The sequence below is a fragment of the Mya arenaria genome, chromosome 12, assembly GCF_026914265.1.
Source record: "Mya arenaria isolate MELC-2E11 chromosome 12, ASM2691426v1".
In the NCBI taxonomy this organism is placed as follows: Eukaryota; Metazoa; Mollusca; class Bivalvia; order Myida; family Myidae; genus Mya; species Mya arenaria.
The window spans coordinates 7,194,135-7,338,313 of NC_069133.1; the positions used below are offsets into that span (position 1 = coordinate 7,194,135).

The 144,179-nt window shown below is 35.7% G+C and overlaps 4 protein-coding genes and 1 long non-coding RNA gene across 10 annotated transcripts; 2 read left to right on the forward strand and 3 right to left on the reverse strand.

The window, feature by feature from the left end:
• Positions 1-11,256: 11,256 nt before the first annotated feature.
• On the forward strand, positions 11,257-12,531 carry LOC128211728 (G-protein coupled receptor dmsr-1-like). The gene has a single exon (XM_052916757.1). The coding sequence runs from the start codon at positions 11,257-11,259 to the stop codon at positions 12,529-12,531; it is 1,275 nt and encodes a 424-aa protein (XP_052772717.1).
• Positions 12,532-38,585: 26,054 nt separating this feature from the next.
• Positions 38,586-62,225, reverse strand: LOC128211906 (negative elongation factor A-like). Of its 2 annotated transcripts, none has more exons than XM_052917029.1 (11): positions 62,010-62,225; positions 59,606-59,777; positions 58,682-58,843; positions 58,267-58,356; positions 57,846-58,003; positions 56,992-57,055; positions 47,532-47,659; positions 46,990-47,098; positions 46,554-46,822; positions 43,408-43,507; positions 38,586-42,986 (listed from the first exon to the last, which is right to left on the reverse strand). In XM_052917029.1, the coding sequence occupies exons 1-11, from the start codon at positions 62,208-62,210 to the stop codon at positions 42,808-42,810; spliced, it is 1,632 nt and encodes a 543-aa protein (XP_052772989.1). In that variant the 5' UTR covers positions 62,211-62,225; the 3' UTR covers positions 38,586-42,807. The 2 variants fall into 2 exon arrangements, with proteins under 2 accessions (XP_052772989.1, XP_052772991.1); XM_052917031.1 differs by lacking the exon at positions 62,010-62,225 and adding an exon at positions 61,117-61,233.
• Positions 62,226-64,532: 2,307 nt separating this feature from the next.
• On the forward strand, positions 64,533-84,037 carry LOC128211778 (uncharacterized). Its single transcript, XM_052916829.1, has 11 exons — positions 64,533-64,651; positions 64,763-64,853; positions 69,248-69,368; positions 72,145-72,219; positions 72,882-72,959; positions 74,761-74,841; positions 75,602-75,712; positions 76,198-76,257; positions 76,598-76,652; positions 79,270-79,392; positions 80,244-84,037. Exons 1-11 carry the CDS (start codon positions 64,609-64,611, stop codon positions 80,249-80,251), a joined length of 846 nt encoding a protein of 281 aa, XP_052772789.1. The 5' UTR covers positions 64,533-64,608; the 3' UTR covers positions 80,252-84,037.
• Positions 84,038-92,600: 8,563 nt separating this feature from the next.
• LOC128211252 (clathrin interactor 1-like) lies at positions 92,601-117,552 on the reverse strand. 5 transcript variants are annotated; one of them, XM_052915817.1, is made up of 16 exons: positions 117,385-117,551; positions 116,705-116,906; positions 116,227-116,365; positions 115,409-115,549; positions 114,371-114,536; positions 110,738-110,779; positions 108,358-108,550; positions 105,591-105,732; positions 104,310-104,869; positions 102,309-102,380; positions 101,811-101,888; positions 101,300-101,317; positions 100,050-100,109; positions 98,506-98,632; positions 97,811-97,930; positions 92,601-97,038 (listed from the first exon to the last, which is right to left on the reverse strand). In XM_052915817.1, exons 1-16 carry the CDS (start codon positions 117,414-117,416, stop codon positions 96,920-96,922), a joined length of 2,211 nt encoding a protein of 736 aa, XP_052771777.1. In that variant the 5' UTR covers positions 117,417-117,551; the 3' UTR covers positions 92,601-96,919. The 5 variants fall into 5 exon arrangements, with proteins under 5 accessions (XP_052771777.1, XP_052771779.1, XP_052771778.1 ...); XM_052915819.1 differs by lacking the exon at positions 110,738-110,779 and having other exon boundaries at positions 117,385-117,552; XM_052915818.1 differs by lacking the exon at positions 101,300-101,317.
• A 10,243-nt stretch (positions 117,553-127,795) lies between these two features.
• LOC128210425 (uncharacterized) lies at positions 127,796-130,230 on the reverse strand. The gene is made up of 2 exons (XR_008257165.1): positions 129,891-130,230; positions 127,796-128,519 (listed from the first exon to the last, which is right to left on the reverse strand). It is a non-coding gene; the product is annotated as an uncharacterized LOC128210425 (long non-coding RNA).
• Between the last annotated feature and the right edge of the window lie 13,949 nt (positions 130,231-144,179).

A 144,179-nucleotide genomic window follows, 5' to 3' on the forward strand; every position in this document is an offset into this window, starting at 1 on the left:
AAGTATTTCTTTTTACAGGAAAATGGCCACACAGACTGACTTTAATTTGTCATATCTCCATAATATAGATAAATCACACTACATGGACCACATAGCGTGAGCATGTTAAGCCTAGAACACCTGTAACATTAATTTTAACAAATGATAATCATGTATAATTGTGGTTATATCAATAACGGTTTCTTTCACACGAAATATTATTTGCGATTTCGTTTAAGTCTTCTTTCTGAAAGGGTTTAATTTTATGAAATCGATGTCAAACATGCTTTGCACGCCAATGAAAAATTGTGCTTTATTCGAAAGGGTAGATATTGTTTTCAGAAGAATTTCCAATCAGCTCTGAGTTTCAAACTGATTACCAGGAATGTCTTAAATGCATTTATTAGGAAATATCAGTAATGTTTCCATAATAATTTGCAATCAGTTCTTGTTATAATTTTTGACAATTTGTATTTTATCTATACACAATTAAAGATATCATTTTTGATTTAATAGATATGCATTGCAAACAAATGACAACTTTATAGTTATATTATCCAATAAGTATGCATTTAATAGAGTGAAACAAGATATATGTAATATAAAAAAAAGTGAAATAATACACTGGAAGTTTTTTGTGTGTAGTTCATGTTTTGTTGAACAGTATAGAAAATACAGGTAAGTTTGAGGTCCGAAGAGATAATTGGTGATAATTTGTAAATGTGAAAATTAGCGGTTGGGAAAGTATTTTTACATGGGAATAAAATCTCTCACAATTTTGTGATTAGAAAAGAACGATAACGCTCGGTAACGGTCGAGTATACCTTGTTACAACAATTATTCGTAAGTTAATGTCATTCAGTATTTGAACGTCAATACTTTTATTTGATTAACTGCCATGCATCATTGTACTGTATACCTAAATCAAGAGTACCTTAGATTGACGTAAGTTTCATGCTAAATCAAGATATATCATATTTTGCATCAAATGATACTTGTCGAATATTGTGCGAGTCCTGACCTGTGAATGGCTATTTACAGGCGAACAGACGACGGCAGGGAGTTATCCGACAGTGAAAAAGGTGTTGTTGAGTCCGTGTTCTATAATGTTCTGGGAAGGGGATTAAGCAAAGCCAATGTGGAAACAGTTGGTATATCTAGTGACAGCTGAAAATCCAGTTTAACCCTAATAACCAAGAGACAAGTGCCAAGCAATCATACAAGTGTCTTCCCGTACGAATATGTAAGCAAAACCAATATATACTGATACTGATACTGGTATACTGATGAACATCCTATAACTGTATTATGGACTTGTGTGATGTTTTGCCTAAATATTACTGTTACACGTGTTCACGTTTAATCTGCATTTAAATCATTTTAAAAGTACATCATATACGATGACAACTAGTTAGGGCTGACATTCTGTATAATTATGATAAATACCACATGCTGTTATATCATGATGTAGATGGACGGGCGACGTCACGAAGGGCTCATATCAGGGCAACTTTGAATTGGATGTTTCTCGTTTCAGAAATCAACAAGGCATCTCGCTTTATGATGTTGATAAATGTATTTTGTCACTTTTTTATGATGCTAATTAATCTACTTTTTATCAGCTCACAATGTAATTTATGATATCGTAAACAATTAGCAATTATGCATAACAGTCAACTCATGAAACCTTCTGAATAATGATGTGGTTTTCTACTCACTGTTACGGTTTAAAACGCGGTCAATTAACAGTCAAAATTGTCGTTTTATTGCTTCAAGTGACAAACAAGGAAGCTCAGGGTCAAAATCAAGCCATGCACGTCTTATAATGACTATAAAATATCCAGAAAACAAAACAACATTTTCATTTTGAAACTGATGTGAAAGCTAATGAGGTGAGCATTAACTTCTAATGACACAAACCTGCCACACTTGGAAATAAACAACCGAATTATGTGGCACGCAAGACGCTGTGGATTTCGTATGGCAAAACTACGGGCAAGTGACTCAATCAGCAGTACGAAAATGGTATCCTGCAAAAACCCGTACCTGACGCGGATCCTTCAACAAGGGATAACGGAAATTTTATGGCAGGACGCTTTAGGGGTTGACCAAGTTGTTAGCTTGAGGAGCGGGGTTCTCTACAACAGGGTTAGGGAGTGCTTCTGTGGTCCGCAAATCGTCTGTAAACATGACAGAACAAAGCAGTGAACTGAGAAACTGCGTTGTTGTACATTCGTGGCTTCAGCGTGACGAAAATTGCATGGAATTTCCTAGCGAATGCTGTCACTGATACAAGCACATGATGAAATTTAGCTGTCCCGTTCACACCTTTACATCCATCTTGGTATTGCACGTAAAAGCAAGACTATAATGACAATGAAACGGGATGGATAGTTAGAAAGACTGTTGTTTTATAGTCTGGATACTTATATAATTCCCTCCTTACAAGGACAGGCAGCAGCATGGAGATGTATCTACTCTTGCAGAAGAAAAAATCTAGCAGATGAACGGAGGAAATCCAGAGGGTCATTACTTCTATATATTGACAATTAAGTCATTTTCCGTCAATAATTCTAAATATTTAAAATGATACCATTACAAGAAATACTATTGATAAAAAAGTATTTTTTTCAATAAAGGGAGAAGTAAGTTATTAATCTTGTTAGTTAATTTGTGTAACCGTTTTAACATTGTACAAAAACATATGTATAGAGGAATAAAATTGCATGTTAAGCTCAAAAATGGTCACATGCATGAATCTTATTACAAATGCCTTTCGTAGTTTGTTGCCATTTCTTTTAATAAAATACTAAACATTATCATCATATCTCTCACACTCTGTAGATCCAAAGACTTTTGTGTGAAAAGAAAATGTTTTTCATTCAAATTTGTCTGAAGTTTATTCAACAAGATTTCATATGGGATATGATTTATTACAACACTGATGTAGCGCACTTTAACGTAACGCATAGACGTAACGCTATAAATTAATTTTCAAAGGACACCGACCGTTACCACAGTTATAATAAGCTTAATATACTATTCCACAGTTAATACATTATTTAAGAGTTAAGATATGTTGCAAATGATATCATTATGTTGTGGTTTAACATACGGGGTAAGATATATTTCCGATGCAAGGAAGTTTGATCTGTAATGTGTTTTAACCTAGTAATATGTGACGATGCATAACTCAACCTCTTTTAAAACTGATTGAAGCCAAGTGAATTGTACTAAACCTAGACTTGTATACTTTGATAAGATTTACCTATAACGTTTTTTTCTTTATTTAGGATTGTTGGGATAAGAGTGAGGTTTGTGCACGTAAACGTCTTTAAACCCTCTGTAAATTTACATTTTAATGACCTTTCCAAGGCGGTACCTAACAATCCTTGATAAAAAATACCTAGTTTTTTTTATATAAAGTAGAAGAATACAATTCAGACCACCTTATGCAAAAGCTTTTCATAGATACGGTGCAGTCATTGTTTGAAACTATGAGCATCACACACAGTCTGCCTTATAAAAACAGTTTTAAAACTGTATGATCATAGAGTTTCATAATAAAAAGCAGCATTGTACTAAAACTGTGAACAAATAAAGAAAACATTATTAAAAATAAAAGCGACATATATTAGCTAATATTTTCTTCCGAATGATTACCTATGTAAAATATTTAAAGAAACTAACCATCCAAATATCCATTAAAAGATAACGTATTCACCTTGACTTTGTTGAAAGCGTTCTAAATGGTACACTTTGAACGAACTTTAATATTAACATTTGATTTTTACTGATAATTTCCCCCTTACACGAACAGGCCGTTCAAGAATGCATACAATGAAAGCACGACATGGAGAGACCCTCTTGTCTCACAGAAAAAGCCAGTAGATTAACGAATGAAATCCATACAAACGTCATTTAACATTGCTAATTCGAAAATCTTCGAAGATACCATTTAACGAGAAAATATTGCTTCTAGAGTTATTTGAGCAATAAGGGAAAACGTTAATACTTTAATACTACAAACAGGGTGATGGAGTGCTTCTAAGTAAATTTGTTTGATCGTCTTGTTACGTAAACGAAACATTCACCAACTTTTATAACAAAAATAATGCAAGCAAAATTATTAGAACTGATGTTTCAATGCTCTGCTATTTATTCATAATAGTCTCTTATATCAATGATATATATATTGTATACACTAATCAGTCATGATTAAGCAGTTTAAAACAAGAGCGCCGCAGAGTGAATTCAAACGCTTGTCTGTTTTTGTTTGTTATAGTCGAACAAGATCCATAACTTTATGATAATTCTCGCCAAAGCTATGTGCCTTGCTAAATTGCGTTTTGTCTTTGCCAACATATCTTCCACATTGCGTTTCAATATTTTGAACTGTGTTTGAGTTATGACAAATCTTAATATGTCTGCACGAAAACAACATCAAGTCTATGAAATCGAAAAATATATGATATACTGAAAATCTTCAATTTACAATACTATAAAATGGTCTTTATCTTTTTAATACAATACATATTTACCAGAAACTATACATTAAACCATGCTAATTATCAGAACAACATTTTCTTTTTAACTAATAGTGAGTGATAAAATTAAAAAGACAACAAATTCATATTTTTCTGTGTGATGTTTCTCTGTCCTTATATTACAAGGTTACCTGCTAATTCATGATATAGAAGATCATCTTTATCAAATAATTTTAAAAGGAAATAAGAAATCTGAGTTTAATACTATTATAATTGATAACTAAAATAAAAGATGTCAAATAGCATTCATAAAGCAGAGGATCTGTCAAACTTCTAATAACTTTTGACATTTATACTTGCAGCGTAAGTTTTTGACTAAACAATTACACATCTTTACCAGAAAAGTATTACACGTTTAGCCCACACCACAGACACAATAAACTTGATGAAGATAGCTTAAAAACGACCACATGTATATATTTTATTACAAATGTATTTCATTGGATGTTGCCTTTTCTTGTTTAAAAAAAACAAAAAAAAACATAATAAACATGCTAGTCACATACTGTAGTACCTATGACCTTTGTAAGAATAACATGTCATTCAGTCAATGTTTACCAAATATGGTCGATATTTTATTTTGAATGACGAAATCATAAGGAGTGTTATAACTAAGATACCAAAAGAGGGAACCTTTCATCATATTTTTATGTTTGCTCAAATATCGTCTTTAAAGACCACAATTTTCATTAAAATTAATAATATGATGGTCACTTAATTACGACTTCGTTTTTGTATGATCGGTTGGTTGACATTCACGTGATGTTAACAATGTATTGTTAAAAGGTCAAAATATCCATCGCTTTTGTGTATGTCCTGGTGGCCTAGTAGTAAAGGCGTTGGTTTTCTACAAACAATCTTGACTTTACCGGCTTGGCTTCTCACCCAACTGAAACCAAAATACCATGTTATACTATAATTGTGGTGTGTGTGTTTTCTGCAATTCCGATACCATAGAGTAAAATAATGATGAAAGAAGTGTTTTCAGATGCAATACCGGGAAACTAAATTTTGGTCCATTAACATGAGCGAGTCAATTTAATTAGCAAGTGAACTCGACACGTCGACGTAACATTATACATTTTTACATTATACACCGAATGTTTAGAACATTTAAACATGCTTATAGCATAATATTTCACAAATTATGCATTCAGTTTTAATTTGCTTATATTTTTCTGCAAAAAGTATACTGTGGTACACTACTTAACGGTATATGACATAATGACATATATATAATATAAATAGATTAGCTCTGTACTGATTTTAACCAAGTACTATGCCTTATTACAAAGTCAGGAGCAATGATACTTCATTTGAAATTTGCTTAGAGTTTTAGATCTAATACAAGTCATTGAGTTCTTTGTAATGTTTTAATTACGCAAGGCGAATAAACGCATAATTAGAAGGGAATATAGGGGTTCATTTTCGGACATGGGTACCGTATCACTTGTTATATTGCTTGCGAATGCTTTCGTATATACAGAACTATAAGGTGATTTCCAAATATATTTGCGAAGATAATTTTGCAAGATCTATTTAAGATATTGAAGGAATGAATTGCGGGCTTGATGTCATTATCGGGGTATGAACGCAGTTGGGCTGGTCAAAGTGTGTGGAGTCCGAAGGACTCCACGCATACTTTGACCAGTCCGATTGTGTTCATATCCCCGATAATGACATCAACCCCGCAATTCATTCCTTGTATTTACACCCCATAGTTCATTGTTTTATTCAAGAAAATACTTCATTTCATTTAGGATAACCTTTCAGTAATCCTTTCTTACCCATTCTGTAAATAGAACGACCCGACTGTAACCGGAAACATTTTTTTCAAATAACGCTGGAAAAGATCAACCACTTGAAATCACTTTTAAACGTAAAATTTAAACACTTTTGGCAACACTACGTTGAATTATAATAACTTAACACTTTCTAAAATGTTGATTTATATTTTACGGGACCTGCTGACACAATACAAACAATAACAAGATCAATAGTGTTCTTGTATATTGTTATGCGATGAATTGCGATCCAAACATATCCGAAGATGTTGCGTTCATCGATTGATGAACGCAATTGCCGAAAAGCAGTTCATCTAAGGAATGGAAGTTGAGGTGTAAATATAGTAATATGACAGCTTCAGTAACAGTTTATAACGAAATAATCTCAGTTAACGTTTGTGCTTGTGGTTCATAGTAAATATATTCCATGTGGAGTGGGAATATAGGGAAATTAAAGTCAAGTCAAAGCGTTCATTCTTTAAACTTCATGTACAAGATGAACATTTTGAGTTATATGATAAAAAATGTAATGTAGAAGCTGAAATAAATTAAAGAAAATATATGATGTTAACAGAATTTATATGAAATATGTAATCTGTATCCTTAGGCTAATTTTCTTTTTTTTATTTGTTTAATACAATGTAAGAGTCACTTGCTGTCTTTGTTAAAATTAAAACAGAAGGTTAATGGTCAAAGATAGCTTAGAAATCATAATAAAGGTTTAAATGTTTTAAGTAAATAATTATATGCAATATTTTATTTTGGGGGAAAATTAAACTTGTTGTTACCAAATTGGTTGATGAAAAACAAAATGTTATTAATTTGAATGCATTTTAATGTTGAATTCATTTTACCTCAATGATAAAGAAAGTTTGTAGCCACGTGGCCATTTATAAAGCATATATTTTGTATTCGTAAACACATCATATGCGCCTTTCGTTTTAATCATTAAAGTTAAAGAAGTTAAGCATCATAATGCAATGCAATTAAACAATGTTTTTGTTCAATTGCAATGTTTGAACAGAGAATCTTATTTTACACTATAATGAGTTGTGGACCCGGTAACAGACCCATCAAGTACTCGAACCATACATGTAACATTTATTTTAATGCGTAGAAAATACAATTTTACACAAACGTTTATAAAACTAAATTAAAAACACTTGATTTGGGTGTAATCATTTCCGGGCTCTACGTAAAATGTTCGGGAATTATATTGTAATGATGAGTTATAAACACGACATATGTCCAAAATTATGCGGATTTGGTCACTCATTAACTGCATGTTTTGTCAATGTTGATGCATTTCTAGATCTGAGATGTGTCAGCGTATATAAAATATCATTTTAGAATTTTTAAAGAGTGAAATTGAATCACTGCGGATACATCAATTCAAGAATGGTCAATTCAAGACAATGTGCTTTGCAGGGGCGGTTCCAGGAAATGACGTTTGAGAGAGCGTAACAACCATACTAAATTCAACTGATTAAAAATGTTGGCAGCGCGTATGAGGTGTCCCCCAAGAATTTTTTGACAAATACTAGCCCGAAATGGTGCATTTTGAGCGTATTGTATCTGCGATATTGTCATAAAAAGTAAATTTAGATGATACATCTCAATTCTCGAGTGCTTTGAAATGTTAATAACGTATGTGTGTGGGGGGGGGTGCGTGTGTTTGTGCGTGTGTGTGTGTGTGTTTGTGCGTGCGTGCGTGTGTTTGTGTACTGCATTCGTGCGTGCGCGCGCGTGTGTGTGTGTGTGTGCGTGTGTGTGTATGTGTGTGTGTGTGCGTGTGTTTGTGCGTGCGTGTGTGCGTGCGTTGTTTGTGTACTGCATTCGTACGTGCGTGTGTGTGCGTGTGTACGTGTGTGCGTGCGTATGTGTGTGAGTGTGTTTTTCCTACCTGGTAAATAGGTTTGAAATTCTTACCTGACGCTTAACATAAAATAATTCCTTTTAATCTAATTGAAAGAATACCTTACAAACGCTACTTAGAAAATGAGAAAAGCATACTGTTTGTAAGCTTTTTTTCGTCCCCTCTCCTCCGAAAAAAGGTATTTTCGTTTTCTCTGTGTCGCCGTCGTTTGCGCCTGCTGACGAGTTCTGTTTTTAAAGAGGTTTTTTTATGGAATATGACCACACAGATTGAATTATTCTTGTCATATCTTCTTAAAATATATACTTTACACTTGTTATAGGCTTCATGGACCACATAGAGAGTGAACACGTAAACGTGCTCAATCATTTTATTTCCTAGAACACCTGTATCATTAATATCAACAAATGATGGTCATGTACAATCGTGGTCATATCACACTTTGATCAGATCAATTGTATTTCCTTTTTATTCTTCTTTCTTTCAAGCTTTTGATTTAATGATACCGATGTCATGTATCGTAATCTATCAAAATAAGTCTACCTAGTTAAAAAGGGTAAGTATTTGAAATGAGAATTAGATATGACAATATTTTTATTTGTGCTACTGTAACAAAATGTTATAGATGATATTTGTTGATTTCATTGAAAGACAGTTTCGAGTGAAGATATAGTTTTTCTTTGATCACGGGTGAAATAGAATACGGCATTACACTGAAATCAACATATTTTTTGTTTCTTTTTGTTTCTTCATTGATTTTGGAGTTAAATTTAGATTTTAATTTATTTTTTCTAAATACCACCGGTTTGAAAAAGCGTTGTCTACCCCGCCGCCCTTTGGACGTCCTTTAACCAAATTATAGCTTATGACGTAGCTGCCAATTTTCTATTTCCGGTTCAGAATAAATTTGTTTTATTGTTTATTATTCACCCGTTTTTAGTGCAAACATTTTATGAATAACATCAATAAACATTTTTTCAAATGTACATCCATTTTCCAAACAATAACAGTCCATGCAGGAAAACACATTTCAACTAATCAGGTCATGAATATATGTCCAAATTACTACGCCGCCAAGTAAAGAATGAAAATTTGAAAGGTCGAGAGTGTTAGCAAAACAATTGCGGATTACCATTGGATAATAACTGTTTTCCTACTTAAAAAGTTATTTCATGATACATGGGTATTCAGTCATCCCTCACTGTCAAAGACCATGTCTGATTTGTTTGAAGACCACGCTGGGTTGTTGACAATTTTTTAGGTGTTGGTAGGGTAAAAATATCTGTTAATTATTGTTGGGATTTTCCGGGAAGTTATTTCCGTATTACGTATTACAACGACAAACTGTTTAAAAAGATATTTAATAGAATATATAACATTGTATTTATGTTCGAGCAGTTGTTTTCGTCTGTAATTTGTTTAGTATGAAAGCAATTGTTCGAACATTCAGCTTCAAAGTTCAAGAAAACGTTTGGAAAACAGGATAACCATTTTCATATAAATGGTTAGTTGTTTATTTCTAAGTATACCTTTATTCAAATATATGCAACATTTTTTTATTTCAAATTGTGTTTGGGCAAAAATCTTCTGATTCAAAAGTGACGTGTTTAGATTCGATGAAGGGGAAGTAACTACGGTGAATTTTAAAAGTAGTTCTTTAAGTTGTTATTTTCACATATTAGTTTGCAGTGAATATATCAAATTGATATTTTCACTTTTGTTATTTCAAGAACGCAACACAATAATTCATCGAACAACATGAAAAAACAACGGTTTTTCCTAAGTTCTTGTATTCGCGAGTATTTGAACTTCAGTAATTGTTTTTGATTAACATCCATATCATAAGTGCACTATACCCCTTTACTAAACCAAGAAACTCTTATATTAACGTTAGTATTGTGCTAAAACAAGATACATAACATTATCATAAAAATGGTATTCAGGCATGAACCCTCAGTGCCATCGCTCATATTATAAGTATATTCCATGGCCACTCGGTGTTACCGAGTTTCCACAGAACACATTGCGCGAGGATTTCGTAGATGTTTCTTTCTCCCACCTCAGTTAAATACAATATAATAAAACTATATTTTAATATATTGTTTACATACGGGTATTATTTATTATCTTTGACCGTGGGCAAGATACTGATTTTCAGCTAATTGGATCTACTCATCTGGAGTGGAAGAATATAAAATGATGCATACTGATAAAATTAATAGTTACCAATAGTTACAAAAAACAATCGATATATACAGCAACAGACAACTGCAGTAAACAGTTAATATCTGCAACAATTTGTAATTATGCTAGTACTTGCAAGAAGCATGAACTCGGATACAGCATAATGAATACTCTTATAATAACAGATTCAATACTTCCAAATATTCTTCATTTATGTAATGCCAGGAAAAAGAGACAAAGCGACATGGTAACAATGTATAAGATACAGGAGCAGCTGGGTAATTACTGTAAACGACATCCGACAGTACCGGGATAATGACTAGCTAATGACTTCTTTTGCTGTGTTAATCGGGACTAATTCGCGATTGCATAACATATCACATTCTAGAAACGGTTATTTTCATTATTCGGACGATCAAAGCCGAAGTTCATTTCCGATGTTCTTCGAGCTATAGACACTGTTTGCCGTCGCTGAAATTGTGTTCTCAACAGGCTAGTGAATTATCATGCAGTGATCTTTTGGTTTCTTAATTGGATTCCGTTTATGAACTGTGATTATCCAGGCAGATACTTGGTGAGATGGAACTATGACCAGTTGCAAGAGTCAGCCAGAGAGTGAGAGTCGTTATACAGATCGATCTCTGTTCATTTAACCGTTGTTTATAAGTGCGTTAGAATGAAAGTGGATTGCGGTAACAGAAGCGTTTTGGGTACCAAGTGTGTTTCTGGATGTTTATGTTTTACAATGGGTCTCAAATGCGCGTGAAACGGAAACTATATACTGTGTATCACCTAAACGCTAATTTAACCTATTTATTTTAGTAAATACAAACAAAGTGATTTCGAAGAATTTGGGTGGCGCAGAGCTTTTCGCACGGTGCCAGCAATGGATGTACAGGAAGAAGTAACGTTGTTATATTTTAATGATCTTTATCCAGACTGCGATGACATGCACTCGCTAATATTCGGGATGATCACGCCAATACAAGCGGCGCTAGTCACCGTGGCCAACATATTTATCGTGATCCTCTTCACCAAGCCGAATATCCGGTCGCGAACCACGTGTATCCTGACGCTCATTGCGCTGGCTGACGTACTTTCCATCCTGTCGCCCACATCGATCTATATCTGGCTGTTCACCCTCGATAACGGCAACCATCGTGCAGTCCCCTACCGCTTTTGCATCTGGACGATTGCGTTTGTGGATATATTTCTGGATATGTTTAACTCAATGTCACTCTGGTTCACTGTTTTGTTGGCGTTAATGAGACGCAAGTGTTTACAATCTCCGTTTACTGCCAAGTGTACACACAGATATCGTCACGTCATTGGCTATATTACAGGAGTAGTGTGTTTAGTTCTTGCAGTTCACATACCGTCGTTTTTCATTTTTGACGTCGTTCCTCTAAACAGAACGTACGTTGATTCTAACGTAACGGGCGTAATGTGTGGATTGAAAGAGCGTAAATATAGCATTCCGCGGAAAATCCATCTATGGATGGAGGTATTACTAGACTCTCTCATTCCATCATGCATTCTTTTGTACCTGACATTTAGCATTCTATGGGTTTTGCGTAAAGCTAAGCAGAGCCGGTCTTCACTTCGTTCCCATTCCTCCGTATACCGTCCCGGCGGGGTTCCAGACGACAGGGAAAATGAGGGCGTATCTGTGAGACTAAAATATGTCCAGTTCCGGCGGTGGAAGTTTCGGGCGCAGACGAGCAAGTGCAGCGTTGATTCCGCCTTTGAAAAGCTTGACCGGGAAAGTAGACGAACTTCGTGGCTTATTTTCGCAGTCGCAATCCTAATCTCCACCCACGAGCTACCTATGGCGCTTATAAGCGCGTACAAACTCACAGTACACATGCACGAGACGCTTCCGTTGGTGTTCTTCGGCTGCTGGTCGGCTATATTCACGCTGTGGCAGAACACCATATATCCGCTCACGTTTTTCATATACGCGCTGATGAGTGCCAACTTCCGGTCAGAGATCTTGCGAGTCCTGACCTGTAAATGCCTGTTTTCCGGCGAAGAGACGACGGCAGGGAATGAACCGATAGTTAAAAAGGTGTTGTTGAGCCCGTGTTCTGTAAGAAAATCGCTGAGCAAGGGATTAAGCAAAGCCAATGAAGAAACAGTTGGTTTGTCTAGTGAAAACTGAAATTATAATATAGTTGTTGTTTTTTTATAGTCATTTCCAAAATGACGTTATGTTTGCGTACAATTTCGCGCGCTTTCCTTTAAAAACTGAAATAAACTGTCAATTTGTATTCTTTGTAGACATAAATAAAAATAAAAAATGTTGATATAGTGGAAGTTCGCAATATATTTCACCTCAGGTACACCAAAAGTATTTCTATATTTCTAAAAACAAAAGGTTTTGGTGCTCACTCAGTGAAATGTATTAAGATCTTACACTGAAACAAAAGATTATCCTTTATTTATTTCGGGTTTCAGTGTCTTATTGACATTTTAAGATAGTAAAAAGACGCAAATGAAAATACGTTTTCAAGAAAAATCATGTTGCCATCTTGGTTAGCTGAATTCTACAAGGTATTTTCGATAGAATGACTAAAAATAGCAGTTAACGTAAAATAATGAAAATGATTAAACGTAAATGCATTTATTACTAGATCAATACGCATAAAATACATGACAAAAAGTCATATGTATATTACTGTATTAAACATTCTGAAAAAATATTTTTAAATAAATAAAAAAGTTCGCAAAGCAAGACTATATGAACGACTGACTGAGCAATGCAAAATTAGCGTACAGATACTTTTTTTTATTTTCTCTATTTCATTATTGACTTCAAACCGAAGTCTTAGCAAAGACCAACACTTACTTTTTGTTGTTGATTTTAGTAAAATGGCGCATAACTGGATCACTTTTTAAGTCATTTCAATACATTTGCGAATTGAATTTGGCAACATGTATACACAAATGCATTTGAACACCTTCAACACCTTTTTGTTATGGCCAAAACTATCCCATTATATCGGGATACATCGAACAAGAGCTCGTCTATTCCGCCGCTTTCAAGTTCAAGGCAAAACGTGCATGGATCACTGTAACAGATGACGTGCAAAACCTTAACAAGTAAACTATGAAGGGGCGAAATGTGCATTTTATGCAGGATAGACTTCATTGTGTAAAGATTCAATGCAATACATAAAGTAGTTGCAGAATGCTTGCAAGCAAAATTTTAACCAGAATTTCTAAGTCGATAAAAAAGGGCCAAATGACTTAAATGTGGTTACACGCAAAACCTTTACCTAAATTCAGTAAAAATATACAGCCATTATTTGCAATATTTGCAAAACATAGTTATCTAACTAGATTATTCAAATAGGATGATAATTGGCAGCATATATCCAACTTCCAATGCTGTTTTAGCTGAGATATTTACATAAATGTGATTGCATTTAAAGCCTTTAACAAGCTGTAACCCCGCTGCCGACGTTAGCTTGAAAACTATAGCTCTTTTTATTCTTCGAATACTCGAAATAATAACGGATGAGCTAAAACCAATTAGAAGTGACATTGACCTGTTTAATTGTGAGAAACTAAAGAATCGATGTTCACGTCAATAGTGAAATATTTATAAAACAACACAATGTGTTTAACCCTAATAACCAAGAGACAAGTGTCAAGTAATCCTACAAGTGTGAATCCCGTATGAATATGTAAGCAAACCCAATACAGTCAAGACGAAAGGGGATAATTCCTTACATTAGAATTACCGCACGTATATAATTCATGTAAATATAATATGCATGCATAAATAAAACATTCTATAACTGCATTTAGGATATGGAATTCTGTGATTTTGTGCCTAAACCGTATTGTGACACATGCGATCACGTTTGATATGCGTTTCAATCATTTTTAAAAGTACATCATATACGATGACTAGTAGTAAGTGCTGACATCCTGTATTATGATAACTACCACATGGTGTTATATCATGATGTAGATTGATGGTAGCGAAGGGCGAATTCACGAAGGGCTCACAGCTGGGCAATTTTTAATTAAATATTTCTCGTTTTAAAAGTCACCAAGGCATTTCGTTTTATGATGTGGATAATTGATTTTGTCACTCTTCAATGTTCGATGTTGATTAAACTCCTTATTACCACATCTCAAAGTAAATCATGATATCGTAAACAATAAGCAATTACACATAATAGTCAACCCATGAAACCTTCTGAATAAACCCATTGCTACGGTTTATAACGCGGCCAATTAACAGTTGAAATTGTCGTTTTATTTATTCTAAGTGACAAAATTAAACCAAGGAAGCTCAGGGTCAAAATCATGTCATGTACGTCTTAAAGTGACTATAAAATATCTAGAAAACAAAAGAGCATTTCATTTTGAAACTGATGTGAAAGCTAATTAGGTGATCATTATCTCTTAATGACACAAATCTGCCACACTTGGAAATAAACAATAGAAAAATGTGGCACGCAAGAGGATGTGGATTTTGTATTGCAAATATATGGGCAAGCAACACAGTCGGTTGCACGAAAATGTTTTTTGTGTCAAGCTAAAACCGTATCTTGCGCGGATCCTTAAACAAGGGATAACGGAAATTCTATGGCAGGACGCTTTAGGGGTTAATCAAGTTGTTAGCTTGAAGAGCGGGGTTCTCTACAACAGGGTTAGGAAGTGCTTCTGTGGTTCGGAAATTTACTGTGAACTTTTATAAAAAAACAGTAACCTGAGCTGAAAACGATTCGTGGCTTCAGCGTGACGATAACCGCTTGGCATTTCCTAGAGAATGCTGTCACTAATACGAACACTTGATGAAATTTAGATGTCCAGTTCACATCTTTACATCTGTCTTTAACTCGTACGTGAAAGCACGACCATTATGACAATGAAACAGAAGGGATAATTTGAAACACTGGTGTTTTAATAGTTTGAATACTCCCTCCATACAAGGACAGACAACAGCATGGAGGAGTATCTCCTCTTGCAGAAGAAACATACCAGCAGATGAACGGATGAAATCCAGACGGTCATAATTTATACAAATTGACAATTAAGTCATTTTCCGTTGATTATTCATAAATCTTTAAAATAATACAATTGCAAGAAATACTATTGATTAGAAAGTTGTATGTTCAATAAAGGAATAATTTGATAGTAAATCTTGTTAGTTAATTTGTGTAACTGTTTAGTTATTGTACAATGATCACCAACTAACAAAGTACAAATATACATGTATAGAGGAATATGCATGTTCAGCTAAAAAAACGGTACACTTCACATGTCGAAGAATGCTTAACACAAGTTTTGTACATGTATTATAGCCACATGCATGAATCTTATTACAAATGCCTTTCAGTGCGTGTTGCCATTTCATGTAACAAAATACTAAAAATATAATCATTCCCTTACACACTGTAGATCCAAAGACTTTTGTGATAAAATATCATGTTTTTCATTCATATTTAAACAAATGTGTCTGAAGTTTATTCAACAAGATTTCATATTGGAAATGATTTATTACAGTACTGATGTAGCACACTATAACGTAACGTAAAGACCGTTAAAAAGTTATATAAACTTCATAATTATACTATTCCACAGTTAATACAATTATATTAAAGAGGCACTATTACTCCCAAATACGATGTAACACAATTAACAATAGTGTTTAATTATTCCAAAAAGGTTAAATAGATGTCGAAAACAATGGTTCTTATGAAGGATACCGAGTTCAATTTCAAAGAAATGTGCATAATAAACGGTATTCCTACCTACCGAGACTATCATAGATCACTGTAAATATTTTAGCATTCACCAACCATTTATTTTTTTGCGCTTTCTGCTACTAAATACACGCTTACAATCTTGTTAACAGTAATTAATATTTTTTTCATAAATGCATTTTTTATAGGGATGCAAACGAATATTCGATCAAATGTTTGGTATTCGAATGTCAAAATCGTTATTCAAATATTCGCAAAAAAGTAATAATAGTAATTCTCAATTAAGAGAATAAAAAACATTTGCCTACAACACTGATCTATAAAGTTCGTGTGTTTGGTTTTTTCAACGACTGGCCCCTAATGCCAGAGATGTGACAGTGATGACAATACACTAAACACGCGTCATATGTATTGGGGACATATCGTCGGATACTGTAAAAGGTCCCCCTACTTTTACAATTACTGACTAGGAATCGGCTTTAAAACCAATGTTTTGTCTAGGCTACAAATTAAGCTGTGCAACATAGCTCAAATCGCCGTGATAATATGAATACCATGTGCTACAATAATGTTGTTACATGTATGTGCTTTAAACTGTTTTCTATGTTTCGATACAATGTTCGTGCATTGAAATGTAAATGTATAGTTGTTGAACAATAGATGAGTCAAATCCATATATGTTTTCGTTTTATTACTTCATTAGTTTCCGAGTTGGTTTGGGTTTTCCATAGTTATATTTTGTCAATTTAGAGGTCAATCTCTGAACGAGGCTGCTTGTCCTACGGAAAGACCCTCCATTGGCGTAAAACGCTATTTGACTAGGAACCCATCTAATTTCACATTGTTTACGAATATAAAGGCAGCGGAATTGAAATTATTCGATTTTGTTGTTTGTCTGTTTATAATGTATTGTTTTTTCTTCCTGAAAATTACGAATTTCAAAGGCTCGTTTTGGGAAATCAGGGTCCGCCGCGCGCCATGACTGCGACAAAGTAGGGTTAAATTGTCCCGGCTTTAACTTAAGAGAATAATAATAGTAGTTTACTACATCTTCCATACGAAAGAATTTCCGAATATTCGAATATCAATTTTGCCATTCGCTCGCATCCCTAATTATTTAGTAAGTAGTTAAAAATTTATCTGTCAAAAAAGATGTTTGTTCAACATGTGTATGTATTGATTTTAAATAAGACTGTCACTTTAAAGATATGTTTGCAAATTATATGATTATGCTGTGGTATGCTATACGAAGTAAGATATATTTTCGATACAAGGACGTTTGATCTGTAGTGTTTTAATCTAGTAATATTTGACGACGCATAACTCAACCGCTTTAAAAATTGATTGAAGCCATGTGAAATGTACCAAAACTAGACTTGTACTAATTGCTGTTCTCCAACTAGAATTCTTAGTCGCTTGTAATTGGTATTGCACACTAAATAATGTATGTACTTACTAGAACAGTGATATTACTATAGACACTTTTGATACCATATTCACATTGAAGCAACTATACTTTTTTTCGCATATTCAGAAATACTCGAATAAGAAGAATTATTATTGGACAGAGGGAATATTTAAATGTTTTGCAAAAGAGGAAAGTAAAATGTAAGTTCTCGTTACAAAGAACGTTTTAAAAAAATACAATTTCACGGTAAAACGGTGCCAGAACGTACCATGATATATCTCGATGGTGTGGACTTCGATATGCGATTTGTCTCTCCTGGAACGGTTTGCCCAGCTCATTTGCCTCCGCCCTTGGTACACACAATAGTTTTGATGAAGATGATTTTATATTAATCATCATAGGGTAAAACATGTTAGGGAATGGAGGAGTTTTGAAGTATGGTTATTCATACATTATTTCCACTAAGTAATTGAATTTTAAATAATTCTCTTATGTGGCGTAAGCAAGCAACGTATATTTTCTTGAATACATCAATAGCATGGCCTTCCATGGTCTATTTGCCTTACATGAAACTACTACGGCATTGCCTTATAATATTTCCATGGAAACTGATACGGACTTTTAATATTTTTTTGTCCCTAAAAAGTTGATTTGTTGATAATGTCCAATACAGAAATGGATATATTGGAGCAATAGTTCTCAACTATATATATATATATAAGATAATTTATTTACCTTTACTTGTTAATAGCGTTCTGAATGAAATACTTTGAACAAGCTTTAGTATTAGTTTTGATTTTCACTAATATTTCCGACAAACACATACAATTGTCCTTAAAAACTTTCTGAAAATGCTCATATTTTATTTCGGCTTTATTTGTTTCGAGTGTATGCTGACAAAAAGAAGATGTTAGTTTAATTAATTGATAATCAATTTGAGATGTATTCGACAATAGATTAATTTTTGTGATAAATATTGTGTCATTTTGCAAACCGTAGTGGTATTATATCTTATATTTAATACTGACAATATATACTTATTGACGCATACTAGTTTTAGTTATGATAAAAAGAATCTTGCTTCCCGCAACGTGTCGATTGGTCCTTTTCTCAAGTCATAAATGGTTTACGTTTCATTGATATATATCTTTAGAATAAAATTGCCTCCCTTAATTAGCAACGTTTATGCAAGGTAATTTAAAAGCACTATAGGACGTGGGGTGTCAGCGTTTACTAGTTTACTAGCATATAAGACCAATCACACGTTAATCGTTTCTGGTAGGAACGTTACCATATAGTATACCACGAGTATAATTCTAGAGACTCATTAGTGGTGTAAATGCTCAAGATGTTACATGAATTGAAAAAAACGAATTCAAATTCCTGTGCATTTGATGCCTAATTCAGTTCATACATTCAAAGCCTGATGCAGTACTAAACATTCGAGGCCTAAAACAGTACTGTGCATTCGAGGCCAAATACAGTACAATACATTCGAGGCCTAATACAGTACTATACATCACATTCCTAATACATTACTCAACATAAGAGACCTAATACAGTACTATCCATCCGAGGCAAAATACAGTACTATACATTCTAGGCCTAATAAAGTACAGTTGAGGCCTTACACAGTACTAGGCATCCGATGCCTTATATAGTACTATACACTCGAGACCTAATACAGTCTATACATTTGCAGCGTAATACAGTACTGTACATTTTTGGCATTATGCAGTTCTATGCATTCGAGGCCTCGTTCAGTACTTTACATTGCAGCCATAAAACAGCACTTTGCATTAAAGGCCAAGTACAGTATTTTACATTCGAGACCTAAACGAGTACTAAACATTCGAGGCCTGATACAGTACTATACATTCGAGGCATAAAACAATACTTAACATCCGAGGCCTTAAAAGACTATATATTAGAAGCCTTATATAGTGCTATACATTGATGCCTAATATAGTCATATACAGTTGAGGCCTTATACAGTACTATAGAGTCATATACATTAAAGCTCTTATATAGTACTATACATTCGAGGCATGAAACAGTACTGTATATTAGAGGCCTGATACAGTACTATACATTAGAGGCCTTATTCAGTACTATACATAACAGGCTTCACACCGAACTATGCATTAGATGCCTAACACAATTAAATGCATTTTAGGCTGGGATGGTATTTGTGTGAGGCAAAACCCTATACATTAAGCGGATCCTAAAACAAGGGGTAACGGAAATTCTATGGCTGGACGCTTAAGGGGTTGACCAAGTTGTTAGCTTGAGGAGCGGGGTTCTCTACAACAGGGTGAGGGAGTGCTTCGTGGTCCGGATATTGCCTACATAAACCGTAAAACAAAGCATTCAGTCGAGGGACTGAGTGTAGTCCATCTATTACTTCAGCTTGACGAAAACCTCTTGGAAACCTTAAGAGTAGGCTTCCATTATTGCATATCGAGTCTGCTTGAAAACTGAAGACAAGTCAGCAAATAACACAAGCAACAGTATCCGCATCGCCATGCTAAAGAGGAAAGCATTTATTTTGTATCACAGATGATTAATGTTTTTTTTTTTATTTATTTGCTGAAAGATGTACCGCAAAGTACGAATACTTTGTGAAATTACCGTATCGTACACTTTAGATGGATGTCGTGTTACGGCGGATCACTGATAAGTGAAGGCACAGCGATTATGTCAACAGTACATTCGGACTATTGAAAGGCTTTGTAAAAAGTTTTAATAATTGGGATCCTCTAATAATGACAGTGTTTCCATGTCGCACTATCATTTCCGCTATACATAAACAAGCCGCTCATGCATGGAGCTTATGGTAGCGTGACAAAGAAAGTACAGAAAAAGGCAGGAGATGAACGGATGAAATCCATTCGGACGTTATTTTATCATTTGACAATTAGTCGTTTACTATTGCTTATTCGAAATTCTTCAAAAATACCATTGCAAGAAAACAATTTCTAGAGTAATTTGTGCAATTAAGGAAGATGTTAATACTGTTAACAGAGTCATGGAGTGCTTCTGAGTAAATTTGTGTGATCGTTTTGTTAATTTGCCGAAATATACACCAACTTTATGACAAGAATAATGCAAACAAAATGATTCAAACTGCTATGGCAATGGTTTGTTGAGATATTCAAAAACGTATCTTATATCTATTTATATTATATACACTGAACAGACATCAATAAAAAAAACTTGAAACAAGAGTGCCGCAAAGTAAACGGCCCTGCACGTCATTTTTTGGTTTGTTTCAGTCAAATAAGGACCATAACTTTATATTAGTTATCGCCTGAGCGATTTGCCTTGCTTTACATTACTTATTGACTCCGCCAGCATATGTCTCAATTTACATTTTAATGTTTTGAACTGTGTTTGGGTTATGTCTGTCGAAGGTTAAAGTTTCTGCACGAAAACAACACCAATGCTATGAAAAATAGACGATATAATGAGCATTAGTTCAATCTTCGAATCACAAATACTATAACATGGTCTTTAACTTTTTAATATAATACATAACTTACAGAAACAATACAGGATAAAAAGAAAAAACAACATTGTTTACCAATGTAATCCACTATTTATTCTGCGAATCTTCAGCCAAAAGGTTGAGTGTCCTTGTATTACACAGTTACCTGGTATTTGATGATATGGAAAGTCTTTAATAATATAATTCATAATAATAATAATTTCAAAAGGAAATATAAAATGCAAGTTTAATACTAAAATAATTGATAACTAAAACAAAACGTCAAATAGCATTCATAAAGCAGAAGATCTGTCAAACTTCTAATAACTCTTGACATTTATACTTGAAGCTAAAGTTCTTGACTATAAAATTACATATGGTGACAGAAATATAATTACATGTTCAGCTCATAATATAGACACAATAAACATAACTAAGAATGCTTAACAAAACACTATGTAATATGAACACATGTATCAATCTTATTACTAATGCCTGTGATTGGATATTGCCTTTTCTTGATTTAAACAAAATACTAAACATAATATACAGACCAGTCACATACTGTAGTACCAATGACTTGCAGGAAGAACATGCCTTTTATTCAAAATGAGTTAAAGAGACTCGCTCATGTTTCTGTATGATGCAGTTTGTTTGTTAGCGAAATAAAGTGAAGCAAATCATTAGGAGTCTTAAAACTAACATACCAAAAGCTGGAACTCTTTAGCATATTTTTAAAGACCGCATTCTTCATAAGTGTTAATAGCATAATGGTTCGTTAATTACGGCTTTGTTGTTGCGTGATTGGTTGATTGGCAATATTACGTGTTGTTATCAATGTGTTGATTAAGGGTCAAAATATCCATCTCTTTTGTATACGTCCTGGTGGCGTAGTTGTGAAGGCGTCTGTTTTCTAAAAAATTAGTAAAAAAATATCTTGACTTAACCGACTTGGTTTGCAACCCACTTAAACCCAAATATCTTTTAATACAATTATTTTGTGTGTTGTTTTTTTCTGCAATTTCGATAGCATAGAGTAAAATAATTTTAACAAAAGTGTTTTCAGGTGCGAAACCGGAAAATTTAGTCCAAAAAATGAGCGAGTCCCTTTGAAACCATATAAGAAACCATTGAAGTAGCGCAAGTTAACCCGGCAAAATGACGTAACGTGGTATATGTTTTCAAAGTACACCGAAGGTTTACAACAGTTATACATGCTTCAAAACAGTATATGTCACAAAAATGCATTGTGTTTTAATGTTATGTTATATGTTTGTACGGGGTATGCCCTCAAGAAACCTTTGACAATTCTTAATCCAAATTGGCATTTTGAGCGTATTTTATCTCAAATAATGACATAAAAAGTATATCCGAATCGGCTAGTGCTTTGAATGGTTAATAACGTTTGTGCGTTTCCCTGCCTGTTAGATCACTGTGTGGGAATGTACACCGAATATAGCTAAAAAAATGATCAATCGATAAGCGTTTGATTTTGACACATGGTCAGTTTTCTATAAATTTTTGTATTTTATGTTGATATATTTAACAAAATCGAAGAGTTTTGAATTACTTGATACTGTGCAATATACGACATTGATGGAAATATGTCTCCTCTTTTGTATAATAGCCCAATTCACTCCGAAAGTTGCATGATCGCTCATAAATGTTAATTTATGTGGTACGATTTCAAACATTAATCAACAAATTGAAAATAAGAATAAAAACTGAATCGAGCGATTTCATTGTAATTACATAATCTAATAATGTGTAAAATATCAATAGGATATATTTTGTTGTTACGGAGATATTCATACCTTTTGATGCCTGGGGATAGATGAAGCAAATAAATAACTGCACAGGGGATAGCTATTAAGTGGATAGTAACGATGTATTTAGAATAACGAGACTGTGATGATAATTACGGCTATTTATCTATACGCGAGCTCGAGGGAAATTGTTCGATGTTGTCCATATCGAGGGATGCGAGAAAAAACATGTTTTTGTTTTTTTTGTATCTGTATGCACTTAAAACTTCATACATATTAGTTAACCATGATATGTCTTTCACAAGCATCAATATCTAAATATTTGAAATACGCCGGTAATCTGATTTATTATGTAACACAAAACATGGCCGTAGAATTTTTGTGGTGTTTGCATTTCATATATATAGTATTGCTTTGTAAATCAAGTAGGTACGTTTTTGCACACAACAAGTCACCAGTAGGGAATGAGATATTGTGATCAAATTTGGAACACGTAAAGCTTTTTTCTTAGCTTGGGTCGATTTTGGTATTACTTAAAACAGAATAATGGTCTCTGTTCGTTCATTTCAGTGAGAAAGAATGTATTGTGACCAACCCTGATATTTACGCAGTGTGCATATACGTTCATTTAGGAGAGCATGGATCAAACTCATTGTTTACTAAAGTTTGCTCAATAATTTCTTATCAAATTGTACTCTCACTTTTTGCAGATTATTTGAAAGTTCGAAATAGACATATACATGTATATTGTATATTAACAGTGTCACTATCAATTTTTGTCCCATTTTATATGTTATCACCAGGACACAAATTTCTCAACTTTGAAACTATCCCCAGTATATAATACGGCTATCCCCGGTACAGTACTGTGAACATTTCTAAGGGCATATCTTTAACAGTTTAAAAGTTACACTGCCATATCTCACAATAAAAAATAGTTGAGCTTATGCTAGTGAAATCCTTCGATTCAGATTTTTTTATTTATTCGATATATTTCCTAAAAATAACAATACACAACATTTTACGAAGTCTGCTAAATCGTAAGCACTTTAACGTATACCATATCCCAAATTAAGCATTCAACTATTAATTCAAACACTTGCTTCATTTGTGGGTACGGTAGATATGCCTTTACACAGCAAGATCTTACCTCTGGTTAAGAAAAACAACCGCATAATTGTCTGTTTACTTATCACTTTTTGAGCTATACCCGGTGTCCGTTCCCACACAGTGTAGATAGGTTTAAAATCGGAACCAGGCGCTTAGTATTCAATCAGACGGATAAGTTACATCCGCTCTACAAAAATAAGAAACATGGCCCACATAGATTGAACACGTAAACGTGCTCAATCAATGTATTTTCTAGAACACCTGTATCATTTTTATCTTCAAAAGACAGTCATGAATGACCGTGGTCATATCAATTACTGTCCTCTCACACTTTGATAAGATTATTTGCATTTCCGTTCAATTCTTTTTTTCTGACAAGCTTTTGATTTAATGATACGGATGCCATTTTTTGCTAAAATAAACCTTCTTAGATTAAAAATATATTTGAAACGAGAATTTAATATAACAATATTTACAATGGTGTTCATGAAAATGAATATTACAACGTTCTTGCATTCGCGAATATTTGAGCTTCAGTAATTGTTTTTTATTAACGTCCATATTAAAGCAATGCATTGAGCCCCTTTACTCAACTAAGAGAATCTTAGATTAACTTTAGTATCATGCTAAATAAAGTTAAATCATATTAACACAAAAATGGTATTCAGGCGTGAACTCTCAGTACCATCGCCCATATTATAGGTATCTTACATTTCCGCTCGTGTAAGATAGGTTCATCCCTACCCAAGCGTAGGGTGTTACCCAGATAACACAGCAGCACCTTGCGCGAGGGTTTCGTAGATGCTTTTGGCCCCCACCTCAGTTAATTAAAACTATATTTTAATATAATTTTCACATACGGGTATTAGTTTTTTCTCTTTGATCGTCGGCAAGATAATGATTTCCAGCAATTTGGATCTACTTATTTAGGGTGGGAGAATAAAAATGATGCATACAGATAAAAAACCATTAACCAAATTCAAAACAATCCATACAGACAGCGGCAGCTAGCATCGCTAAATGGTATGACTTGTCATCATTTAATATATGTTGCAATCTGTAATTATCCATGTACTTGCCAGAAGACAAACCGGAGACGACATATTGTATACTTTTACAAAAACTGATTCAATACGTCCCAATTGTTTTTCCTTTATGTAATGCCAGGAATATGGGACAAAGCGACATGATAACAATCCAACAAGGATCAGTGGCTTAATTACTGTAACCGACATCCGACATATTGTATACTTTTACAAAAACAGATTCAATACGTCCTAATAGTTTTTCCTGTGAATAGGAGACAAAGCGACATGATAACAATCTAACAGGGATCAGCGGCTTACTGATACTGTAACCTACATCCGTCGGTACCGGGATAATGACTAGATAATAACTACTTACTCAGTGTTATTCATGACTAATTCACCATTATATAACAAATCCCATTCTAGAAATGGTTATTTTCATTATTCGGACACTCAAAATGAAGTGCATGTTATCTTTGCCCAAGTTTCAGGATATTTCCGATGGTCTTCGAGCTAAGGACACTGGTATGCGTCGCTGAAATTGTGATGACGGAGAAATGGTGAATTATACAGCAGTATTATTTTATGTCTGAATTTGATTCCATTTATGAACTGTGATTACCCAGTCCGATTCTTTCTGAAATGGAATTAGATCATTTTGCAATAGCGAGCCAGAGAAATAGACGTTATATAGATCGATCAGTTTTCACCGTTATTTATACGTGCATAAGAATCAGAGAAAGTGGATTACGGCAACAGGAACGTTGTGTGTGTTCCTGAAGTATATTTTATACAATGGGACTCGAATACGCCTGGAACGGTAACTGTTTACTGTGTTTAACCTCGACGCTGCTTTAAACCTATGTACTTAAGTCAATACATTCAAAGCGATTTCGAAACAGTTGGGCGTTACGAGTTTTTCGCCCGGTGCCAAATAAAACGAAGTTACGTTGTTATATTTTTAGGACCTATACCCGGACTGCGAGGAGATACACTCGCTCAAATTCGGGATAATCACGCCCGTACAGGCGGCGCTAGTCACCGTCACCAACATAAGTATTCATTGTATTTCTGTTCACTTAGCCGCATATCCGGTCGCAAACCTTCTGCATCACTCATCGCGCTGTCTGACGTGCTGTCCATCCTGTCGCCCACATCCATCTACACCTGGCTTTTCGCCCTTGATAGCGGCAACCTACGCCGCGCAGTCTCCTACCGCTTCTGCATCTGGATGATTGCGTTTGTAGAGGAGCCTGGTCAAATAGCCCCCAAGTTAAATAGCCCCAAAGTCAAAACGCCCCCATTTTGGGTTAATGAGGCGCATATGTTTACAACAACGTTTGCTACCAAGTGTAAACACAGATATCGTCACGTCATTGGCTATGTAACAGGAGTAATATGTTGAGTTCTTGCAGTTCACATACCGTCGTTTTTAATTGTTGACATCGTTCCTCTGAACGGTACGTACGTCGATTCTAAAGTAACGGACGTCATGTGTGGGTTGAAAGACCACAAATATAGCATTCCACGGAAGATCCATCTATGGATGGAGGTATTACTGTACTTTCTCATTCCATCATGCATTCTTTTGTACCTGACATTTAGCATTATATAAGTTTTGCGTAAAGCTAAGCAGAGCCGTTCTTCACTCCGTTCCTATATTTCCGTGTACCGACCCGGTGAGGTTCCAAACCACTGTGAAAATGAGGGAGAATCCGTGGGACACGAACATGTCCATTCCCGGCGGTGGAAGCTACGAGGGCAGACGATCAAGTACAGCATTGACTCCGCCTTTGAAATACTGGTCCGGGAGAGCTGACGAACCTTGTGGCAGCTGAAAATAAAATACAGTTGTCCACGATTTAAAGTTATAGACGTCTGTAAAAGTGTTAAATATATACTATACATAACTGTGCAAAAATGTAAGAGAGTTCACGTTTCTTTCATCTCAAAAGACTTAGCACTGATCGCATGTAATTAAGAGCTGTGACTGATAACCTCGCATTTACAAACATGACATAATTAGCCAATCACAATACTCTTTACATACCTGAATGTTAAAGTGTATTCTGATTGACGAATTATGTCGTGCGCACGACTTAGTAACTCATGCGCAAGACATAGTATATCATGTTCGAGACATAGTAACTCGTGCGCACGACTTAATCATATCATGCGCACGAGATCATAACAGCATACTCATGTCACCTCTGTGCCAACGAAGGAAATTGATTAAGCGTTAATGCACTTATTTTCAGATCAATAAGCATACAATTACATGTAAAAACAAATGTACATTACTATTTTAAAGTTTAGTTCCAAATCAACTTCAAATATTCCGCAAAGTAAGACAAGAATAACGGCTGACTGATCAATGCAGTCCTGGCTTTCGGATACTTAGTTCTTGCTTTATATTTGCGAATTACATCTGGCAACAAATGAATAAAATTGCATTTGAACTTCTTGAACCCTTTTTTTCGTTTTGACCAAGGCTATCCAAATTCATCGCGACATATCGAACATGAGCTGTCACATAGACTCGACAAGTCCGCCGCTTTTAAAGCTGCACTCTCACAGATTTACCGTTTTCACAACTCTTTTTGTTGTCTTTGAATGAGCAAATTGTGTGCGTACATATCTGCAAATCGTTGATAAAACACTGCTGACAAAAGATCAGATCGCAGATTTTCATATTCCCGTTCGAAAATTAATGTGTTAAGCTAAAAAAATTGCGATCTGAGTTTTATCAGCAGACTTATATGACTGGTTACCATATATTTTTGAATAAAATGGCTAGTTCCAAGACAATCAATAAAAACAGTTGTCAAAACGTTATTTCTGTGAGAGTGAAGCTTTAAGTTTAAGGACTGCAACGTTTTGTGTGAAACTTGCATGGATCAGTGTTAAATTAGATAACATGCAAAATCTTAACCAGTAAAATATAAAGGAGTAGCATTTGCATTATATAAAGTTATAATACTTGATTGTATCAAGTTTTAATGAAATACATAAAGTAGTTGCAGAGTTATTGTCTTATATGTGCTGACATTCAAAACCTTAACCGGATTTTTAAAGTCGAATAAGAATGAGGCAAAATTTAGATCAGATGCACAAAAGAGTTATCTTACTTGATTTCTTAAGACGGTTGGATGATAGGAACCCTTGTAGAAAGTATCAATACAATCACATCATGCATTTGCTGAGAAATTGACTTAAGTGTAGTAACATGCAAAACCTTTTACAAAATTTTAAAGTCAAATATTAAACAGCCATTATTTTTTGCATTATATGCAAAATATAGTTATTTTGCTTCGCAATTTAAGTAGGTCGGATGGTTAAGTACCGTTGTATAAAGTTTCAATGCAATACATCAAGTAATTTCTGCGATTTTAACCTATGTGTACTTACCTTCAAAACCTTAACCAGAATTTTTTAGTTCAATGATAGAGGGCCTTAGTTTTCATTTTTGTTTCAAATTAATATTTCTAACACTCAATTAAATAGGTAGGATAGTAGTTGGGAACATGTATCTAACGTTTCAATGCAATACAGGATGTATTTGCTGAGATATTGACTTGAATGTACTTGCATGCAAAACCTAAAACAAGGTGTGACGCCGACGCTAATGTGAGTAGTATAGCTCTCCTTATTCTCCGAAAGAAAAGTCGAGCTTAAAACGGGTGAGCTTAAACCAACTAGAAGCGAAATTGACCAGTTATATCGAAGGAAAATAAAGGAATCGAATACCACGTCAATTGAATACATCACAATCTGTTTAACCCTAATAACTAAGAGACAAGTGCAAAACAATTATTCACGTGTAATGCTGTTTGAATATTTAAGCAAGATACAAAACCATTCAATCGAATGGGGATTCCTTCCTTACATGCAGAATCTCTTCATGTATACGGAATCCACGTGATCAAATGGTTCAAAATGGCGTTGTCAGAAGGCGAAAGGCGAAAATCAAGGTAATACATATAGTTATAATAGTTTCTTGAAATTTAAACTTAGCGCCAATCATATGCCAACGACGTAGTGTTTATAAGCATTTCCATGTTTCCTGGAAACTTTTAACGTTTTCGAGAACACTTTTGAAATGCGTTTCTTTGAGTAGAAAACAAGGATCCGGAACCTTTCAGTTTAGATCTATTTTGCAGGTGGAAATCAGTTACGGTATAATGACGACTTAAAATGTGACTTCATTGGTGTCAGTGAAAACTTTCGTTTTGTATTATTGATGACATTACTGTTGGATGGCTGTTTTCATTTCGTTTAGGGTTTGAAGGGAAGACGACTCTTTGTTCGTGTCATTGTTCTGTAAAATGAAAACGTCATACCTTATGATATTTCGAGTGTTAGCAAAACATCGAGTGACACGTGATAACATAAAAGTGTATTGGTACGTGTAGGTAGATTTCATCATAGACAACGGCTTAACAATTAAACTGTAAACGTTTTATACATGCTATCAATTTGAATCAAAATGTAAATCATTACTGGTGGTCAATTTGTAAGCAAACAATTTCAGAGTATAGAAAAGCAGTCTCGATATACTTGAATGATTTCATTGACAGTAATGATATGTGCACCACAGGAAATGCTTTTTCATATGTTATTGAAACATATCTAATGATCCTGAAGGACATTCAAATAAATAATAAACGTTTTAAAAAGCTGTCTTAAACATGTAAATAACAATAATATTTATAACGAAATATCAGTTTAAAAGTTTAATGAAAACGTATATATTAGTGGCTTTAACACTAAATAATAAGTCATATGTTTTATCAGTCAAGAAAGCAACCTATCTAAGAAACTTCAACCTATCACTTTTAAAATCAAGGCTGCAACCTATCGTGTTCTTCGTTCTCATAACTTTTTTAATCATTTAAATAGTCTTACTTCAAATGATATACGCTTTATATTTAAACAAAACTAAGTGTGTTATGGGTGTTTTCCAGATTTCCCTCATTTTCCGCTAAATGCTAGCCAAAGTGATAATTAGCCTGTCGTACATATGGATTTCGTACATATTTGAAACATTGCAGAAGAGTTCTCGAATACGGTAAAAGTTTCCTGAAAAACATGGATATGCTTGTAAGCGCTATGTTAGTAGCATATGATAGGCTATGCTAATATCAATAAACTACTACACCTATATGAGTATGTATTACCTTGACTTTCTTTTCGAATTGAGCCTTCTGGCGACGCAATTTTGATCTGGTACCAACAGTTTGGTCACGTGGATTCCCCGCCGTGCAGTTACACAATTCATACGTATGCTCCTTATAGACTGATATATATAAATATAATACGCATGCATACACGGCAATACATTTGACTATAATAAATTGATGAAAATTCCATAATTACATTTGATAGATGAACATTTTGCTGAAATATTACTGTGACACATATCTGAGTTTAAAACCTTTTTCAAAGTACATCCTATACGTTGACTACTAGTAAGTGCTGACATATTGTATCATGATAACTACAACAAGGTGTTATATCATGATGAAGATGGATGGAAGCGACGGCCGAAGTCACAAATGGCTCACATCTGGGCAACTTTGAATTCAATATTTCTCGTTTTAACAATCATCAATGCAGCTTATTTTATGATGTTGATAAATGTGTTTTGTCATTCCTCAATGGTGATAATTTATCTACTTTTATCAGCTGACAATGTAATTTATAATATCGTAAACAATTACCAATTATACAGAACATACAAGCCATGAAACCTTCTGAGTAATGATGTGGTTTTCAACTCATTGTTATGGTTTAAAAAGATGCAATTTTACAGTTGAAATTGTAGTTTTATTGCTTTAAGTGACAAAATAAAACCAAGAGGCTCAGGGTTAAAATCATGTTATGCATATCTAAGAAGGACTACAAATTATCCAGAAAACACGGAAATTTGGAAACTGATGAGAAAGCTAATGGAGTGATCATTATCTCTTAACCTGACACAAACCTGCCACACTTGGAAATAAACAACCAAATAATGTGGCACGCAGGAGGCTGTGGATTTCGTATTGCGAAAGTACGGGCTAGTGACTCAGTCGGTAACATGAAGATGGTTTTTGTGTCAAGCAAAAACCCGTACCTTGCGCGGATCCTAAAACAAGGTGTAACGGAAATTCTATGGCAGGACGCTTTAGGGGTTGACCAAGTTGTTAGCATGAGGAGCGGAGTTCTCTACAACAGGGTGAGGGAGTGCTTCTGTCGTCCGGAAATTTGCTGTGAGCATTTCAAAACAAAGCAGTAAACTGAGATACTGCGTTGTTGTACATTTGTGGCTTCATGTTGACGAAAACCGCTTGGGATTCTTTAGAGAATGCTGTAATTACAGCATGTCGAGTGTTTAAAAAAATAAGCAGCGTCGACAATTTTTGCATCGTCACGTGAAAGAAGATAGCATACATTATTTACGATCATAAGACGATTTTATCTATTTTTGGTATCACATCCATTTACGAGCACTTGATGGAGTTTAACTAACCCGTTCACAGCTTTACATCAGTCTTAAAACGGAAGTTGTGTAACAATGGACTGCTTGTCCGTGAAAGCACGGTGATGTCGACAACGGCAGAGAGGGACTAATTTGAAAGGCTCGTGTTTTAATAGTTTGGATTCTCTTATGATGGCGGTATTACCATGTAATTCTCCCAATACAAGGAGGGGCAACAGCACGGTGGTGTGTCTAGTCTTATAGAAGAGAAACACCATATGATGAAGGACGAAATCCAGAGGCCGCTATATATGTACATGTATATATCAATTGACAATCACTTATAAACCATTGCTAATTCATCATACAGCAAAGACACCATTGCAAGACATATTACAAGTTATTTGTTCAATAAAGGAACAAATTAATAATGCTTTTCTTTTGGTTAATTTGTGTAACCGTATTGTTTTATTATTACTTTGATCAACTAACACAATACAAAAAGTGTATGTTACACATGAGATTGCTAAGGTAGTGCTCTGTTCATTCTTTTAACCAATGACTTATATTGTATACACTTACACAGATACTTTACAGACAAAAACAAAGAGCGCCAAGGAGCGAACATCAACACCCGTCTGATCTTGTTTCTTTATTCGGACAAGGGGAATTAGTGAATAACAATATAAGCTAGAGTTATGCACCTTGTCATACAAGTTTCTAGCAACAAGCGTCCCAAATTTCATTTCAATAGCTTAGTTATAAAGTTCTGGCAAATGTTAAGGATTTTAGTACACAAAAATGCCTCCGATGACAAGAAGTCTATAAACAAAATGCTTGGTCCATTTCCTATGTTGGTGAAATCAAATTAATTAAGCTCATGGACCTAAGTTTAGATTTTTAAATATAAGGACTATAACATCTGTGAAATAAGGCATACAATTTTCTTTTTAGTTTTACAAAGCTTACAACTGTTGTTTTTTTAATGAGTTGACTGTAAGTTGACAGTTGCTGTATTAATAACATGATGATTATAGGTCATGTATCCAGTATAAGTTTCAAGAGGTTTATGTAGAAAAAAGGAAAAATTATTTTGTACCGTTGAAGTTAATAGCACAAAGCATATAAAGTATTAGAGAGAAAGAAAAAGAATAACTATACCAATAATCAACGAACGGTAGCTCTTAAAAAACCAAACACCAAATAATGATTTTTTGTACAGCACATCTCCTCAACACAGTCCATATGTGTAAACAGTTTGAAGTAAAAACCTCAAAAACATATGGAGATATGGAGAAACGTCAAGCAAAAATAGAAATATTCAAAGAGAAATTACTCTCAACATATCATTTACAAAATAAAGTTACTTTTGAACAGCACTTCTCCTCATTACAGTCAATATATGAGTATGAAGTTTGAAGTCAATACGTCAAAAACATAACATATGGAGTTATGAAGCCCACGAGGGCCTATGATTTTTTGTGTAATATACTGAACTCACTCTTAAACGGAAGGAATAATATGTTTTCCGAAGCAAAAAAGGAAAGGAAGTTGTCTCCTCAAAGGGAAAGAACTACTACAATAATACACAACAACTCTCGGTACAAAGTACTTAGAAAATACTTTTGAAGATCTGCAGCATTTTCAAAGGCCATCAATTTGTAATGCATGTGCGGATCTGGCTGGTTTAAGAAAGGAACCGAAAGATACTTCATTATCCACATGTATACATATATTTTAATGCAAAAAAATCCCATTTTAAAACATTCAGATTGAATTCTCAAATATTATTTCTGTTTTGGAGGTAAATCATTTTAATATCTACATTATGAAACAAAATTAACGTTATTTTCTGTAAAACTCAAATTGTTTAAATATGCAAATGATAAGGCTGTCACGGGCGAAGGTAAATGCATCTTTAAACACATTTAATTAATTACTAAATACTTTAAAATACAGTGTGTCAGCATTCTTGTGCAGAACGGTTCGCATTCAATTAGTCTATGTTCATGTAACTCATCTATTTCAATTTACCAGTAGTTTGTCTGAGTGACTGAAATAGTTTTGTGACAAATAATCAATCTGAATATGCACTTGTCACTACCTAGGGGCAGCAATATTAAACTGTTTAAAAAGAATCAGTTAACCAAAGGATAGATGTGAAAGATGTGAAAACTACTTTTTGTATAGAAAACTAATCTCTTTTAACAAAAACAGTTTAGTTGAAATTCTAGCACAAACAGATCCCCTTCAAACCCTGCCAAACTGCTTATCACGTTAATACTACTAATACATAACTTTAACCATAAACATTTTCAACCATTATAATCCTACTCCTATAAATGGACATAAAACGGTAACTTACATTTCTGGAGTTAAGTGGAGTGTGTCTGATTTTGGTTTGCGTTTGATGGCTAAGTGTGTATTGTGCACGGCCTGCTGTCCAGTGGATGCCACCATTGCTGTCTTGTAAATGAACTGACACCCCATCGCCGATGGCATCGGTAATTAATCAGCACATCCACACACTTCTTCTCTTAAACTCAAAGCAACAAGCAATGAAGCAGATATTTCTTATTTTGGTGCCGTCGTCTGATAAATTGTGCGAAAATTTCGGGGAAGTTTTTTTTACTTTAAACCTATTTAAGATGTTCCCATGAAACGTGTACATACGGTGCTCATTTTCTTCCAAATGGCAAGTAGCATAACCAGTATACTTCTTGCACCAAGTTATTATTCATTTTAAGCTCATTTTTTTTAGACAAAACATCAAGGCTTTTTCGTTATCTGTGTCGCTTGCAAGTCCTGTTTTTAAGTGTTGTACATGGACATGACCACACAGATTTACATCAACTTGCCATATCTTCATAATAAAGATAAGTTATACTGGTTTTGTGGACCACATAGCGTGAACACAAAGACGTGCTCAATCAATTTATTTCTTTGAGCATCGATATCATTAATATAAACAAATGAGTGTCATGTTAAATCGTGGTAATATCAATTACGGTCCTTTCACACTTTGACTTTGAAATTATTTGCAATTCTGTTTTATTTTTCTTCTAAAAAGCTTTTTTGATTAAATTGATGTCATGCTTTGCAATCTGTCAAAACAGACGTACTTAATTAGAAAAGGTAGATATTTGACATGCGTAAGTTCATGAACTTAAATAATTTTATTCGATTAACTTCCAAATAGCATTTCACTGTATATCTTTAAACCAAGAGTATCTTAGATTAATGTCAACAATATAATGTAAATCAATATAGATCATATTAAAAAAAAACCATTTAGGCCTGAGCACTCAGTGTCATCGCCCTAATTATAAAATGTTGCATACTTATAAAATAATATTATTATTTAGGCCACAAAATTTGATCAGTTGTTCGCCGGAATAAGCGCACCTTTGTTTTTTCCGAAATGCATAAAAGTATTTTAATATGTTTGCGCTCGCTCCTAAAATTTATAGAAAAAATAAATGTTAAATATATGCTTTCAATTTTCTGATATAAGATATTTAAGTCTGTTTGTAAAAAACATATCAGCTTTGTTTTCTAGAAGTAAATCTTCAAATGAACCGGCAAGCTTCATCATTCACGGCGGAAACGAAATTCGATAACTTTAATATGCCATACAGAGTTATCATACTGGATTGTATAGAATGGTTGCAGAGTAATTTACTTATATGTGCTTACATGCAAAATCCTAACCAGAATTTTAAGTCGAATAAGACACGGGATAAAATTTATATCACATGTAAAACATTTCTAAGTCATGATCAGATTAACAGCCATTATTTGCAATATATTCAAAATATAATTATAGCAATTCAAGTATAGGTCGGATGGTTGAGAACCGTTGTATAAAGTTTAAATGCAATATTTCAAGCCATTGCTGAGATATAAATCTATTTTGTACTAACCTGCAAAGCCTTTATCAGACTTTTTGTTGAATGATAAAGGGCCATAATTTGCATTATTTTCAAACTATTGTCATCTCAGGTTGGATAGTTGGGAACACATATCGAACGTTTAAATGCAATACATGGATGTGAAGCCGACGCCGACGCTAGGTTGAGTAGTATAACTCTATATTCTTCGAATAGTCGAGCGAAAATATGTTGAGCTACAACTAATTAGGAGCGACATTGACCTGTTTAATTGTATGACAATAAAGGAAGAATCGAATTCCACGTCAATACTATATTTAATACAGCACAATCTGTTTAACCCTAATAGCCAAGATACAAGTGCCAAACAATCCCACAAGTGTCATGCCTTATGAATATTTAAGCAAGACCAAAACAAATAAAACGAATGGGGATTCCTTCCTTACATGTAGAATCACCCGATGTGCATAATTTAGATGTGTGTTACTTCTCTCCATTGCTTTATATTTTTATACGGATATATATAAATAAAATATGCATGCATACATAGCAATATATATGTATACTGATAAAAATCCTATAGCTGCATTTGATAGATGGACTTGTGAGATGATTTTTGCTTCGATACTACTGTTACACATGATTTCACGTTCAATCAGCATTTGAACCATTTTAAAAGTATATCCTAAACTAGAACTTCTAGTAAGTGCTAACATTCAGTATGATGATAACTACCGCATGGTGTTATATCATTATATAGATGGATTGAAGCGACGGGCAAAGTCACAAATGGCTCACATCTGGGCAACTTTGAATTAAATACTTCTCGTTTTAAAAATCACCAATGCAATTCGTTTGATGATGTTGATAAATGTATTTTGTTACTCCTCGATGATTTTAATTAGTCTACCTTTTATCAGCTGACAGTGTAATTTATGCTATCGTAAACAATAAGCAACTATTCAGAACATACAAGCCATGAAACCTTTTGAATAATGATGTGGTTTTCTACTCATTATTACGGTTTAAAACGTGCGAATTAACAGTTGAAATTGTCGTTTCATTGCTTCAAGTGACAAAATCAAACCAAAGAGGCTCAGGGTCAAAATTATCCCATGCATCTTTAATAAGGAATATGAAATATCCAGAAAACACGAGAGCATATCATTTCGAAACTGATGAGAAAGCTAATGGGGTGATTATTATCTCTTTATGACACAAACCTGCCACACTTGGAAATAAACAAACGAATGATGTGGAACGCAAAAGGCTATGGATTTCGTATGACAAAACTACGGGCAAGTGACTCAAATGGTTATACGAAGATGGTATTTGTGTCAAGCAAAAACCCGTACCTGGCGCGGATCCTAAAACAAGGGGTAACGGAAATTCTATGGCAGGACGCTTTAGGGGTTGACCAAGTTGTTAGCTTGAGGAGCGGGGTTCTCTACAACAGGGTGAGGGAGTGCTTCTGTCGTCCGGAAATTTGCTGTAAACATGTCAAAACAAAGCAGTAAAATGAGAAAGTGGCTTGTTGTACATTTGTGGCTTCAGTGTGACGAAAACCGCTTGGAATTCTACGAACACTTGATAAGATTTAACTGAACCGTTCTAAGCTTTACATCAGTCTTGGAAATGAAGCTGTGTAACAATGGACTGCTTTGTACGTGAATGCAAGGTGATCTCGACAACGGTACAGAAGGACTCAACGCTCTTGTTATAATAGTTTGGATTCTCTTATGATGGCGGTATTACAATGTTATTATCCCCATACAAGGAGGGGCAACAGCATGGAGGAGTACATTGTCTTACAGAAGATAAACACCACATGGTGAACGGACGAAATCCAGAGGTCGCTATATATATCAATTGACAATCAGTGATTAATCATTGATAATTCATGAATCTTTTAAAGACACAATTGCAAGATTATTTTTTTTAAAGTTATTTGTTCAATAAAGTGTATGTTACGTTTGAGATTGCTAATGTTATGCTCTGTTCATTTATTTAACCGATGAGTTTTATCGTATACACTTACAAAGACACTTAACAGACACGAGCAAGAGCGCCAAGGAGCGAACACCAACATCCGCCTGGTCTTGTTCCTTTATTCGGACAAGGGGAATCACTGAATAATAATTAAAGCCAGAGTTATGCACCTTCCTTACAAGTTTATAGAAAAATGCGTCCGAAATTTCATTTGAATATCTTAGTTTTAAAATTCTAGCAAATATTAAGGATTTTAGTACAATTATGCCTCCGACGACACCAAAGCTATAACAAATTTCTTGCCCCATTTCTTACAGTAGAGCTATCACTGGATGTGATTAGTTCCACCACCATCATCACACCACCTACTTGGAAGTGACGTATACATCTTATATGCCCTATGTTGGTAAAAATAAATTTATTATGTACATGGACCCAAGTTCAGCTTTATATAAATAAGAACTATAACATCTGTGAAATAAGGCATGAAATCTTCTGTTTAGTTTTAAAAAACTGTTTTTATTGAGTTGACTGTAAATTGACCGTTGCTGTGTGAATTACAGGATGATTATGGGTCATGCATTTAGTTTAGCCATCAAGAGTATTTGTAGAGTGAATAAAAATAGAAAGAGGTAAAAGAATGAGTATGAAAAATAATGAAAGGGAATAATTCTAAAACTACCTAACACAAAATGAGGCATTAAATCTTAAAAATACTGAACACACAATATAGTTTCTATTGTAGCGTTGAAGGCAACACCTCAAAAACATATCAAGTAATGGAGAGAAGTTAATGTAATAACCATAACAATAATAAAAAGCAATAGCTCTTAAAATACCAAACACAAAATAATGAATATTTTGCACTGCACTTTTCAACAAAGTCGGTATGTGTATAGGGAAAGGAAGTTGTCTCCCTCAAAGGGAAAGAACTACTACAAAAATACATAACTCTCGATACAAAGTTGTCTCCCTTAGAAAACACTTTTGTAGGTCTGCAGCATTTCAAGGGTAATAATTGTGTCATGCATGTGCGGATCTGGCTGGTTTAAGAAAGGAACTCTAAGATCTCTCATGAATATGAAACTAGTGTAGGTAAACGTAAGACTGTATTGCGTTCACAAGCAATTGTTTACATATACATTGTCGGACGGACGGATGCACGGCGTAGGACACTGCACTATTGTATAAGCTCTTCTGGCGTTTGGCCAGTAGAGATAAAAGTAGACTTGTCCCGATGTCCAAGGACAGGAAAAGGTGTTTCCTGTATAGCCCATATCTACAAGCAGTGTGGGTATAAAACAGACGAGCTAATAAAAGCTAGTCCAATCTGCGAATTACAAATACTATCAAATGGTCTTTAACTTTTTTATTACAATACATATCTTCAAGTCACTGTACATAACAACATATGATTATCAGATCAACACTTTCCTTATGACTAATGGTGAATGATAAAAGAAAAAAAGAACATAGTATTTCTATGTTATCAAATGTGTACACTACAAATCTCCTGCAAGACCTAAGGAAGTGCCCTTGTATAGTAAGGTTACCTGCTAATAAAAAAAATCTTAATAAAAACTTTCAAAAGGGAATACAAGTTTAATACATTGTACTATAATAATTTATGACTAAAATAAAACATGTCAACTAGCATTCATAAAGCAGGAGATCTGTCAAACTTCTATAAACTCTTGACATTTATTTTCACAGCTTATGTTTAAGACTCATACATAAAGGAAATCACACTAAACATAAAAATAATGTTTAACTAAACAGCAGCAAAATGAGCTAAAAGAGTGACCACATGCATGAATATTATTACACATGTCAGTCATTGTATGTTGCATTCTCTTGACACAAATCATTAATATAAGTATTATGCGTCTCAAACATTCTTTACCAAAGACTTCTGCTAGAAAACAAACTGATTTATAGATATGTTTTACTGAAATAAAAAGATATATTCCATTGTTTCAAAGAGTGAAATAAAAATTTGACAAGTTTTCACTGTTTTGAAATTTAGCTCCGCTCCCACTTCTAAATTAACAAGAGATGTTAGTGAAACATTTATGCCCCCTTGGGAGCCAAATTGTTAGTAGGATTTGGACACTTAAATAAAATATGGACAATCAGAAAACCTTTTTTCAGCTTACAGTCACACTGACCTTGACCTTTGACCCACTGACCTCAAAATCAATAGGGTTCATCTGCTGGTCATGACCAATAAGCCTACCTAGTATGAGGTCCCTGGGTCAAAGCGTTCTCAAGTTATTGATCGGAAACCGTTTTTCATGTTAAGGTCACACTGACCTTGACCTTTGACCCACTGACCTCAAAATCAATAGGGTTCATCTGCTGGTCATGACCAATACACCTACCAAGTATGAGGTTCCTGGGTCAAAGCGTTCTCAAGTTATTGATCGGAAACCGTTTTTCATGTAAAGGTCACACTGACCTTGACCTTTGACCCACTGACCTCAAAATCAATAGGGTTCATCTGCTGGTGATGACCAATACACATACCAAGTATGAGGTCCCTCGGTCAAAGCGTTCTCAAGTTATTGATCGGAAACCATTTGGTATTCCGACCGACCGACCGACAGACAGACCGACCGACCGACCGACATGTGCAAAACAATATACCCCACTTTTTTCAAAAGGGGGCATAAATATCAGCCTGTACAGGGCTGGGACACTGATAAGTTTCACTGTTTTGAAATTTAGCCCCGCTCCCACTTCTAAATTAAATATCAGCCTGTACAGGGCTGGGACACTGATAAGTTTCACTGTTTTGAAATTTAGCCCCGCTCCCACTTCTAATTTAAATATCAGCCTGTACAGGGCTGGGACACTGATAAGTTTCACTGTTTTGAAATTTAGCCCCGCTCCCACTTCTAAATTAAATATCAGCCTGTACAGGGCTGGGACACAATGTCAGCAACATCATTCAGAGAAATGGAAAGGAAATTGTTTTATTAACGAGGAATCCACGAATTTCCGGTCGTGAGCACCCATAATGTTTTCTAATCAAGGTCGCACTGACCTCAAACTCAATAGACGTCATCTTCTGACCATACCCGCAGTGCATACTAAGTTGAAAGACACTACGTGGATCAGTGAGAAGGTATTGATTGCAAACATTAGGGTGACTCGCGGGAGGCAAAGTAATCCCTATGTGGTCACCATGTTTCGATGCAAACACAAGAAAACTATGGGACACAATTTTGACGCTGTCCATTATTGAACAAAGCAAAAATCTACTGCCTTTTTATATACAGGTATTCAAAAATTGAGTACCAATAACATTAGTCAGGAAATATCTCCTTAAATTACAATTGGTTATTGCACAAGTTCAAACATGCGGTACAATATATAACAAACAATAGGCCAACCAAATTGATTCTATGCTAAGTACCAGGTTCCAGTTCAAAGCCAATCTACCTTGCAGGAAAACACCAAAAAGTGCCATAGAAAAAACAAATCTCATTCTCTCTACAACTAATGGCTTAGACAGCAGATTTCATCAATGATATACTAGTAACAGATGAAGTATCATATTTATTTGCTGTTCCATACATTTAGAACCTTTGTACTACGCTCTGTTTATGCTATATAATGTTGTTTTCTGGACGATGTTTGTTGTAAAATGTCAAGCCTGCTTGGTCACAATAATTGAATGTTATTGTTGGGAAATTGATGTCTATGCATGACAGTGATGACAATCAAGCAAAAAAAACAATAAAAAAATCTGACCAATGATCCCTGCGTGTGATCTTGATCTTTGAAAAGCCTATTTATATGCATGCTGCATTCCCTCTTCTCATGGTGAACATTTGTGCCAGGGTAGTTTAAAGCACAGAGAAGCTTAAATTGGACACACTAATGAACTATCACATACACTGAACAGCCATTGTGACTTGATCAAGGTCAACGCAAGCAGGTTTGACAACACACATGTTTCTTTTGATTTTGGTAAATGTTATGTCTTTTATTCTGTTCGCTGGAAACCTACCGATGACACTAGACAAATAATTAATTTGCATGGCCTGATTGAAAACCACAGACAAACAACATGAAAAAGAGACATCAATATATTGCCTACACAGCAAATTCTAAAACAAAAGTATGGGCCTAATGCTTGGACCAGCTCTCCTTTTGTCATCTTACAGTCATGATTTATACAATCATGTTTATATCATAAATGACGACGCCATCAATAAATTACGTCATTATATATATTTGATATATAACCAACAGTGTTTTTAACCAGTGTTATAACTTTTGTTCAGACATCATAATGAATAGCATTGAAAATGTTTGCACTTTATAGCAACATTTTCTGTATTTTGCATTGTAAATAATCAAATTAGTATTTATGATCGAGTTTATCACACTCAAGGTCGTTCAATATGATACTTATTACACTATCAAAGACTCATATTCATCTATTGAAGAAAACTTCTCGATTTTAATACACTATATTATAAAGATATATACGATAACATTGCACAGAAGTATTGAAAATCAGTACAATGAAAGATATACCACAACATACATATAGTACACAAAACATCATTGTACATGTGGTATGTAAAACATACATGTAGCGCACTAAAGATACATGACATGTAGTACGAAAAACATACATGTACATAGATGAGTGTGGAGCACCTTTCATGTTGTGCTGTAGGGTTTTAGCTGAAGAAATATGGAAGACCAGCATGGGCACCTTTCTACCTTAACCCTAACCCTTGCTCTAACACTTCATAGACTTAAATACTTTAGTCATTTTTTGTTTTATTTCCCTTCAATTTAAACCTGACATATGATTATAAGTGAAACCTAATTTTACATATATTGCAGTTGAAATCTTATATTACTCAAATTAAACACAATCCCTAATATTTTCTGTCAAGTTCATTATACGTTCAAGATCTTCACAGCCTGATTCAATGTGCCATTTTCTCCCTTAGCACCTGTCTCCCTCTTCTGCAGCACCCTGTATTTTTTAAAAACCTGGCTAAAACCCTACATACAAGAACAACATCAACACTGCACATGTACAATTTACTTGAATGTAATGAAAACATGCAATCCTTTATGATCCTTTAAGATGATTTTCTGTACTTCAACATGAATTTATAAAACATGATCACATGAATGTCAATGTGCATTACAGGGTTCCCACTGGCGCTAGCCCTTGATGGCGAACGAGACAGAATCACAAGTGGTGACAATTTTTCAATTCTGGCATTTTTTTAAACATCATAATCTTACATTTTGATGATATATATCTTTTCAGTGATATAAGTGGCACTGAGTTATCTCCATTGCCGATACGGATTCTCATCAAACACATAAAATACTTAAAGATTATAACATATGTCCACATGAAGTACAACCTCGGTACTTATTTATCCCAAGCAACAACAGCTAAAAATTGTTCACATACAATGCTAACAAGTTTATCCCACCCCCGTCTGGCACGATCTCTCTTTCCTTCCCATGCTGACTCAGTGGTGCAACATCACCATTGTAACAGGTTAACTAAGAACTAGCAACCTATTCCCTCGTCAGCTCTCCTCTATTTCGCGGAACTTTTTTACCCGTTTCCAATCACCAGACTGATAGTTCATTTGGAAGAAAGTGTCGACAAGCATCTGTTTTGTTGTCTCGTCAGGAAGGGTGACCACCTCCTTCCCCTCGTTTAACCGGATACTCAATACACTCCCCTGCTGCGGGCATGGGTTCTCTGGAGAACAAAAAGGAGGAGGTTTATAATGAAGCTGTTGATCACTTTTACCGAATATTGCAGATAACTGTTTGCTTCAGTTAGAAATTAACTTTATTCAATTGAGTGAGCATTGCAAGTTACATATTTATTAGTGATGCAGCCAGGAATAAAACTTTCTATTTTCACGACTAATAAAATTAATATCTCACTGAAATTGTTTTTTTATTTTAATTGTATGCTTAAATTTCTGTAAAAAAAAAAGAGACTAAGTTGTATCTAATTGCAAAAGCACAGTAAATTACTGATTACGTCAAGGAATTCAAGTAATGACATCATGATATTTTGTTAACTCTCGGAAAAATGTCTTTCCATTGCAACTGTACCTGTTACTCAAAAGAAACTGTGTCATACATGAATTTATAATTTTAACATGCCTTACCTCTAGAACCGGCCATAAACCCAAGTATGAGAGCCTTCTCCGGCCGTGTGACTTTGTTGGAATTTTTAAACATCTCCTGAGCTTCAATCATTTGCTCTTTCTGAAATAGATTGAAATGAAAAGTTAAGAGTCAGAGCTTTTGAATATATAATTATAATTTTTTTTATATATTTTCATTAGCTATGTTTAGTTTTGAGATAAAAAGCTAATGTGTTTTTTTCGTGCGAAACATTCAATTATAAAACATCACCAAAAATTAAAACCAGACCACTGTTTATAATGCTCTTAAAATGTAAAAAAAAGTCCTCTAATTTGTCAAATAGCATGCTCCTGAAAGTCTTATAATTTAGGGATTGGATAAATAAAATGTGACATAAAGAAGATGCCAATTGCTAGCGTATAAAGCCTGCTATTTCTGTTTTATTTAGTTACGACCTTGCACTTTAATGTTGGTGTTAGCCCATAAAAATAAGTAAAATACACAGAATTTTAACAAAGTTAAACAAGAGCTGTCACAGTATGTGACAAATGCCCCCGAATGTGACATTGACCTACGAACAAGGTCAGTACATGAAAAGTTGATCTTGCCTTTACATGTGAAAAACATATGCCAAGTTATTTTAAATTGCCTCTGAACATAAAAAAAATACCACCCATACTTGACAACCTACACTGTTATGTCCTTATATTCAGAATTCCCTTGTGAATAAACACTTAGTGTATCTTTCATCTTAGAGGTAGGGACATGGGTCTTGCAGACGACACATCGTCTTCGTATGTGGAACACATGTAGCAAGTTATTTTAAAATCTGTCCATACAAGGGAAAGTAACAGCCCTGACACGACAGCCTATACTCTATATCCTTATATGCAGCACTCCATCGTGAATAAACACTAAGTGTGACCTTGACTTTAGAGGTAGGGACACGGGTCTTGCACGCGACACGTTGTCTTGGTATGTGGAACACATGTGGCAAGTTACTTTAAAATCTGTCCATACAAGGGAAAGTTACAGCCCGGACACGACAACCTATACTCGATGTCCTTATATGCAGCACTCCATTGTGAATAAACACTATGTGTGACCTTGACCTTTGAGGCAGGGACACGGGTCTTGCAGGTGACACATCGTCTTGGTATGTGGAACACATGTGGCAAGTTATTTTAAAATCTGTCCATACAAGGGAAAGTTACAGTCCGGACACGACAACCTATACTCTATGTCCTTACATGCAGCACTCCATTGTGAATAAACACTAAGTGTGACCTTGACCTTTGAGGTAGGGACACGTGTTTTGCACGCGACAAGTCGTCTTCGTATGTGGAACACATGTGGCAAGTTATTTTAAAATCTGTCCATACAAGGGAAAGATACAGCCCGGACACGACAACCTATACTCTATGTCCTTATATGCAGCATTCCATTGTGAATAAACACTAAGTGTGACCTTGACCTTCGAGGTAGGGACACGGGTCTTGCACGCAACACGTCGTCTTGGTATGTGGAACACATGTGGCAAGTTATTTTAAAATCTGTCCATACAAGGGAAAGTTACAGCCCAGACACGACAACCTATACTCGATGTCCTTATATGCAGCACACCATTGTGAATAAACACTATGTGTGACCTTGACCTTTGAGGCAGGGACACGGGTCCTGCAGGCGACACATCGTCTTGGTATGTGGAACACATGTGGCAAGTTATTTTAAAATCTGTCCATACAAGGGAAAGTTACAGCCCGGACACGACAACCTATACTCTATGTCCTTACATGCAGCACTCCATTGTGAATAAACACTAAGTGTGACCTTGACTTTAGAGGTAGGGACACGGGTCTTTCAGGCGACACATCGTCTTGGTATGTGGAACACATGTGGCAAGTTATTTTAAAATCTGTCCATACAAGGGAAAGTTACAGCCCGGACACGACAACCTATACTCTATGTCCTTACATGCAGCACTCCATTGTGAATAAACACTAAGTGTGACCTTGACCTTTGAGGTAGGGACACGTGTTTTGCACGCGACAAGTCGTCTTCGTATGTGGAACACATGTGGCAAGTTATTTTAAAATCTGTCCATACAAGGGAAAGATACAGCCCGGACACGACAACCTATACTCTATGTCCTTATATGCAGCATTCCATTGTGAATAAACACTAAGTGTGACCTTGACCTTCGAGGTAGGGACACGGGTCTTGCACGCAACACGTCGTCTTGGTATGTGGAACACATGTGGCAAGTTATTTTAAAATCTGTCCATACAAGGGAAAGTTACAGCCCAGACACGACAACCTATACTCGATGTCCTTATATGCAGCACACCATTGTGAATAAACACTATGTGTGACCTTGACCTTTGAGGCAGGGACACGGGTCTTGCAGGCGACACATCGTCTTGGTATGTGGAACACATGTGGCAAGTTATTTTAAAATCTGTCCATACAAGGGAAAGTTACAGCCCGGACACGACAACCTATACTCTATGTCCTTACATGCAGCACTCCATTGTGAATAAACACTAAGTGTGACCTTGACTTTAGAGGTAGGGACACGGGTCTTTCAGGCGACACATCGTCTTGGTATGTGGAACACATGTGGCAAGTTATTTTAAAATCTGTCCATACAAGGGAAAGTTACAGCCTGGACACGACAACCTATACTCGATGTCCTTATATGCAGCACTCCATTGTGAATAAACGCTATGTGTGACCTTGACCTTTGAGGCAGGGACACGGGTCTTGCAGGCGACACATCGTCTTGGTATGTGGAACACATGTGGCAAGTTATTTTAAAATCTGTCCATACAAGGGAAAGTTACAGCCCGGACACGACAACCTATACTCGATGTCCTTATATGCAGCACTCCATTGTGAATAAACACTAAGTGTGACCTTGACTTTAGAGGTAGGGACACGGGTCTTTCAGGCGACACATCGTCTTGGTATGTGGAACACATGTGGCAAGTTATTTTAAAATCTGTCCATATAAGGAAAAGTTACAGAGCCGGACGGACGGACGGACGGACCGACAGTGCGATTTTAATATGCCCACCTTCGGGGGCATAAAAAGAATGTTGCAGGAATGAAAATTCTGGAGAGTTTAAGTAACACCAACGTTCAATGAAACTGAATGGAAACTTACTGTAAGTGATAATGCTTTTTTCTGCTGTTGTTGCTGTGTATTTACTGGCTGTTGCGTATTGTTTAAAGGCTGTGTTTGGATTGGCTGCAAAGGCTGGCCAACAGTAGATGCCAGATTTTGATTGGCTGCTGCTTGGTGGAAGGTTTGACCAATGGAAGGGAGGATAGTTTGTGTCCTGATCTGTGATTGGCCAAGCTGCTGCTGCAACTGCTGCTGTAGACTGTCCCTTTCCTGCAGGCTTCCAATACTGGCTGGGGTGGAAACGGACACTGAAACAAACAGCAAGAAACTTCTGAATTAGTTTCAAACAGTAAACGTCACCTCACTAAACTATTCAAATGAAAGAGTAAAGGGCATTGTTCAATATAAAGTAGTTATTTCAGTATCAGATGAAAGGAAAAATATTGATACATAAGTAACTCCATCATATTCCTACCTATGTGTGTGGGTTGTTGTGGTGCCCGCGGTGTGGAGGTGGGAACATAGGAGACAGTTTGGGTCTGAGGCAAGGCCGGCGCTGTGCTGGCCACACCCACTGGACCAGCCTGGAAAAAAAGGACATCTCAATGATAAATGTGGTTATTGACTAAAATTTTAAGCTTGATTTTGCATTCAAAAATTATAGCGTAAGGCTGCAAGGTCATGCATCTGGGTGGCCTGAATGATATTATACATGTATTGTCAAAACCAAGAAACACAAAACAAGGGGGCAGGAGAAGTCGGTAGTTTTCGGAGCAGGAGTTGAGTCAGCTGCTGCCTGGGTGGCCTAAATGATATATGTATTGAAAAAAACAAGAAACCCCAAACGACATGACATGAGAAAACGAAGAAACCCCAAATGAGGTGACAGAAGTCGGTAGTTTTCAGAGCAGGGTTTGGGTTGGCTGCTGCCTGGGTGGTATCATACATGTATTAAACAATGGACAAATGTACCAGCCTTTACAGTGTTTACCAATATTAAATAAAGGCCACACTTACTGGTGTGGCTGGAGAGATAAGTCCCGCAGCATAATCTGGTGTATAGGGAGCAGGGGTGGGGCCGGCTGCTGCCTGGGCGGCCTTGGCAGCCTCCTTTTCCTTTCTCTGCTGCTCGACCGCCTCTTGATCTGAAATACATAGACAACAGCATGAGTGATATGTAAAGTCTCTTTAAACCATTTCGATTCCCCACTCTAGTAACAGTTAGAACATTCATGTACCGTATATACATTATAATCACTTAGATAAATAAAGACATGGTACAATAATAATTATTTAGAATTTAACAGAAGGAAGATTGTAAAAATATAACCTTTTCAATAGGTTATTTCATTGGCTGGAAACTAAAGCCAGTTAAATGCAACTTCATGATTATACAATTTAAGGCAAAAAATTGAGAAAACCCATTAGAATAAAAGACTTTAATTGCATTATTATTCTTTTCAGAAAAAAATTAAGTCAGTTTTTAAATATTGACTATGAGCTTGCGTCTTCTTTTAAGTACAAGTAAATATAATCTCAATAATTTTCAGAAAAGTAAATAGAATGGATATTTAGAAATTTCAAGAAACTTCATAATTTACTTGTAGTTCAATGGAAAAAAAGCCTATTTTAAAACATTTAGATTTCCTTTTTGGTGGTAATTCATTTTATGTTTTTTCCATAAAATATATGCAAATCATTAGGCTGTCATTAGGCGAAGGTAAATGCATATTTTAAGATATTTAATTACTAAATCATACCAAATACAATGTTTCATCACTCTTGTGCAGAACAAATAGCAATCAATAATCTATATACATGTAACTCATCTATTTCAATTAACCAGTTATTTGTCTGAGTCACTGAACCAGTTTTGAGATCAATAATCAATCTTATTATGCACTTGACTTTACCTGCACCAATTTCAATTGTGTAACTGAAATTGGTTAACCAAAAGTTAGAAGTGAAAACAAAATTCAGAAAAAACATGATGATTTAACAAAAATAGTAGTTGAAATCATGACATAAACAGATCTCTGTCCAAGTCTGTCAAACTACTGTCACAAATATAGCATTAAACACTGGGTCAGTCAGCAAAAACAGACATTATTTTGAATCTTTTACTGACTTGAAATCAATTCATGCCAATTTGGTGTAAGAATAAGTACATGAATTGCTGTATAGATGTGTTTACATGTACCTGACCTCATGTGTTATTGCTAGATGTACATTTAATTGACCTATAAACATGTTTTATTGCTACACAAACATTACTACATGTACATTATCTGTACACATGTACTACTGTTACATGTACATTGCCTGTACACATGTACTACTGCTAAATGTACATTACCTGTACACATGTACTACTGCTAAATGTACATTACCTGTACACATGTACTACTGTTAAATGTACATTACCTGAACACATGTTCTACTGCTAAATGTACATAACCTGTACACATGTACTACTGCTACATGTACATTGCCTGTACACATGTACTACTGTTACATGTACATTACCTGTACACATGTACTACTGCTACATGTACATTACCTGTACACATGTACTACTGCTACATGTACATGCCTGAACACATGTACTACTGTTACATGTACATTGCCTGTACACATGTACTACTGTTACATGAACATTACCTGTACACATGTACTACTGCTACATGTACATGCCTGAACACATGTACTACTGTTACATGTACATGCCTGAACACATGTACTACTGTTACATGTACATTACCTGTACACATGTACTACTGTTACATGTACATTACCTGTACACATGTACTACTGCTACATGTACATTACCTGAACACATGTACTACTGTTACATGTACATTACCTGTACACATGTACTACTGTTACATGTACATTACCTGTACACATGTACTACTGCTAAATGTACATTACCTGTACACATGTACTACTGTTAAATGTACATTACCTGAACACATGTTCTACTGCTAAATGTACATAACCTGTACACATGTACTACTGCTACATGTACATGCCTGAACACATGTACTACTGCTACATGTACGTTGCCTGTACACATGTACTACTGCTACATGTACATGCCTGAACACATGTACTACTGTTAAATGTACATTACCTGAACACATGTACTACTGCTAAATGTACATAACCTGTACACATGTACTACTGCTACATGTACATTACCTGAACACATGTTCTACTGCTAAATGTACATTACCTGAACACATGTACTACTGCTAAATGTACATAACCTGTACACATGTACTACTGATACATGTACATGCCTGAACACATGTACTACTGTTACATGTACATTACCTGTACACATGTACTACTGTTAAATGTACATTACCTGTACACATGTACTACTGTTAAATGTACATTACCTGAACACATGTTCTACTGCTAAATGTACATAACCTGTACACATGTACTACTGCTACATGTACATGCCTGAACACATGTACTACTGCTACATGTACGTTGCCTGTACACATGTACTACTGTTACATGTACATTACCTGTACACATGTACTATTGCTACATGTACATTACCTGTACACATGTACTACTGTTACATGTACATTACCTGAACACATGTACTACTGTTACATGTTCATTACCTGTACACATGTACTACTGCTACATGTACATTACCTGTACACATGTACTACTGCTACATGTACATTACCTGTACACATGTACTACTGTTACATGTTCATTACCTGTACACATGTACTACTGTTACATGTACATTACCTGTACACATGAACTACTGCTACATGTACATTACCTGTACACATGTACTACTGCTACATGTACATGCCTGTACACATGTACTATTGCTACATGTTCATTACCTGTACACATGTACTACTGTTACATGTTCATTACCTGTACACATGTACTACTGTTACATGTTCATTACCTGTACACATGTACTACTGTTACATGTACATTACCTGTACACATGTACTATTGCTACATGTACATTACCTGTACACATGTACTATTGCTACATGTACATTACCTGAACACATGTACTATTGCTACATGTACATTACCTGTACACATGTACTATTGCTACATGTACATTACCTGTACACATGTACTACTGTTACATGTACATTACCTGAACACATGTACTACTGCTACATGTACATTACCTGTACACATGTACTACTGCTACATGTACATTACCTGTACACATGTACTACTGTTACATGTTCATTACCTGTACACATGTACTACTGCTACATGTACATTACATGAACACATGTACTACTGTTACATGTACATTACCTGTACACATGTACTACTGTTACATGTTCATTACCTGTACACATGTACTACTGTTACATGTACATTGCCTGTACACATGTACTACTGCTACATGTACATTGCCTGTACACATGTACTACTGTTACATGTACATTACCTGTACACATGTACTACTGCTACATGTACATTACCTGAACACATGTACTACTGCTACATGTACATTACCTGTCAACATGTACTACTGTTACATGTACATTACCTGTACACATGTACTACTGTTACATGTACATTACCTGTACACATGTACTACTGTTACATGTACATTACCTGTACACATGTACTACTGTTACATGTACATTACCTGTACACATGTACTACTGTTACATGTACATTACCTGTACACATGTACTACTGTTACATGTACATTACCTGTACACATGTACTACTGTTACATGTACATTACCTGTACACATGTACTACTGTTACATGTACATTACCTGTACACATGTACTACTGCTACATGTACATTACCTGTCAACATGTACTACTGCTACATGTACATTACCTGTACACATGTACTACTGTTACATGTACATTACCTGTACACATGTACATTACCTGTACACATGTACTACTGTTACATGTACATTACCTGTACACATGTACTACTGTTACATGTACATTACCTGAACACATGTACTACTGCTACATGTACATTACCTGTACACATGTACTACTGATACATGTTCATTACCTGTACACATGTACTACTGTTACATGTTCATTACCTGTACACATGTACTATTGCTACATGTACATTACCTGTACACATGTACTACTGTTACATGTACATTACCTGTACACATGTACTACTGCTACATGTACATTACCTGAACACATGTACTACTGCTACACGTACATTACCTGTACACATGTACTACTGTTACATGTTCATTACCTGTACACATGTACTACTGCTACATGTACATTACCTGAACACATGTACTACTGCTACACGTACATTACCTGTACACATGTACTACTGTTACACGTTCATTACCTGTACACATGTACTACTGTTACATGTTCATTACCTGTACACATGTACTATTGCTACATGTACATTACCTGTACACATGTACTACTGCTACATGTACATTACCTGTACACATGTACTACTGTTACATGTTCATTACCTGTACACGTGTACTATTGCTACATGTACATTGCCTGTACTTGGTACTACTGCTACATGTACATTACCTGTACACATGTACTACTCCTACATGTACATTACCTGTACACATGTACTACTGCTACATGTACATTACCTGTACACATGTACTACTGCTACATGTACATGCCTGAACACATGTACTACTGCTACATGTACATTACCTGTACACATGTACTACTGTTACATGTACATTACCTGTACACATGTACTACTGTTACATGTACATGCCTGAACACATGTACTACTGCTACATGTACATGCCTGAACACATGTACTACTGTTACATGTACATTACCTGTACACATGTACTACTGTTACATGTACATTGCCTGAACACATGTACTACTGTTACATGTACATTACCTGTACACATGTACTACTGTTACATGTACATTACCTGTACACATGTACTATTGCTACATGTACATTACCTGTACACATGTACTATTGCTACATGTACATTACCTGTACACATGTACTACTGTTACATGTACATTACCTGAACACGTGTACTACTGCTACATGTACATTACCTGTACACATGTACTACTGTTACATGTTCATTACCTGTACACATGTACTACTGCTACATGTACATTACCTGAACACATGTACTACTGTTACATGTACATTACCTGTACACATGTACTACTGTTACATGTTCATTACCTGTACACATGTACTACTGTTACATGTACATTACCTGTACACATGTACTACTGCTATATGTACATTGCCTGTACACATGTACTACTGTTACATGTACATTACCTGTACACATGTACTACTGCTACATGTACATTACCTGGACACATGTACTACTGCTACATGTACATTACCTGTCAACATGTACTACTGCTACATGTACATTACCTGTACACATGTACTACTGTTACATGTACATTACCTGTACACATGTACTACTGTTACATGTACATTACCTGTACACATGTACTACTGTTACATGTACATTACCTGTACACATGTACTACTGTTACATGTACATTACCTGTACACATGTACTACTGCTACATGTACATTACCTGTCAACATGTACTACTGCTACATGTACATTACCTGTACACATGTACTACTGTTACATGTACATTACCTGTACACATGTACTACTGTTACATGTACATTACCTGTACACATGTACTACTGTTACATGTACATTACCTGAACACATGTACTACTGCTACATGTACATTACCTGTACACATGTACTACTGTTACATGTTCATTACCTGTACACATGTACTACTGCTACATGTACATTACCTGTACACATGTACTACTGTTACATGTTCATTACCTGTACACATGTACTATTGCTACATGTACATTACCTGTACACATGTACTACTGTTACATGTACATTACCTGAAAACATGTACTACTGCTACATGTACATTACCTGAACACATGTACTACTGCTACACGTACATTACCTGTACACATGTACTACTGTTACACGTTCATTACCTGTACACATGTACTATTGCTACATGTACATTGCCTGTACACGTGTACTACTGCTACATGTACATTACCTGTACACATGTACTACTCCTACATGTACATTACCTGTACACATGTACTACTGCTACATGTACATTACCTGTACACATGTACTACTGCTACATGTACATGCCTGAACACATGTACTACTGCTACATGTACATTACCTGTACACATGTACTACTGTTACATGTACATTACCTGTACACATGTACTACTGTTACATGTACATGCCTGAACACATGTACTACTGCTACATGTACATGCCTGAACACATGTACTACTGTTACATGTACATTACCTGTACACATGTACTACTGTTACATGTACATTGCCTGAACACATGTACTACTGTTACATGTACATTACCTGTACACATGTACTACTGCTACATGTACATGCCTGAACACATGTACTACTGTTACATGTACATTACCTGTACACATGTACTACTGTTACATGTTCATTACCTGTACACATGTACTACTGTTACATGTACATTACCTGTACACATGTACTACTGCTACATGTACATTACCTGAACACAATTACTACTGCTACATGTACATGCCTGAACACATGTACTACTGCTACATGTACATTACCTGTACACATGTACTACTGCTACATGTACATTACCTGTACACATGTACTACTGTTACATGTACATTACCTGTACACATGTACTACTGCTACATGTACATTACCTGAACACATGTACTACTGCTACATGTACATGCCTGAACACATGTACTACTGTTACATGTACATTACCTGTACACATGTACTACTGTTACATGTACATTACCTGAACACATGTACTACTGTTACATGTACATGCCTGAACACATGTACTACTGTTACATGTACATTACCTGTACACATGTACTACTGTTACATGTACATTACCTGAACACATGTACTACTGCTACATGTACATGCCTGAACACATGTACTACTGTTACATGTACATTGCCTGTACACATGTACTACTGCTACATGTACATTACCTGTACACATGTACTACTGCTACATGTACATTACCTGTACACATGTACTACTGCTAAATGTACATTACCTGTACACATGTACTACTGTTACATGTACATGCCTGAACACATGTACTACTGCTATATGTAGATTGCCTGTCAACATGTACTACTGCTACATGTACATTGCCTGTACACATGTACTACTGCTATATGTACATTACCTGTACACATGTACTACTGCTACATGTACATTACCTGTACACATGTATTACTGTTACATGTACATTACCTGTACACATGTACTACTGTTACATGTACATGCCTGAACACATGTACTACTGCTAAATGTAGATTGCCTGTCAACATGTACTACTGCTACATGTACATTGCCTGTACACATGTACTATTGCTACATGTACATTACCTGTACACATGTTCTACTGCTACATGTACATTGCCTGTCAACATGTACTACTGTTACATGTACATTGCCTGTCAACATGTACTACTGCTACATGTACATTGCCTGTCAACATGTACTACTGCTAAATGTAGATTGCCTGTCAACATGTACTATTGCTACATGTACATTGCCTGTACACATGAACTACTGCTACATGTACATTGCCTGTCAACATGTACTGCTGTTACATGTACATTGCCTGTCAACATGTACTACTGCTACATGTACATTGCCTGTACACATGTACTACTGCTACATGTACATTACCTGTACACATGTGCTACTGCTACATGTACATTACATGTACACATGTACTACTGTTACATGTACATGCCTGAACACATGTACTACTGCTACATGTACATTACCTGTACACATGTACTACTGTTACATGTACATTACCTGTACACATGTACTACTGCTACATGTACATTGCCTGTACACATGTACTACTGCTACATGTACATTACCTGTACACATGTACTACTGCTACATGTACATTGCCTGTACACATGTACTACTGTTACATGTACATTACCTGTACACATGTTCTACTGCTACATGTACATTGCCTGTACACATGTACTACTGCTACATGTACATTACCTGTACACATGTACTACTGCTACATGTACATTACATGTACACATGTACTACTGTTACATGTACATTGCCTGTACACATGTTCTACTGCTACATGTACATTGCCTGTACACATGTACTACTGCTACATGTACATTGCCTGTACACATGTACTACTCCTACATGTACATTACCTGTACACATGTACTACTGCTACATGTACATTACCTGTACACATGAACTACTGTTACATGTACATTGCCTGTACACATGTACTACTGATACATGTACATTACCTGTACACATGTTCTACTGCTACATGTACATAACCTGTACACATGTACTACTCCTACATGTACATTACCTGTACACATGTACTACTGCTACATGTACATTACCTGTACACATGTTCTACTGCTACATGTACATTGCCTGTACACATGTACTACTGCTACATGTACATTACCTGTACACATGTACTACTGTTACATGTACATTACCTGTACACATGTACTACTGCTACATGTACATTACCTGTACACATGTACTACTGCTACATGTACATTACCTGTACACATGTTCTACTGCTACATGTACATTACCTGTACACATGTACTACTGTTACATGTACATGCCTGAACACATGTACTACTGCTAAATATAGATTGCCTGTCAACATGTACTACTGCTACATGTACATTGCCTGAACACATGTACTACTGCTAAATGTAGATTGCCTGTCAACATGTACTATTGCTACATGTACATTACCTGTACACATGTACTACTGCTACATGTACATTACCTGTACACATGTACTACTGTTACATGTACGTTGCCTGTACACATGTACTACTGTTACATGTACATTACCTGTACACATGTACTACTGCTACATGTACATTACCTGTACACATGTTCTACTGCTACATGTACATAACCTGTACACATGTACTACTCCTACATGTACATTACCTGTACACATGTACTACTGCTACATGTACATTACCTGTACACATGTTCTACTGCTACATGTACATTGCCTGTACACATGTACTACTGCTACATGTACATTACCTGTACACATGTTCTACTGCTACATGTACATAACCTGTACACATGTACTACTCCTACATGTACATTACCTGTACACATGTACTACTGCTACATGTACATTACCTGTACACATGTACTACTGCTATATGTACATTACCTGTACACATGTTCTACTGCTATATGTACATAACCTGTACACATGTACTACTCCTACATGTACATTACCTGTACACATGTACTACTGCTATATGTACATTACCTGTACACATGTACTACTGCTATATGTACATTACCTGTACACATGAACTACTGCTACATGTACATTACCTGCCATTTTCTTTCTCCGTTTTGTCTCTCTTGCACCAAGTGGAACCTCAGTCAAGTCCAGAAGCTGTCAAGGGACAACGCACATTATGCTTCAGTGTTATGTATGTAAAAACTAGTGTCATACATTACAGAACATAGCAACATACTACAATTCTGTTAATTAAATGTGATTCTTGTTTCGAACAATCATCATAGACAAACCAAATATAATGTAAAAAGGAGCAAAACTTGGAAGAAAATAAAAATGAATCTTCTCCTGATTTAATATACACAAACAATATATGAGCCAGCTGTATTTTAATATCAACAGGGCATTAAGTTTAAACCTGAGTGAATAATAAAAAAAATCACTGTCTGCATCAAAGATGATATGCCTGCAAACACTGTCACCAATTTAGACCTACTATTTAATTGAAATTTTTAAATCCAGCATAATTGAGGCAATATGCCCCATGTTTGAACTCAAACAAACACCACAAACACTGTCATTAAGTTTTATCATGATTGGATGATAAAAATAAGTTATACTGCACAAGAAATAAATCCAAGTTTACAGTACATTTGTTTCATATAAAAGGGGCATAACTCTGGAGTTACTGAGGAGATTAACCACACATTTAACTTCACTTTGTGCTCAGGTGAGCTAAAAATAGACAAGTAAATGGGAACAACTTACAAACATATTAACTATTATTTAGATATCTCATTCAGGTCACTGTACCTTTGTCTTTGGCCAGAAGAGCTAAAAATGATAGTACAAAGACAGAAAAGACAATTGCAAGTATTTGTAAGTGAAACTGGCTCCACAATTCTGATTTCATATGTTACAAGCTATAAGACACAGTAAGTTGTACCTTAATGCCTCCTTCTTTTTTTAAATTGCTGAGGCGGTTGGGCGTGCCCCCTATTGATGTCCCTGCAGAGCCCAGAAGGCTTGTCCGACGGCCGACTGGATTTGGGCTCAGGAACCCACCTGATGGACTGTTCTTTGCAGAAAACCCCTTCAATGGTGCTGGAAAATGAACATCCCATTATTACAAAATACTATTTTTCCTACAGTATTTCCTAAATAGTGTGTCCAACCTTTTCAATTGTACCATTCCTTTCAGGCAGGAAAAAAAGTATTTTTTTTACATTTTAAGAAGAAGGAAAAGAGAACAATCCATATATTTGATAGTCACAGTGACATTTTTATTTAAAATTTCAAGCAATTTGCAAGGTATGAGAATCGTAGACAAAAGCCACATAGATTTACAAATTTACAACCATACTTACTTGAATCATCCATTTTCTTTGCAAAGCTTCTCACTTTGAGGGGCATAATATCGGATCCATTCCTCTTTCTGTTTAATGCTGCCTCCGAAGCTAGAGAAAGAAAATAAACATGTATGATTGAGGCTGACTTCAGACAGCCAAATGTTTTTTAGTCAAGATGTTGTAAAAATAAACACACCATTTACATGTGTGAAATATTGCTATTTGCATTTGAAAGTGTGCAGGGAAATATATTTTTTATTTACATATGTCTATAGTAAATCAACCATTATCAATAATGCAATGAGCTTTTTGTGATTTCTGCAAATGTTTAATCACATTCACATATTTCCAGTCAGATAAAATGCCAACTTTAACGATAAACATTTACAACCAATATTATATTACTCCTATTAATGGGCAAACGGAACCTTACATTTCTGGAGGAGTTCAGCACGGAGAGTGGCAGACTTGGGTTTCCGTTTGAGGGCAAAGTGTTTAGTGGGCACTGGCTGCTGTCCTGTGGTGGCCACAAGGGCAGTCTTGTTCAAGAACTGACACTCCATTGGTAACATACGAACATCCACACTCTTCTTCACTGTAGCACAATAATACATAAAGCAATTAGCAATTTAACAGATATTTCTAATTCTCTTCTTAAAACAAGAAATGAGCAGACAATCCTAGCAAATGATTTGGATTTCATTATCTATACTTCCAATTTCAAAATCAAAATGATCCCCTAGACTTACCAATTTAGTATACAATTCAATTATTTTTCATTGCGGATGAACAGATTTTAAAAGATGGAATGTCCAGATTTCTTTTAATTCTACCTCTGAGGACCCTGTGTTTTTAAGAATGTATGCTATTTAGAAGTCTACCATTGAGACACATTTCATGGAGGGACACCAGAACCTCCTAGTAAGGTGCCCTGTCGAGACACCATCATTTTTTAGCAGAACGTTAAATAGTAACCCAAAATACATGTTAAATTGAAGCAGAAATTCAAAGCCAAACAAAATATTTTATTTACGGATTTTTAGCACAGGAGTTTAATTGGACTCCTGATTTCAGGATGGGACACTCGAATTCAACATGTGGTGTCTTTAGAGGTCAAATTAACACAAGCCCCCAAGCCCTGCACGGGCTAAGTATTTTCCGGGCTTGCTAAAATTCTGAATTTTATATATAAGGGCTTGTTCAGAAATTGTATGCCAAGCAATTATATAAGAATTCGGGATTGTTCACCAAAAACTCTTATTTCAATGACTGTGTCTCTTCAGGATCTCTTGAGAAATTTAGTTAGTGGTGGCCCTGCGATATGAAAGCTCTTATTCCGGATCTAATATTGACTCACCAAGCTTCTTGAGGTCAGTGAGCACCTCAGCAAAGGTTCCATTGTTGTCCTCAAGTTCAAGATTGAGAGCCCCAGTGGCCGGGAAGGTGCGGAGAATCTCCCCAACCATTGACACCCACTGGTCTGTGTCATGGATCGCCACCATCAGGATTTCCTCTAAGTAACCCTTCCACTGGAATATGAACACAAACATAAATATAATGGCACAGATGTCTACAAAATGGTGGCGGTAGTCCTAAAGTCCAAAAGTTGACTTGGACTCATACTTGGATCGTTGAGCCAAGCGGAGAGTGGTTTTAAAGCTTAACAAGAAGTACATGAATTGGAGGTGTTGTGTGTCAGAAGCCCTGATAATTTTTCTTGAAGTTACAATGACCATAATCTTTGACCTACTAACTCGAAAATATATCATTTACTGACCATGATCAAAATGCATACCAAGTCTTAAGTCGCTACAAATTGTACAAGAGTTATTGATAAGAAACATAGATGACTACTCAGTACTGAAATACTTTCAGCAAATAATATAATTAGCCTAAATCAATGAACATTTAATACATGGACTCACAAGCCCGAGAATTTAGAATCTTACTTAAATATGAAACTATTTTTGACTGAGCATTTTACAGATATAATGAAAAAAGTTTACAACTTGTTATTTATTCCTTTGAATTTGAGAATAAATACTCTGTGGGCAATTGAGTAAGGTAACAGTATTTTTTTCCTTTGCTTTAACGGCTTGGTTTCAATCCCCACTACAACCAGGGTTTTTTATACTTCAATTTTTTCTGCAATTTTGGTATGAAAGCGTAAAAATATTATACCGGAAATGACTGGGTATAAGACGATAGGGGGTATAAGACGCAGGCAAATAAATCCGTGAAAAATCCGAGAAAAAAACTTTTAATCTATGTTGAGGGTTAAAGGATGCATTAAAAAAATGTCAAAATCGTCTGCCACAAGTGGCCACCATGTTTGTTGATAGTGACGAAAAAAAGTTTTCGTGAAAATGGCGAAGGTTATTTTTAAAACCATACAATACTAATACATAGCAAAATAAGTGTCATTGTTTATTTGTTTCATGTTATATATATAAAAACGAAACAAATTATTTAAAATTGGGATCTGGATGGCACTGAAAAGTACCTTTAATGACAATTTGTAAGATTTCTTTCTGACAGTAAACAATAACCTGTCTAGAATGAAAAGTTGAGTAATGCAAAAATCTTATATTGTAAGGGTTTGTTCTCAAAATGTCAACACCTACAGAAAAGAATAAAGAACGTGGCAAAGTGCGAAAAAACAAGACCATTATCGCAACAGTTTGTAGTATTGGTATGTTAAACAGCTTAAAGGCAGTGCGAGTTTTTCACACCTTATCGTACAACTGACAAAAAATATTTTGACAGTGCACAGCTTTGCTTCTTTATATGCATGCTTAATTATTGTTATATTCAAAATAATTTAATTTTAATCGTTCAATATTTATTTTTTAATTATAAACGTCTTACGATATACCGTATCCCAATCTTCAACTGCTGTTTTAACCTGTAGATACTCGATCGATATGACGCGAGTAACATCCCTTTCTACACAAGTCTAAACAAACGCTCGGCCTGAAATCGACCTCAGAAAAAAAGTTCAAAAGCTTGTTACTGGTTAATAGGGCCTAAAAAAAAAATACATTTGGTTGGGGTTACCCGACCCTACCTACGGAATAGGCGCCGACCCTACCGTTTTTATAGTCAGTTTGAAAAAAAAATGAAAAACTAAAAAAAAAAAGAAAAAAAAAATATTTCGTTTTTTTTTTTAATTGCTTTTTAATATTAAGTTTAAACCTTAAATGCTTGTACAGAAGATAGCTTTAACACCATTCTCCAATGATGAAAATTATATTCTTATTCTTTTTTTTTAGGCCTAGACGCGTCTAATACACAGTCACTTACAGTAAACCAGTCTTTTCAAATGAATTACCAGGACAATTATTTTTTATTTAAATATCAATTTGGAGTACAGGAGGTATATCAGAGGCAATGTAGATAAATATACAAGTGTCCCGTGACAGTTTAGACTGTTAATATTTTTAACACTCGAGTCATCCAGATCTAATACTGGAAGCCCTCCCAAGCTGAAATGGCCAAGGAAATCCCTTGTCAATAAAATGACCATTAAAAAGAACTTATAACTCAGACATAAAACAACTTTTCTGGTTTAATTAGTACTTGTAGGATAATGACACGCATTGTGTGGGAACCCGCCAAACTGTAGCGCTAAAATAGGATGCTCTAACATTAAGTTAAATGGCTGTCTTCCTCTGCAATACATAATTAGGTAAGTTGAATTGTAATGAGCTATCAATAAGAATGAGGAGTTGCAATATTTTGTTATAAATAGCTTTGTTTACCAAATCGACGTTTCTTCTCGGAATATGAAGAAAGGATAACATTAGTTTCACTTTGACGTGGGGTTGGAGGGTATGAAAGCATGCATGGATGCTTTGTAGTCTGTCCTGTGAAAGCTGGGAACATATTGTCTTTCCAGACCACAAGTCGTCGGTGGAGCCAAGTTTGTTGTGCAGCCAGAGAGCAGTGTCACCGGCGGCCATATTGAAAAAGAAACCAAACAACGTTTGTGTCCGGACTTTTGATTGGACACTGTTTTTTCTAGACAAGTCGTACGCTGTAGGGCTGTAGCAATATGTGTATAAAAGACAAGATCGAAGAAACTTTATTTCATGTCGGGTAACAAGAAACATTAGCTCAATGAGCTATTTTTCGACATGAATGACAAATATACATAACATTTCAAAACATAAAAAGAGCTGGTTACCTGAAAATAAAAGCATAAATAGTTTTAGATAGTCGGAGCTGGTCGGATGTTATATAGGTACCGTGCTATTGTTTAAGCTTTGAATTCAAAGTAGTGCCGACATAAGATATGATGTTGCGACTTGAAATATCAATGATTACCAAATATAGTAATTACGAAAACCTGTCATCCTTCATTTAACGTATTGATGCTTAGGATGAATGGTAGACTGTAAGAGATTACGGCAGAGTTTAGTCTAAAATAATAGACGTGTTATACGGGATTCTTCCAATCCCTAACGTCTAAACGGGAATGTGCAAAAAACGGGGGTGTTTTAAAAATATTGAAATTGTTTTAAGTGAAGTATTTTATGGTTGAAATTGATCATAAAGAGTTATATTCATACTTTACCATGTAAGTGAAATGTTATTTTGCACTAAACAAGCATTTAATTCATTAAAACAAGTTGTTTACCTTTCCAATAAAACGAAAGTTGACTGACACAGACAACAATTATGCGAAGGGGAACAACTCGATACAATCGTAATAGCTCGGCCTCCTCCGACAAAGCTTCGTGATAGACCTCGTTATACAATCGTAACAACTCGGCCATGGCCGAAATGTTCCGAGCGATTTAAAACTGTGCCCTGAACCCTTGCAGGTGCCCTTCATGTATATATCGTTATGTTTTGACAGAATGAAATGAAGAAAAGTCGTCAAACTCATAATTACAAGTTGGATATTTATTTTTTTGTGTATGGAACTAATATAAAATAACATTATCTGGTAATATTTCTTGTTTTTATGATATTTTATAGACGCTATATGCTTTAACCCGGAATCCTGATCGGAACAACTACCCACTTTTGATACTAAACAATTTGTACGTGAAGGATTTGCCATATCAAAAATCTAAAAAAAATCCGTCAACGTACAATTATTTGGACTACGGCAGAGTTTAGCGTCTTAACAGCAAAGAGATCAGTGTTTTTCTTTTAACATATTTGCAGACATACCCTATAAGGCTCAAAAAAACTATACAGTTTCAGACGTGCTTTGTAGCAAATTCGGCTTCTACAAGCGAAGGTGCTTGGAAGAAACTTTACAGTTGTTCCGACCATCATCCACTCTGTGGACATGGATAATTAAGTGCGCATAAATTTATACTGTAAGTGTAGATAAGCATAGATATAGATAATATTGAAGAATGAAATTATTTAGATTATAAAGAAATTTCATGACGGAGTATTCATGAAGATTTATTCCGAGCTTATGCATTTGTATGCTCTCGATGAAGTATTCAAACGTAGCATTCACGTTACTTGTGAATTATAAAATGTTTCTGACCCAAACACCCGTCGGGATGATAGTCGTTGCATTAATGACATCATGTGGGAAACTCGATGGAACATTCCTCAAATAAAACTAATTAAGTCCAAAATCATTTCGTTCGATGGTTTGACAAATGGAACACAAAGCGCCTATAAACATAGACTTATGTGACGATAAGCCCAATGTTAACCTTGTCCCTTGTGATTTTGAGCCACATGTTGTGAGTTCTCTTTAAATCCTGACCCATGTGATTATGAGTCCGCTTAGAAATGATAAAGATGCACTTGGTGTTTAACCGAGCCACAATCTCACGGAAAGTACCAAAATGCCCCGGGTTGAAGCTAAAACAGGAGTTTAATGTCATTCACGTCGACAATAATGTATGCAAAAAATACAGCAATATTACTTATAGTAAACACAGGTGACGATAAGATCCCACCGACGGAAGCAGAATGTCTCTATTTTTAATATTCAATATGAAAAACAAAGACAGAAGTAAATTCCTTTGCTGGTAGATTCGGCTGTTGAGTTAGTGGCATCGTTAACTGAAGTCCTAAATCTTATTATAAGCAACGCGTTTGGGTTTTAAATAGATTACAGGAGAGGTGACTTCTGTTCGGAAATGAACAAATGCAAATAAATAATCCGTAAATATTAGGTGTAAACACAATAACACCAATAGGTATTTCATAGGTACGCTACCTTTCAAAAGAAGGCCGAAAAAGGACTAGGCCGATTTGGACCACGCCAAAAAGGTAATTGGGCCGAGTTGACCCAACAGCTTCCAGAAGAAAGATTACTGTTTGTGCTTTCGCCGTTGTAACTCTAAACCTTCCACCAGAGTAACATCCCTTCAATTCAAAATGGCAGAAATCAGCACAGACAGATTGCGCAGAAAAATAAAAGGTATTTTAATTTATTCCAGACTTTAATTACCTCAAACGTAATAAGATATATACAATTAAATCGTGTGACGCAAATTATATCCTTCTGCACTCATGTGTGCCTTCCTTTCAGATATTTTAAAGGGAGCCGACCTGTCCACAACGTCGGCGAAAAAAGTGCGTCTCAAGTTGCAAGAACAGTTAGATGTGGATTTGTCTGACAGGTACATTATTCTTCTTAAAGAGTTTTTTTTATAACTTCCTTCCACCAGTTTATACTTTTAATATCTCAGATAATTTATCCATGTTGTTGTTGTTCACTGATTTTAACAAGGCTGCATGCTTTGGCTGTTCCATTTAGTGATTTACTGATTAAAGAAACTGCTACCAAATGGCACCATTGAAAACTCTCTTAAAAATATTACTGCTTTAAAACTTGTATTTAAGGTGAAATTTTGTTTAAAGTTGTAAATAAAAGATTGAACATTGATATGCATTAAAAAAAGATTTAAATAATTACATATGTAACACCTTGTTACCGGTCAAATAAATTAACCAATTTCATGTTTTTTTGGGGAATTTCCATTTCTATTTGCTTGATACTTTACCATTAATTTGATTACATTGTGCTGAATGGAATGGTGCATATTTTCACAAGTGGTGATGACTTATTGACTCATGGGCCACGGAGTGCCCAAGGCTCTTAGTCCATCCCAATATGGTGACCTTTTTCTTGACCTCTTATAATAACTGATGCACAGGACATTTAAAACATTGACAGGTGTTGATACTATGTTTTCCTTGAAAAAAGTGTTTTTAATAAAAAGAATGTTGTTTACTAAAACAGCCAGTGAAGCAAGAATAATTTAAAAAAGTACAAATTTTATTTAGATTTTTGCAGCAAAAAATGATAAGCTCACAGTTCAATATTTTTAAGAAAAGTAGTTTAAAGCAAAAAATATGCTTAAGTTATAATTCAAAAATAAACACTTGAACACTTTGAGATTTATTAAAAAATATAATACAATTAAAATACCACTTTTCGATGATATGAAGGATTAAAATTAATTCTAAGGCAGTTGAGCTTCAATTAGTTATATATTTTTATGAAGCCATCTATAACAGATTTTTCCTTGCAGTTTTATATGGTGTGATTCATTTAGTAAATAAATGATGACAATGATGAACATTGGATTTGTCTTTATTTGATGATTGATTTGGTAATCCAGATTAATATTGCTTCAAAAAATCAAATTCCTGCAACCTACAGTAATGATTGTTGTAAAAAAAATTATTATAATGCTCTCCGTAGTCAAGCTTCTTAGAATCTCTGCTTAATGTTCCAAGAGTGTTTAAGTCAAATTCATTGTGAAACTCACCATCCTCATGGTTTAAATTTAGCCATGCTTTATATTTGTAACTATAAGAAAGTATTCGCTTTCTTTAACTACTATTGTGATTGGCTAATACTTTAATCTTCGAGGCCGGTGAGTTTTAAAAATTGTTAAAAGCCATTTATCTTAACCTGAAAGTTTCAAAAGCCTCAACTAGTTATAAAATTTTGTTTACAATTCAAAGATTACTGTTTCTTCCCACACCTTTTTGTGAATTTGGCTAGGGCTCCTTGACTTGTGAAAAGAGTCTGAGCGAAACTAAATGGTTGAAAAGCCACATTTTTTAAACAATGATGATAAAAAAGGAAATGGGGTTAATTTCATTGCTTACTGTAAATTATATGTTAAAATATACTTATTGGGAGTGTTTAAAAAAAGTCCATGGACAATACAAAGCAGGAGGAAATAGAATCAAATATAACATTTTTCAGTTTTTGAACTTTCTCCTGCGTTTGTATTTTTTACACATTAGGTACAGAAAAAACACTTGAATATCATGTTCAGGGGTTTCAATAAGCGGACGTAGCTGTTTTATATGTCTGGAAAATCGCCAAAAACGTCCCAGAACTTGACCGCGGGCGTTTTGAAAATTCCTTTTAATAGCCTTGTACGCCTCTTTTAATGAGACCAGACTTTCATATGCTGTGCACCCTTGACTGCTTAAAATATGCCGTACTGCCCTTTCATCTTCCCATATGCCTTGTACGTGTCATAATTTATGACAGCTTATTGTTTGTAATGAGCAGACGACCTGTGTATTCATAAACGGCCATCTTCTAATCCGATAATAAGGAAGAGCCAATTAGTGAAACATCGCCAGGAGGCGGAGCTATTGAATGTCAGCCAATCAGAATATACAATGGGAACTCGTTCATTCAAAGATGAAAGTTCGTAAAATGCTATAGAAAATGCGAAGGGATGTTGAAAAATGTTGTGAAACACTATTAAACCTTGTAAAATAATTGTATTGTACAGGCGAGACTCGCTATTTTAAATATTGTTGACTTGAAGCAGACGGTCCCTGCCGATTTGTAGACATAGGAAAGCTGGCGCTAACATTTAATCAAAATATTTTGATGCTTATGTTGCATTTATCTATCACGTCTACGATCTTGTCAAAATTTGCCAAAACCGCCATTTTGTCGGAACGATTTTCGGAGTTATTTTATCAATGTTCTATGCTGTATAAGTGTTTCTTTAAGCAAGGGCAGTGATTTTTATTGTCACTTTATTCTAAAACATCAACATATTAAGCATAACTTTACCAAAGACAATTGAATAAAAAGCCAGGCTGAATGTATCATCATTCATACCCAGTCCCGTTTGTACCTAATAAAATTCATCCCCTACATATTTTTTGTGTGTATTTAGGCCAGTATAATTGTTTCAAATGCTTAACTGTTTTTGTTTTATTTTACATGAATTTTAGGAGAAAAATGAGACATTGCACTAAAGAAGAATCCAGACAAGTACAGTCATATTACCACAGACAAAAAGACGAATTTTAATTTTGATATTTAAACACACCCTTCTGAAATTTGTGAAAAAGCAACAACATTTTGTACAAGTCTGAAAATCATGGAAAATGGTTTAAATTGAGTATGAAAACAAAACATTCTATAAGACCCCCCCCCCCCCCCCTTGTGACCAGGGGTGGACCCCTTCCACTCGTATCCCCATGCGCCCCTATACTAGACTCTTGTTATGGCTGAATATAAACAATAAACATGAAAACAAACATTTTGAGTTGTGCATCAAATGTGCTTCTTTACCTACAAATTCTATGAAAATTCCTAAAAATCAGACATGGAATTTTAAAAAAATTCCTGATTTTGGGTCTTATTGAAACCCCTGCATGTTGATTTTCACAGGGCAGAAAACCATGACTCTGTAAAAATAAAAAGCATCAAAAGGCTATAACAGAGTTATTGAAGCCACAACTATGCTCTCAGATACTGTCATGTAATGGATACTTTATAATATGGTTATGTTCTATTAAGGCTTTGTATCCTATTTTCATGTGTTATGTTTGGTGCTTCTTGGTGAATTTGAAATATCATGTACGAGTATTCGTACTGCATGAATGCACTTAATTTTGTTTATTTAATCTTTATATTTACATTTTATTTACATCAGTTTATTTTCCTTATTGAAGATGTCATGCTTGCAAGCCAGGTGCTCTACCATCTGAGCTTACTGGCCTGGATAATCGCACACTCTCTGACCTGTACAATTCGGAACTGTGACATTAAGATTGATGTACATGTATATACTAGTGAAATGAGGAAAGAAGTTTTTATTCCGTGTCTCAAATATGTGATAAAAGACTGGTGGTTGTATGAGACATTGGGCTGATTGTTCAGAACATTGTTCAAGTTAACACCGTTGTTAACTGGATCATTGTTAACTTTCAAATCTTTAATACTATGAAAGTTCCATGGACACAGATGTGATCTGCAGTACTTATAACAAATATTGAGACAACTGATTAAGGAATGATTGTTTTATTTAAAATGATTCACCTTAACTACAAAGCCAATAACAACTTTGTTAACTTGAAGAAAGTTCTAAACAATTTGCCCATTGTTAACCTTTGAACAAATGTTTTCACCGTGCGTCTGTAAACAATTCCTTGTTAACACGATACAGCCTTCAGTTTTATTTGTAGTTGATAATACTTGTACAGTATCTACATATCCATTAGATCTTGGTTCCTTTCGAAAACCAGCGAGATTCATCGATGCATGCCTAGATTATGGGCCTTGATAGTATAAAAAAATTATATTGGGTAAACAATTGCTTGTAAACACGATACAGTCTTCAGTTTTGATTGTATCTCGATGAAACTTGCTTTGTTGTACAGTATCTAGATATCCATTAGAGCTTGGTTCCTTTTGAAAACCAGCCAGATCCGCCCATGCATGCCTAGAATATGGGCCTTGAAGTGATTAGATTATGTGCCTTGATAATAGTAATACTTGATAGTATAAAAAAAGGCTATTGTGTAAAAAATGCTTGCGAACATGATACAGTCTTCAGTTTTGATTGTATCTCGATAAAACTTGTACAGTATTTAGATATCCATAAGAGGTTGGTTCTTTTCAAAAACAGTGATGTTGACCACACAAACCCAGCCAGTAGAGCAAAGGCCTTTTTGAGTTTCTTGTTTCGATATAGAAAGACGAGACAAAAGAAATGTAAATATTTATGTTTCTTGTTTTTAGGAAGAAGGAGATTGAAAAGCTGACGATGGCACTGACAATGGAGATGCAAGATGAAGGGCAAGAAAGCAGCGAGGAAGAAAAGAATGGGAAAGGAGACAACTCAAGTAGCAGTGATGAAGAGGTTGGTGTAGCTATGTGCATAAATGTAATATCTGCACATGTTCAGGACATTTATTACTCAGTTTTCTTAGGCACTGAATAAATTCACATCAGTGTAAAGCTTTTGACAGCTGGTCATGCCAGACTTTGTTTGAAAGTTTTAGTTAGTTATTATACCCCCCAAAACAAAGTTTGGGGGGGGGGTATACTGGAATCGGGTTGTCCTTCTGTCTGTCTGTCCGTCCGTTTTTTTGTCCGGGATTCATCTTTGTTGTTATTGAACAAATCTTTTTCAAACTTTCAAATATTAATGACCATGATGTAAACCTGTGCCTCCGTGGATTTGGTCAGAGTCGCATGATCCTGAGTGGAGTTGTGGCCCCTTAATGAGTTAAATTGGGCAAAATTAGCTTTGTCCAGGATTCTTCTTTGAAGCTATTGAGCAAATCTTTTTCAAACTTTCAAATATTAATGGCCATGATGTAAACCTTTGCCTCCATGAATTTGGTGGGAGTCACATGATCCTGAGTGGAGTTGTGGCCCCTTAATGAGTTAAATTGGGTAAAATTAGTTTTGTTCGTCCTACTCCTTCGTCATTTTTGAATGAATCTTTTTCAAACTTTTAGCGATGGTGAGAACATTTGCCCCTGTGATTGTGGTTGGAATCACATGATCATGTCTCTAATTATGGCCCCTGAATAAGTTAAAATAGGCAAAAATTATACAGCTTTGTCTAGTTTATGTTAGAAACAATTTAAAATAACTGACATATGTATTTGACACGTAAAGGCAAGATCAACTTTTTATGTACTGACCTTGTTATATATTTTTTGGTACACAGGTGTAACATCAGAAGATACAGGTCAAGTTCGATATTGGGGCTGGTGGGGTCAAGGTCACTGTTACTAAAAATAGAAAAAACGGTTTCCGGACGATAACTCATGAAAGGCTTGACAGATTTAGACAATTTTTGGTACACAGGTGTAACATCATAAGATACAGGTCAAGTTCGATATTGGGGCTGGTTGGGCCAAGGTCAAGGTCACTGTTACTAAAAATAGAAAAACGGTTTCTGGACGATAACTCATTAAAGGCTAGACAGATTTGAACAATTTTTGGTACACAGGTGTAACATCAGAAGATACAGGTCAAGTTCGATATTGGGGCTGGTGGGGCCAAGGTCAAGGTCACTGTTACTAAAAATAGAAAAACGGTTTCCGGACGATAACTCATGAAAGGCTATACAGATTTCAACAATTTTTGGTACACAGGTGTAACATCATAAGATACAGGTCAAGTTCGATATTGGGGCTGGTGGGGCCAAGGTCAAGGTCACTGTTACTAAAAATAGAAAAACGGTTTCCGGACGATAAATCATCAAAGGCTTGACATATTTGAACAATTTTTGGTACACAGGTTTAACATCAGAAGATACAGGTCAAGTTCGATATTGGGGCTGGTGGGGCCAAGGTCAAGGTCACTGTTACTAAAAATAGAAAAACGGTTTCTGGACGATAACTCATGAAAGGCTAGACAGATTTCAACAATTTTTGGTACACAGGTGTAACACCAGAAGATACAGTTTGGTACACAGGTGTAACATCAGAAGATACAGGTCAAGTTCGATATTGGGGCTGGTGGGGCCAAGGTCAAGGTCACTGTTACTAAAAATAGAAAAACGGTTTCCGGACGATAAATCATGAAAGGCTTGACATATTTGAACAATTTTTGGTACACAGGTTTAACATCAGAAGATACAGGTCAAGTTCGATATTGGGGCTGGTGGGGCCAAGGTCAAGGTCACTGTTACTAAAAATAGAAAAACGGTTTCTGGACGATAACTCATGAAAGGCTAGACAGATTTCAACAATTTTTGGTACACAGGTGTAACACCAGAAGATACAGTTTGGTACACAGGTGTAACATCAGAAGATACAGGTCAAGTTCGATATTGGGGCTGGTGGGGCCAAGGTCAAGGTCACTGTTACTAAAAATAGAAAAACGGTCTCCGGACAATAACTCATGAAAGGCTAGACAGATTTGAACAATTTTTGGTACACAGGTTTAACATCATAAGATACAGGTCAAGTTCGATATTGGGGCTGGTGGGGCCAAGGTCAGTGTCACTGTTACTAAAAATAGAAAAACGGTTTCCGGACGATAACTCATGAAAGGCTAGTTTTTCTTGTCAGCAGTGTAACTTCTAAATTACTCAACAGATTTAAATAAAACAATACATGCATGATAAAAGAAGATGCAGTGTGCAGTAACCTTGGAGTTATGGCCTCTTTTCAAAGGAATGGTTTGCCATTCCTGTGTCCAGGCGGCATTTGGGGGTATTCGTCACTCCTGTGACAGCTCTAGTTTATGATTCCATCATGAAGTTTTATTTGTAAGTGAAGCTGTGTTTTACCCTTGAGGTACAATTGGTTACCTTATATGGTTTAATAAATGGGAGTTTATACTAGTATCAATAATATTACTTTTCAATTGAAATGAAATATTTCAAAGACACAAATGCAGGCCTTATTATTTTGTTAGGCTCCAACTTTTCCTCTTTGCCCTTAAAATCTCAACTTTTCCCTAATATTTGCCTTTAAAATCCTAACAATTCAATACTTTTCCCCCTTAAAATCCTCACATTTTCCTACTTATGCCGGTACGCTCCCTTCATTTCTAAAAAGAAATCCCCGTAAAATCCCCATGGTTTCATACTTTTAAGAACGCTCCTATTTTTATCACTTCTTTAGTAGTATTGAAAATAAAAAGCCTCATATATTTTGTGAAATTGTTTTAAGGTTGAAAAGGAGCCCCCGAAGAAGAAACCCAAAACAAAAAAGAGCTCATCAAAGAAGAAAAAGAAAGGAGGAGAGGTATGTCCGGTAACATGGTGGAATTTTAGTACGAAAATTGGATTAAATAAAAAACTATAGGTATTTTCATTTTTATGTATTGCTAAGTATAGGTTGTCAGGGAAATATGTTGATCTGTTGATTTGTTATGTACAGTGACTGAACGATGTTTTGCATTACCAGTAAATAGTTAAAGACCACATTATAGTCTTTGTAATTCACAGATTGAACTTGTTTATTATTCGCTCATCTGTTAACTGAAGACTAGAGATGGCAAGGTATTGTCATAGCCTTTGCCAGAACTCAGCAAAAAATCATTTAATATATGTAAATGAAACTTGGTACACATGTTGTCAGAGACCTTACACACATGTATAACAAGCCCTGTAACTCTGGCCTTTAAAGTTGTTAAGTGAGTTATGTCCCTTGTTATAATGAACACCCCACCAGACAGGCGTGTGGTCCACGTCACTCGTTATCATTTATTGGAGAAAATTCGGGAATTAACCAACTTTATTTTGTCTTGTTTAAAAGAGAAAGGTGTATTAGAGCTTGTTTTGTCTTACCTGTATAATCCAAATACTTGAACAAATCTGTATAAACTGAGGTGATTTTCAAAAATTTCAACTGAACATATCGGAAAGTTACAAAAATGTATGGTATTAAATGTGTATATTTCCCAGAGTGATGATGATGATGAGGGTGGAGACCTTGCCCCCCTGGAGAACGATGATCTCAATGTGTACGATGAGGAACAAAAGGTAACCATGGAAACTATGAAAGCCTGTTAATGTATTTGAATTGAAACAAGATACATATATAGCAACTGATAATTCGTTTAAATTTCTGAGGTAGTTAATGTGTTGACAATGATTGTAAATTTCTGAGGTAGTTAATGTGTTAACAAAGATTGTAAATACCTGAGGTAGTAAATGTGTTGACAAGGATTGTAAATTTCTGAGGTAGTAAATGTGTTGACAATGACAGTGAACTTTTGATAGTAAATATGTTGACAAAGATTGTAAATTTCTGAGGTAGTTAATGTGTTGACAAAGATTGTAAATAACTGAGGTAGTTAATGTGTTGACAAAGATTGTGAATTTCTGAGGTAGTAAATGTGTTGACAAAGATTGTAAATATCTGAGGTAGTAAATGTGTTGACAATGACAGTAAACTTCTGAGATAGTAAATATGTTGACAAAGATTGTAAATTTCTGAGGTAGTTAATGTGTTGACAAAGATTGTAAATAACTGAGGTACTTAATGTGTTGACAAAGATTGTAAATTTCTGAGATAGTAAATATGTTGACAAAGATTGTAAATTTCTGAGGTAGTTAGTGAGTTGGCATAGACTGTAAATTTCTGAGGTAGTTAATGTGTTGACAAAGATTGTAAATAACTGAGGTAGTAAATGTGTTGACAAAGATTGTAAATTTCTGAGGTAGTAAATGTGTTGACAATGACAGTAAACTTCTGAGATAGTAAATATGTAAACAAAGATTGTAAATATCTGAGGTAGTTAATGTGTTGACAAAGATTGTAAATTTCTGAGGTAGTTAATGTGTTGACAAAGATTGTAAATTTCTGAGGTAGTAAATGTGTTGACAATGACTGTAAACTTCTGAGATAGTAAATATGTTGACAAAGATTGTAACTTTCTGAGGTAGTAAATGTGTTGACAAAGATTGTAAATTTCTGAGGTAGTAAATGTGTTGACAATGACAGTAAACTTCTGAGATAGTAAATATGTTGACAAAGATTGTAAATTTCTGACGTAGTTAATGTGTTGACAAAGATTGTAAATAACTGAGGTAGTTAATGTGTTGACAAAGATTGTAAATTTCTGAGATAGTAAATATGTTGACAAAGATTGTAAATTTCTGAGGTAGTTAATGTGTTGACAAAGATTGTAAATTTCTGAGGTAGTTAATGTGTTGACAATGACTGTAAACTTCTGAGATAGTAAATATGTTGACAAAGATTGTACATTTCTGAGGTAGTTAATGTGTTGACAAAGATTGTAAATAACTGAGGTAGTTAATGTGTTGACAAAGATTTAAATTTCTGAGGTAGTTAAAGATGCACTTTGTACTCCAAAATAAGACTTATCACAAGTAATACATTTGTTTAAATATACCAAAAAGGATGAAAGAATGTCACAAATAATAGTTCTCATAAAGGATACCAAGTTTAATTTGAAAGAAAGCTGCAGTTAACACGGTATGTATAAGAGGATAGTACCTCACAGTAAATCTTTAAGCATTCACCAATCATTTAATATTTTTGCTTTTTCAGCTATTAAATAGACAGTTACAATCTTGTTATCAGTTATCAATATTTTCCATAAATGAATTATTTAGTAATTAGTTTAAGGTTTATCACTCAAAATTTGTGTTTGTTATACATGTGTATGCATTGATTTTGAATAAGAGTGTCATAGGAAATCATTTGTTCAGAGACTTTTTGGGTTAAATTGTGTTAACTTGTCCAAAAGAATGGCCATTACTTAACTTTTACAAAATGAGCATAACAGTGTGAAAATGACCCACTTGTTTGTTTCAGACATTGAAAATATCTGACGAAGAGCTTGCTAAGCGTTTACAGTCGTTCGAGGAGACGGGTAGAAGAACAAGGGGACGAACGGTACGAGGCTTTGTCACAGAGCTTGCATCATGAATTGTGCATTTTTATGATGCCTTTTAAAGAAGCAACTTACATAAAAGATAAAAATGCATTATTTGCCAAATTATGAAGGCTTCCTATGGTTTTTTGCTCAGAAACTTCATTTCTCACTCCAGTGTGGTCATTGTTTTGTGTGTGATTTACTTTTAAATACATTTTTTTTTAAACAAGCATTTCTTTTTAACTGAAAACCACTATGTTAATTATAATTAATATGTTGTAAGAAAATGTTTTGTACAAAGCAATCTTGTCTTCATATTTCTCAATCATACGCACGGACGCACGCACGCACGCACACACACACACGAGTTTATTTCTGTATTTTGTGGGTTATTCATCCCCCTGGTGTTGAGAGACCGGGGAAAGGAAATTCAGGGGTATTTTTCCTCCTGTCTTGGATATGGCATGTATGCACTTGGAAGTGTGAAGTAAATTGGACTATATATATCTATTCTATTGATAAATATTGGTACAAGATATGCTACATGGAGGTAAAATGTGGTTGTATAATCTGTTTGGTCAATACCACAAGATACCAAGCGACATTATAATATAAAAGGTTTTGGTACCTTCTGGCAATAACCTCACAAATTATTATTAGTTTGCAACGGTTGTCTTTAGGCTAATACATGTCTATATGATTATATTTACAAGAAATTCTAATTCTTAACGTTTATGCTTTTAAGTCAAATTCTGTTACACCTTTGCACCTGTTATACAGAGCACGCACAAACCGAAGGAAAAGAAAAAGCGAGAAGGGGGAGGTAACAACACATACACAAGGCCCTGTAATCTGTCTGCAGATCTCGCGGCTCTTATGGGCACGGACAAGGTGAGTGCTATACTGACGTATCGGATAATAACTCCTATTAATGGCTTAAGATCGCAGTGGCCTGCAGTTTGCATTGATACCTTAGGCAGTCATCAAAATTTGACATTCAGACCAACAATCCTGGGTCCTGTTTCAATAAAGATCTAAGGCTTTAAATTGTAAATTTCAAGAATTAACCGTATACAACTATCGTAAGAACATCTATCCTAAGTTCACATGTCAACGAGCACTCTTTAGCAGTGTGGGGTTTACCTCTACAATATCTTATTGAAATGGGCCCCTCTATTGTTACATTAAATAGATGTGTAACAAGTATGGGTATGTTAAATTTAGATTCTGAGTTTGTCAAACATGTTAACAGGACATGACTAATGTTGGCCGAGAACCTGATTATGTGACCAATTCCCAAGGATCATTTTAAAGCGGCACCATTATTCATATTGTTAATTGTAAATACTCATGGTCGATCTTACCTATTGTTGCAGCTTGCAAGGAATGAAGTTGTCAAAAAGATGTGGGAGATTGTCAAAGAGCGCAAGTTACAGGTATTGATCCAAGGATTATGTATTATGTAGATAGATCTATAGAAATATAGGTGTTTTTTAACATATTTGTTTCAAATTTTTGACCTACACAACCATTACAGTTTAAATGTTGGAAGGTTTATGTCAAGACTTTGTTTATCCATTTACCAATATTAACTGTAGCAATATTATGCTGAATAATACTTACATGAAATAATTTTCTTTTAAAGATGAAAAATTAACTGTAAATTTTAAATGCAATTATCTTGATCAAATCTCTAATGGGTATCACAAATGCATTCAATTCAGTATTAACATTTTTCCTGATCATATATTGTTTTATTTTATTGCTGTTGTACAGGATCCGAGAGACAAGAGATTTATGATTTGTGACGAGCAGCTGCAGAAAATCTTTGGTAAGACCACACTGATCATCTCTGGCAATTTAAACTTGCCACCAATGACTGAAGTGAAGCCAATGGCATCTCACCAAGGTGACCTGAATTACTCCACCCCACAACACAAGACCAGGACCAAATATCACACAAATACTCAAGTCAAATCTCAATCTTAATGTCAATGATTTACCATGTAAAAGCACAGTATGATTCAAAATTTTGCATGTTTTTATACTTTTTGAAAATGTAATTTCGCATGTGTTTATAAATAGATTTTTGTCAATATTTCTAAGAAAACTAATTCTAGACTATACGTGTAATAAACCAATTTTGTAAACATACTTTTATAATTTCAAAGTTTATCTAAATTGCCATAGGCCCATGATAATTCATCAATAAAATTCATATACATCAATCTATTAATGTCACATATATAGAGATATATGAAGTTATATTTAGAAGAAGAAACATATTCCCAAATTGTAAATATCTTTACCTGTATTAAAGTGACACTCTTATTCAAAATAAATACATGCACATGTATAACAAACATAAATTTTGACTGATAAACCTTAAACTACTTACTAAATAATGCATTTATGGAAGCTATTTATTACTGATAACAAGATTGTAACCGTGTATTTAATAGCAGAAAGCGCAAAAATATTAAATGGTTGGTGAATGCTAAAAGATTTACTGTGGTTTCCTATAGTTTTATTAGGTAGAAATACCGTGTTTTATGCTCATTTCTTTCAAATTCAACTTGGTATCCTTCATGAGAACCATTGTTTGCCATTTATTCATCCATTTTGGAATATTAAAACAAAAGTTTTAATTGTTGTAAATCTTGCATGGGAATAAGAGTGTATCTTTAATATTAACTCATTCTAAACTGGTTTTAGGCAAGTTCAGACAGTCAACGTGTAAATTCTCTCTTGAATTTAAAAAATATGGTTAAATGAACATAGTAATAAAAAATAGATTTAACTGCATTTTCAAATGTACACATGTATGATATTGTTAATTATGTCATATTGCCTGGAAGAAAAAAACAAATTAATTTATTATGAGCAATGCAGAAGAAGTTCTTGCATATCGTTTATTTTCTATCAAAAGGATGCATTAATTAGTTGTGTTCTTATTAATTTCGTTTGTTAGCTTGAATATTCGAAGAATAAGGCGAGCTATACTACTCTCCCAAACGTCGGCATTGGCGTCACACCTTGGTTAAGGTTTTGCGTGCAAGCACACATAGTTTGCATTTAATGCAAATAATAGGCCTTTATTATTTGACTTAGAAATTCTTTATAAGGTTTTGTGTGCAAGCACACATAGGTTAATATCTCGGCAACTACTTGAGATATTGCATTGAGACTTGATACAATGGTACTCAACCATCCAACCTACTTAATTAACCAAGTTAGATAACTCTAGTTTGAATTTAATGCAAATAATTGCCCTTTATCATTCAACTGAGAAATTCTGGTTAAGGTTTTGTGTGCAAGCACACATAGGTTAATATCTCAGCAACTACTTGAGGTGTTGCATTGAGACTTTATACAATGGTACTCAACCATCCAACCTACTTAATTAACCAAGTTAGATAACTCTAGTTTTCATTTAATACAAATAATTGCCCTTTATTATTCGACTTAGAAATTCTGGTTAAGGTTTTGCATGTAAGCACACATAGGATAATATCTCAGCAACTACTTGATGTATTGCATTGAGACTTTATATAATGTTACTCAACCATCCAATCTACTTAAATAGCCAAGTAAAATAACTCTAGTTTGCATTAAATTTAAATAATGGCCACATAGAAATTCTGGTTAAGGTTTTGCATGTAACCACTTTTAAGTCAATACCTCAGCGAATACATCATGTATTGCATTGAATCTTTACACACAGGCTCCCAACCATTTAACCTTCTTTTTAATCATTTTTGCCCCTTTATTATGCGTCTTAAAAATTCTGGTTAAGGTCTTGCATGTTAGCACACATACATGTAGGATAATATCTCAGCAACTACTTGATGTATTGCATTGAGACTTTATACAATGGTATTCAACCACCCAACCTAATTGAATAACCAAGTTAGATAATTGTATTTTGCAAATAATGGCCCTTTATTATTAGACTTAAAAATTCTGGTTAAAATTTTGCATGTTACCACATTTATGTTAATATCTCAGCACATCATGTATTGCATTGAAATCTAATCTAACAGTGATCCATGCATGATTCGCCAAAACTTTTCAATCTTTACACTGAAATTTAAAGTGGTTGAATAGTCGAGCGCGCTGTCTCTGTGACAGCTCTTGTTTTTTTATGTACCACTTTCACTATAAATGCAATTATAAACATTTACAATAGAAATGAATAAAATTGTTCTACATTATATCATTTATTTATGTTATAGTTTTTGATTGTGAATATGAGATGAAATAACTGAAGCAATACAATCTACATTATTAATATTTGTGTGTGCGTGCATGTGTGTTTTTATTAATGCCAAAAGGCCATATTGGAAATAAGACATGTGTTATGTTTGTGTATAAAGTGATGCTATTGTCATAATGTGTTACCTCCTTTAAATGAAATTCTCATTAGTATTGTGTCTTCCCTTGGCCAGGTCGTAAGCGGGTCCAGACGTTTGGAATGATGAAGTATCTGTCCAACCACATCATGAGCGAGGGCACTTCCATCGAATCTGTCATCACCAACAGTGACATCTATGACGACGAGGCTGATGATGGTATGTGTGATAATTTAGGGCATTTTAGGCCTAAGGAAAAAACGTGTATTTTGAGTTACCTGAGTTGACTGACCAAGATTTTTCACTGGCAATAAAGCTTTTTTTTTTCTTTTTTGGTGATAAAAAAAAAAGTCCACAGGGATCTGCATTTTTTAAACCAGATATGAATGTTAATCTGACCTGAAATGAGAATAGTCATATCATTCGAAGGTATGCCATGCAAAAATCAACAACATAAAAAAAGCTATCTACCTCACATATTTCAGGCCATAACCAGAAACAACCTAGTTTAAGGCGTTAGTACCTTGCTGCTGAACACTTGTTAATGTTAAACTTATTTATTTTGACTGTCTTGAAGCAGTCATATACATTTAAGTGTGAAATAACAAGCTAGTTGGGCTAGACATTTTTACTAGCCTAAAGGGAAATTATGTTTTTTGAGAACACGATGTCTTCAAACCGCTGGTTATAAAAGGTATACTCATTGTGCTTGAAATTATTGCTGTAAACAAAGAACATGAATTTATTATCTAGTACAAAAAAAAGCTTCTTTTTTAAGCTCATTTTAACCCAGCTGCCAATTTGTGGGAACCAGTCTGATGATGTAAGCAACATACATGTGCTTTTTGGTACCTGTATAACAGGTGCTGCCCTCGGGCCTTTTTAGTAGCACCCCTCTGCCGTCATGGAGACAGGCATGTGCTCTCTGCTGCATTCTTTGAAATGGATGCTTAAGATAATCAAACAGTTTCAAAAGCAGATTATTTAAGTCTGTGTAACATTGATATCATTATAGGAAAGGAGCATTTTATCAATTTAAATGTTTCAAATCACCATGTTTCTCTTTCCAGATGATTAAATGTTGAAACCACGGGTCGCCAGATATTCTCAAATCTGCTTGTAGGGGAACAGTGACATTGTACCTCACCTGATTGACCGTAGTGACTGTGGAAAGATGCGGAAATAGAAATCTGATGTTCTGTTCGCAAGGCCGAGCCAAAATATGCTTATCTGTTTTCTGAAAGCATACAATATAGCTGTTACAGGGTTTCTTTTTGGTTGTCATGATTTTTTGAAAACATTTCATTTTAAGACTGACATTGTTGTTTAGTCGTCTTATAGCAGAAATACACTTATCTAAGTGTCTGGCTGTTGACCCTACATTAAAGAAACAAGCTAGGATTTAAGTATCCAATTAAGTGCATTGCAATATTCCTTCCTTTGGAAGTTCTTGCGGATATACATGTACTGTAAATAAAACTTTTTAATCTATGATTGTTATATAGGGTTTTAGCTAAAGAGCTATATGAGGGTGCTGCACCCAGCCCTCCACCACATGGAGACCAGCCTGTACATCCTCCTGTCGTTACAGATTTCAATGCTTTAAACAGTCAAATATTTCATTTGTTTTGTATAAAAGCATATTATCATATATGATTATAAGTACCGGTAAATACAATCTTTAAATCTGGCAGCTGAACTTTAAAACTACTTAAATTAAACACAATTCTAACCTGTTTGTTAAAGTTTATAATTTAGGTATTTAAGTTCTTCAGAGCCCAATACGAAGTGCCCTTTTCACCTCTAGCACTCTCTCTATTCTGCAGCACCCTGCTCTTTTTAAAACCTGCTAACACCCTATTACATGTTATCAAATTTCCCTATGTTTTTTAGTTAAGACGACTATAAATTACTTGCTGGGTTTTCACCCCCACCTGCCCCCTCTTTTTTTTGACGCCCCTTAGATTTTATTGACTGAAACAAAAATGTGTAAATGGGGTCTTTATTTGTGTATTATTGTGGTACTGTCCAGGAACAGTTTTATTTATACCTATAGTGTCGATGTATTACACTCGCATGTAAAAAAGAAACAGTATAGCCAGGGATGTGATTTGTCAGCGGAATTCCGGGGATCTTATGGCCCCAGGGACCCCCCCCCCCCCCCCAAAAAAAAAATAAATAAAAATAAACATATTTTTTTTTTTTTTTTTACCTGAACAAAATTATTTGGTTGCTTTCAGTTGTTTAAGTTAATATACCAGTTTGCTTCAAATTTAAAGTCAGGAGAGCCCTCAAAAGAGCTTCCAAAAAGCCATTTTTTCTTCTACAGCAGTGCGCTGTTGACCCAAAAAGCGCCCCATAAACTCATGGCCGAAAAAGTTTCAGCCCTCCAACTGCCAGGTCAATCACATCCCTGAAAGTGATCTAAGAAAAATAATAAAATGTCACCCTACGCCCCCCTTTTAAGAAAAAATTGGATGAAAATCTAGCAATTAATTTATATTGGCCTTTCAAGATAACTTGTTTGTTACTAAGAGATTTTACATTTGAAACCTTGCTATAGATGCAAAGTTTATATTGTGCAGTATATTTTTGCAAAGCAATACAGCATATAATGGTTTATTCTGAAGTGGTAGTTTGCAGGCCAAAATATCAGAGATAATAATGCAATGTCAAGTCTGTATAAGCAATTGGTCATCAAAGTTTGACTTTTTGGCAAGCAAGCCCAAGTTCATTATACACAAGTGCTCTCCAGCAAGCCCTCAGCTGATATTCATTAATTAGTTTAAGTCTTATCCTAACTTCTATCATTTTCTTTAGTGGGTATCTCACTGGTCATATTATGTAAAAACTTAATATCGGAAAAAAAATTCCATTCATTTTTTGGAAAAATCCATACTTTTGTAATAAAAAACACTTTTCTTTTAATTTGACTCTTGACAATTTAAGGAAGTTGACTGAAGATAAGGAAGGACTTACAATGTTTTACAAACACATGGGCGGTATTCATAAAACTTTTCAAGCCATTTCCATATTGAAGTTAATTTCCTGATTTTAGTATCTCTTTAATGAAATAAAAACTCAAGAATTTCCAATATACATAACTTCATTGACCTTATTGAAAAAAATTAATTTTATGTTAAAACACTTAAACATTTTTTTTTCAATTTGACTATGAAAATTTCAGAAAGCTGACTTAAGTTAAGAAAGTTTCATGATTACTGACTCGTAAATTTCAGACTCTGAGCTTGTATAAAGTGACATGATATGCACCTTAACAGATATATTATACAAAAATGACCAGAGGTTTGATCTTTCTTTATGTTTGCTATATCATTTTCATGTGTATAAATGACCATTTAATTTTTTGCATTTATTTTTTGAGACTTCGTTTTTTACCAGTATCGTTATGTCAGTAAATCATTCAAGGAATTATATAATTACGTTTATATATGTACTGGATATTGTATGTATGATTTGTGGTAAATGCAATGGGTTTTTTCTCTAAAATGAAAAAAAATGGTATGTCAAATCAAAAGAAAACTTATGTTCGTATGCAGATTTTTTTTATAGATCATACATACAAACATACATAAAAAGTGTTTGAGACCTTCATAATATTAACATGTCTTTGTTAATACAAAATCAACCTTATATGAATAACAATAATTTCATTGAAGACTTGAAGCGCTACAGAAATCACTAGTCTGTGTAAATGTGTTCATTATAGATTTGAAAATAAAAACATTTTGGTTATGCTTGGATGGCATGAGGGGGGAAGTTCAATTGCTGAAATAAATTCTTATGGCCTTGTTAAGTTCCACCAATAAATTTCATAATTGTTTAGCTTACAACATATCACATACCGGTATTTAACATTTGATTATCCCCAACTCTCATTCGCGATACATATCCCAGCAGTATATCAATTTGTATGTATATATTAAAACATTTAAATAGCAAATACATGAATGAGAAACACATTCTTCTTTTGAAATGAACATTAAATAGAATCTACAAAAAGGCTTATTTCCCCATCAGTCCATACATTGCTGTTGTATATGGTTTTGTTGTCATTGTACTCTATTCTTAGAAAAAAGTTTTAGTGTCATAGATTGTAGATTATGTTTTTGTACACACATTGTATCAATTTATGGTAGCTAGTTTCAATGTTTTCACAGAAAAAGATGCATTTGTTTTGTGCAGGTGTTGGATGCAGCAGCGTCTTGCAAACTCTTACATCGGCCACATGTTAAAAATAATCAAGATGCTTACACAAAACTTACTAAACTATAGAGGTTTGTGTGTGCTTGATTGTCCGAGAAGGACTTGATTTCAGAAAATTAAAAAAAGTAATAATTATCAAGTCTATTTCATAGATAAACAGGAATATTTGACTGCCTAAATCAGATAAATAGAATCTTCACTGACCAGCAAACCCTCATTTCAGAAATAGATATTATTCCAACTATTCTGAGAGAATTTTTTTTTTAAAAAGGATCATACAATATGTGCATTGATTAGATAAGTCGACATGAAGGTACGTAGTAATGTCCTTCATGTCTTGTGTAGACTAGTTTTCTTTTTTATATACATTGATTACTCTGTGCTATATATAATTTAGGGGCCATACATTTTGAGTTTTTTGCAAATTGTTTTATGTTGTGTTTTGCCATTTCTTTAAATTGATGATGCTATTTTAAGTTTAATTCCCCCGAAGTGGGATGTTGTTTTGATAGGAATCGAACCACATACATACCTTGGAGATACCATTTCTGTCATTATTTAGTTTTAATTTTACTCAAGTCAATGTGATGACTGGAAATTGATGTTATACTTTATGTCAATAAAACATTCAATAATTGTTTTAGTTAAAACTTATTTATTTTACAACGATTGGGAATTAAGTTATTGCGACTTATATCTATCACTATATCGATGTTGCCGTGGAGTGTGGTCTTGTGTTGTTGGGGAAAGCGAGTACCCAGAGAAAACCCACTTGTCCGGCTTGGTGACCACAAATCAAACTCACATGTACCCAGGCCAGGAATTGAACCCGGGTCGCCTTGGTGAGAAGCGAGTGCGCTAACCAGACAACCATTATTATGCTCCCCTTCAAAGAAGAGGGGGTATATTGCTTTGTACGTGTCTGTTCGTCGGTAGACCAAAGCTTGTCGGATTAATTACGCGAAAATTCCAGGGCCTATAGCATTCAAACTTGACATGAAAGTTGACCAGTAGATGATTGCTATTGATTTTAGGTGTCAAAGGTCAAGGTCACAGTGACCTTAACGTGAAAAGGTTGTCAAAGCTTTTCGGAGTGTTAACAATGCCTGGACCTATGGTCATCAAGCTGGACATGGAGGCTGGGCCTGACCAGTTGATGACCCCTATTGAATTAAGGGGGTCAAAGGTCAAGGTCATAATGACATTGAATGCGAAAAGGGTGTCAGACCGATATCTCGATATTGCCTGCACCCATGGCCCTCGAACTTGACTTGGAGGTTGGGCATGACCAGTAGATGACCCTTATTGATTTTAGGGGTTTCATCGAGCCAAAGGTCAAGGTATCAGTGACCTTGAACGCAAAAAAATTGTCCATATGATAACTGGACAAAGCATGCACCCATGGCCCTCACACTTGACATTAAGGTTAGGGGATGACCAGTTGATGACCCCTATTGAAATGGAAGTAAAAGGTCAAGGTCACAACTCATATTGGTATTTCAAATGTACTTCATATTTACTTATTCCCTGCTGCTAAGAGGAAACATGTTTATCTGCAAATATCAGTCATCATCTGAACATGATTAAAAACTGTACCTTCTATCAATGTCAATATAAAATCAGCTGTCACTTCGGTCCATGCATATTTCATTCAATTGTCAAAATATTCCTGACAACATGGCGCTCAGGGGGGGGGGGGGGCATAATGTTTGACAAACATCTCTTAATCCCCAGCCACGGAATGGGGATGGGACTATAGGAATGCATTTTCGTCCATTAGTCTGTGTGACTTTCCATTACATGTCGTGCCCGGGTTAAAACTTACTCGTGCATTGCTGGATTACTTGGTACAAATGTTTTCCTCGTCAAACACAACTGTTGTAGCATACAACATCAACATTGCTGCACCCCACACCAACCACAACTGTTGTAGCTTACACCAACCAACATTGCTGCACCCCAAACCAACCAAAACTGTTGTAGCTTACACCACCCAATATTACTGCACCCCACACTTAACTACAACTGATATAGCTTACACCACACAACATTGCTGCACCCAACACCAACCACAACTGTTGTAGCTTACACCACCCAATATTGCTGCACCCACACCAACCACAACTGTTGTAGCTTACACCATCCAATATTGCTGCACCCCACACTTAGCAACAACTGATGTAGCTGACACCACCAAACATTGCTGCACCCAACACCACCCAGCATTGCTGCACCCCACACCAACCACAACTGATGTAGCTCACACCGCCTAACATTGCTGCACCCCACACCAACCACATCTGTTGTATCTTACACCACCCAATATTGCTGCACCCACACCAACCACAACTGATGTAGCTCACACCACCCAACATTGCTGCACCCACACCAACCACAACTGATGTAGCTCACACTGCCTAACATTGCTGCACCCACACCAACCATAACTGATGTAGCTTACACCACCCAACATTGCTGCACCCCACACCAACCACAACTGATGTAGCTCACATCACCCAACATAACTGCACCCAACACCAACCACAACTGATGTAGCTCACATCGCCCAACATTACTGCACCCACACCAACCACAACTGATGTAGCTCACACTGCCTAACATTACTGCACCCACACCAACCACAACTGATGTAGCTCACATCGCCCAACATTACTGCACCCACACCAACCACAACTGATGTAGCTCACACTGCCCAACATTGCTGCACCCCACACCAACCACAACTGATGTAGCTCACATCACCCAACATTACTGCACCCAACACCAACCACAACTGATGTAGCTCACATCGCCCAACATTACTGCACCCACACCAACCACAACTGATGTAGCTCACACTGCCTAACATTACTGCAGCCACACCAACCACAACTGATGTAGCTTACACCATCCAACATTACTGCACCCCACACCAACCACAAATGATGTAGCTTACACTGCCCAACATTGCTGAACCCACATCAACCACAACTGATGTAGCTCACACTGCCCAACATTGCTGCACCCACACCAACCACAACTGATGTAGCTCACACTGCCCAACATTGCTGCACCCCACACCAACCACAACTGATGTAGCTCACACTGCCCAACATTGCTGCACCCCACACCAACCACAACTGATGTAGCTCACACCATCCAACATTACTGCACCCCACACCAACCACAACTGATGTAGCTCACACCATCCAGCATTACTACACCCACACCAACCACAACTGATGTAGCTCACACTGCCCAACATTGCTGAACCCACATCAACCACAACTGATGTAGCTCACACTGCCAAACATTGCTGCACCCACACCAACCACAACTGATGTAGCTCACACTGCCCAACATTGCTGAACCCACATCAACCACAACTGATGTAGCTCACACTGCCAAACATTGCTGCACCCACACCAACCACAACTGATGTAGCTTTCACCACCCAACATTACTGAATCCAACACCAACCAAAACTAATGTAGCTCACACCACCCAACATTGCTGCACCCACACCAACCACAACTGATGTAGCTCACACTGCCTAACATTGCTGCACCCCACACCAACCACAACTGATGTAGCTCACACTGCCTAACATTGCTGCACCCACACCAACCACAACTGATGTAGCTCACACCAACCAACATTGCTGCACCCACACAAACCACAACTGATGTAGCTCACACTGCCCAACATTGCTGCACCTACACCAACCACAACTGATGTAGCTTTCACCACCCAACATTACTGAATCCAACACCAACCAAAACTAATGTAGCTCACACCACCCAACATTGCTGCACCAACACCAAACACAACTGATATGGCTCACACTGCCCAAAATTGCTGCACCCACACCAACCACAACTGATGTAGCTCACACCAACCAACATTACTGAATCCAACACCAACCAAAACTAATGTAGCTCACACCACCCAACATTGCTGCACCCCACACCAACCACAACTGATGTAGCTCACACTGCCTAACATTGCTGCACCCCACACCAACCACAATTGATGTAACTTACAGCGCCCAACATTGCTGCAACCCACACCAACCACAACTGATGTAGCTCACACTGCCCAACATTGCTGCACCCCACACCAACCACAACTGATGTAGCTCACACTGCCCAACATTGCTGCACCCACACCAACCACAACTGATGTAGCTCACACTGCCCAACATTGCTGCACCCACACCAACCACAACTGATGTAGCTCACACTGCCTAACATTGCTGCACCCACACCAACCACAACTGATGTAGCTCACACCACCCAACATTGCTGCACCCACACCAACCACAACTGATGTAGCTCACACTGCCCAACATTGCTGCACCCACACCTGATGTAGTTCACACTGCCCAACATTGCTGCACCCACACCAACCACAACTGATGTAGTTCACACTGCCCAACATTACTGCACCCACACCTGATGTAGTTCACACTGCCTTACATTACTGTAACCCACACCAACCACAACTGATGAAGCTTTCACCACTCAACATTGCCGCACCCACACCAACCACAACTGATGTAGCTCACACTGCCTAACATTGCTGCACCCCACACCAACCACAACTGATGTAGCTCACACTGCCCAACATTGCCGCACCCACACCAACCACAACTGATGTAGCTCACACTGCCTAACATTGCTGCACCCCACACCAACCACAACTGATGTAGCTCACACTGCCTAACATTGCCGCACCCACACCAACCACAACTGATGTAGCTCACACTGCCCAACATTGCCGCACCCACACCAACCACAACTGATGTAGCTCACACTGCCTAACATTGCTGCACCCATACCGACCACAACTGTTGTAGCTCACACTGCCTAACATTGCTGCACCCACACCGACCACAACTGTTGTAGCTCACACTGCCTAACATTACTGCAGCCACACCAACCACAACTGATGTAGCTTTCACCACCCTCATTGCTGCACCCACACCGACCACAACTGTTGTAGCTCACACTGCCTAACATTGCTGCACCCACACCGACCACAACTGTTGTAGCTCACACTGCCTAACATTGCTGCAGCCACACCGACCACAACTGATGTAGCTCACACTGCCTAACATTGCTGCACCCCACACCAACCACAACTGATGTAGCTCATACCACCCAACATTGCCGCACCCACACCGACCACAACTGATGTAGCTCACACTGCCCAACATTACTGAACCCACACCAACCACAACTGATGTAGCTCACACCACCCAACATTGCCGCACCCACACCAACCTCAACTGATGTAGCTCATACTGCCCAACATTACTGAACCCACACCAACCACAACTGATGTAACTAAACTGCCCAACATTGCCGCACCCACACCAACCTCAACTGATGTAGCTCACACTGCCCAACATTACTGCAGCCACACCGACCACAACTGATGTAGCTCACACTGCCCAACATTACTGCAGCCACACCAACCACAACTGATGTAGCTCATACCACCCAACATTGCCGCACCCACACCAACCACAACTGATGTAGCTCACACTGCCCAACATTACTGCACCCCACACCAACCACAACTGATGTAGCTCATACCACCCAACATTGCCGCACCCACACCAACCTCAACTGATGTAGCTCACACCACCCAACATTGCCGCACCCACACCAACCTCAACTGATGTAGCTCACACTGCCCAACATTACTGCAGCCACACCGACCACAACTGATGTAGCTCACACTGCCCAACATTACTGAACCCACACCAACCACAACTGATGTAGCTCATACCACCCAACATTGCCGCACCCACACCAACCACAACTGATGTAGCTCACACTGCCCAACATTACTGCAGCCACACCAACCACAACTGATGTAGCTCATACCACCCAACATTGCCGCACCCACACCAACCACAACTGATGTAGCTCACACTGCCCAACATTACTGAACCCACATCAACCACAACTGATGTAGCTCACACTGCCTAACATTGCTGCACCCACACCAACCACAACTGATGTAGCTCATACCACCCAGCATTGCCGCACCCACACCAACCACAACTGATGTAGCTCACACTGCCCAACATTACTGAACCCACATCAACCACAACTGATGTAGCTCACACTGCCCAACATTACTGAACCCACATCAACCACAACTGATGTAGCTCACACCACCTAACATTGCTGCACCCACACCAACCACAACTGATGTAGCTCACACTGCCCATTATTACTGCAACCCACACCAACCACAACTGATGTAGCTCACACTGCCTAACATTGCTGCACCCACACCAACCACAACTGATGTAGCTCACACCATCTAACATTGCTGCACCCACACCAACCACAACTGATGTAGCTCACACCACCCAACATTACTGCACCCAACACCAACCACAACTGATGTAGCTCACACTGCCTAACGTTGCTGCACCCACACCAACCACAACTGATGTAGCTTTCACAACCCTCATTGCTGCACCCACACCAACCACAACTGATGTAGCTTTCACCACCCTCATTGCTGCACCCACACCAACCACAACTGATGTAGCTTACACCACCCAACATTGCTGAACCCACATCAACCACAACTGTTGTAGCTCACACTGCCTAACATTACTGCAGCCACACCAACCACAACTGATGTAGCTCATACTGCCTAACATTGCTGCACCCACACCAACCACAACTGATGTACCTCACACTGCCTAACATCACTGCACCCACACCAACCACAACTGTTGTAGCTCACACTGCCTAACATTGCTGCAGCCACACCAACCACAACTGTTGTAGCTCACACTGCCTAACATTGCTGCACCCCCACCAACCACAACTGTTGTAGCTCACACTGCCTAACATTGCTGCACCCACACCAACCACAACTGATGTAGCTCACACTGCCTAACATTGCTGCAGCTGCAGCCACACCAGCCACAACTGTTGTAGCTCACACTGCCTAACATTGCTGCACCCCCACCAACCACAACTGTTGTAGCTCACACTGCCTAACATTGCTGCACCCACACCAACCACAACTGATGTAGCTCACACTGCCTAACATTACTGCAGCCACACCAACCACAACTGATGTAGCTCACACTGCCCATTATTGCTGCACCCACACCAACTACAACTGTTGTAGCTCACACTGCCTAACATTGCTGCACCCACACCGACCACAACTGTTGTAGCTCACACTGCCTAACATTGCTGCACCCACACCGACCACAACTGTTGTAGCTCACACTGCCTAACATTACTGCAGCCACACCAACCACAACTGATGTAGCTTTCACCACCCTCATTGCTGCACCCACACCGACCACAACTGTTGTAGCTCACACTGCCTAACATTGCTGCACCCACACCGACCACAACTGTTGTAGCTCACACTGCCTAACATTGCTGCACCCACACCAACCACAACTGTTGTAGCTCACACTGCCTAACATTGCTGCACCCACACCAACCACAACTGTTGTAGCTCACACTGCCTAACATTGCTGCACCCACACCGACCACAACTGTTGTAGCTCACACTGCCTAACATTGCTGCACCCACACCGACCACAACTGTTGTAGCTCACACTGCCTAACATTGCTGCACCCACACCGACCACAACTGATGTAGCTCACACTGCCTAACATTACTGCAGCCACACCAACCACAACTGTTGTAGCTCACACTGCCTAACATTGCTGCACCCACACCAACCACAACTGATGTAGCTCACACTGCCTAACATTGCTGCACCCACACCAACCACAACTGATGTAACTAAACTGCCCAACATTGCTGCACCCCACACCAACCACAACTGTTGTAGCTCACACTGCCTAACATTGCTGCACCCACACCAACCACAACTGATGTAGCTGACACCACCCAACATTGCTGCACCCACACCAACCACAACTGATGTAGCTGACACCACCCAACATTGCCGAATCCACACCAACCACAACTGATGTAGCTCACACCACCCAACATTGCTGCACCCCACACCAACTACAACTGTTGTAGCTCACACTGCCTAACATTGCTGCACCCCACACCAACTACAACTGTTGTAGCTCACACTGCCTAACATTGCTGCACCCCACACCGACCACAACTGTTGTAGCTCACTCTGCCTAACATTACTGCAGCCACACCAACCACAACTGTTGTAGATCACACTGCCTAACATTGCTGCACCCACACCAACCACAACTGATGTAGCTGACACCATCCAACATTGTTGAACCCACACCAACCACAACTGATGTAACTCACACCACCCAACATTGCTGCACCCACACCAACCTCAACTGATGTAGCTCACACTGCCCAACATTACTGCAGCCACACCGACCACAACTGATGTAGCTCACACTGCCCAACATTACTGCAGCCACACCGACCACAACTGATGTAGCTCACACTGCCCAACATTACTGAACCCACACCAACCACAACTGATGTAGCTCACACTGCCCAACATTGCCGCACCCACACCAACCACAACTGATGTAGCTCACACTGCCTAACATTGCTGCACCCACACCAACCACAACTGATGTAGCTCACACTGCCCAACATTACTGCAGCCACACCGACCACAACTGATGTAGCTCACACTGCCCAACATTGCCGCACCCACACCGACCACAACTGATGTAGCTCACACCACCTAACATTGCTGCACCCACACCAACCACAACTGATGTAGCTCACACTGCCCAACATTACTGAACCCACACCAACCACAACTGATGTAGCTCATACCACCCAACATTGCTGCACCCAACAACAACCACAACTGATGTAGCTGACACCACCCAACATTGCTGCACCCAACAACAACCACAACTGATGTAGCTGACACCACCCAACATTGCTGCACCCAACAACAACCACAACTGATGTAGCTGACACCACCCTACATTGCTGAACCCACACCAACCACAACTGATGAAGCTGACACCACCCAACATTGCCGAATCCACACCAACCACAACTGATGTAGCTCACACCACCCAACATTGCTGCACCCAACACCATCCAGGGTCCAGTCTTTCTATGGTTTCCAATATTGTGGGTTTGAGCTCAACACCAGGTAGCTGACTAACAAATGTGTTACAAGTTCTTATTATTCAAATGTATGTTCTTGTAAAACAATAATAACACTGCCATTGTTTTCCTTATTTATTTGATTCATGTTATTTGTACATGCACATGATACAATGTGTTAAAATCTACAAGGTCTAACAAGTGTGTACACAACTATGTCGCGGGCTTAGTGCAAGACGGTTATAACTCAATATGGGAATAGGACGCATTACGACAGTCTTGAGCTAAGCCCTCAAATTCCAATTTTATGACCCTATAAGAACAATCATCTCAAGATATCAGCTCTATACTGGAGTGATTGTTTCTCAATGACTTACAATGTACTAGGCTTTTATTTGAAAACTTCTGATAGGAATTATTGGTGATGTTTGTATAGACAAACAAATGAGTACGGGGGTATGATTTTAAATGCGCCTTATAATCAATGTGTTATTATACAGTACGTATTTTCATATTATTTTTTTTTCAAACCACCAAGAAAATAAAGCTAATATCTTCTTGTTCGATCACAATACCAAACAAACATAACAAACCACAACATTTGAGAGATTGAATGAGAAAATATAACAATTAGTTTACAACTTACATAACAGGTTTTGACTACAGCAACATAGCTTAAATTTATCCTTTTCATAAACATTTAAATATACCTTTTTAATTAAATCGTAAAACAAAATTTAATTTTGAACATGATTGACAGAGACCGTTTGCAAAGGAATACATTTTTGATGCAAAAACAACATTTACATTGCAAACATATTAACACACACATGGACATGCAAATATCAGTCAAAGATCTGATAATCAGAAGATATACATATTGAGATTAATGTTTATTCTTAAGTAGGCCTTAGATTATCACAATCACTTCTAACCATGCTTCAAATTGCATTCTGATATGTTGTTTTATCATGGAAAGAAAAGAATCACCATTATTGGCAATCAAATGTAGTCCATGCTTTTTGAAAACAAACTGAAGCAAAAAAATGCTTGTGATGGAAGCTTGTAAATCAACATGCTTGAACTTATCCAAATATCTTTAGCGTAATAGGTTCAAGTATCCTCACTTAATTGGATAAAACATAACATAGCTGATTATTAACTTTAAAATATTATGTATAAAAAGGGAAAAAACAACACAATTCTGCCATTCTTTTAAAAGCTTAACTTTATCCTGCTAAAAAAGATTTAGGAAAGTACAAGAAAATCAGGCCAAAATTTTAATTTCAGTCATGCAATACAAGCAGAGGCATTAGTGGCTAATAAAAACTTTATTCTTTAATACTCGATAATTGTAGAGCACTTAGGTCTCAGCTGAAAATATCTCTCGTTATGTGAAATATCCCTCAGCTTAGAAACATCGGCCAAACAGTGCGTGGCCTTGTACGTAACAACACAGGCAAGTAGGGAACACATTTCAAATCAACTGTACATGAACAATCATTTCTAAACAGCTTTAAGTACAACAATACATATATATTACATCTTTAACAAATATTCCAGTATGATTAAAAATCTCTAAATAACTACGAAGTAGCACTGGGCTGACAATACTGGTGGTTTGTTCAACCCTAGTAACACGGTAATATGCATAAATATATTTTCTCCTATGGTACATGAAAGGGTTCCGTATGTACAATATGCCATCAAGTAATAACTTGAAGGGCAAACAGGGCCTTGTTTCATGAAAAAACACCTAGCTGCATTACCAACTACGCAAATGCTTTTTCATCACCTGATTTGATTGTTATTTTTACAGTTTTTTGGATTTTAGGATTTCAGACGGGAAATTATTTTCTCGTCTAAGTTTTTTTATGAAACTGGCCTCAGGAACAATATGACACGTGATTATGATATTCATGTTTAAGTAAACAATTATAAAGTCAGGCTGATACATGTATATTGAAAATTATATCAAAGCTTATAAATATTGCAGCACACCTCTATATCCCCAAATAGTTGTTATTCACTTAACTGCAAGTTTCGTCCATGTTTAATTTTATCCTGAAACTAACTAAGAGATTTAGAAGCAGGTAATGAATATCAGCAGCCAACTGTTTAAAACTTCCAAAAGATGGTTATCTGTTTTGCCAGTCAGCAGATCTAAACGATTTGATCTGATTGGTTGATTGTAATTACCGAATAAATATTGACCAATCAATAATCATTTCAGCCAACAATGACCAAACCAAAATAAAAACCAGTTTTAAACCATTGGCTCTGATGTAAGAAGATTGACAATTACCAAGAGTTCATGGAAATATTCTAATGAGATGTTGGATGTCATCTGATCACCAATAAAGCAGCCATTATATACAGTTTGGAATGTATAAGGTTGCGCCACACAGGCGGTCATAATCCTAACCATAACTCCTGCACATACACAAAGCCATCTATACTGTAGACCATATATCTGACTATTTAACTCATGTAATGAGGACATTGGATCTTAATTGCATTTTGCAGTGACTTTTTGATTGATTAACAAAATGCTGATAAATAGCTTCTAATCGCATAGACTAACAATGACAATCAGAGAATGTGCACGTCCAGTTTTAACTCTGAAACATGATAATCAATGAACTGAATACATAATTATGTCTCATCAGCAGTGTTTATATGTTATGTTTGACAGTTCCAGTACATACGTATGAGTACAGGTTGTTAGAACTCTTATGTATCAAAAATCAATCTGATACTTTATGTTGAATCAATAGTGATGGCGCTATGGTCTGATATATTCCAATAATTGTTGATTGGTGCCAAACTCGCCAGTATAGATTACTATCGTTAAAAAAACGATTTTCATCAAACTTGATTTTCCTTGAAAAAAAAAATCCCCATAAAAAATTAAATACATGTGTACAATAATCTTCCTTGCTGCATAACATCATTTATCCAAATCACAGCTATGAATGTGCAAAAGAATAATTTGTTAAAAGTTTATTCCTTTGTCATTAAATATGTTGGGCTAGTCTTGAGATATATTAAAAAATAAGTTAACAAATAAACATACATGTTATTTTCAGACCAAAAATTTAGGTTGAAATTCACTTTTGAACATTACCAATTTGATGATCGATTATGGTTGCCTATTTCGATTCAATTATCGATTATAAAATAAATTTGTCCTATCATCCAACACTATGAATCAGTAAAGAAACCATGTAGAATAAAAAAAAATCTGTCATATCTTTAAATACTTTTGTAACGTATAACATATAATCTAGATAAATGCTCCATTAAAACAGTATCACACTGAAGCATGTTTCACACTGATGCTACAATCGCCAGACACACATAATTATGTACAATAACAACCTACAGCATTCATTCTTCACGCCTTTCAATACACAATGAAATCATATTCCACAGTATCCCTCAATATTTGAGGAAATAACATGCATGAACATTTAAAATATACAACCGATGGATATTAGAGAGCTGATTATGAAGGCATTCTTAAGAACTTACAGTCAATATGTCGAGGTACATATGTAGAATGTTTCCCTTTTATATGCTTAGGTTATACTACATGATGTATACCGTAATGCAGGTCACAAGTTAAAAATAATAAGATTCAATCTTCATGTAACCAGTATTTGTTATCAACTGTAATTGAGTACAATTCATTACAATACCAAATAATTAATTCTGTTTGAACATCCAGAATTTAAGTTTATTTGCAATACAACTGATTCGATTTATTTCCTACATAACTTATTTACCTTGATTAACAGATCATATATATATATATATATAACATGCCCATGCTTGCAATAATAATGATCTCATCTAAATGACCAGAATGACAAGAAATCTATCGCCCATGGATAACTGCACACGTGCACAGAACACACGTGCATCAGTCACACGACACCAACGTGTAGGGAGTCATAACAAAACAATTGAGAGATAAACTTCAAGGTTATGCTACAAACATCTGACTCGGATACAACACTACCGTTTTCAGACAACAATCATTATGAACACTCATAGCATCACAATTTGTTATCTTGGAATATATAATTTAGCGAAGTACGTCTCTTCTATATACAATACTACAAACATGTAACTGGCTATAAAGTATGTACACTTTTCCGGTAATGATGCCGGCCCATCATGGTTGGCAATGTTTTCTTTAATCACAACTATTAAAACTCGTAAAAAATTGCAAATAAGTCCTACATATCGAAGAATTGAACAGGAAAATCACAAATCTGTAATTTTATACTCAGATTACTCCATGATAAATACAGGTGTGAAATCTCGTGTAATGCTTCATTAAAGGAATGAGAGAAATTTCTACGACAAGTATGTATTAGCTATGCCCTGTTGAATGTTCATAGAGTGGGAGAGAATATCCTAGATGGTGCCGACATTATTTCATGGAGCCGAACACGGCAAAGGCGTTGTCTGTCTTCTGTTGAAAGTTAGAATTTCCTGCCATTCCCCCGGCCATTCTGGGTCCTCCCATCATACCACCATGCATTCCCATACCTGCAGAAACACAACAAGTATATATCTATAAATATAAAACAGTAAATGATATTGGAAAGAATCTTTGAAGAAAATACCCCCCTATCTGGATACATGTATCCATCGAAACATATGTGGATAACTTTACTTAAACTTGACTTATTTTTCTACACATGCCTTTGTAACTTAATTGAACAAGTATATCAACCAATCTCTCAGTATTCAATCGCCAGATTACAAATAAACCAGAACTTTCATGCACAAAGCTTATTACACGTGCTGCCCTCATAGTGGGCTGGCCTCCCAGACTCGTGTCCAAATGCCGCCATGATAGGTTACCCATGCCGGCTTTTTTTACACCAGTACATACCCATATTTCCCCCTCCTGCCATCATGGTGGGCTGGCCTCCAAGGTTTACGCCCGACATACCCATGGACAGGTTACCCATTCTGACCTCCCTTACACAAGTATATACCCATATTTCTGCCTCCTGCCATCATGGTGGGCTGGCCTCCAAGGTTTACGCCCGACATACCCATGGACAGGTTACTCATCCCAACCTCCCTTACACAAGTACATACCCATATTTCTGCCTCCTGCCATCATGGTGGGCTGGCCTCCAAGGTTTACGCCCGACACCCATGGACAGGTTACCCATTCCGACCTCCCTTACACAAGTACATACCCATATTTCCGCCTCCTGCCACCATGGTGGGCTGGCCTCCAAGGTTCTTGTCCAACTGCCCCCATGATAGTGTTACCCATTCAGACCTCCCTTACACAAGTACATACCCATATTTCCGCCTCCTGCCATCATTGGGGGCTGGCCTCCAAGATTCATGCCAGACATACCCATGGACAAGTTACCCATGCCGCCCTGCGCTCCTGCTGGCTGGGCCATCACCCCTCCACCTGTAATGAAACAGGGCAGAAATGGTTAAAAGTTAAACAAGTATATTTAAAAAGGAAGAATAAATGTTTGCACAGAGTATGCTCCCAAGTAAGTAGTTACTGTATAACAACATGATGATTAAGATATGGACTTCCCGACACACATTTCATACAAAATCATATAAACAACAGCTCTGACCTTAAACTTAAAGTTAATGACATCCAACGCTTTACATTCAATGATCCTTGGGCGCATACCGCTATAACAAATGGCAGTGCAAAATTTGTAAACAATAGCTCTATTCTGAACAATGGAACTTAATATGTATTACTCACCTGACTAAGAACTACTGTAGCTGGTTCATGGAGGGTTTGATGTGTTGCTGGAACATGGGGATCAGACAGCGGCCCCTGCTTTATTTAAGGTTAAATTCATAAACAATGTGCCCCATGATGGGCCTCACTCACCTGATTTTTGCTGTAGTTAATTCATGGAGAGTTTGATGTGTTGCCGGAACTTGGGGGTCAAACTGAGGCCCCCACTCAATGTGAGGTTAAATACATAAACAATGTGCCCCATTTTTGGCCTCACTCACCTGATTTTTGCTGAAGCTGGTTCATGGATGGACGGTTATGTTGCTGGAACTTGGCGGCTGGACTGAGAGCGTCCAGGCTAATGTTCACCTTACTAGCATCCCCGCTCCATGTGTTCATACCGCCAGCCTTTAATATACAACATAAAACATAAGCAATGCACTCAAGCATGTAATTAAAATGTAAAGCAATCCCATATCCCAACACTGTGTTCCTCGTCAGTGAGCTAAAATCAGAATACAGTCAAAGACTCAAATGAGACAACTATGTATTTAAATGGTGCTCTGCATTCCCTTTGATAATACAGCGTAAACAGCCCCAAAGCTTTAAATTTAAACTAGCTTTATACACATGCTCGTCTAAACAAGTATCTTGTTGCATTTTATTTTAACATACAAACATTTCTCATAGAAATGATACAATTGTTAACAAGGAATTATCAATTTATAAAACAATAAGCGATACATGTAGAAACATTCATTAAAGCTGCACTCTCACAGATATACCATTTTTACAACTTTTTTTTGTCTTGGAAAGAGCAAATTTCTGCTAATATCTGCAAACCAATCATAAAAGATGGCTGACAAAAGATGAGATTGCAGATTTTCATATTTCCGTTTGAAAATTAATGTGTTATGGTTTAAACCGTTACTAATGGTTTAAGAAAAATGCATTAAACATCAAAAATTGAGCTTAAATATAAAAACCTGCAATCTAATTTTTTGTCAGCAGTCTTATATAACTGGTTTCCATGCATTTTCGCAAAAATTGGCTCGTTCAAAGACAAAAAATATAAAAGTAGTCAAAACGTTCAATCTGTGAGAGTGCAGCTTTAAAGCACCAGAAACGTCACACAACTATTAAGCAATATTCTTCAACATATATTATAGAAATAATTTTACTGGTAATTAATTAGGCTGTTTATCTATATCATCTCATGATGGCCTGCTGGGTAAATATATGAAGTAAGCAATAGCTTTAATGATACAGTCATGTGTAATCTGACTAAGGTTCTGTGTATGCTGAATCAACTGTAAGAGCGTGGTCAGTGCGCTAGTGGTAATAAAACAAAGCAAGCCAATTAAGAACAATCTTTCACTTCCCCACTAATTACTTAGTTCACCATATTTCACCACAAATCTAGCAATACCATCTATATGATAGCGTTACTTGAAATACAGTCAAGTTTTCTCCGGAGACGTTTTTCTATTCAAGTAAATATTGTATGACAGTGGTCGAAATAAGCACAAGGCTGCAAGCCCTTCACTGGTTAAATATTTTTTGGGATCACTCAAATCTTGATTTTATATACAGGCTTGATGAATTGTTTTGTTGCCTGGCAATTGTGTTAAAAAATGGGCTTGTCAATTGAAACGTTGATTTAAGCAGACAGGTATTGAACAAATAGAATATAAATCATTGTCTCTCAGTGCATCACAGAAAACTTGACCATGTTTCCCACAAGCATTTAAACATAACCCCTTCATAAGTCCCACGGTTACACAGAGGTAGATGAGGAATGGAGTAAAGGAGACAAAAAACGCACCTGTGCAGGCTGGGGGCTGGGCTCACTAGCCCTGGGGGCCATGAGAGAGGGACTAGACACCTGTGTAAGATGTGCAACACACTACTTCAAAACGGTGGATAGTTAATTGTTCTTGTAGGCCGCTGCGACTCATAAACAGCGTGAGGTATAGGGAGACGTTTCAATAAAAATCTTAGTCATTAAATGATAGCTTAGGTGTCAAAGCTTTTTCTTTTACTACTGATATGAGTGAATTTAATTTAAGCCAGTATTAAAAAGAGTGCCAACTGTCACAAAATCCCCTTGTCCTAATTCTGATAAGTGGTTGTACATTAAGCTGACCAAACTTGGTAATGATTGGACAAAGACTTCTTACGTTATAGAGCGGACAACATACTGTACAACACCTGCCCACCTGCGTCAACGCTGCAGGTTAATCTATAATATGTCCTGATTATCTAATTTAAGGGAATTAAATATTAGCGTATTGCAATTTGTGACTTTTATACAGATTTATAATTATTGAAGTAACGACTAAACTACTTTATTGACACGTCCCCAGACCACTGAAAACACTATTCTGTCTAGGTCAATAAAATTCAAACAGTCACAATCAAGTGAATCTTTCCTTGCAAATAAATGCCCAAAGCTTCCAATTAGCGAAATTTTCCACAAACTAGAGTGTTTAACATTATAATTAATAAATGAACTTTTCTATAATTCATTTCTAACTAATATTAGCCGAAAGCAATAATATTGGTGATAAGAATAGTTAAAGATCAAACTTGTAACATTATAATTAATATATGAACTTTTCTGACAATAATTTGTATTCGATTCTAACTTATCAGCCTAAAGCAATGGTATCAAAGATAAAGAACAGTTAGACATCAAACTTGTAACATTATAATTGATACATGAACTTTTCAAAGTAATTTGTTTTCAATTCTTACTTATTAGCCTAAAGCAGGTATCAGTGATAAAGAACAGTTAAACATCAAACCTGAAACAGACTAATCTGATTTTACAACCTAGAATTTCATAGGCAGCGAGATTTTTTCAAATCAACGACACTTGTGGGCAAAATAGTACAATTTAGCTAAAATTTGAAATACAGAATGAAACAGAGCAGAAGAAGACTTTTAGGGCACAATGCTGCAGAAACAGATTAGTCTGTTGTCCAAGTTAAATCAAACAACTGCAAAAGTATGTCTAAAATAAAGCAAACTCAAGAATAAAACCAACTAAATTGTTCTGTGGTGTCTACTTACATAATACTCATACATTAACTGTTGAATAATACACATCCATAATGATAATCAATATACTGTTTTGTACATGGGTATAAAATATAGCTTTCAGAAAAATATTCACTTCACCATTGCAAAATAATAATACCAGGAATAGAGATTGTCACAAAACAGAGAGCCATGGAGCAGGCACAAACTCAAGGGGCATAACTACAATTATTAGAGCCAGAGTTATGGACCTTGCTGTACATGTGCGTATCTTATCTTCCAACATGTGTACCAAGTTTCAGGTAAATATCTTGAACAGTTTGTGATGAGTTTGCACAATAATGCTGACAATGATACCACCAAGGCTGTCACAATTTCCTGACCTTTTCTTTGAATGACAGATGAGCTTGTGACACCTGTAAATCCTTTCAAAGCCGCTATTAATTTTAAGCCTAAAAATTTATGATTCTTTGAATACAATATGTTTTATTTTTTTTATTAATAGGAAGTCAGAAAGGTAATGTTCCTCCCTCTGAGATCGTACCTGTCCACCGGGTGCTGGTTGCATCATTCCCATCATGTTGCCTGACGCAGGCTGGTTGTAGCCCATCGCTGGCTGTGGCTGTACAGAAGATCAATGGTACAACACTTTACAACACCGATACATGGGGCATGCTTTGAATATACTTAGGACATGGTCTTAAAGCTTGTTAATAGTATTCACTATATTATAGGACTGCCAATTTCAAAGACAGACAAAAAAGGATGTGTTTACCAAACTCTTTTTTATTGGTATCATATTTCTGTTCCTTTGATAACTTTAAAATCAGAAAGGTAGAATTATTTTTAGAAAAATTGATTCACTATACATAAAAATCTTTAAATGACTTAATTTTAGAAATACTTCTAACCTACACAAGAACCTTTTTTTAATGGTTGTAAATCCATGCTGAGACCACAACAAATATTGCTTATATTTCATTATGTACAACATACTCAAACATGCACATATACATTAACCACATATCATGTGTAATATTACCTGGTTTGGCATCATGCCAGGAGTTCCCATCATGCCCTGGGGCTGCATCATCCCAGGTCTCTGCTGGACCATCTACAACATAGAGGTCACTGGTAAAGGTAATTCTATCAACATGCAAACATAGAGTCAGCAAATGCAAAAAGGAGTTAACACCACTCAGTGTGTTTTCCCAGTCCCACCAATTTTGGGCCAAAATTTTACCCCATTCCCAGTATACATAAAAAGTTTAGTCTGATGTTTATGAGGCTTGGGTAGGACAGTTTTTGTTTGGAAGAATTGGTGTTCTATTTTAGAAACGCACTCTATCTCATTCCATTATTTTTTTCTATTCGTTTAAAATGTTTTTAATTTCTTTGCAAAAACTGAAACTCCTGATGTTGGTCAAGGTGATGCATTCTTCCCAACCAGAAAGGACCCCAGCCTTTGCCTAAGTGGTGAAAAAATATTACTTCCATTGATTCACATAGCTAGCAATATATGCAACAAGAGCCGTCGTAAGACAGCGCACTCCACTACGCCGCTTTGACTTAGAATACAAAAACATATAAAAATACTAAGTTTGGTCTCTTTATGTCAAACCTAACTAAAATTATTCGATACATAAGCTGACTTTGATGCTGCCCTCCCACCAGCCTGCCCAAACAATGACGCAAGTCATTCAAAAAACTTCATTTCCCATTATTAAAATGTGGTTAAGAATATATACAAATATGTCTTTCAAAGGAAATTAAAAAAATAAATAAAAAAAATTAAAGGGCCATAATTTGTATTTAGGCTTAAAACGGAGTTATATTTCTTGTTGTAAGATGGTCATAAATAATTTTGAATTTTATTAAATCATTTAATGAACGGTATAGAAGTTTTTTTTATCAAAATCTCAACTTGCCCGTAGCTTTTATTTGCCTAAAACCTAAGTCAATCAGGGGCCATAACTTGTATTAAGGATATGGAGTTATGTAACCTCATTGGGTGATGGTCCTGAACAATTGTGTGAAGTATTAAGTCAATTGAATGAAGGGTGTAGAAGTTATTAAACAATATCCCAACCTGCCCTAAAACTTAATCCTAAGTTTGCATAGTCAATCAGGGGCCATAATTTGTATAAAAGATAATATAGGGTTATCTAACCTCATTATGTGATGGCTCTGAACATCTGTGTGAAGCATTAAGTCAATTGAATGAATGGTATTGGAGTTTTAAGTGAAAATCCCAACTTGCCCTAAAACTTTAACCTGCCGTAAAACTTTAACCTAAGTCAATTAGGGGCCATAACTTGTATTTAGGATAATATGGAGTTATGTAACCTCATTGTGGGATGGTCCTGAACAACTGTGTGAAGTATTAAGTTAATTGAACAAAGGATATATAGAAGTTATTAATAAATATTCCAACTTGCCCTAAAACTTTAACCCAAGTTCCATATAGTCAATCAGGGGCCATAATCTGTGTAAAGAAAAATATGGAGTTATCTAACCTCATCATGTGATGGCCCTGAACAACTGTGTGAAGTATTAAGTCAATTGAATGTAGGGTATTGGACTGTGAAAATCCCAACTTGCCCTAAAACTTTAACCGGACGCCGATGCTGGGGCGAGTAGTATAGCCCACCTATTCTTCGAATAGTCGAGCTAAAAATCAGTAACAAAAGTGAACACAAACTTTTACCAAATCTGCAGAACTGGTGAAATCATTGAGGTCAAAGTATTAAGACTCTTGACTGTGTGAAATGTGTGTAACATCAAAATAGGCTGCCCTATGCCCCTAGTCACACAAATACACTTGAGCTAAGCAGATACATGGAATAAAATAATTTTTACAATTTCAAATAAATTTTAATTTAAAAAAAAACCCAGCTGAACATTAAAAAACTTGTGAAGATTAAGAGGGAAAGGGTAACCCCCTTGACTATGTGAATTGTGCACCCAATGAAAATGAGTGAATACCCTATTTCATGCAGTTATAATAGCTCGATAGAAATATAGAAACCCCTATGTTTCTTACATTCTGTTGCATTCCCATCATATTTGGCTGAACTGAAATATTTGGCTGTGCTGACATCATGCTAGGTTGTGACATCATGTTTGGCGTTGACATCATCATGTTAGGTTGTGATGACATCATCATGTTAGGTTGTGATGACATCATCATATTCTGTTGGGACATCATCATATTTTGTTGTGATGACATCATTCCTGTATTTGATGACATCAAATTTGGTTGACGTGGAATATTGGACTGTCCCATTAAGTTAGGCTGGTGCACCCCCATTCCCATATTAGCACTGCCCATATTTCCCATAAATCCCTGAGTGCTCATAGAACCCATATTGTTTGTATTGTTTACACTAGGCTGTATTGGTACACTGGGCTGCATAGATGAACCATTTACACTACTAAACACATCAAATAAATCGGGAGAGGATGCATTTGCAGCGTTTGAAGCGTTTGTCTGAGTTTGACTAGAGTTTAAAGATGAAAAGTCCGCAAATCCGCCATTTTGTTCTCTGGTGGGTGATGGAAAAGATGCACTACTGAAGTCCGCAAAGTCATCTTCTTTTTGTGCTGAAAAGGCAACAGGGAAATTGAAGTCTAATTGAGCCATAATTCAGTTCATGTAAGGTTAAGTTTTTGCATATTCTCTTACATATATATTTTAATGTATCAAGTTCCCCTAACACCTAATGTCATTTATTATTTACATGTTTACTACTCAAATTATGCAATGCATCCCCTATAATAAGTTTGCATGTATGCAAAAGAGCGTCCTGAACAGTCCTATACTCAAATGATTAATGAAAAACAGTAATTCTTAGACACGATATTACCGCAAGTTCATTAAAAAGTTAGTATCGAGTTAACCTATGTCAAAATTGATAATTAGTAAAAAAAAAATTTTTGTCAGACATAATGCAAAGTTCTGAAAACAAAGTTAAAAATTGAAATTTCATAACTCTTATGTAAGTCGTACTTGAGTTATGGCCCTTGGAATAATGTAGGGTTATCTAGGGTTAACTAAAAGTAAGTGAACTTCGAGTAATTATGGTAATTCTATAACAATTTCTTTTGAAGTGGACTTATTAGCATTGTTTCAGACTTCAGCATCACCAGTCCATAATATCTACAACGTATGATGCCTTTATGAATAAACGTAAGTATCCTTTACAAATTTTGAAGAGCATTTGAAATACATAATCTATCATCTATAGATTTCACACATCATTTCTTTGAACATAATAGGAACATGTGACAATTTTACATGACATAATTGAATAAACCAAGTGACCTTGAACTGATGCGCGAGGATTGAAGTCGTTGCCTGCAGATTGAAAGTCGGCGAAGTCTGCCACCCCCTGTGCCCCACCTCCTGATGGGTTGCCCATATCTATCAGACTTGGACCTGCGTCAAATGAGGGTTTACTCGAGGTCTGCAAAAAGAGGATAAAGTATAAGTACAAAAATACAAAATATTTGATTGTACATATTGTCTTACACAGGCACTGGAACATAGGTGTACGCTTTTAAACATGTAACAAATTACCTAAGCTTTTATCAAAATATGCATTCATGGTGATCAATTAGCAGAAGCCGAAAAGACCAAATAAACCTGAGGTTTGTAAAACTTTCCTTGTTGTGTTTTATATATATGTGTTTATATATTCAGGCTTGTTTAAGAAAATCTTACAATTATAAGAACATATAGAATTCAGGCTTGTCTAATTTTCAATAAACAAACAATTCTCATTATGATAAGCAGCAGCAGCAGAAACACTACCACCATAATCATCACATCAAATTATTGTCATCATTAAAAACATCAATGTCTTCAAAAACTCAATGACTATGTTATGGTTAATGTACCGTATATCACAAAAATACCATAATCGCAGTTGAAATCAGCCAATTCTACCCATACAACATTTTTATATATATTTGTTATTAGTGCACACAGTTTAAGTAGCATTTTAACCCTTTCCCGCATGATTGTGCCAAATTGCCCCTATATCTATTCCCGCATGATTGTTCCAAATTGTCCCTTTATCGATTACCGCATGATTGTTCCAAAATGTCCCTCTATCGATTCCCGCATGATTGTTCCAAAATGTGCCATGCTTATTTACGGTCATTTATTAACATATCTGTTGCTTATTTTTTCTTAACAAATGCATTTTTGTGTAATATAAACATCGATAATTACATAAATAATGAAAAAAGATGATGTTACTATTCAAGATTTTCGGAAAATCGCGACTAAAAGAGACAGAGGTCAAACACGCCTTAAAAAGTTCACAGCGCATGCTTGACGCGTGCTTGTCTCGTTTTTTAATGGAAAATCCCCATACACGTCACTAGCTTTTTAAAAATACCAATAATTAATATCATATAAATATATCCTATTGATCACGCGCTAATGACGTCACCTGTCATGGTTTAGAAATGTGTCAAAATGGCTGATTTACGATGTAGTAAACAAGAGTCTGGCTTGAATAAACACATGTCATTTGTCACTTCTGTTTCCAAAAATGGAATGTTAATCCGGTAGTAAAAATGTCCCCTTACGTCTGTTAATCAAAGTTAGTATTTTGTTGTAAATACACGGATTATAATAAAATTATATGTGATATGACCCAGTTTGACAGCTGTTAAAACACGTGTTCTCTCGATCTCGATAAATACACAAGAATGTTGTCGTAATTGTCCATGCATTTCAGACCTTGATTTATTGCTTGTGTTGACAGATTTTAATTATAATATTATTACGGAATCACTAAATTTAATTTAAATAGCGATTCTGACTATTAAAAAATCGAGTTGTTCGGCTTGTTGAGGGCAATATCTAGTACGTTCCCAAAGTTTTTAAAACTGTGCCAGTAGCATCCCAGCCTTTTATTTTGATATTTACAATTATTTTATTCAATTCATTTCAAAACAACGGACATGCACATTTTATTTATGAGAATAATGAATCTGAAATAACATTTGTTGTTTACCCAATTAAATTGTGTTTATTTTTTAACAATGCATGATTTCTGTGATTTGAATATTTGTTTATTGTCAAAGCTTTTTAGATTAAACTATGATCACTAGATTCGAAATTTAATACACTACAAATACTATATTCATTATTTGAATTTCTAACATTATTTTAATCAAAAGAAATACTACAAAATATTAAAGTTGTTATGCATAGGTGTCAATGGAAATATAGTATAATATGAAATCAATTGAAACATCTTCAATTTTCGCAGGAGTTGTGTTTCTCTATAAATATTCAACCAAATAATTTAGACAACAGAATAAAAATTATACCACTGGCTTGGAAATTCATTTACCTACAAACTTTATATTGAACTATAATTGATTAAACCAAAAGATATACTAGAAAAATAAGTTAGAAATGCATAGGGGGCAATTTTTCAATATTCTCCAATAATCTCCTATGCAGTAGGGGTACTTATAGGGGCTTATTATCTATTGGCTACTGGTTATCAATGTACTGATAAGCCATGCAGTAGCAGGCCTAATATGGCTGATTTGACATGAGGGAAAGGGTTAAACATAGAACTGGAAATTCTGTTACGAATCTTTACAATATGGTATATTCTGTCACATTTGCAATTTTCTGTCAACTGTACCGTTTATTATCAAATTTACAATACAAAAATGTATCACTAAATTGTGTTTTATTAGATTAATAGGTGCATTCAATTAGGTTAATACATATTATATATCATGTGATAAAAAGGAAGTTATGAATGTTTGTAAATATATTAAAGAAGCATTTGTTATACGCAACTCACTTATAAATAATTTAACTTAATATAGTAGTTACGAAACTTTCCCTCACTGCCAAAGTTAACATAATAATTATTTTGTATTCAATGTACATAACATTTTTGTTTATATTCTATTTTATTATATTATGTTTGTAAGTTTAGATACGTGACATGTTTATATGTATAACTATATGTATTACGACGATGTACACTTGTGTCAAATAAACTGTTCTGTTCATATTCACACAGCAACTATCACAACCACACCACCCATACCTGAGTTTCAGATGTTTTTCCCAGTTTGCTTGCCGCCGCCCCCAGGTCTATCTGTGCTTTCCCAGCCCCAGCAGATCTCCGACTGCTTGGTGTTGATCTGTTGGATGAACGTGTGGACTCTGACTTGTAGTCGTTGGTGCTGTCTTTAAACTCAAAATCATCATCATTTAACTGGTTCCTGTCCACCTCATCACTGGAAACATGAGAATAGGATTTACTTTTTATATAAGGATTTTACACAGATAGTTTCATACATTCATCAAATGAGAGACAGACTTGCTAGGTAATAGACCTCACTAGCTAATGAGATAGGCAGACCTGTAATATTAAGACCTGACTAGTGAGCTTTATCTGAGAAAATATTGATTACATGTTTATGTGACCATCTGACTCCACAAAAGGTCTTATGTTTGTGATGGTTTCATACATAACATATGGCTTACATAAGCTCACATGCGTGGAACATGTGTCACACTTCTATGGGTATTTTTGTTTCAGACAAACTGTTTACGTCAGTAAATTCCATTCACTTAAATCATTTAAGGAGTAATTTGAAATATCTCTTCATTATTTAGAAACAAGAGCATTTTTATGTATCAATGAATGGAAAACACGTTATAATAAAGAACTAAAAATTATTCATGGCATGCACCATGCAATAAAATTAAACGAGAGCTGTTTGCCAAACATTATGGACCCTGAGCACTGCATTATCAGAAATATATAGAAGATTGCAAACCATCAATTCCAACAACAGGGAGCATCAGTACCAATGAAAGGAGGCACTAATATCAGTTAAAGGAGGCATCAATATTAATTAAAGGAGGCATAAAAACCAACTACAAGGAGCATCAATACCTAAAAAGGTGACATCAATACCAATTAAAAGGGGGCACAAAACCAGTTAAAGGGACATCAATACCAGTTAAAGGGGGGCATCCATACCAGTCACAGGGGGCTTCCATACCAGTTAAAGTGGACATCCATACCAGTTACAGGGGGCATCCATACCAGTTATAGGGGGCATCAATACTAGTTAAAGGGAGCACCCATACCAGTTAAAGTGGGCATCCATACCAGTTACAGGGGGCATCCATACCATTTATAGGGGGCATCAATACTAGTTAAAGGGAGCACCCATACCAGTTAAAGTGGGCATCCATACCAGTTACAGGGGGCATCCATACCAGTTAATGGCCTCCATACCAGTTACAGGGGGCATCCATACCAGTTATAGGGGGCATCAATACTAGTTAAAGGGAGTATCCATACCAGTTAAAGGCAGTTAAAGGGAGCATCCATACCAGTTAAAGGGGGCATCCATACCAGTTAAAGGGAGCATCCATACCAGTTAAAGGGGGCATCCATACCAATTAAAGATGGCATCCATACCAACTACAGGGGGCATCCATACCAGTTAAAGGGGGCATCAATACCAACTACAGGGAGTATCAATGCCAACTTAAGGGGTCATCAATGCCATCTTTAGAAGGGCATGGGGGGCTTTAAACAGGCTCTCCCTCAGCCCTACTAGAACCCCTCCTCCCATAGATATATGCCAGAAGTGGTCCTTCTACTTATTTGAACAGATACAGATATCAAAGAATAGTTACATAATTTCTAAAGACATTTAGAATAATGCACAGTTTGGAATCAACAAGACAGGGAACATTAAAAGAAATTAAAATGTAAATATTGTTATTTGTTTTGTCAGGAAAATGTGTGACTGAAATGACGTGAGCAAAATTAATACTATCAAAAGCTGTTAGCATGGAAAATAAAAAAGACACAATGTGATCAGGTCATGGTTTTATAATAACTACCTTTAGAGTTTCTGCGTCAATGTATAACAAGGAAATAAAGTACAATAAAACTTTAGCTATATATCTTCCTAAATTTAGCCTGATTTTTTAAGGTAAACTGGTGTATCCATACACCAGATTGTCTCATGTATAATTGTCTTTATAAAACAGACCCCAAAAGCTATGTTAACATGCTAATTTATTAGAAACTACCTCTGGAAGATTTTAAGCACTTTACTTGTACTTTAACCTATTATCATACAAGTATAGGCTTGTAAGTAATTTACATGTATGTACAGTTAATAAATAACTTGCTGTGTAGATGTGTGTAACAAGAATGTCGCTGAAACTTCTCTTGATTTGGGCAATTCACTCTCAAATATTTGCTGAATATGTAAAAGAACATTATATTTTATCTAACAAATTGAAAGCAATCCCTGGTAAAGAAGAGCATGATATTCATTTCACTATCATATGACACTGAAAATAGCATGCAAGCAAGCGGCTAGCAGAATAAGCCTGATTGTAAGCTTTTATAGCAGGTTAGTTTTGATGTAAATGTAGTGTAAGTAGCTCACCTAAACCCAATAACATCATGTCCGCGTCTGTCTGAGCGCTCACTACAAGGGGGAAACAAATGGGAAATTAGCCATGAAACACACTACAGCGAGCTGCCCTTGGACACTAACTGTAGATGAGGTATATACACATCATAAAATTATTTTTTGGTCAAATTATGTTGACAAAAATTGTAGCAAGTATCCTTTCCCATTTTATTAAAAGTAAATAACTTTTGTATTTACTAAGATCATCAACCTGTGTATATTTAAAAGGCATATACAATGTAAATCCAAAAAATGTTTATATAAGAAATATCAGTTAAACAAAAATATAAAAACCCATGCTATTTAGTTCAACAAACAAGGACATTTTTTATTATCATTCTAGATGGAGCTAAACCAAGGAACAACATTTGCATTCATACATGGCTTATTTCACCAGTATTTTTTTAGTGCAATTTACTGCCTTCTAAAGGCTGTTTCACCTTGCAAAAGAATGTCCATTTTCCCAAAAGATATTTGTTTTCCCAATTTGATAAATGCAGACTACATTAAATGAATAAAAAGCAATGAATTTCTTGAAAAATACACAAAATCTTGACAAGACTTACTCTTGTATGTACAGCATAATGTATGCATAAAAAAGTGAAAACATGTTTTATGTTTGCCATTATATTAGCTATTTTGGCCTGATTTGTATTTTTCACTAAGTCAACTTTTTTTGCCACTTTGAAAATAATTCCAAAAGAAGTCACTGTTCACAGAAGTTTGACAAGCCTCCAGAATCAGCAAGTGATGTTACGTATATTGGATGTGACAGAGGGCTCACATGGCAACATACGTGGAAGTCGTAACAGTTCCATAAAAGCACTAATTAGCAGGATACATGACATTTCATAATCATAAACAATTATATTCTATCACATGCTACAACTTGAATACCTTGTTTCCAGTCGAATGCAATTATTATAATTCATTCTGTACTAAACATGTTTAAAAACAAGAGGGGTCACAGAGACAGTGCGCTCGACTTTTCCGCTGCTTTTCAGTGTAAGGATTAAAAAGTTTTGGTGAAGCATGCATGGATCACTTTATTAAGTCTCAATTCAATAAATCAAGTAGTTGGTGAGATATTAACCTATATGTGATTACATGCAAAACCTTGACCAGAATTTCTAAGTAGAATAATAAAGGGGCAAAATTTATATCATATGCAAGATAAAGTTACCGGGTACCTAACTTGATTAATTAAGAAGGTTAAATGGTTGGGAGCCTGTTGTGTATAAAGTTTCAATGCAATACATGATGTATTCGCTGAGGTATTGACTTAAAAGTGGTTACATGTAAAACAATCATTGAAATTAGACTTTTGGATGAACAAGCCCGAATTCATATACCTTAGCTTGGCATCTAATTTTTGAACAAGCCCTGCTATATAAAATTCAGTATTTGAGCAAGCCCAGAAGCCCAGTGCACGGCTTGCGGGCTTGTGTTAATTTTGGCCACTGGCCAAAACCTTAACCAGAATTTCTATGTCAAATAAAAAGGGCAATTATTTGAATTTAATGCAAACTAGTTATCTTACTTGGTTGTTTTAGAAGATTGGATGGCTGAGTACCATTGTATAAAGTCTTAAAGCTGTACGCTCACAGATTAAACGTTTTGACAACTTTTTTTTTTTTGTCTAGGAGTGAGCAAATTTTTGCGAAAATCCATGGAAACCTGTTATACGACTGCTGACAAAAAATTTGATCGCAGATTTTTATATCTAAGTTCAAAAATTGATGTTTTATGCAATTTTCTTAAACCGTTAGTAACAGTTGAAGCCATAAAACATTAATTTTCAAACGGAAATATGAAAATCTACGATCTGATTTTTTTGTCAGCAATCTTATATCATTGGTTGGCAGATATTAACGCAAAAATTTGCTTTTTCCAAGACAAAAAATAAAAAAGTTGTAAAAATGGTATATTTGTGAGAGTGCAGCTTTTATGCAATACAACAAGTAGTTGCTGAGATATTAACCTATGTGTGCTTACATGCAAAACCTTAACCAGAAATAATAAAGGCCCATTATTTGCATATTTATATTCAAATAAGTGTTATCGTGCTTCATTTTATTTGTAGATTAGATCGTTAGGAATACATATCCAATGTTTCACTGTAATAAATGTTGTACTTACTGAGATAATGACTTAAAGGTGCTAACATGCAAAACCTTAAACAAGGTGTGACGCCAACGCCTTATTCTTTGAATAGTCGAGCTAAAAACTTTGGACTATTTCCTTGACAGAAAATATATACTGCTTCGCATTTATTTGTTAACCATACAATTTGAAACAATAGTAGCTTAATTTGAAATATTTCGACGATTTGTACGATCATTTCTGATTTTGCGAGATTTAATTGCAGCTCTATTACTAACAAATATCCTGAACTCATTGAGTAAAATTGAGTATAACAGTATAATTTTACAACTTGCAAGTGATCCTATTATATACACACATAAAAGACATGAACTAGAAATGCACAGTTCTCAATAAGTTTCTGTCTCAAATAGCAAAAAAAACAGCCTCGTTACCTGGCAATGGGTTATTCTATTGGTACTGGAGACACATGACAGATATTATTATTCTAAGAACATGAGAAATAAAGCAAGCTATATCCTTCAACCATGCATTAACAGACAGCTATAGAGATCAGCCATACATAGATGGAAGCTGAGCAAGCTTACAGATAAACCTAGCCTGATAACTTGCTGAGCAACTTGGGACCGGTAACAATTTGCTGAGCAAGCAAACAGATGAACCTAGACTGGTTACAACTTGCTGAGCAAGCATACAGATGAACCTAGACTGGTTACAACTTGCTGGGCAAGCATACAGATGAACCTAGACTGGTCACAACTTGCTGGGCAAGCATACAGATAAACCAAGACTGGTAACAACTTGCTGAGCAAACCGAGACTAGAGCTGCAACGATTAAGCTATTGATAAAATTTTAATGAATAACAGAACATGACATGGTTTTGTTATTCATATTATTTTTATTAACAGATGGTTTCTGTTATAAATGTATGGTGTTTTTCTGTACATGTCGAATTTGCTGGACTTTAATTTTAAACATCATCGATGGAGTGTTTCCATTTCAAATGCTGCATGAGATTAGTCGAGCTGCCACACTTTGGATAACTCATGTCATCGAAATATATTTTACATGTTGCTTTTTGTATCAATTCCTCGCTGAGCCCGACATGTGCCCACTCTTATGATTGAAGTGTTTTAGAGGCATCTTTTTAATGTGGGAGACGCCATGTTACCAGGCTAGTAAGAATGAAACTTCATTACAGATGCCAGATTAACTATTAACCAATTGCATGCCGCATAACAAAAGTTGACATGTTTAGAATGTGGATACAACGGGTCATTTTGTTGCATGCATGCTTAATATGCGAATCACATTAACTTTTGGGGTTCCTGAATCAAATGGAATCTGTGAGTTTTAAACCGGTTTTTCGATGCATGGGAGCGAATCGTTGCACCTCTAACCAAGACTGGTCACAACTTGCTATGCCACCAAACAGATCAACCTGGACTGGTTACAATATTCTGAGCAAGCATATACTACACATTCAGGTCATGACAGGGTACCTGTAGTCAACAGTCTCGTCAGGGGAGTTCATTCCACGTGTCTTATTCCAGATTTCCTTCACTTTCCCGACAGCCCCGTCAACCACAGATCTCTTCCCGTCATTCCAGTCATCGATCTCCCCAAGCCGTCCCTCCTTTTTGCGTGGGTTCTCGTCATAGCGATCACCTGGAAAGCATAAGTTCACAATTAGTATTCTATCTTAATATGTTTATAAAAAAATAAGTCCTTTTCTTAAAATGGTACATCAATCATTAGCTCAAGCTTCTAAGACCCTTCTAGGCTTGTTAAGGCCCCAGTTGAGCCTTAGAGAGATGCTCGTTGAAACCCAACAAAGTTCAAAATCTGGCCTTGATGATTTCATATGTGGAGTCTTCATCTAATAAACAATGAATAAACTGTATAATTATATTAAGTAATTGTATTGTAAACTGTTTAAACCGCAGAAACAAGAGTGCCTCCCGTTTGCATTATTTTCAAGCAATTCTCAAGGGCAACAACTCTGGAGTGACTATAGTGCTATGAAACAAAACAAATTGTACAAAACATTGCTACAATGCTACAAAATATGGTGAATATTGAAGAAATGTTGAAGTTAGAGCAGACAACGTTGTGGAGGACATCTGCCTGCTTGATCATGGTTATACAATGACCAAAACCTTGTCGCTTTAGAGTCTTGAGTCTTATCTGTATCTTATTTTTATGTGTGTCTTTTTAACTCTTATTTTACATTTGAATCAAATCTGTGACTTGAGTAATATTGATGTTTTAATTTTTTTAAATATTTTTATTTTTATCTTTTTAAATATTGTAACATTCTAGTAATTCTGTACAGTACTTTTGAACGTGTTAATGTACATGAAAAAAAATTACATATGTCCAGTTATATGTTCATGAGAATACATGTATTTATAAATGAAAGTAATTTACTGTACTCAAATAAAAACCAACAAAAATACAATACATGGAGGCTTCAGTTACAATGCATCTCCACCTTGAACCAATAAACATCTTTTCCTATGACTGTTAGATTTACTTACTGTATCCTCCAAAGCGAGAAGAGGGTCCATCCCCGGACATGCCGGTGTATTTGTCCTTGTTTTTCTTTGCTTTTTTCCGCTCATCTCGTAGTCTCTCATCGTTCTGTATCAAGTCTATAATCTCCTTAGCCTTGTGTCTCACTGGAAATATAAAATGGTCTATCATTGTTGTAAATACACTATAGGTATAACTATTTATTGACCACAATTCCTTGCTATCAGGGTTATTCGATTTTCAAAAAAATGAACAATTTCCCAATGGCAGTCAAAAAATTACTGACTAAGTAATTCAATTATGTCATACATTTTTGTGACCTGACATCTCATCAAATAACAGAAACCATGATACACAAAATTGGATAGGATCACATATTTAAGGAGAAAAATTGACCTCAATAAAGTGGTATACATTTAGTATTTTCATTGATTTTAGTGTTTATCTTCATTTTAAATTCCCGATAGAAGTATATAGTTTTGACTGTGTCCAGGTAAAGTCCAACTAGCCCATGTTGCATTGTTAAATGAATACAATACACTGTTTTCTAGATAAGGGTCATCCTATCAATAAGCGTATGATAAAATACATGTACCAAAAAAAAGATCATTAATTTTAAGTTATCAAAAATATAGAGTGAGGGACAGTTATCAAATTTGAAAATTTTACTTTAACAAAATAAAAGTAAAAAACAAATAAATAAGAACACTGGTGAGCTTTTACATGGGTTATAGAACTGCTCAGAAGCTATTAGTTAAAATAGCAGTTGTACAATACATGCGTTAATAGGACCGGCCTACAATGTACATTAGCATATACACACCATTGAGTCCCTGGTCTTTGCCATGTTCATCTGTAAAGGTATAGTTCTCGAGGCCACGCAGGTCATATAGGTGTTCCCTGGCCCCTGTAACCACACGCTCAGAACCATTCCTGATCAGGTATATCAGCAGGGTTAGCGACTGAAAACACAAAACAAACAATCTCTAGCTGTTTGAATTGCTTTTTAAATACAAAGGAATTAAAGTTACACATGTACAAAGTGTTATAATAAATATCTTAGACAGCATTATTATTGAAACAGTTTTTTTGTTATAAATCTATAATATACAACAATGAACATATAGGTATTACCTGAAATGCTGTTAATGTTGTAGCATGTTAATTTTTTAGCAAACAAATTACTAGTAGTCTTATTTTATTACACCTGTTCATCTATAAATCACATCATTTCATTAATGTCATAAATACTAACAAAAATATGCATCTTTTGTAAATCAAGGAATGTCTCATTTGCGTACTTTGTATGTTCTTCTCCAACTCTTCTTGTTTTCATGGAACATTCGTTTCCAGAGCATGCCCATCACCTCTGGGAAGTGTTCGTAAGTGTATGTGTACTGGGAGATCTCTCCGCAGGCAGACCCATGAGGACCCCAGGCATCGTCGTTTGTTGCTTCTCGGACCTTTGTCTCCACCTCAGAATAGTTCATCACCACATTGGTGCTGCAGGAAACATGGAGCACTCTTTATGTTTGTTTCACACTTATCAAGTTGCATTGCATTTTGCTCTAGAACAGTGGTGAAGTACATGAATAATGGTCGACATATATTTACTCTTGACTTGAAGTCATAATAAACACAGTGTTACTGTATTGTTTTTAAGTTCAGGCCAGAGCACAACTATCACAACTTTAACATCGTGTTTTTGGACATTACTTCAGAAGAATAAGTTGTTAACTAGACACAGCCCCTCCCACTTTCACCTATTCCAAACAACTGTCCTAATTCAACTAATAAAACAACTAGCTAGTTATTCAATTTGTATTGTAATTTAAATGTAATATAAAATCATGTTTGATCTCATTTTGGTTCTTGAAAAGTCTAGACTTACTACTATAGTCGTTTTGTTATTTTGTTGTTTACGTGTACAATTTTGGGAGTTGTACCTGTCAAAAATAGTAAAGGCCTATAAAATACTTACACCTTCTCTGTTAACTCTCTTATTTTGTACATGATGAGAGTAAACTTCGAGCCACCTTAGTACCTAACGATACTTTCTATAAAATAAATACTACAGCCGATGATTTGGGATAGTTTCTGTTGTTTACTGTTTACTGTCACCGACAGCCATTTATGTGACGTCAGTAGTTTCAACTTCCGGGTTTACTTATTTCGAATCGAATAATCGTCATAGTGTTGGTCAAACTTCGAGTAGAGTGTATCGGAGATCTTTTAAAAACACGCACATTTATTTGCGGTGTAAGAGAATATGGAAACTTAGAATGTGCGCCTATCCAACTTGAACCGAAACAAATATGTTCCAAACGTAGTATGGGGGAGATGGGGATTACTCTAAAGAAAACATTTATTTTTCTACCATGTTTAGTGAGTGATCGAGCCCACACCTCACTTTCGGTATGCCGGATTCCACGCCATTTTCGGCGGTACTCCGATTACTAGCTTAAATACGCTGGATTCCACTTATAGAGCAAAACTGGATTCCAATTCAATAAGGAAATTTCAAAAAAGAAAACAACCAATAATAAATTTCGATAAACTCACAACGGCGAGTTTAGTCATGATATAACACACCCTGTTTTTAATGAACTGTTTTTTGCCACGTTTTTAAAGAAATAATTATGAAAATACGTCTAGTACATGTAGACTATTTGAATTATGAGACAGTCAATGATGAATGTAATTTTGGTGAACGAATAGAGAGGATGTACAAGGTAGTAGATGTAAAAGAGGGGCAAGACGAGCGGGGTGAGGGAAAGTGGATTAGATAGTGAAGAAGAGCGGACAGAAAGAGAAAAGGTTAATGAATAATTAATGAGAGTGGGAAAATAATGAGAAAGAAGAGAGGAATAGGAGAGAGATAAGGTTGGTTGATATATAGAGGGTGGGAAGAGAAGAAGGGGGAAGAGACGTAAGGGAATTGAAATGGGACTGGAAGTGAGGATAAAGGAGAATTTGAGAGGGTTTGATGGGGGGGGGGTGAAAAGATATCAGTTGGGGGAGAGGAAACGTTGGAGAGAGAGAGAGAGAGAGAGAGAGAGAGAGAGAGAGAGAGAGAGGTGGGGAGGGAGGGAGGGAGGGAGGGAGGGAGAGAGAGAGAGAGAGAGAGAGCGTGCGTGCGTGCGTGCGTGCGTGCGAGTAGATTTACAGGTAGGATGTGGCTCCGAAGAGAAACGGCAGAGATTAAACAAGAATGATATCGACAAAATTTTCATAGGACCATTAATGTATTTATCGATAGTTTATGGAAATCAATTAATGTCCGAGTCGACCTCGATCTTATCCACGTCTGACACAGGAAGACGTTCCTGAATATTCTGACTAGCTGAGAGACTCTTGTAAAATTCATGATACTCATTTGGTCCTAACCCTGCACATCCCTACCAAGTTCGCCTTCTTTGCACTTGAAATCGGCAATCTTTTTTTAACATTCTTTGAGAGAGATCGTTTAACAATCGTTTACCATTCAAGCGTTTAACACGTTCAAAATTTTCCTTTACATCTATTTTATATTTGACGGAACACAGCTCAGGCTCGATCGTTTAACAATCGTTTACCATTCAAGCGTTTAACACGTTCAAAATCTTCCTTTACATCTATTTTATATTTGACGGAACGCAGCTCAGGCTCAGACTTTAGAAACCCTATCCACTTCATTAAGCATTTTGCCTTTTTGCCACTTTCTGCCTCGTTACTTTTGCTTCTATTCCTTTATAGTCTAGAAAGTCATAAAACTTGAGTGATAAGACCTCATATGGATTTTTCTTTGTCTTGTCATTGTAAGAATAGCTTCCCATCGCTTGGCAGAAAGATCTTTGTTTTCGATTTTTCAAATTTTATGGCCGAGGGCATTGAGTCGCATTCCATGTGGGTATGCCCGGTATGTTTCCTCATGTAATACATGATACATGAGACTTACAAGCGAACAAGGTGTGTACAATACTGTCTGTAGCTCAAATGTACAAGTATGTACTTGTTCATTATTCTGGGAAATTTTTCGGTCTTTTTCTGTTCTCTTGCAACCTCTGCTGATGTTTTTGACGTGTTTTTTCACTAGTTTTATTATGTGGTATATACCTCCTGGTTTCTCACTTGGCAGCTGAGCTTACAATATGCCATGGTCGGTTTTATGGCTTATACCATTGGTGTCTGCATCCTTTTGTTCCTCAGTACTTTCAGTTTGTGCATACAGTTTCTCTTGTTCATTTGCAGGATCATTAACTCTAACTGTTTCTGTTTCTCCTAGTTTCTTACTTGACATATGTGTTTTTAACTTGTCATGTTCAGTTTCATGGCTTACATAATTGTTGTCTGCATCCTTATCTTGTCAGTATATTCAGTTTGTACGTACAATTTCTTCTGTTTACTTGTAGTATCACTAACTGTTTCTGTTTCTCCTGGTTTCTTACTTGACATATGTGTTTTTAACTTTTCATGTTCAGTTTCATGGCTTACATAATTGTTGTCTGCATCCTTATCTTGTCAGTATATTCAGTTTGTACGTACAATTTCTTCTGTTTACTTGTAGTATCACTAACTGTTTCTGTATCTCCTGTTTTCTCACTTGGCAGGTGTGTTGATAACCAAAGTTGATAGTATCGTTGTGGGTCGTGAACGAAAAGGTTTAATTTATTATGAAAATAATAAATAAAAAAGCATGCTGAATGTTACTTCATGCAAACCACTGATTCACCAGATAAATAACTATAAAAGATGAGGGAATAAAAGTCAGCTTTTAATATACCCTCATATTAAGTTAGTTCAGCTCTTTGGAACCTTGATGCATAGAACAATATCGATATTTTTTGTAGAAGCATACACTGATGTAAAGATAATTTATTTACTTACCAAAGTTGCGGCCTTTTTTCTGAATGAACAATATAAAAATAGTAGATAAATAACGAAATGTTGGGGGTTTTAAATGGTCGTTTATGTCATGATGGATAACTGATATACCGTAGTGAACGTTATTAATTCAAACTTATACACGTTACATTCCTACTGGGGCCTACGCCGTATAGACTAGTGACCTCGCAATGCCACCTTATAACCTCACTGTGGCCGGCGCCGGATAGACCAGTGGCGTTGCAATGACGCGCAATGGGGCCGACGCCGGATTTACCGGTGACGTCGCAATGACACCTTACATTCTCACTGGAGTCGACACCGGATAGGCCAGTGAAGGCGTGATGTCACCTTACAATCTCACAGAGGCCAACGCCAAATAAGCAAAGAGTGTGTCCATGACAAATACTACTCTCAACGGATCCGACAGCGGTTAGGCCGTTTGCGTCGTTATGACAAACAATTTTCTCACTGGAGCCGGAAAGGCAAGTGACATAGTAACAACACCAAACACTCTCACAGGGTTCCGCGCCGGACATGCCTCTAAAAGGTAATGACACATAACATTCTCCCTCGAGCCGACGGCGCATTAGCGTATGTAGTCGTAATGACACCTTATGTTTTCATTGGGGCCGACGCAAGAAAGTCCAATTGTGTTGTTACCACACCTAACACTCTAACTGAAGCCGACGCCAGATAAACCAATAGCGTCGTAATGATACCTTACACTCTGATTGAGACCTACGCCAGATAACCCAATAGCGTCGTAATGATACCTTACACTCTGATTGAGACCTACGCCAGATAACCCAATAGCGTCGTAATGATACCTTACACTCTGATTGAGACCTACGCCAGATAACCCAATAGCGTCGTAATGATACCTTACACTCTGATTGAGACCTACGCCAGATAACCCAATAGCGTCGTAATGATACCTTACACTCTAATTGAGACCGACACCAGATAACCCAATAGCGTCGTAATGATATCTTACACTCTGATTGAGACCTACGCCAGATAACCCAATAGCGTCGTAATGATACCTAACACTCTAATTGAGACCTACGCCAAATAAGCCAATAGATCGTAATGATACCTTAGGCCACAACAAATTGATCATTTGTTCGTCGGATTTGCCGCACCTAAAATTCGAAAAACGAAAAAAAAATAAAAAAACTTTTTTTTTGCGCCCGCACTTACTATTTGGCCGCGCATATTTTTTTTTTTTGTTTACTTCTGAATTTCCTCTATTTTCTGAAGTTATTTGACTAAGAATTTAATCCTTCAACGTCAACTTCGCCTTTTTTGAAGGTATTTCCATGCTTTACATTCTTCGCGAGCAAAATTTCCTCGTGTCAGGACAAAATCAGGTCCGGGTAACCGCAAAACAGCCGATATTTGTTGACAGTCTTTTTTGTCGGGAATATTTTGCAGGACGCACCGTTGTTATTTATTTCCGGTATTAATTTTCGGGTTACTTTCAGTTTTCGTAATGTAAAATACACGTTTTAAATGAAAATCAGTGTCAAAGTCAATGGATTACAGTCTTCAGTAAACAACAACAGTTTCACAGCGTCGAAGTCAATAATTATCTATGTGTGTTTTAAGTAATTCATTGTTTTGTACTCAAAATTTTGTGTTAAATAATAACTAAATCGGATTTTGAGTGCAAAACTTATATTAAAATACACGGACACACGACTTAACAAAATTGAACATGTTTTGGTGAGTTATTTTTTAAATTTTCTAAAATGCATTTCTCAGTTTTCATATAATCATAATCGTTATAAACAGATAAAAATAGTAGGACTTGTAAATGTTTTAGAAACAGCCTGTACATTGAATTTATGAACCAGTCAATCCACGCCCCCTTCCCCCCCCCCCCCCCCAGGTCCTGGGGTATACCAGGGATAGTCGGGAAAATGGGCCAAGTTTTTACCTTCCAGGTGGCCCCACAGTGCCGGGTGAATGCAGTGGATATACCTGGGGTTGGCTGGACTGAAAATCAAAGTCCCCGCTATTCCCCGGACCTTGGGGCGTGGTTACAATTGACTAGTGCATTACATACACATGGACAGTATAAAAAAACATCAGTAAAATCAGAAAATAAAACCTTTTATAAGTAAAATGACTGTTTTAATTTTCTCAATTCTTCGTTTTTATCCACTTGTTTTCTTTGATCCATTTGTATAAAATGGCCTGTAATTAAAGTGGCCTGTTTCTTATGGGCATTGGTTTATACTATTTTTTTTTAGCTCGATTGTGACGAAAGCTGATAGCTTATAGAATCACTCTCGAGTCCGTTTCCTGGGCAGAAACCAGTACTGTGTCCTTTTTTTGAGAAGCTATGAGAAAGTACCCCTGGTGGGGATCGAACCCACAACTTCTTAGGTGAGAGGCGGACACCTATACCACTAGACCACTCTCACCCTCTTATGGGCATTGAAGCTATGGAGGCCGACATGATATTCTTTTTCAAGGCACGGAACTATAAACCATAGGTTCGGGGTAAAGGCGGGTTCTTTAAAGGGAAATATCTTTATTCCACCGCCTGCTCTAATATAATGACTGGTGCCACATTTGCAGATTTGTTTGATACTGCTTTATTTATGTTGTCCCGCAATTTAATCCACAGTGTCTTTTTTAGATATGTTCTCTGTGTTATTTACATTTTCAATCTTCTGAAATGTCAAAGTCACTAGTAGTTGACACCAATTTAATCATGTGCTTCAAGAGGTTCAAATTTAGACCTGACCCAATATTTAGAAATGCTCAAATCATGAATAACTCTTACAAGTCTAAAATGTTTTTTTTGTAATAGTAAGTTACGGAATGAATACAATAGTTTTCTTTTTGGTCTTCGAATAATTGTATGTTACTATGAGGAATGTTGTCTTTACAATAATCCACGTTTAAATTGAAGTTAATAGTAAAGCACTGGACCTTATTGCCATTTGCTAAATATTGAGAGAGATTTTCATGTCACTGTGATACAATCAAAACCTTTTCATTAATAACTGAACATATGTTTGCAATTAAAAAGCATTTCTTGACATAATTGTATGATAAATTTGGTAACAAATATACTTTTTAATTTTTTTTAATTTTTCGCCTTGCGCTCGCCTCTGATTTGCCTTAAATTCAAAAAAAAAGTATTTTTTTTCTTTTTTTCGCTCGCTCGCTCCTACTTTTTTGGGGCAAAATCCATAGAACAAATGATCAATTTGTTGTGGCCTTACACTCTAATTGAGACCTACGCCAAATAAACCAATAGCGTCGTAGTGATACCTTACACTCTATTTGAGACCGACTCAAGATAAGCCTATAACGTCGTAATGATACCTTACACTCTATTTGAGACCGACTCCAGATAAGCATATAGCGTCGTAATGATACCTTACACTCTATTTGAAACCGACGCCAAATAAACCAATAGCGTCGTAATTGATACCTTACACTCTAATTGAGACCTACGCCAAATAAACCAATAGCGTCGTAGTGATACCTTACACTCTATTTGAGACCGACTCAAGATAAGCTTATAGCGTCGTAATGATACCTTACACTCTATTTGAGACCGACTCCAGATAAGCATATAGCGTCGTAATGATACCTTACACTCTATTTGAAACCGACGCCATATAAGCCAAATGCGTCGTAATGACACCTAACACTTTCACTGGGGTCAACGCCAGTGAGACTAGTGGCGTTGTATGACACCTTGCATCCTCACTGGGGTCAACGCCAGTTAGACCAGTGGCGTCGTAATGACACCTAACACTCTCACTGGGGTCAACGCCAGTTAGACCAGTGGCGTCGTAATGCCACCTAACACTCTCACTGGTGTCACTGCCAGTTAGACCAGTGGCGTCGTAATGACACCTTGCACTCTCACTGGGGTCAACGCCGGTTTGACCAGTGGCATCGTAATGACACCTTGCACTCTCATTAGGGTCAACGCCAGTTAGACCAGTGGCGTCGTAATGACACCTAACACTCTCACTGAGGTCAACGCCGAATAGACCAGTGGCGTCGTAGTGACACCTTGCACTCTCACTGGGGTCAACGCCAGATAGACCAGTGGCGTCGTAATTACACCTTGCACTTTCACTGGAATCAACGCCAGTTAGACCAGCAGCGTCGTAATTACACCTAACACTCTCACTGGGGTCAACGCCGGTTAGACCAGTGGCGTCGTAATGACATCTTGCACTCTCACTTGGGTCAACGCCGGATAGACCAGCGTCGTCGTAATGATACCTAACACTCTAACTGGGGTCAACGCCAGATAGGCCAGCCGCGTCGTAATGACACCTTACACTCTCACTTGGGTCAACGCCGGATAGACCAGTGGCGTCGTAATGACACCTTGCACTCTCACTGGGGTCAACGCCGGTTAGACCAGTGGCGTCGTAATGATACCTAACACTCTAACTGGGGTCGACGCCGGATAGGCCAGCGGAGTCGTAATAAAACGTAACACTTTCACTGGGGTCAACGTTAGTTAGACAAGTGGCATCGTAATGACACCTAACACTCTCACTGGGGTCAACGCCAGTTAGACAAGTGACATCGTAATGACATCTTGCACTTTCACTGGGGTCAACGCCAGTTAGACCAGTGCCGTCGTAATAACACGTAACACCCTCACTCGGATTCAACGCCAGTTAGACCAGTGGCATCGAAATGACACCTAACACTCTCACTGGGGTCAACGCCAGTTAGACAAGTGGCGTCGTAATGACAACTTGCACTCTCATTGGGGTTAACGCCAGTTAGACAAGTGGCATCGTAATGACACCTTGCACTCTCACTGGGGTCAACGCCAGTTAAACAAGTGGCATCGTAATGACACCTTGCACTCTCACTGGGGTCAACGCCAGTTAGACCAGTGGCATCGTAACACCTTGCACTCTCATTAGGGTCAAGGCCAGTGGCGTTGTATGACACCTAAAACTATCACAGGAGCCGACGCCGGATACACCATTGGCATCGTACAACACATAACACTATCACTGGGGTCGAATCCGGTCAGCATATGCCATCGTATAATAAACATGAACCCCCTAGGGCCACTCCTTTTTTAATTTTTGGTTTACAAGAATTTTTGGAAAAAATGTCCACCGGGTGGTCGAAAAAAAGGAAAAAATCACAAAACGTACTCTTAAAGTGTGAAAATCAGAGAACAACATAAAAACATTGAAAATTTATATCATTTACTTGACATTTTAAATTTTAAAACTGCTATTGATGCATGCTTTATTACACTCAAAGTTTCAAAGTTCTAATTAAACACACAGTTTAAATCTTACATACGGTGCATATAAAACATCAATGAAATTGACTATAAAACATGTTTACATGTATAAACTACATTTTTATCAAAGATACATTGAATATCACTCAGCAAGACATTTGTTTAGCTTCAAGGGTATGCTAAAGCAAAGGTGTATGCAGAACACTTAAGAACTGACCAATATCAAATTAAAAAAAAGAGACGGCGAATTTTACGCATTAAAATACACAAAAATTGCACTGTATTAAAACAATACATTACATTTTCTAAACATTGTTTCAGTTTATTCAATATTGGAAAAATGTCAATAAAGTGAAATATTTACCAATTTTGTGAATAAGGAAGTAACATTTTATGAAAACATTTGAGCTTTAATATTGTGAAAACAATTCCTGAAAAACTAAAAACCAAACTAGACCTAGATTTAAGTTTTAATAAACCTTACCATGCTGGGTACTAGTTGCGTGTTACCCGATCCATGCTTAGTCCGGATATTTTCGGACAGGGATATTTACCATGGGATGTTCACCAAATCCATTTCAAATTCAAATCTCGCAGCAAATTACCACATCAGTTCATACAAATCACATAGCAAAATAATAAATCTAGCATGTGACTTAACTTTATGTACCAATGATAGTAAACTGACAGAGAAATCCATAATTATGTATCGGATATTTTCATCTTCTCCCAACTCCGCCAACTCCGCCATTTTGTGTAAACGTGCATTACTTGGTATTTGGACAGCATTTTTGGCCAGTCGAGCTACCTCATTCGAGCAATTTGGTCTCAAGGGTGATCTCTTGGACTGAGAATCATTAAACATGTGTTTTAGTACTCTATGATACACATAATAAACAAATAGTCCACTTTTGGTTGTTTATTTTTACATATTAAATATTTCAAAATTTCATACAATATTTATAATTCATGTGAATAATAAAGATTGTATGAAATTTAAATTGAAACTGTGGGCATCTATACTTCATGCTTGTTTATTTTTCATTTCAAAGAGTATTCCTTGGTTACAACAGCAACTTAAAGTGAAATATCAAGTTCATTACAAATTGAAATGGACATATTCAAAATAGTTTTATCTAAATGTTTTGCACACAACTCGCCGGCATTAGTAAATGTCATTGACACATGTGTTCAACTCTGTCATTGTTTTTCCTCTTCTATTAAACCAAACATGAATAAACATGTAATCTAGAATAGACACAAGTTTTACATTGACTCAATGACAAGTATTTCCAAACCATTCTGTGATTTAAAATCCATAAACACCACAGACCGAACTTGTGAAACAAGGTCACCGGTGTCAACTTAAAAAAATTACTTTCGATTTCACCACTCACACTTAGTGCACTGTTATTTGATATTTAACCATAACATGTGTAACCGGGGATTAAAAACATACAATAGAGCCCCGGTTACATTGGTGCCGTGATAAATAATTTTATAAGAATATGGAAGGGACATAATAACATTAACATACACGAAACTAATACTAAAGGACATGTAAAGCTACAAATATGTAAAGCTAGGAGCCACATGAAATGATGACAGAAATATGAAATGTAAGTTACTTTAACATAGATTAAAAACATCATTTAAGTGGACTATAACACATGTTATAAAATGTTTGTCTCACACATAATTTACAGACAATTGTGTCTACTAATTCGATGGCAGCCGCCGACACTTTTATTGTTTTATCTATAAACAACAATATTTTCATGACCTAAATTGGCGGGGAAAAACAACAATCACGTGACAGTTATTGTTTGTGTCGGCTGTTAAATTTGCCAATGTTTATTGCTATTGTTATCTTAACAAATCCTGCATATTTTAATTAATCATTTAATACAAAGAATGACTGCTATCGTCAATTCTACAATTGCCACTGGCACACATGCTATCACCAAAAATTGGCGAATACGGCTACGGAACAACAAACCAGTCGAGATCTACTGCATTCGTACTCTTATCCGTTCGTTGTTTTTTTCCGTTTCGCACCTAAATCAATACGGTCGGGAAAATATTTTGAAAAAAAAAATGAAATTCATTTATATTTTTTTTGTACTTTTCGAAAAATTAGACCCGCTGGTTTTGTAAACCAATTTATATAAAAGTAGTGGCCTAGCAGGCTGTCATCGACTTTAACACTGTTTTCACACGTATTTCTTCAATGAAATAATGAAAAGGATGAAAAATAACCAAATATTCGTCATTTATGAAAGGAACTTTTATTACACAATGTTGATATTCGTATAACAAATCGGGTAACTTTTTTTTTGTCCATTTTGCGTACTAAAATAAATTATTTGTAAGGTGTTACATAACAGAAGTACATTAACTTACAAGCTATTTATATGTTCGAGCAATCCAAAAGTACATACATGAGTGAACAATTCTTTAATGGTAATTACATACTTGTTGGTAGATGTTTATTATAAGCAAACAGTACATTCTTACAATAGATAACACGTGAGTTTCATTCGTCAACAAAGCATCTAAAGGAAGCAACGGATAGTACATTATAAATGAGTAACAAAGTATACATTTTTTAGGTATATTTCGTTTCTTAAATTGTATTTGCCATTTTATTTTTATAAATGATTCGATCATTATGTACGAAAATAAAACTGTTTAACTGAAACGTTAATTTCAGGACTCATAGCTGTCTATTCATCGTCGTCATCATCGTAGGCGTTGTCACTATCACCACTGTCGTCAGGGATCTGCCTAACATCGTTTTCCAGAAACTTCTCGGCTGTGACTTTAAACATGTGGTCATCGTTGAGAACAGCCATGAGGCTTTTCACGAATGGTTTCCTTTTCTTCTTGTCAAGTGTGGCGAGAAAATGTGTGAATTTTGAGTAAGTTTCTGGTTCATGCCTGAAGACATGGGCAGCCTTGTTTACCAGCGCCTTTGGAAAATCTCCCGGCATCTGCAACGAAATTTATTAGATAATAATTAAGAAATAAAGGAAATATCAAGGAATGTTGCGAACCTTTTATCTTCCATTCACGTTACCATTAAAAAGACACTATTATTCAAAATCAATACAAACACATGTATAACAAATATACAGTTTGACTGATAAACGTTTAACTACTTACTTAATAATGCATTTATGGAAAATATTAATTACTGATAACAAGATTGTAACCGTGTACTTAATAGCTGAAATCGCAAAAAAAAATGGTGAATGCAAAAAGATTTACTGTGATCTACTAAAATCTCAATGGTAGAAATACTGTGTTTTATGCCCATTTCTTTCAACTTAAAAAAAGGTATCCTTCTTTAGAACCATTGTTTTCGACATTTATTCATTCTTTTTAAGAATAATAAAACAATGATTTTAATTGTGGTAAATCTTATGTGGTAGTAAGACGGATCTTTAATTTTATTAAAAGAGATGAGATCAGTCTGATTCGCTTTAAGACTTATTGCTTTCTAGCTGATGAGTGAAAAACAATCTTTTGACGTTTGGTGTGGTATTTAATTTATTGTTGTGTGAGTTATCGGCAAGTTTGTATGACAAAGTCGCCAAGTTTTAAAAGAAATTTGATTTTTTATACCAATGCGGATTTATCTAAGCTGGAATATTTGTTTTCGTTTTACGTTTGCAATGACTTTGTACAAAAGCAATTGTTCGAGCATCGAGCTTCAAGAACATGTTTTGAAAATAGGAGTATCATTTCCTAATAAACGGGTAGTTATGTATACTTCTAAACCAAACATTGAACATATGCATTTTGTTATATAAAATTACTACTTTGTCATAATGTGCCGTTTCTAAAGTGAGGTACACTATTCATATCACAGAGGTTTTACTACAATTTATGGTAAACGTAGTTCTTAAAGTAAGTATTCTCACTTTGCACTTTGCCGTGAAAATATTTTCGCAGTTTTTTTCACAATTGAGTTCTATATTTCACTTAAAAGTTAAAAGCATGAAGTAAACTTTCATATTTGCCTTTTTGCAATACTGTTTCAGAGTCCAGTTTGTTTGAAATTAAATGCAACTTCTTAGAAAATTGAATGCCGCATTTTCAGTAGGCGGAGTCTCTAATATTGAATATTTATGAGTACAAAATTAATTAAAAAACAACACATAAACTGATTATTTTGAAGCACTCAACGCCCGGTTTCCAAGTTTCAAACTGTCCTGGTTTTCGATAACAAATAGAAACATTGAAATTATTATTTAAAAATAATTATGCAATAACCTAACACTGCAACAACCAATTGAAACTACTTTTTCGATATAAAAAGTAACGTTCAAAAGAAGTGAAAATATAAAACATATACATACCTTTCAACTCTCAATGTTGTGGTGCACCTGAGGTATTGTTAAATCAGTTGTGGGTAAAAGGTAAAGAATTCGCCTCTTTTTATATGTTCACAGGTAAAATCCCCCAAAATAGTATCTTGATTGTTTTCTACGTACTACTTTTCAAAAAACTGTTTTCCTCATTTCAAGGAATTACTTTAACAAAAATATTTACTTCAAAGAATTACATCAAAAACTTGTCAACAGGGTTCTCATATTGTGACTATGAGGTTCGTGTTTCACCTACCATGAAATAAAAACTTTGTTCTTGGAGTTGCCTTCATAGGACATAAATTGGTCATATCTCTTCAAATATCTTATATCTTTAATGCTGCACTCTCACAGATATACCATTTTTACCCTTTTTTGTCTTGGAAAGAGCAATATTTTGCGTAAACATCTTCAAACCAATGATAAAAGATTGCTGACGAAATTCAGATCGTAGTTTTTCATATTCCCGTTCGAAAATTAATGTAAAACTGTGCAATTGTCGATAGCTTTCGTTACTTAGGTACGAAGTTTTACTATACTGGAAGTTTAGTAAATGCTGTTAAGTCACTGAAAGAGCAAGCTTCAAAAGCATACAATCACCTATAACAACAATATTCGGTAGGGTAAAGCTTAATGTTAGGACAAAGTTGTCATTGTTTGACTCCATGATTGCCCCAATCCGTACGTATGGATGTGAGATCTGGGGAGTTTATGAAATTAAAGAGTTTGACAAACTTCATCTCAGGTTCTGTAACCATATTCAAGGCGTTCGTGCCCAAACGTCTAATGCAGCAGTGCTGGGTGAGCTTGGTCGTTTTCCTTTGTCTTTACTAAGTAAATTTAGAGCACTTAATATGCTATGCAAGGTAAAACAATCACCAACCTTGCTTATAAATCACATGTTAAATGAACAAGTGAATGGTGATACTTTTCTGTATAGCAATGCCAAAGATAACTGATCTAAATCTGTTAAGAATTTATTAGACTCTCATGGATTTAGCTATGTTTGGTATAGCACTAATATTGATAAGTCTTGCCTTGTTTCTTTAAGGCAACGTCTCTATGATCATTTTGTACAACACTGGTCAGATACTATTAATTCGTAACCCAAATTAAAATAGTTTAAACAATTTAAGAAAGATTTTAAATTCGAGAAATATCTTGAAATTAATATGAATGATAAATATAGAATCACATTATCCAGACTACGTTTGTGTTCACACTCTCTGAAAATCGAGGTTGGAAGACATACATGTAATAATATATCAGGTATAAATCGTAAATGCAAACTTTGTAATACTAGTATGGTTGAATCTGAACACCTCTTTATACTATGCTATCCTTTTTACCCCGACATACGTCAACAATATAATATTTCAGGATCATGAAATACATTGAATAAATTTGTTAAGATAATATAAAAAATGATGATATAACTTTAAAGCTGCACTCTCAAAGATATACCATTTTTACCACTTTTTTATTTTTTGTATTGGAAAGAGAAAATGTTTGCGTAAATATCTGCAAACCAGTTTTTAATTGTTCATTGCTAAAGGCTCCTGTGTTGTGTATACTGCCAATAAAACTTGTAACTAATGTTCAAGAAGCGATTAAGCGTTAGTTTTGTTCATTACTTTCATAATAACGAATTGTTCGTAAAATGTTTGTTTAAGTCTTTTTCAATGAATGTCGAATTTTCAGCAAATACTGTTGTAAACGTGAATTGTATACATGCTGTTGTTAACGCGAACGTCCTCTAGACTAAATAAAGGTAATTAATATAATGTTTCATCGGCATATTAAATACCGGCCAATGTTAGAAGCCAACTTAGGCTATTTTGAACATGTTTGCATAATTTTGCTGGACTTCGGCGGCTTAATTGGATAAAGTTTTTTTTGTTCAACGCAGTTAAATGCGCCGATTAAGGATTGATATCATTTCTTCTTGCGTTTATGTTGTATCAACACAGTATGACACGTGACCATATTCCATGAGGTGCACTAGTAAATTGATATTTTCACTGTTGTTATTTCATTGAATTTACTCCATATTTATCGAAAAGCATGAAAGAAATCCTATTTTTCATTAGACGATTTGTCAATGAATGAATGATTTGACCAGGCTTTGAAAGCTGCATTTTCTAACATATAGGATTTGAGAAGCATATGTCATAAAATATAAAAAATGTTATACACAATTTTGGTTTTGAATGGCACTAGCTTCTAAAGAAACGGGTAAAAAGCATTGAAAATAGCAAACCTTTTTTACGTGTTTTACGCAATAAGATGTCAATATTTCCATTCGTCAAATATGTTTATTCTACTCTAGCTCGGGCAAGACGCACATGTATTACACGCTCGAGCAATAATAAAGTGCATGATTTATACCGCTGGATTTGAATTATTTTTTTTACTTTTCTTTCCTCTAAACAAACATATATATTTTTTTATTAAAATCATTAAAAAAATAACATTTACGTTATATTATACTCGATGTACATAAGAAATGCAAAGTATGTTCTCATATTTATTTCGAAACTGCGCCTATCAGAAGGACCAGGGCAACGTTGTGACAACGTTAGGATGACGTTTTTTAGTTAAAGGGAACCGTGAAAAACGTCTCTCAAATTCTTTACACAACGTTAGATCAACGTTAACACAACGTGTTTCATTATAATTCTAATATTTGCTAATCATTATAAGATGCTTCCATTGAATTATTTATTCCATTCCTCATAACTAACAAATGATAATTAGTCAAAAAATAACTACAAATAACTAGTTACTAGCATTGTGACAACGTTATACAATAACCGTAATACCATGACTCAAACTTCGCACAACGTTATTCTAATAAGTTATGTGTTTGCTGGGTGACACATTGAATTAAAATAAAATTTAAAAAACAAACACTTTTTTAAGTAAGGTGTCATTACTAAGGTATCCAGGCAGTTATGGTAATCGGTTTGTTAGATATGGAGACTTCAGAAAGAAATCATTATCATCACCATAGCCTTTGTTCTTTTTTTGTCAAACACACAAGTGGATGATTTTACATTGTAGACTATCCAGTTTATACCGCGCTCGATAACAAGCAGAAATATAGAAAAATAAATCATGATCTATTGATAAAAAAGTGTTTTTCTGACATAAAGGGCAAATTTCGTACACTGGAACAAACATCCCATAAATAAACTATAAAAAATGTCTAAATTATAGACCTGGAAAAAAATCCAAACATATTTTCATCATACCTTGCAAGGTTTTAATATTATTAATTCTACCAAGAATTCAAATCTTTCCTCATATCTTTCCATGAAAATGATATTAATTATTTACTGTCCATGTTGGCCTATCAGATAGCAATTACTAAATGTGTCAATATATCTATCTGCTTCCATATACAGGCCGGGAATGTAACATGTAATAGCATCTATCGTGAGAAAATGACAGATCAAGTAAACGTGTTCTTATATATACGCATCAGTTTGTTTAAGTTATCTGACCTTCACCCGGTTCTAAATATTTGCTAATTCGTCACTCTATTATACCACATGAATTAAACAGAAACGCACCTGGTTCAACTTACTGCTACTTATTATTCCTATTTCGTAGAACCGTGAAACAAGAACGTGTGCAGTAGGATCATATTTCTATTTATTTTATATGTAAAATTATGGCTATAAAAGCACGCTGATTGTTTCATTACTAAAAAAAGATAATAATGCATTTAAAGATGCACGCTTACTCCCAAATAAGATTAACCACAATTAAAACAATTGTTTAAATGTACCAAAAAGGATAAATAAATGTCAATTACTATGGTTCTTATGAAGGATTCCGAGTTAAATTTGAAAGAAATGTGCAGAAAAAAACGGTATTGCTACCTTATGCGACTAAAGTAAATCTTTATGCATTCACCAATCATTTAATATTTTTGCATTTTAAGCTATGAAATAAACGGTTACAATCTTGTTATCAAAAATTTATATTTTCTATAAATGAATTATTTAGTAAGTAGTTAATAGTTTATCACTCAAAATATATGTTTGTTATACATGTGTATGTATTGATTTTGAATAATAGTGTCACTTAAACTGTTTTCAGATGCTTTCTACCTTCCTATTTATTTGGAGAATAATATATGACCGCGCGCCGGGTACTGGTTGTTGATAATTGCCATCATACTTAAAGATGCACAATTACTCCCCCAAAAGACATATAACACATTTAATACAATTATTTCAATATACCAAAAAGGATGTACAAATTTCGAAAGCAATTCAATTCAATTCAATAGTTTATTAGCACAAATATTCAAGTTCATCGCCTTTACTTCTGGTGGTAACATTGATTTACATACATTAGAAGAGCATGATAGTATACTATCACAGATTAATAACACTATTAGGATATTGATATTTCACGTAAAAAGTAATTATTAACGTGAAATTGCTTGAACAGTGGCGTACCTTAATCCTTTACAATATCTATAAATTGACCACCCTCGCTAATGCGGTCAGGCATGTTTTGACAGTAGCGGGTATGTTATTGATGAAAAGTGATCGTTGTAAGGCCACTGTTGAGAGCATAATTATTATTTGTTTTAGTTCACTGATCAGACTTAAGAATAAAAAAGAATAAAAACAACAAAAACAATTGTTTCAAAAGCAAGCAAAAACAGCAATACAAGAAAAAAGAAATAAAATAAAATAAACATTTATTGGTTTATGATACTTTCTCGTCTTAAAGTTGAAAGATATACATATTTAGCAAGTTAAATTTGTGTACTATTCTGCTCAGCTGACATAAACAATTTAATTTTTTGCATTGTGGGCCAATGACAAGAATATCTAGGTAAGCATTCAATCCGTATGTTTCTGTAAAAAGGACATACAAGCACAAAGTGAAACGCATCTTCAACAACATTCATTTGACAAAATATAAAGTTACGTTCAGATTGTTCTATATTTCTAAAACGGCCTTCTTCGATTGCAAGTTTTTGAGCTGAGCATCTTAATCTGGTAAGCGAAATACGATGCTTGTGGTTATTAATACAATTAATATAATTCTCGTAACCAAAACCTACGCTTTATACTACAATAAGTTTTTAATTTGGATGACGTGTCTAATAGAGAAAACCAGTGTTGGCAATACTGATCATGTAATCTTTGTATAACACTGTTTAGTTGAAGAACATAAATGTCATTATTGTTCCATAAATAACTAAAACCCAAACTATTAAGCAATTGCTTTACCTCTAATGCCCATGACCCAAGAATATTATTATTCACTTGATCCCAATACACTTCATGTACCAAAGAACCGTGATGCTTAGTTAAAATTTTGTACCAATATTTCAGAATTCGCTCTTTACGTGCAATATCTAGGGGAAAACTCTCAAGCTCACCATAAACAGAATCGTTTGTGGTTTGAATTCTCACCTTTAATACCTGTTTAAGAAATTTTAAATATATTCTTTCCATGTCAGGGGCTTTATGAGAACCCCATATTTCGGCTCCATAATTAAATATAGGCATGATCATGCTGTCAAATAGTTTAAGTTTTTCATTTATCCCCAGTGACACAACGTCAAAAAGTTAATTCAGTGAATAAATAGCCTTTAATGCCTGGTCGGCTAAAGCCTTTTGCGACTGATAAAATTTGCCATTTGAATATAGCGTGACTCCTAGATATGAAAATTTTGATACACAAGTAAGCCTATTATTATTGTAAAATATATCAATGTTTTCAACTCGAGTTCCCAATTTGCAAACCATTGCTACAGTTTTCTTGGTGTTAACAATGATATTCCATTTTTTACAATAATCATGAAGCTTGTTTAAAAGTATTTGTAGGCCAGAAGCAGAGTATGAAAACAAAACAGTGTCATCTGCAAACAACAAAAGGAATATCTGTATTCGTTAAGTGACACAGTATCAGCATCATCATCATAAATATGGGTAGACATGTCATTTTATAAACATAATGAACAGAAGTGGCGACAAGGTTTCCCCCTGTTTAACACCCATATAACTTTTAAAATAGTCCGAGCAATTGCCACTTGAACGAACACATATTTTGACAGACTTATACATAGATTGTAACATTTTAACAAATTTTAAGGACACATTATTGTTGGGGAGCTTAAACCATATGCCGTTTCTGTAAACTAGATCAAACGCCATTTTAAAGTCTACGAAAGCGCAATAAAGCTTTCGTCGTTCATGTTGTATAACTTTGTCAATAATTGATTGTAAAACAAAAATGCAATCAACTGTACTTTTATTTTGCCTAAACCCAAATTGATATCCATCAATGATCGATTATACATCGATTTAATCATTATAAGATCATCTTTAAATTATCATCATTTAAGGCATACAGATACAGCACATGCACCAGTTTTAAGCACCAATGTTCTCTTACAATATTGTTTGTACATTTCTTTGTATAAATTACATTATTTATTTTGAACGTTACTATCCTTTAGTGTTTACAAGTCATTATTACAGAACATGAGATCACAGGCTCTATTTTTTGTCTTACATTTAGTATACATGTGTAAAATATACACAAAAAAGATATCATTTTCCTTCTAGTAATCCTTTAGTAACAATTACAACAAGCATTTGAATATTGTATATATGTTTAAGAAGAACAGTTTCTTTCAGAGAACTGAGAAATGTAGATTCTTAATGGTAAGAAGCAAACGGTAACACGTTTAAAAGAACACTTTTAAATCGAAAACATGAGAAGTTGAGAACCAATCCTTTAGCAGTTAATTTACAAAAAAACTGCAATATGGTACTGTAGTGACTTACTGACTTGATAAGAATATGACTAGATAATTTAACATAGTAACACCTTAAAGCTGCACTCTCATAGATTGAACGTTTTGACAACTTTTTTATTTTTTGTCTTGGAACATGCCAGTTTTTGCGAAAATTCATGGAAACCAGTTGAGACTGCTGACAAAAATTAGATCGCAGATTTTAATAATAAAGTTAAAAAATGATGTTATATGCATTCTTCTTAAACCGTTAGTAACGGTTTAAGCCATAAAACATTAATTTTCGAACGGAAATATGAAAATCTACTATCTGTTTTTTTGTCAGCTGTCTTATATCACTGGTTTGCATATTTTTACGTAAAAGAATTGCTCTTTCCAGGACAAAAAAATAAAAAAAGTTGTAAAAATGGTAAATCTGTGAGAGTGCAGCTTTAACATTTCGACTGTTACCTCCATTGTTTCTATAATCGATTGTTCAAATTTCACTATCGATTGTCGCCGACGTATGCTTTTTCGATCAATTGTCGACTATAATCGATCATCGCACAACACTAATGTTGTTTATGAATGAACCCGAAATCTTTTTTAAAATAAATGTGCAGAAAACACGGTATTGCTACCTTATGAGACCATAGTTGATCGCAGTAAATCTTTAGCATTCACCAATCATTTGATATTTTTGCATGTTTAGCTATTAAATACACAGTTATAATATTGTTAAAAGTAGTTAATATTTTCCATAAATGCATTATTCAGTTGGTAATTGAGGGTGTATTATGTTTGTTTTACATGCGTATGTATTGGTTTTGAATAAGAGTGTCACTTTAGTGCACAAAGTTTTGATAAAAAAGTTTTTTAGTTGATTAGTTTTGAAAAATAAAATCGTTTTTATGATAAAAAATATCATGAAAAATAAAATTTAGAGCTTTATTATTAATATTTTTTTTAAAGTAAATTGAATTATTTGAGGCTTATTTGAGGCTGTGATATTCAAAATGATGTTCGAATTAGTATCTTCCAGATGTTTGTTCATAACAGTAAGTAGACTAAATATTTAAACAAATGTTTCGTTTTTTAAACCGGTGCAAGTATAACATCTATGTGTGAGTCTCTTTACTGACTAAAATACAAGTTGTGATTGTTTGAGTTCCCTTATCATATAAATTAAATTTCAAATACTTATTTGCAAAACGAAATTCATAGTGACATTTTTTAACAAAACAAAATGTTTCAGAAGTCCATTTTGTAGTAATCAATAACTGATTTTATGGACATTGCAAGGCGTACAACGTAAGTGACTTTTCCTTAAATTCAGTTGAGATAACGCGTTTATCACACCATGTGATATTAACCCAGGGGCGAGCCCAGGATGTGACGTTCGAGGGGGCAAAAGTTGGGGGTGTAACTATTTGACTTGAGGCTCTCCCTCAGAACCATAATATATTTGGTTTAAAATAATGGCAGGGGGGTATTGAGGGTACTCCCCCTCGAACATTTTCACAGTTTCTTGTCCGAAATGGTGCACGTTGGGCATATTTTGTTCTCTTATATGGACATAAAAAGAGAAAACTTGGACGATTTCAGGGGGGGGGGGGATGCCGCTCCCCTCCCCTCGTTCAGCTAGTGTAACCCTCCTCTAAAAGACCCGGCCTATACATATATACCTTTAAATATCAGTAAACAAAGAGTATATAGTATCATACCAATTAGCAAACACAATATTTACTTTAAAGCAAAGAGCCATTCTAGAGAAATATGAGATACGAATGTAAAACAATATCTGTATTAAAACTTTATGTACATTAACAGTAGTTAGATGAGTTGAGGAGATCACAGTGATTTGATGGGAACGAACTCCTGCTTTGGTGTAATTTGACCTGTACAAAATTTAGTGACATTTAACCTAAAAAAAAATCTTCAGATTTTTCAAAGGGGTCACTCCTACGAACTATCTAGCATAAAATAACTATAAATTACAACAGTTTGACAATGTCAGAAAATCCTCTATTTACAATGTGGACAGTGTTATAACGTGAAGCAAAATACCGCTCGATTCGGAAATGATTATCGCTGAAAGTTTGTTATTTTCATTTCAATTTTTATAAAACCTAGCGGAGGCTAAGCGGGAAAATGTACACAATACTCGGTAACTGAGCGATATGTTGAGCAATTTTTAGTTTTTTGTTAAAAAAATCGTGGGCAAATGCTGATAATAAGCAGTATGATGGTGACATTAAGTTGTCATATATGTCTTTTAATTGCTGTAAAATATATAACCGATGCGCATAACTATTGTCTATGTAAACTGATATTGCAAAAGGGGTTTTAATTGGGCTCATGTCAAGAAGGAGGGAGGTCGGCAATTGTTCCTCCAAAAACTGCTATTCGTTATAACTAAATAGTTTTTGCTTTTCGTCATAACAAAATAAAAACATTAAATAACTATATGTAGAGTGTGCTTCATTTGTAGGTATGAATATATCCTGGGGAAAGAATATTCATTCCGAGACTTCCTTTATATATATATAAACAACTTTTTGGACCATAAAGCAATTTGCTTTTCGCTATAACAAACAATATTTTGTACTGCTTAGTATGTCACTCAATCTATCTATAAGGAAACTTCATGATTCCAACAACACCTTGCACGTTCTACATAAGCATTTCTTGTATTTTTTTGACAAAAATGGAGTTTATGCGTCGTCGGTAAGTTTGAATCGCACCTATTTCACATTGATTGTTTTTCAATTAAAACCCTTAAAACAATTAAATGTAATTTAAACATACGTTCACTGAAGTAAACGTTGCCATTTTTTTTATTTTTTCATTATCAAACTTGATTAAATGCATATATATTGATACACATATCTTAAAGTGGATACTTCAGGTATAAACCTTGATGTCGAACATCTAAAGCAAAACCATGTTTATCGGCACATTAAAGAGGGTCAATGATTTAATCTAACAAAATGTTTTATATTTTCAGAATAATGCGAAAAATGTTTCATGGGAAACAAAAAAGCGGATTTAGAATGAAATGTACCGATTCAAGTTCCACCTTCATCACCATGGCCCGATTTAGAAGGCGAACGAGATGTTTAATGTCTTGAACTCGTAACAGAACACTCAAAAACACACGATTAACCCTCGAAATACCACATAATCATATGCGCGTTTAACGCGCCGGATAAAATATGGAAAGTATTCAATGAAGTCAATTTCCTACAAGATATTTGAAGACTCATTAAAATGGTATGATTCGGAAAACACCTCCGCCATGCATTATTCTGAGGAGACGAAAGATTTCTACCGGACTTATTTGGCATGTTCATTCCCTGCTGTGCACCCCTTGTTTATTGCATTGGGTCACAGAAGGCGACACTTTCCTGTGTATTTGTTTATTGACACAGGGGCATTTAGAGCTGAAACTTTAAGCGTATGTAATCTCATTGTCGCACTAATACATAATCAATTCTTGCATCATTTGTATATCCAATGTATTTATTAATATATATAAATATAATATATTTCAATTTACTTTAAATACATGTTCAGCATTGTAATATCTAAATTGTGAAGCATCATGGTGTAATAATATTAATGGGCTATTATATACACATATATCATATAACATTACTCTTATTCTTATTCTAAAGCATTGTAATAATAATAATAATAATAATAATAATAATAATAATAGCTGTATTATAATTTGAAAAAGTAAAAAACCAAAGACTATAAGACAAAATAATTAGTTCATTCCTATAAAACCTCTAGGTCACTCAGATCTGAGAACTGATAGACAGCAGACAGCAATTAAGATTAAGATCAAAACACAGAAGCTATATACTGTACACTAATTGGGGAGGTCACTTATAGATGACTTCAACTAGGCCTTTAAACGCTCTATAGTGGTACTAAGGTTTTCCATATGTTAGTTTCTTGGGTATTTTCTGGCGAAGCAGCTTGTAGTCCTATGTCTTCATCTAATTCGTTGCTTTCAGCATTCATTTTAATTGTCACATACCCGTGAACCTCTGTACTGACTGAATTTTCATTATTTCGCCGCGACTCACTGCACTGTTTCTTATGTTCAGGTAAAATTAATAGTTCACGCTTCTGTTCACGTGGTATTTAGATGGATACACTTTTCTGGGCTCAAGTTCGTCCCTGAAGTGAGAAAAGTCATTGACTTTAAATTATGATACACATCACATACCAAACTGAAAGACTCGTGATCATTAGCGATTCCTGGAACTAAAAACGTATTCCCTCAAGGCTAAACAATTGTGCAGAAGTTTGTTTGCATTTCACCAAAATGTGGGTTATGTGCTTGCAATAAACAAAATGGGGGATAAGAAACAAAAAATCGACCAGGAAACGTGTACAGTTTTAATAGCAATAAGTTTGGAAAATAGGAATATATACATGCAAGCACAGTTACAAAATGCATATATCGATATGCCATATTTGGCGAGAAAATACGAAAAAAATGTGGATGAAATCAATACGGTTATTGGTAAACATTGCCTCCTTAGCCACGATCTGTTCAATAATATTTTATCTTTAAGGTTGTGATACCTAACTAAGATGTCGATCGAAGAATACATTTTTCGCCACATACTGGACGCAACCAAACGCGCTTGTGTGATGACAACTTCCAAAGTAGTTGGTTGTTTGGTTGTTTGTCATAGTAAAAAAGTGTTGCTTTAAATGTCGTATTATTTTTTTTATCTATTTTTCCGTGGAAATATTATTCCCATGAGTGCAAGAAGTGGTACACAAAAACAAACCATGGGCAGATTGTTGAAGTCACCTCGTGATTAATGATGTCTTTGTTAACTTTTAAACGTGGAAAATATGCTGTTGCGCTCACAAGTTTAATTTAATCAAGTGCATCTGATACGGTGGTATCAAATTGCATATCACACATGTATCCATGAACACTTGAGAGTAGTAAAGATAGGAAAGTAAACAACAATGACGGAAACAAGTCTGTTAACTTTAAATAAAGTTCTGTATAATCGGCTCATTATGTTCCAATATATATATATTTCAAATATCTTGACTTGTTTTGTTTTTGAAAAAAATAACATCACAATTGTGTTTATTGTAATATTTTCGGGATCTATAATAAGAATTCTATAACTGAATGTATCTTCACCATAGAAATGCTTCGTTGTTGCCCGTTTGACCATTTCAACGGAATGTTCTAACAAATGCCTATTAATGAAATGAGGTTTGCCTTGCCTTCATAGTGGCCTACTGGCGGTACATTGTATATTTTTATGTCAAATTGATCTTGCTTTTTAAAAGGTTGGATTTTATGTTTGTTTTATTTTATTTTGCAAAATTAGTCACTGAAAACTTGTGAACCACACATTGGTTATATTATCGGCGAGCAGTTTTAAACCCTTCAACTGTTTGCTGAACAGTTTGAGAGACGCAATGTGTTAAACTCACTAGAAATATTCTCTTTTAAGTAAAACGCCAAGACAGTTGCTTGGTTTGAATACTTAACGGTGTAGATTATCCAGAAAAAAACAACTTCCTTTAAAACTCCATGTGTCTGAATTGACAAACACACAATTTAAAAAAAAATCAAATATTGATTTGAATACACAGTAGCACTTGTGCGTTGATACATACATGCGGATATACACACCTGTTCTTAATAAATAGCAGTCAAACATCATATCAAATAAACATTTGAGTTAATTAACATAAAGTTCTTCCAGGAATCTCATTCTGTAATAATGGTAACACGGGTTCACAAACACATACACAAAGAAGATAATTTTAGATTTCACAAAATGCTGATCCAAACATTTTACCATATCTTAATTACTACAACTATAGTTATAATCTATAAAATTATTTTAGAGAACTCGATCCGTTCTGTCCAACGTTTCGAAGCTGAATGACTATTTTGCGCCTAAACCCACACGTGTAGAACTAATATCACGCCAGCTACTCATCAAATCAAGAAAAATAATTTCTCCTTATTCATAATTTCAAACGTAGAAAATTACATTGGCACACGGTACATTTGACGAGGTGACGTCGCACAAGGGAAGTCATACATTTGTAACCGTGGCTGGCGTTTCAAGCGCCTCCCGTTAAGCCGATGTTAGAATCAGCTGGTTGTGGAAATCTAGTGAAGTCTGCACATACGCTGATTCTCCATTCTTTGCAGCCACACAGATTGTTCATAACGCAAAACTGCATATTTACAAATACTTTTCCAAACGTTTTGGACAAAAATGATACTGAAAATGTTACTATCAATTTGTCATCTTCCGGCATTCGTTTGCACGTTATACTGAAACAGTGTCATTGCAGGAGCCTGGACAGCTACATTCCATGACTTCAAGCGACATAAGCTTTATGAGCTGTTATTCATTTAAAAAAATTCCTTCAAAAGCGCACACATAAATGAAATGCCGACTTTTGGGGCATTTAAAAACTAGCTTTTGGGAACAGGTTTGTCGTAGTGTTACCAACAATCTAACTACGGTAAAGATCCAGATACACATGTATTGGGTTCTTTGAACAGGGGACACAATGCCATGTTTTAATAAAAATGTTGAAGAGATTATGTAGTTGCCTTGGGCTTTTTACAGATTACAATAGGGTGAAGGGAATTTGATATATATGGTCACCGAAGAAACATTTCTGAGATTTATTTGTTTTTAAATCAAGTTAATAGTTTCTAAAGAAAAGTTTTCCAAAAAGACGACATGTGTTGACTCGCTCCGGATCACTTTTACTGGAGTATCTGGAGGAGTGTCACCAAAGGAGCATTCCTCTGAAGTTGGAACAGGAAGAGCAGTTTTTTGAAGGAACATGTTGACGGCGGATGGACGGACATCGGACAGACGTTATAGCTTAAGAATATCTATCACAGCTTTGTAAATATTTCATATAAATAGCAAATAAAATCAACTGTTGGTTGTACAAAAAGGGAAAAACACCGAAAGATGAACTTTTATGGTTCTTTTAGTTAAAAATCAAATTATAGATATTTTGGTCATAAAAATTACCTCGGTACGTTTGCATAGTATGATTACTGGGATGACATCGATAATTTTGTTATTCATAATAATGTTTTGCTCGTTTCAATTACGCTTTTCTGATCACTTTTCGCATGAGAATGAATATCAAGTAATAAATCTAAAGTAAATGCTTTTAATGTCTTTATTTTTAGCCGGTTATGCACCTTTAACCGTTTATCACAGTTACACCGCGCATGTGCAGAGGAAACAGGGAACTATGGAAATAGATGACTGTACCAAGTCCATCACTGTCAGATTTGCTCTACATGATATGGAGCAACAGAAAAAATGGGTAAATGCTTGTCATTTGCCCACAAATATGTACCAATACCAACTATCAGTATATTGTTAAACATCGATAGGATCAATTAAGTGATATGAACGTACACTTAATTATAATATAGTGCCAATAAGTCATATAACAACTATTTT

Coding starts and splice junctions, on each gene's coding strand:
- LOC128211728 (XM_052916757.1), top strand. CDS start 11,257: ATGGATGTACAGGAAGAAGTAACGTTGTTATATTTTAATGATCTTTAT.
- LOC128211252 (XM_052915817.1), bottom strand. CDS start 117,416: ATGTACAAAATAAGAGAGTTAACAGAGAAGGT. Junction 116,366..116,704: donor GTTGGAGAAGAACATACAAA/GTACGCAAATGA, acceptor TTGTGTTTTCAG/TCGCTAACCCTGCTGATATA. Junction 104,870..105,590: donor TCCTCGCGCATCAGTTCAAG/GTCACTTGGTTT, acceptor TTGCCTTTTCAG/CACAAAAAGAAGATGACTTT.
- LOC128211906 (XM_052917029.1), bottom strand. CDS start 62,210: ATGGCCGCCGGTGACACTGCTCTCTGGCTGCACAACAAACTTGGCTCC. Junction 58,844..59,605: donor CACTGACCTCAAGAAGCTTG/GTGAGTCAATAT, acceptor ATTGTGCTACAG/TGAAGAAGAGTGTGGATGTT. Junction 57,056..57,845: donor AAAAAGAAGGAGGCATTAAG/GTACAACTTACT, acceptor GTCCCTTGACAG/CTTCTGGACTTGACTGAGGT.
- LOC128211778 (XM_052916829.1), top strand. CDS start 64,609: ATGGCAGAAATCAGCACAGACAGATTGCGCAGAAAAATAAAAG. Junction 64,652..64,762: donor ATTGCGCAGAAAAATAAAAG/GTATTTTAATTT, acceptor CCTTCCTTTCAG/ATATTTTAAAGGGAGCCGAC. Junction 76,653..79,269: donor GCAGCTGCAGAAAATCTTTG/GTAAGACCACAC, acceptor TCCCTTGGCCAG/GTCGTAAGCGGGTCCAGACG.